The 139,840-nt window shown below is 49.7% G+C and overlaps 7 protein-coding genes across 8 annotated transcripts; 5 read left to right on the top strand and 2 right to left on the bottom strand.

The window, feature by feature from the left end:
- Positions 1-10,822: 10,822 nt before the first annotated feature.
- On the top strand, positions 10,823-13,162 carry LOC135874864 (histone H1.0). Its single transcript, XM_065399812.1, has one exon. It carries the CDS (start codon positions 11,209-11,211, stop codon positions 11,788-11,790), a length of 582 nt encoding a protein of 193 aa, XP_065255884.1. The 5' UTR covers positions 10,823-11,208; the 3' UTR covers positions 11,791-13,162.
- A 9,045-nt stretch (positions 13,163-22,207) lies between these two features.
- GCAT (glycine C-acetyltransferase) lies at positions 22,208-35,897 on the top strand. Its single transcript, XM_065421605.1, has 9 exons — positions 22,208-22,406; positions 30,005-30,135; positions 31,285-31,386; positions 32,299-32,445; positions 32,811-32,965; positions 33,815-33,897; positions 34,289-34,460; positions 34,982-35,103; positions 35,557-35,897. Exons 1-9 carry the CDS (start codon positions 22,208-22,210, stop codon positions 35,706-35,708), a joined length of 1,263 nt encoding a protein of 420 aa, XP_065277677.1. The 3' UTR covers positions 35,709-35,897.
- A 4,709-nt stretch (positions 35,898-40,606) lies between these two features.
- Positions 40,607-41,416, bottom strand: LOC135873075 (noggin-like). The gene has a single exon (XM_065397547.1). The coding sequence runs from the start codon at positions 41,414-41,416 to the stop codon at positions 40,607-40,609; it is 810 nt and encodes a 269-aa protein (XP_065253619.1).
- Positions 41,417-43,399: 1,983 nt separating this feature from the next.
- Positions 43,400-49,134, top strand: GALR3 (galanin receptor 3). The gene is made up of 3 exons (XM_065423778.1): positions 43,400-43,619; positions 46,943-47,312; positions 48,252-49,134. Exons 2-3 carry the CDS (start codon positions 46,963-46,965, stop codon positions 49,132-49,134), a joined length of 1,233 nt encoding a protein of 410 aa, XP_065279850.1. The 5' UTR covers positions 43,400-43,619; positions 46,943-46,962.
- A 24,225-nt stretch (positions 49,135-73,359) lies between these two features.
- Positions 73,360-82,227, bottom strand: ANKRD54 (ankyrin repeat domain 54). The gene is made up of 8 exons (XM_065405124.1): positions 81,975-82,227; positions 80,035-80,082; positions 77,689-77,787; positions 77,375-77,446; positions 76,879-76,926; positions 76,638-76,762; positions 75,619-75,726; positions 73,360-75,144 (listed from the first exon to the last, which is right to left on the bottom strand). The coding sequence occupies exons 1-8, from the start codon at positions 82,225-82,227 to the stop codon at positions 75,070-75,072; spliced, it is 828 nt and encodes a 275-aa protein (XP_065261196.1). The 3' UTR covers positions 73,360-75,069.
- A 590-nt stretch (positions 82,228-82,817) lies between these two features.
- Positions 82,818-103,568, top strand: EIF3L (eukaryotic translation initiation factor 3 subunit L). 2 transcript variants are annotated; one of them, XM_065404295.1, is made up of 13 exons: positions 82,818-82,934; positions 83,236-83,275; positions 85,687-85,897; positions 86,552-86,631; positions 87,776-87,837; positions 89,729-89,798; positions 91,126-91,199; positions 92,278-92,449; positions 93,248-93,402; positions 94,570-94,740; positions 100,615-101,112; positions 102,348-102,428; positions 103,336-103,568. In XM_065404295.1, exons 1-13 carry the CDS (start codon positions 82,902-82,904, stop codon positions 103,372-103,374), a joined length of 1,686 nt encoding a protein of 561 aa, XP_065260367.1. In that variant the 5' UTR covers positions 82,818-82,901; the 3' UTR covers positions 103,375-103,568. The 2 variants fall into 2 exon arrangements, with proteins under 2 accessions (XP_065260367.1, XP_065260374.1); XM_065404302.1 differs by lacking the exons at positions 82,818-82,934; positions 83,236-83,275; positions 86,552-86,631 and having other exon boundaries at positions 85,730-85,897.
- An 8,178-nt stretch (positions 103,569-111,746) lies between these two features.
- Positions 111,747-138,859, top strand: MICALL1 (MICAL like 1). The gene is made up of 16 exons (XM_065403459.1): positions 111,747-111,907; positions 119,154-119,202; positions 123,262-123,403; positions 124,614-124,717; positions 125,662-125,798; positions 127,170-127,777; positions 128,307-128,370; positions 130,370-130,737; positions 131,051-131,529; positions 133,004-133,138; positions 133,956-134,082; positions 134,537-134,627; positions 135,137-135,210; positions 135,604-135,718; positions 136,127-136,173; positions 136,889-138,859. The coding sequence occupies exons 1-16, from the start codon at positions 111,762-111,764 to the stop codon at positions 137,002-137,004; spliced, it is 2,802 nt and encodes a 933-aa protein (XP_065259531.1). The 5' UTR covers positions 111,747-111,761; the 3' UTR covers positions 137,005-138,859.
- Positions 138,860-139,840: the final 981 nt, after the last annotated feature.

Genomic DNA, 139,840 nt, shown 5'->3' with positions numbered 1-139,840 from the left:
AACCAGTTCTCAATCCATGAAAGGACCTTCCCTTTTATCCCATGACAGCTTAATTTACGTAAGAGCCTTTGGTGAGGGACCTTGTCAAAGGCTTTCTGGAAATCTAAGTACACTATGTCCACCGGATCCCCCTTGTCCACATGTTTGTTGACCCCTTCAAAGAACTCTAATAGATTAGTAAGACACGATTTCCCTTTACAGAAACCATGTTGACTATTGCTCAAGAGTTTGTTTTTCTATGTGTCTGACAATTTTGTTCTTTACTATTGTTTCAACTAATTTGCCCGGTACCGACGTTAGACTTACCGGTCTGTAATTGCCGGGATCACCCCTAGAGCCCTTTTTAAATATTGGCGTTACAGCAGCTAACTTCCAGTCATTGGGTACCGAAGCCGATTTAAAGGACAGGTTACAAACCTTAGTTAATAGTTCCGCAACTTCACATTTGAGTTCTTTCAGAACTCTTGGGTGAATGCCATCTGGTCCCGGTGACTTGTTAATGTTGAGTTTATCAATTAATTCCAAAACCTCCTCTAGTGATACTTCAATCTGTGACAGTTCCTCAGATTTGTCACCTACAAAAGCCAGCTCAGGTTTGGGAATCTCCCTAACATCCTCAGCCGTGAAGACTGAAGCAAAGAATCCATTTAGTTTCTCCGCAATGACTTTATCATCTTTAAGCGCTCCTTTTGTATTTTCATCGTCAAGGGGCCCCACTGGTTGTTTAGCAGGCTTCCTGCTTCTGATGTACTTAAAAAACATTTTGTTATTACCTTTTGGAGTTTTTGGCTAGCCGTTCTTCAAACTCCTCTTTGGCTTTTCTTATTACACTCTTGCACTTAAGTTGGCAGTGTTTGTGCTCCTTTCTATTTGCCTCACTAGGATTTGACTTCCACTTTTTAAAGGAAGTCTTTTTATCTCTCACTGCTTCTTTTACATGGTTGTTAAGCCACGGTGGCTCTTTTTTAGTTCTTTTACTGTTTTTCTTAATTTGGGGTATACATTGAAGTTGAGCCTCTATTATGGTGTCTTTAAAAAGGGCCCACGCAACTTGCAGGGATTTCACTTTAGTCACTGAACCTTTTAACTTTTGTCTAACTAACCCCCTCATTTTTGTATAGTTCCCCCTTTTGAAATTAAAGGCCACAGTGCCCACTTTCTCCCCGCCCGTACAGGTAAGAGTATTTTGACTAGATTTAAGTGTCCACATTTTGCCTGTTTCGTTAAACTGGTGCTGGATATTTTATTTATTTGGGGGGGGGTCACACTCTCTATTGGCACAATAACAAAAAGCAGGGAATGGGCAGGTCAAAGGACTGGTGATGGGGAAGGGGTAGAGGGGTGAAGGATGCAATCCAGAAATATGTAATTCCTCTCCTCCCTGCCCCCCAATCACTTTGGATGCTACAGATCACTTATTGGTGTGAAAAGCTGATAGATCTGATGAGGAGATGGGTGAAACCTACTGGTAACTGCTCCTCACACTTTCAGCCCACTCCGCTGTTGACCAACAGTTGAACACTTGAGCTTTTGTTCAGAAAACGGTCTCTGGTGCTGTGGAAAAGCAGCACCTCAAAGTGTCCAGGCCTGCCCTGGTGCTTAGACCCCATGTAAGACTCCATATATCAATTGCAGGGGTGGGGTGCCACATGCTGGAACTGTGCTTAGGAATGGAACATAAGGCATTCACAATTGGAGGTAGAGGTTACATCAGTTCATGCTGAAAGAGTTGAGAGACCCTAACCAGCTAAATAGGGATCCAGGCCCAGATCTCTCAATTCCTGACATCCATTGAAATCAGTGGGGCTCAAATATCTTGGTGGAGCAGGGCACAGACCTGATGCCACAAGTTCCCTGAGCCAACTCTAGTGCTCGGCTTGCTAAAAGGATAGGGTGGAGTGGCATGGACAGGATGAGACGAAAATCTAGTGCTCTCATTCAGTGGATGCGTTGCTTGGTTATAGAATGATTTGGGGTGTATCGGTGTTAGGCTTCTTCCCCCCCGCTGGGTGCAGGGCTGCCTTAATCTCTCCAGATCACTTTGCAGCTTGGTTGTCTGTGTTTATCCCACTAATGTTAGTGTCATCTGCTAATTTAATTGTAGGTGAATTCACCCAAGGGTGTCAGGTGTGCAGGGAGCAGCAAGGGAAAGTTGTGCACATGTTCACTTGAATTGGTCAAAGTCTGTAGCACCTTAATTGATTCTTGGACTATGGAAACTGGTGCCTAAAGATTGTGATAAGCGTTTTGTGGGCCCCAGCTCCAATACAACAGGGTTAGCTAAAGACTTCCTTTTTGCCTGTGAAGACATCCATGTAATAGAAACCAGTGATGCAAGAGGAAGGCTGCTGAGCTGCATCCTCTTCCTCGTTTGAGGGGCTTAAAGGTAGGTCTGGATTCTGCCTGTTCTCATGCCTTTGCTTATGGGACTAGATCTTGATATATTAGCCCTGCACTGCTCTCTCACAAACCAGTCTCTGGTCTTCGGAGCAGCCATCTGAAGTTCTTCTGGTGTCGAAGCAGGGCCTCCTGGGGCTGACTCATTCTCTAACAGCAATCCTCTGTTTTGGGCCAGCGCTCGCTGCAGGCTCCTCAAGAAGAATGAAAGCTATTTAGCCACAGACGCAGTGTCCAAAATCACCCTTGGCTCATCTCGCTCCAACTGCTCCTCCAGCTCCTTCCCCTGCCCCCACCCAGCCCTCTTTTCCTGCCACTAGGTTTGATAGAGCAGGCGTGGGACAGGGAAGGGGAGATCTGTTTCAGGCAGAGCTAGGTCTAGCGGATGCCAGGGAACTTTTGTACCTTGAGCTTGTGACTTATTTTCCTGGCTGGAGGAGGCTGGCCCTATTAAGTGCAGTAACAACAAATAACTGGCTGATCCAAGGTCCATCCTGTTGGGACTCTTAACTCCTCTTCCCCCTGCCCCCACCCTTGGTGCTCTGCAGTGAAGTCAACAAGAAAACAACATATCGTCCCAAGGCCACGTGCTGACATCCTAAGCAGGAATGTGGTCATTCCTGAAGAATGTTGGCATGTTAAATAAGGAGATCCTAAGTGGGTTTTCAGTGTAATTGATGATCAGCTCTGCTGTGCTTAGAGAAACTGGGAGGCCTGGAGTGGCTGGGATAGCAAAGAGTTTTATCAAAGTCCACTAGATTCAGCCTTGAGGAGGCCATTCTGATCTAGTCCAGCGGTTCTCAAACTTTTGTACTAGTGACCCCTTTCACAGAGCAAGCTTCTGAGTATGACACCCCCATTATAAATTAAAATCACTTGTTTATATATTTAACACCATTATAAATGGTGGAGGCAAAGCAGGGTTTGGGTTGGAGGCTGACAGCTTACAACCCCCACGTAATAAACGTGTGACTCCCTGAGGGGTCCCAACCCCCAGTTTGAGAACCCCTGATCTAGTCTGACACAGGCCTTAGAACTACACAATTCCTGCAGTGAGCCCGCTATAATGAAGTTCAATCACAAGTTATCTTCTAGAAACGCATTCCCTCTGGGAACCAAGCTGAGGAAGAATCCACTAGATCTCTTAGCAAGGTGTTCTTGTAAAAGTTAACATTCAGACTGATTTAAGGAAGCATGCACCTCTTCCAAAAAAAAAAAAAAAAAAAATTCTAAAAATGTCATCATGTCGTAACTACTCTATCTTACCACTACTCTCTATTAAAGGTGCAGCTCTTGTTCCCTATTTAGGAACACTTCCTTTTTAAAAAAAAATAAATAAAAAATTGTGCATGGCATGGGCCTAAGCAACCTGAGCTCTGTACTCAAAACCCTGAACCACATTGAACTGCTTTGTGTGGGACACTGACAGATCATGTTAACATAATTGATTCTCTGGGCCACTGGTTCTCAGCCTTTCCAGACTACTGTACTCCTTCCCGGAGTCTGATTGCATACCCACAGGTTTCACCTCACTTAAAAACTACTTGCTTGCAAAATCAGACAAAAATACAGAAGTGTCACAGCCACTATTACTGAAAAATTGTTTATTCTCATTTTTACCATACAATTATAAAATCAATTGGAATACAAATATTGTACTTACATTTCAGTGTATAGTACATAGAGCAGTATAAACAAATCATTATGTGTATGGAATTTTAGTTTGTACTGACTTTGCTAGTGCTTGTGATATAGCCTGTTGTAAAACTAGGCAACTATCTAGATGAGTTGATGTACCCCTGGAAGACCTCTGTGCATCCCCAGATGTAAACGGACCCCTGGTTGAAAGCCACTGCTCTAGGCCCACTTATTCCATGAAAATTAACACAGCAGTAACCAACTATATAGTTATGCCAAGTTGGTGGCATGATCCCAAATGTCATTGGCCAGTTGCATTCCTCCATTTAAAAGGTCTGGTTGTCATTGTCCAAACTCAATTTTAAAGTAAAACAATGTGGGAAAAAAGCACTTAGCGCCCCGCTGCAAGTTGGAGGGAGATGGGTACTCACTACTTATTGAAGGAACTATTTTCCCAGGAGTTAGAATCCTAGCAAAAGAAAAAAGCCCATCCCTCAAAGACATGGACATTAATAATGAGCCTGCTCTTTCCTCCCCTTAATCCACACAGACACTAACAAGTGACCTTTTGTATCTCTTGATCTCAAAAGGCATCAGCTGCTAGCTGCCGCATCTTCTGCAGACTTCATATAGCACGATTAGTGTGCAGTGTATGACAATTATTTAAGAAGGCAAAGATCCTTAGTACTTAATCTGAGGCAGTATTGTCAAAATGGGTGTGGGGAAGGAGAGGAATGTAACTCATGTCACTTGGATTAGTTAGAGAGCTGTCTACCAGAGGGTTTTGGCTGAAGAATGTCAGACTTCTCAACCACTGCGGATTAGCACCAGCAACCCTTGAAATCCTCACATGTGGGGATGCACATTTAGATCACATAATTCTTCCTCATCTCAGAAATGATGGCACTGCGCACCTAGGTCCTGTGCAACCACGATCTGACAGGTCACTGACACCAAGAGACCAAAGTCCAATGCTGCCCACACAGAAACAGTAGATGCAAATTTCCTTGATGCTAAAACACCTGATATGATCAGGCTCTTGCCATCAAGCAAGTTTCAGGTATTGAATTACCGAAACACCAGATCCATCGGTGGCATGAGACACATACCTCCCTCTCTTCTTCCTCCTTGTGCTCCAAGGAACAAGGACAATCCCACCAATGGAGCTGATCCCTGTAATCACATACTGCTGCATGCAGGGCCGGCTCCAGGCACCAGCTTACCAAGCAGGTGCTTGGGGCGGCCACTTCGGAGAGGGGCGGCACGTCCAGCTGTTCGGCGGCAATTCGGCAGACGGTCCCTCACTCCTGCTCAGAGCGAAGGACCTCCCACCGAATTGCAGCCGCAGATCACGATCGCGGCTTTTTTGTTTTTGTTTTTTTTGTTTTGTTTTGTTTGGCTGCTTGGGGCGGCCAAAACCCTGGAGCCGGCCCTGGCTGTATGGTGGCGATTGCAGCTGAGAGGTCAAAGAGCTCCTTTGGGCTGGCTGCGCTTGACCCTGCATCTAAGCCTACTACCATATGGGATGATGAGATAAAGTTCCCAGGCATAGGCCTTCTGCTACTGGGGCCTGACTTGTTAGACCGGAAGGCTGGTTCCTCTGGATTGTCAGTACTGGGAGCAGTACCCTCACCGATATCTCCAATAGGGGGGTGATAGAACTGCCTTTATCTAGGCAATTGATGAAAGGCCAGTTGGGAATGTGCCCCTAATTAACATGCTCATCTATTACAGACCTCTTGCTTCTCTTCTGATGCCACTGTTGGGAGCTAGTAGATTTGGTCTTAGTCATGGGTCAAAAGACACACGATGCAGAAGATGCTCAAAAAAATAATAGGGGTTGAGGAGGAGGGCAGAAGTACCCCATGGAGCCAAAACACTGGCAGATTCCTAATGCTGGTTATCCTAAAACTTTGGTAGCAGCATTTTTTCTTACTTATGTTAAATATCCCTGAAAGGGGCTGAGAAGGTAGCACCTGGTGCCTTTCAGCGGCTGCTTGCTGCTTCCAGCTGTTCTTTATAGAGCCTGGTGTCGAGCACATGAAGATACAGGTGCTGTGGGCTTGCTAGCCCTAATGGATGCTGCTCTCCAGAAGCCCCAGCTAGATGCACTTCACCTGCAGTAAGGTTCTGCCAAGCCCAAGCTCTCAACTCATTCAATGGAGAGGGCAAAATTCCCTTCTTAACTATGGGCTGGGGTCTGAATTTCAGACTGCGTACTGTTCAGCAGCTGTACCACAACTCCCTCTGCTGGCAATGGGAGGTTTACACAAAGATCAAAGGTTAGATATGGATGTTAGGTAGTATCTAAACTTTATTTATTTGGTACCTTCTTGTCATTCAGCATCACTCAGTGGGGGAAATAGTGGCATTTTGACGAGCACTGCTGTTTAATCCCTTTTGTCTTTGTGGCTCACTCTGACTTTTTGTGCAGCTCCCTGGTTCTTCCCTGTACCAACCCCGCCAACATTCCATCCACTATACTGAGCAATATTGATATAGCTAATGTCAACATTAAGTGTTTTCATTAGCCTTTGGCATTGACTCTCCATGGAGATTAGTAAGGGGCTGGGGTGTTATTTCAGGCGGGCTGCAGACTGAGGAAAGCAAGTGTGTCAGTTATACTCAGCTCCCAATTTGTAAAGGTTTTCTTTGCAACTCTGAGAGCTAGAAACGTAGAAAAACTCAGATTGTACATCACCTGAATACATCACGTGGACTATGTTAATACGTGAAGCAGGCTCTGCATTGAGCCAAGGCTTGAAAATAAGCATTCTTCCAAGATCAAAATACTCTGCATTCAAACAGAAAATAGAAATCTGTAAGAGCACCACCTACTACTATCCCTTCCAGCAGGGTAGAGAACTCCCTGCTATTGTCAATTTTGTCTTGAATGAAATATTCATGAGTCTAAGGCAAAGAAGATTTGAACAGAGAGTTCAGTACAGTTGAGGGTGCAATGGTAGGAAGGGAGAAGTATTATTAGATTTATTTTAAAAGAAAGGGGGGATCCTATTCAAGATGCCAGGTGTCCCTGCCATGAACTACATAAACAGAATTAGATTATGTATAAAACACCCAACTCTTCTCTCTCCCACTCATCTGATGAATCTCAAAGGCCCTCCTCCATAGCAGCCCACATAAATAGGCATGTCTTGCAGTATATTCTGAAGTTCAATAATCCGGGGCTATTTCAGACCGGAGAGGAAGCCTGTGTCAGCACAGAGGCTGCTCACAGAAACCACCACCACCAGCCCCTGCTCTTTTAAATCAAGGAGGATCCCACACAAATGCCTTCACTGATTGCAGTTGTGGCAGTGTGGCACAGAGAGAGACAGTCTCTCTAGCGGCAATATCCCAGCCCCTTTAGGGCTCTATAGATCAAAACCTGCAGTTTAAATCAATCTAAAAAACAACAGGTAGCAATACTGATCATAAATCACCAGTGACACATGCTGCCAACAGGAAGCCCTGCTTTTATAGATGGCTGCTGCTCAATTTCTGTACCATCTTAAATTTCCAGATAGATCTACTGCTATGTGATCATCCAACAAGACAACAGCTTGGGATCCAATACAACCCCCGCTTTGCGAACACAGGTAATGTGATGGGAGCATAGTCTCCAGCAAAGGGAGGTAGGATTACTTATTGCATTCGTGCATTTTTAATAAATAATGGGCATGCCAGCTTTGCACCACAGGTGCCTTATGTACTACAACTCTATTCCATAAGTTATAACCAATGGCCATGCATTTGATCACACAAGTATTGCCTGAAAACATCACACAAGGACAGTATGTACTGTGTATATATAGTATCTTTGTATCCTAAACATGATACTGTGGCGCAGTATTAATCAGAAATAACGCTTAGCTTCTATTTTCATACAGTAGCCTTCGATATCCTTGAAAGGTCACCCTAAGCAGCAGCACTGCCACAGGATTTGTTGCTTAACAAGAGAACGCATTGACGAGGATACTACATTTCCCACAATGCATTGCTTGGGCGTCCTACGGTGGCCTGTAGTTAAACTCAGGAATCCTTTATCTATTCGCCTCTTTAAATGTTAATCAGCTGACTGAAATTCTTCACAGCAGCTATGGCTACCTTCCACGCAGGATTGTTAATGGGTTAGCGTGGGTGATTTTAAATTTAAAAGATTAGAGAGAGAGCAATGTACTGTTCCCTGAGTGCATAACACAGAACGATATCAAAGTATATTTCGGTGAAGTTTTTTATTTAAGCCTTGAAAATCTATTTTAATCCCCCCTCCACTGAAATCATTCCTGTTGTATGCATAGCCAACACGACTAAATACATAAATAAACATGGGGGAAATACTGCATAAATTGATCTCCCCTCCCAGAAGTTTGCCCACCTCAATGTTTAGCAAATGCCTAGTTTTGTTTTTTGTTTGCAATGCATTGGATATACTTTTTTGCATAAAAATGGGATTTTCCATCCCTCGCCACCGTTTATTTCCCCTTTCAAATGATTTCTGTTGAGGTTCGGGACTTTGCAAATAATGTAATGCATTACTTTTCCACCCCTGTAATACTTTTCTGTTTGCTGCTGCTGTTCTATCTAAATTTTCGTTCTAGCACCGCATGTTAATATAGACTCATTTGCATGAGCCACTCCAAGATGAATGGTGGGTTTAAAAAAAAAAGATTTTTATTTTTTTAAAACCTGCTGGTTTCGTTACGCATCCACGTCTTTGAAAAAAAATTCCGTCATCTTTAATAAACTGTCACATACACGTTAAACTGCTGCTAAAGTACATGAGGCACTCGATGAAAATGTAGCTGCTCAATGAAGCAACAGCGTCCGGCGTTTAATCCCTGCGTGCTTATTGGTAAAGCAACTGATCCACAATTTGGATCAAAATATTTTAGGAGGTCAGATCCTACCCCCTTCTCACCTAATATTCTCACTTTTGCCTAGAGCTCACTGAATAACTTTTATCCCCTTAAACTATCGAGCTGCACCTATTAGGTTGTCTCTTTCTCTGCTTCATTTATTTATTTATTTTTAAATCGTGTGTTCACCTCTCCCCTTCCCCCCAATTAAAATAAACACCCATCTGAATAAAAAAGGAGAAAGCTATTAGACGGGGTAGACAAGCACACAAAGAGGGGGCTGGAGAGAAACAGATATGGAAATTTTCAAGGACAAATGGTTGATTATTTAAATCCTGTATCTAAATAAAATAATTCTTCCCGTGCATTGTTTATAAACTGACAAACTATTTGTCTGATTGTTCCCTATGTCATACCCTGTAATTGAGCTGGGAAGGGGGGGGGGTCCCGATCTGTGGGTCCATGTATGTATATATATTTGTTTGGTGGTGGTTTTCGTGTTGTTAGGATTCCAGGTTATTTTATGGCTATTAAAAAGTGTTTCAGATGTATTTTAACTCTCTCCATCTGAAGTGACTCGGTACCATAAGGTCTCAGATTTCAGCCCCGCACCTCACTTTTTGCGTCCACGATGTTATTTTATTCATATTTGTTATAAAAAATAGAAGGAAAAGGGGGAAGAAAAAACAACCTATCCTTCCAGCAAAATGGCGATGGCACGTACATTTAATCCCCTAATAGCAATTAAACACTTTCCCAAAATATGTATGTAAATTACGGTTACACTAGCGATAATCTGCCCCTCTCCCAGTCCCAGGCTCCCCCTCCCCATGTCCCCTCAAAGAGGGTGGAAATATGTTTTGAAAGGATAAGATCGATTCCTCACTAAAAAATGCAGGAGGAAATAAAACAGCTCAGGATTGCCCCTGTGCAAGTCCCCACAGCAGTTTGTGGGGGGCAAACGGGATGGGGAGGGGACAGGTGCAGCCCCGGGGGTACCTGGCTGGGTATGTGCGGAGGGCTGGGGTAACGTATGAGGCGTGTGGGGTGTCTGTGTCCCCCAATTTTTTCTCCATGGCAGCTGGGTTTGTTATTGTTTAGGAATCTCTGTGCCCAGTGCAGTGGTTTTTGGGGAGAGGGACAATTGAGAGAACCCCCCTCCCTACCCCCGGTGCCCCCCATATAGCTCAGGCATGGATGGGGCATGTCCCCTGCCCGTGTGCCCCCAGCCCCAGGCAGGGGGCAGCCAGGGGGACTCTGGGGGAGGGGGATGGCTGCAAACTTCCCATCTAATACCAAAGAAAGTTTTGCAGAGCAGGAGTTTGGGGAGGGGGCAGGAGTGGGGGTCCCGGGGCTGGGGGCGGGAGGTTCCCCCCGGGGACCCCCCCCCAGGCTTGGGGGAGCCACCCCTCCCCCCTCCCCGACCAGGTCGGGCTGCGCCTCGCCTGGCTCGGGGCTCCCTGTGTTAGTTGGGGTCTGTTCCCGGGGCCCCCGAGGGGGTCCCGGGGCCCGCAGCGGGTCGGGCTCGGGGTCCCCCGGCGGCCCAGACCTGGCCCTTGCCCCCGGTGGCTCGGCCCGGGCCGGGCCCCCCCCGGCCGCCCGGCTATGGGGGCGCAAAGGGGAAATGTGGCGGGGCCCCGGCGGCACCCGGCGCCGTTTGGGGCGGCCTGAGCGGGCGGGGGGCGGCGGCGGCGGGAGCGGGGCCCGGCGGCGGGGAGCCCAGGGACCGGGGCAGCCGGGGGCGGCGGCGGAGGGGCGCGGGGCCGCCCGGGGAGGGGGAAAAGGGCCGCTTGGGGCGGCGGAAGAAACACAGATGTCGGCGGCGCGGCGCCATTCGGGGCCCTGAGCAGGCAGCCAGCAGCCCTGTCCTCACCGCGGTCCGCACCGCGGCGCTAAATACCCGGATGCGCCGGCTGCTGCCTGGAGAGCCAGACACAGCGCGGGAGGCGGAGAGGAGGCAGAGCCGAGCCTGCTGGGGGGGACCGAGACCCGCAGACGGCGGGAGGGGCGGCCACTCACAGCCTGACAGATACAGAGGCACAGACCAGGCCCACGAGGGACCGAGCCACAGAGAGGCACCCGGGCCCACCACCGCCAGGAGGGGACGCCGGTTGCAAGGGGGCGAACCCGTCTGCCCGTTGCAAGGAGAAACCCCCTACCCGGTGCCCGTCTCGCAGACCGGCCTTCCGCACGGCCACTGGGACGAAGCACCGCACGTGGCGAGAGCATCTGGGAGGCAGCGGGCAGCAAGGCGGCTTGAGGACCCTGTGCACAGGGCTCTTCTGATTCCCTTGGCCCAGAGGGAAAGCAAAAGATGACGGAGAATTCCGCCTCGGCCCCTGCCGCCAAGCCCAAACGGGCCAAGGCGGCCAAGAAGTCAACAGATCACCCCAAGTACTCTGACATGATAGTGGCCGCCATTCAAGCTGAAAAGAGCCGGGCCGGCTCTTCTCGCCAGTCCATCCAGAAATACATTAAGAGCCACTACAAAGTGGGGGAGAATGCTGACTCCCAAATCAAGTTGGCCATCAAGAGGCTGGTCACCACTGGTGTCCTCAAGCAGACCAAAGGGGTTGGTGCATCTGGCTCTTTCCGCCTGGCCAAGGGTGATGAACCGAAGAAGCCACCCCCAGCTAAGAAGGCCAAGAAGGAAGTCAAGAAGGCCACGACGCCCAGGAAAGCAGCTAAACCCAAGAAAGCTGCCACCAAGTCCCCAGCCAAGAAGCCCAAAGCTGCCGCCAAGAAAGCCAAAAAGAAGCCAGCAGCCGCTCCAAAGAAAGCCAAGAAGCCAAAGACTGTCAAGGCCAAGCCAGTGAAGGCATCGAAGCCTAAAAAGGCAAAGCCATCGAAACCCAAAGCAAAGTCCAGTGCGAAGAAATCAGCCAAGAAGAAGTGAAGTGCAAGCCTGGGATCTTCTTTCTTGGACACTCTTCTTCACCTCTACTTCTGTAAATAGTTTTCTCCTTTATTCTCTTCTCTCTTTCTATTGCAACTTTATAAAAGACTGGACTATTATTTCCCTGAAATAGTTAAAATAATTCAATTACTAAAAAAAAAAAACAACGCAGTGCTGAGACTTGTCTTATAAGTGTTATTGGTTGGTTTTTTTTCCGTTGTAATCTTAGAGCTCTCTATTTTTTTTAATGTATGAAATACTTATCTGTGTTTTGGGAGCGGGGGGAATCCATGTTGGATAAAAGGGAATTGAGTTCCCCAGTCTCCTACCAGCTCCAGGGTATCATACAGGTAAATTGGCTGTGCATGGAACTTGCCCATGCCAGAGTATGGGGACAAAGATCCCTAAATGAAGGGGGTCTGAGAAAAGTAATTATGCTGGAAGATCTTGACCACATGGGATAAATTGCTGTAGCATAAATTACATTTTCTTTAACCTCAGTCTGATGGTTCAGCATTTCCCATATATATATATATACTAATGACAGGGAGACCAGCTCATGATGCATGTGGTGTGTCTTCCCCACCTACTTTGTTCTTTTGGGAGGAGGTTGCCATTTAACTGAGAGGCTTTAAATGGGGATCAGTGGAGATTTCCTGGTGGGATTTGCAAAGTGGATTTTTCCTAAAAAGGATGGATTTGCAGAAAATCGTGGGTGATGGCATTGAAGTGGAAACAGAGGGGTGAGATCTAATTCCCCCACCCCCTCAAAAGAAATGAGAGAAAAAAGAGGTTCTGCTTCCAACTACATGAGAAGCATCATCCTAATCCCTTCAGAGTCTAATATCTTGTGGGTTAAGAGAAGGGGTTAAGAAAACCATCCCTTCACCACTGACTCTTATGCTGGGTTCTCTGAGTGCTTTCCAACTCTGCAGCGCCCACTTCCTGATCCATAGCTTTGGTATGTAGCCATACATCTACAATAGAAAGGACACTCAACCGACAGTTTCTTTAGGTGTGGATTTTTTTGATTGGTTGGGGGGGGGGAGAAATGTAACCGATACTGAATCTGTCAAAAGTTGCTTTATGGAACTGGAGCTGTACTGTTATTGCTTCAGATGGGGGGGGGGAGAGTTGGGGAGGGGTGGTTGGGAGGGCAGTGTGGAGGGGATATTTCCAGTATTCCAATAAATACAAAAAAGTATATTTGGTGGGTTTGCTGTTTAAAACCAAGTGAAAATCTCATAGGATTGACGCTTGTTCATTTTATTTTGTAAGTGTAATTTGTGCAGGAAATAATTTGCTGTCTTTGTAATTTTAGAGTTTAAAACAACAACAGCAAATAAATAGAGGAAGGTTGAAATTTCCCTCATTCACTGTCTTCTTTGTATTCTTTAGTATTTAAAAATACACAAGCTGGAGAGGGGATCACGGGGAGAAAGGGTTATGCGTGTGTGCACACATGGTTGGCTGGTAAGGTGTGATTCCTCTTCCAACTTGTAAAAACACTGATAGCTCTCTGGTATGTAAGAAGGTGCTGAAGGGATAAGGAAAGTTTGCTGGTGTCTGAACTATGGATAAACCCTAGACCTAGAGCATGGGGTGTCACACATGGTCGGAACAATTGAAAGAGATTGGGAGGGAAAGCTTCCTTCAGTAAAAGGGAGTGGTGATGAGGGGCATTTCACAAGCATAATGCCACCTGGCTTCTAGGTTGACAGACTGGGTATCCAAGCTAGAATACCCTGAGCACAGAAAGTGTCCAAATCACCTTCCATCTTTCCTGATTTGTCAAATGGACTCTGCCACTGAAATATTGTCAGTGTACTAAAAGAATCTTTTACTGCATCCCAGCTGGCTGTGGAAAAGCAGATTGTGAGACCACTGCTCAGGCACTCTGTTTCTGGGGACCATTTGTACAATTTTGCCGATGCTTTTCTGTCCTGACCTGTGCTAGCCTTTGCTATTCCAAATCTTGGCTAGAGTGGCAGATTTAACAGTAAGAAGGGTCAGCAAATGCTGACTGCCTCCCCCCAGTCTGGGTCCCCCATCTCCCTCTCCCATTTGCCAGTAGCAGAGAAGCAAAAAGATGGGCCCCGATCCAGGTTTAGATGGTGGTCCCCCACATGCCATCACATGTCCCACATTCATTAAAATAAACTCTCACCTCCCCCACCCCTGCAGTCATTTCTGCCTCTCCTCCCCCGTTCCCCAGCTCCATGCTTTGCCATCTGCTCTCTCTGGCCTGGACTGTGCACCAGTTCTGCTGCCTCCTAGAGCGAGGACCACTGCTCCCACCAAAGCCAGAACTGCTGTTGTAGAAGCCAGAGCCATGAATCACTGCTGCTGCCACCAGAGTTGGAGTCAGAGCTGCTAGGAAGAGCAGGCTTGCTGGTTGCTGCTGCCCACATTTGAATTTGCCTGGTAAGTTGGAGGGGAGGAGGGGCCTCCGACCATTGGTGGTACCTGCTAATCAGAATTCATGGCACAGCCACCATTTTGGAGGCCTCCCTCCCCAGGCAAATTCAAAAGTGGGCAGTGGGGACCAGCGCATTGCTCTTTCTACAGGTCCCAGCAGGCTGCAAACAATGGCAGCAGCGTATATGTTGTGTGGCTGAGCAGTGCTGAGCCTGCAGGGGTCCTCCAAGTGCATATGTAACCCACACACCTGGGTGTGGTGTTTTGTCCCCTCTAGTGGCACCGAGACCACTTAAAGAGAGCGATAAAATGGGTCTGCTCATGCTGTAGTGTAGAGGCTCATGCACTAAGCTCCAGAAGTCCCAGGTTCAATCCCGCCCGCTGACGACTGGGGTCTATTGGCATTACACATGGACCCCGAGCAGCTGCACCACCTGTTCCTCTGCCATCTGCCCCCTCCCACTCGATTCTAGGACCCCACTCTCACAAGTAACTTAGTCAGTCACCATGGCAAGGGGGCAGGGGTCCTCTTGCTGCTTCAGGGCAACTGCATGAGTTGCATGTGTCTACACTCTAACATCTCACCTGGCCATCAGCCCTGGGGTCCCACTCACCAACCTGTCCTGCTCTGCCTTTGCAAACTTCCCACAGCATTTGAGCATGCCCAGCAGTGCCCGGGAGTAAAAGGAATTTCCTACCCTATCCATACTGGTAGCCGTGTTAGTCTGTATCACCAAAAAGAATGAGGAATACTTGGGGCACCTTAGAGACTAACAAATTTATTTGGGCATAAGCTTTCTTGGGCTAAAACCCACTTCATGGGATGCATGCAGTGGATAATACAGTCGGAAGATATATATATACACAGAGAACATGAAAAGACTGGGAGTGGATGGGTCATTACACAAAACATCTACCAATGTGATATATGCCATCATGTGCCAGCAATGCCCCTCTGTCATGTACATTGGCCAAACCGGACAGTCTCTATGCAAAAGAATAAATGGACACAAATCAGATGTCAAGAATTATAACATTCAAAAACCAGTTGGAGAACACTTCAATCTCCCTGGACACTCGATTACAGACCTCAAAGTCGCAAAACTTCAAAAACGGACTCCAATGAGAAACTGCAGAATTGGAATTAATTTGCAAACTGGACACCATTAAATTAAGCTTGAATAAAGACTGGGAGTGGATGGGTCATTACACAAAGTAAAAACTATTTCCCCATGCTAAGTTCCCACACACACACACACTGTTACTCACACCTTCTTGTCAACTGTTTGAAATGGGCCATCCTGATTATCACTACAAATTTTTTTTCTCCTGCTGATAATAGCCCACCTTAATTGATTAGTCTCATTATAGTTGGCATGGCAACATCCATTTTTTCATGTCCTCTGTGTATATATATTTTCCTACTGTATTTTCCACTGCATGCATCCGATGAAGTGGGTTTTAGCCCACAAAAGCTTATGCCCAAATAAATTTGTTAGTCTTTAAGGTGCCACAAGTACTCATTCTTTCTACCCTATCCAGCAGGGGTTGCAGCCACTGGGCATGCTCCAGTGCTGAAGGGGCTGCTGCTGGGAAATGTAGTTTATTTCCATAGCCTCCTCTTGCTGTGGGACACTGAGAGGCGTGTGTGTCTGCCTGTTCCAGACTCTCCCACAGCACTCTCCGCAGCCATTCCACAGTCTAGTTCTGCCTGTCACTGCTAAATTCTGCAGAGACAATCAACATTTTTTTAGGACTACCCTCTCAACTGAAGGATAAAATAAGAAGCACAAAAATACACTCTATTTAGACCTAGACTTCCAACTTAGTTATTCTCATACTGGAAGATGTCTGAAAATGAAAACCATAAACACACATACAAGTCTGGTTTTAGAAAGCAAAAAGACATTTATTACAAACTGCCTCCGGAGATCCTAAGCAGGAGAAACGATCATTCTTCTTCGAGTACAGTACTTGCTCATGTCGATTCCATGTTAGCTGTGTGTGCGCCGCGTGCCCTGCTGCCCGACATTTTCCTGCTAGTTGTATCCATAGGGCCGACTCTAGCATCCCCTGGTGGCCTGCACTCATGCACCAGTATAAGGGGTGCTGCCGGCCCCGCATTCCCTCCAGTTCCTTCTTACTGTCAGTGACGGCTGCTGGAACAGTCCTCTTCTCTTGCTTCGACAAGCCTCCCCTAGTGGTTTACAGATCTCTTCTTGTAAATAGTTAGTAGTTGTCAGTTCTAGTTCTTGTTAGTTAGCTAGTCCCCTTAAGGGACGTCGATCCCAGGACGGGGCATGCCCTGATCCTCAGGCTTCAAACCATATGCAGCCTATACTGAACCCATGCCAGTGCTGGTGAGCAACCCCCATTCCAGCTGCCAAAAGTGCTTGGGGGAGGCTCACGTCCAAGATAAGTGCAGGATCTGCAGGGGCTTCTGGCCGTTTTCTTCAAAGATAAGGTCTGGCTGCTTCTGCACCCAGCCTTTCTATCCAACATGGTGTTGCAATTTCACATCAACCAAGACATCTTTCTGCTGGTCTTCTTCCAAAAACCTCACAAGACAGAAGAACAGCGTCTGCATTCTCTGGACATTAGAAGAGCCTTAGCCTTTTATATTGACAGGACAAGACCCTTCCGCAAATCGACGCAGCTTTTTGTTGCGATAGCAGACAGAATGAAAGGGCTCCAGGTGTCAGCCCAGAGGAACTTGTCCTGGATCACGGCCTGTATCTGGGCCTGCTACGAGCAAGTGGGGACCCCACCTCCAGCCATTGTAAGGGCCCACTCAACAAGAACGCAAGCATCTTCAGCGGCTTTCCTGGCACAAATACCAATACAGGACTCTGTCAGGGCCGTGACATGGTCATCAGAGCACACGTTTGCATCTCACTACGCCATTATCCAACAGGCCAGAGCCAATGCCAGTTTCAGGAGAGCTGTGTTATAGTCAGCATGCCCCTGAACTCCTAGCCCACCTCCAGAGATGCTGCTGGTGAGTCACCTAACATGGAATCGACATGAGCAAGCACTCGAAGAAGAAAAAATGGCTACCTACCTTTTTGTTGCTCATGTCCATTCCATGACCCACTCTCCTTCCCCACTGTCTGAGTTGACAGCGAGAAGAAACTGGAGGGGTGCGGGGCATAGGCGCCGACTTCTATGGGGGCTGGTGGGTACTCGACCCCCTTCTGTCCCTGGCCCTGCCCTGACTCCACCCCTGTCCCGCCCCCATTCCAACCCCTTCCCCAAAGTCCCCGCCCCAACTCCACCCCCTTCCTGCCCCTATTCCGACTCCTTTCCCAAATCCCCACCCTGTCCCTCTCTTCCCCGCCTCCTCCCCTGAGCGCGCCACGGTCCCGCTCCTCCCCCGTCCCTCCCGGAGCTTGCTACAGCTGTTTGGCGGCGGCAAGCACTGGGAGGTAGGCGGAGGAGCGGGGACACGGCATGCTCAGGGGAGGAGGTGGAGACCAGGGCTGCCCAGAGGGGGGGGCAAGTGGGGCAATTTGTCCCAGGCCCCGCAGGGGCCCCCACGAGAGTTTTCGGCAGCAATTCGGCGGCGGGTCCTTCACTCGCTCCGGGACCCGCTGCCGAAGACCCCAGGGCCCCTGAATCCTCTGGGCGGCCCTGGTGGAGGCAGAGGAGGAGGTGAGGCGGGGCGGGGAGTTTGGCTGCTGGTGGGTGCAGAGCACCCACTAATTTTTCCCTGTGGGTGCTCCAGCCCCGGAACACCCACAGAGTCGGCGCCTATGGTGCGGGGCCGGTGCCGCCCCTTATACTGACGCATGAGCATGGAGCTTTAGGGAACACTAGAGCCAGCCCTACGGATACCATTAGGGGAAAAATCTCCAGCAGCGGTGCATGCGGCGCATGCACACCTAACATGGAATCGACATGAGAAGCACATCTAGAAGAACAACAGATATAGGGTGACCAGATGTCCCGATTTTATAGGGACAGTCACGATTTTTGAGTCTTTTTTCTTATATAGGCTCCTATTACCCCCCACCCCCGTCCCGATTTTTCACATTTGCTGTCTGGTCATCCTAAACAGATACGAAAGGTAGGTAACTGCTTTTTTATAAGCTTCCTGATCAACCCCTGCAGTCTGAAGTAGAAAGTCAAGAACTGCATATCAATTCAGCAAGTAGGAATCTGTCGTTGTGTCAAGGTTTAAGTCAGGAAAACGAGTAGTGCAGTACCACTGAAGCTGCACCTGTAGTAGTAGCTGATGATATCTCCAGAGACACTCTGCTTGGAACCAGCATATTGAAGATCCTGTAAGATGAGCTACAAACCAACAAAGCCAAAGATACCATAGATTATCTTAAAACAAAAAAATCAAAACAAAGATCATGTAGATGAGCATGTCAACAGTGAAGCAGGTCAAAGCTGTCTTCCTGCTGAAATAGGTTTGAAGTTCCCATCTGATAAGTCACTTTCCAGATTTAGTGTTATCACCTGACCTATTGTGTATATTTTATGTATTGATTCTTGCCAGTCCACTGAAAGTGATATACCAACTGTACAGTTTCCTTTTTTCCTACAAACTACCATTTTTCATTTTCATTGTACAGAATGAAAAATGCACTGCATGTAGATTTGCATGTCAACTGCCTAGCATACCCATATCTTTCAGATTATGCATACTGTCACATTTGTTGGTTGTCCAGGGGTACAGACACTCACAAATCAATGTGGGGGATAGATTTTCAATGATGGGAAGAATATGGTAACATCGATGTCTCTTAATGGGAAGAGCAAACAACACATGCAGTCATATAGCAGCTCCACAGTTCACAAAGGGACATGGTATCAATGAAAATACACCTCTACCCCGATATAACGCGACCCGATATAACACAAATTCAGATATAACGTGGTAAAGCAGCACTCGGGGGGGGGGGGCTGCGCACTCCGGCGGATCAAAGCAAGTTCGATATAACGCGGTTTCACTGATAACGCAGTAAGATTTTTTGGCTCCCGAGGACAGCGTTATATCGGGGTAGAAGTGTATTAGGAAATGGCAAGAAATACTAAAAATATTGCTTGACACAGTCAAAATTTTAGCTAGTTTACATCTCCCCTTCCACAGTCACTGTGAAGTATTGGAGAGCAACAATTGTGATATGAACTTGAGCATAATTAAGCTACTTGCCAGACATAATACAGCTTTTGCCCAACATATCAGTGACACCAAGAGAATCAAATACTTGAACAAGACAATTACTGATGAACTTATGAGTCTTTTGGTATCAGAAACCAGGAGGTGCATGTTTAATAGCTATAAATACGATAAGTTTTTGTTACTGTCATTGCAGATGCAACCACGGATATTAGCCATGTTGATCAAATAGCCATTTTGCTTCCTTGTGTTGGTATTGAGCGTACTGAAGGAAAAGTAGATATAAAATATCACTTTGTTAGTTTTGTGGCAGTGAGGCAGATGCTGCATCCTTGTGTGACCAGTTAACTAATGTTTTAGCCTGCAATTATGGATTACAACCCAAATATATGTCTGGACAGTGATATGATGGGACCAATGTTATGGCTGGGGGTCATAGAGGATTGCAAGCAAAAATGAGAAAATAGCTTTCAGGCAAGGGAGACAAAGTGTATGCACCATACATCCATTGTCCAGCACATCAAATTAACCTAGTTTTGGGGCATGCTGCTGAAGTTAAGGCCAGTCCAGCCCTGAAGGTTTTCTTCACAACTTTGCAGAAATATATAAATATTTTGCGAACTCTAACCATCGATGGGAAAAACTAATGATTAGGTCTAAAAATAATCTGTATCTTCAAACTCTTGCTTGAGAGAGTACAGTTTTGCAAAGAGAAGAGGAACTTGATGGTGCACTGAAGAAGTTGGAAGGATTGATGCAACAGATGAAATTGGACAGGCTTCTGAAGAACAAAGGAGCCCTTTAAATCTAAAGGTTCTCTGCAAGACTAGATAGGCAGTGTGAATGAACGCCACTGAGGCAATGTTAGTAAATTTTCAGAGTATAATTGAATGCCTAGAAGATGGAACTGTTATTGAATTCAAGAGTCGTAAGACATACGTTGAGCAAAAAGCAACCTGTCTTTGATGGGTTGGATGTTCTACCTCAATCTGTTATAGTGGCATAGGATCTTACTCATAGTGGCTGCAGTCTCTGGAATCCTTTGGTCAAAGAAAATTGATCTGTTCCAAGTCCTCTGGATATTTGAAAGCACAGTGAATGAGCTATGCAAATTCAGATCCGAAGAAAAGTATGAGGAAATTATAAAAGAATCTCACAACAGGTAAGAAGCAATAGGGTTTGAAAGTACAAACTATTCAAGTCATAGGAAGAGACATGTACACCGCATGGATGATGAATTTGCACGATTCTCTGTTAGAAGCAAAAGATAACTACCAAAGGAAATATTTGAGGTCTTAAACCAGGGGTCGGCAACCTTTCAGAAGTGGTGTGCCGAGTCTTCATTTATTCACTCTAATTTAAGGTTTCGCATGCCAGTAACACATTTTAACATTTTTAGAAGGTCTCTTTCTATAAGTCTATAATATATAACTAAGCTATTGTTGTATGTAAAGTAAATAAGGTTTTTAAAATGTTTAAGAAGCTTCATTTTAAATTAAGTTAAAATGCAGAGCCCCCTGGACCGTTGGCCAGGACCCTGCCAGTGTGAGTGCCACTGAAAATCTGCTTGCGTGCCGCCTTCGGCACACGTGCCATAGGTTGCCTACCCCTGTCTTAGACAATATGATCGGGGAACTAAAATCTCAGTGTGAGAGATATGAAGAGGTAGTTATTCTATCTGGTTTCCTCCATCCCAGACAACTTCAAAATAACTTTAGAAAAGTCAAAGGAGGAAGTTCTTAATCTCATGGGAAAATACTCATATTTTTCTTTAAACTCGGTTCACAAGATTATGTCTTTCAAGATGTATTATTTTACAAAAGAGACAGAGGTGTTCAGTTTGTCACTTGGAGTCCAGAGCTACTTGAATTTCATAGAGTCAAGTTCTCTTGATGATGTTTTACCTTACCAGAAATGGAAATGTGTTGACTCTTTCTCACCCTACCAAGTGGCTGGTGATGAATGTGCAAAAAGCGTTCAACACTATTACAGACATGGCTGAGTGACCTTGCTCTCCTTAAAATTGAGAAAGATGAGATTGCAAGATTGGAGCTGGACAGAATCATAGAGCAATTTGCCAAGGAAATGTGTTGCTGTGGTGCAAGGTTCCAATAAATGGAAACACACAAGCCAACACAGTTAGAGTCCACTTTTGTTTAGGCCTGTGATTTTTGATTGGGGTGTTGTGTGTGTTTTGTTTTTTACGTTTCATGTTTAAATAAGCCTAAGGTGACGTGACCATTGAACCCCAGGCAGCAGGTTTGCTGACCAAACTCTGACCCTTAAATCTGCCCCTGCCTGGACTTCAGTCATGACCTGCAGTAGCTCCGGCTTTTCCATTCCCCTCGGACATCCACACCCCTCTGTCCCTACATACTGCTCCTGGCCTGTGGTCCCAACTAGGGTGACCAGATGCCCCGATTTTATAGGGACAGTCCCGATCTTTGGGGCTCTCTCTTATATAGGCACCTATTACCCCCGACACCCTGTCCCGATTTTTCACCCTTGCTATCTGGGCGCCCTAGTCCCAACTGTCCTGTTCCAGTCCTGAGATCCCCCATGTATCTCAATCCTCCCCTGTAGTACCCACTTGTTATTACAGCTATGAGACCCATGCAGTGCTGGGTCAATGCCCCTCAATCCTTAGGCTGAGGTCGCTGACCAGAGCTGGGCACGTTTCAGTCATTGTTCCGGCTCTCCCCACACCCTAGTCTTTACTGTTAGCCGTGTCCCCTTAAATGAACTCTGTCGCTGATTGGTGCGCCTGTTGCTACTTTCTGATTGGCTGGTTCAGGTTCCGCCTCCGCCACATGTTTCCATCGTCAGGAAACATTGTCGCTTGCCTTCTCGCTGTGAAGCTGAGCCGAAGCAATGTGGTGCAGCCGCCTTCTGAGCTACCCCCTCTCTCGGGGGCATTGTAGTTCCTACAGAGCAAGGACTGCCCTGGCCCAACTCAACCACGTCCTGGAGGCTGAGCTAGAGAGCATCCGAGGCGCTGGTACCTGGAAGAGTGAGAGGATTATAACATCAAAACAAGGGCCACACATCCACGTAGAAGGCAGCAGAGGAGGTAGGTATTGCATCAATGAAATTTAACGCGTCTCCGGTGTTGGCTAGACAGGAGGAGAGGAGAGACACACAGCGCAGTTAGTAAAAGCCACAGAGGATTGTGAGAAACTCCATATGAATTTGAGACTATTTAGGGGAGAGAGCAGCACTGTGGCAGATGAAACTCAGCTTTAATATTCATCAGATAATGAACATAGGCCAAAACAGTCTGACCCACCCATGTGCTGGGGGGAGAGAATCTGGATAGAGAACCCTGTGTGCATATGCAGTAAAAATATGAACATTATTATTGAGTGTACTTTATAAAAGACATGGAAAATGCAATATTATTTCAGGAAACTCCTGCTTTGGAGCAATGTGTTTTCAGATTACAAAAGAGGTAGCTGAGATTATTGAATAAAGGGCAATGAAGATCAATAGGTCCTGGGTAGAAGTTACATACACCAAAAGATTGCGGAATGAAGGATTGTTTAATTTAGGTGGGAGAAGTGTTTGAGAAGATTTAAAGCAGCATTGTCAGGCTAAAATAATATTTGTTTTAAAAAGTAAAAGAATATTGAACATCTAGTTTAATGGACATTGTTTAACACTGTTTATTTTTTGTATTTCTCTCAGCTTGGACAATGATGTTAGATTAGCCAGTTTCAGTTTTTTTTCTAGTCAATATATCTTTTGGGTTCTGCACAAGCACAATGTGGCAAGGCAGTTTGTGAACATAGTATGAGGCTTTTAATTTGTTTTTGTGTTTTTATTTGAGAACTTTCTCTTTGAATTAAAAACCAAAACCCAATTCTGTGGGCATCAGTTTTTCTAAAACCTCATTTATTTTTGTTTGTTTTTAAACAAATACATTTTGGGCCTAATTTGACCTGTCTTTATGCCTATAACTGACAGATTTATTATTATGACTACTGTGAAAGATAGTCAGATCCTTCCCTCTTATGAAGTCCCATAATATGAGAGCCAGGGATCACTTGATGAAGCGAATGGCAAGTAAATTTAAAGCCAGTCAAAGGAAATACTGCTTCTTGCTGTGTGTAGTCCAGCCTGTGGAATCCTCGCTGCAGGAGTCAAATACTGGAATTGGAGTATTTAAAAAAGAGTTGGATGATTTTATGACCAATAATAACGTTTGTGTTTATGCCAGCTAAAATAAGGCAATCCAAACTCACACTTCAAGAAGCAGAGTGATCACTGCAGGGGTTAGGAATGAATTTGTTCCTTCTTTTTAAGGTTTTTTGGATGACAAACGCAAGGCAGTAGTATTTATGAGCACTGGACTGGGGCTTGGAAGATGAGATCTTCGCTCTTCTGCAGATTTCTTGCGTGACCTCAGGCAAGTCACTTGGGCTATGTCTACACTGGCAATTGAACGACAAAACTTTTGTCTTTCAGAGGTGTTATCACCACCCCTCCACCCCCCTGAAAGACAAAAGTTTTGCCGACGACAGGCGTCGGTGTGAACAGCGCTTTGTTGGTAGGAGCGCTCTCCTGCCGACAACGCAAACGCTGCTCGTTGTGGGTGGAAGTTTTTTGTTGGCAGGAGAGCCATGTTGTTGAAAGTTGTGTAGTGTAGACATAGCCTTAGGCTGTCTCTACACTAGAGACCTTACAGCGGCACAGCTCTAAGGTCTCCTGTGTAGTCGCTCTATGTGGGCAGAAGAGAACTTTCCCGTCAGCATAATTAGACCGCCCCCCATGAGTGGCGGTAGCTATGTCTCCCGCCGACATAGGACTGTCTATGCTGGCGCTTTTGTCAGTGTAACTTATGTCACGCAGAGGTGTGTGGTTTTTTTTTTTTTTTTTTCACACCCCTGACAGACAGAAGCTTTTCCAGCAGAAGTGCTAGTGTAGACATAGCCTGACTCTCTGTCTCTTCAGACTTGAAATAAGGTGGAGGCCAGGTGGGTGAGGTAATAGCTTTTATTGGACCAACTTCTGTTGGGGAGAGAGACAAACTCTTCTTCAGGGCTGGGAAAGGTACTGTGAGCATCACCGCTAAGGGCAGGTCTACACCGGCACTGCTGCAGCTGCACTGCGGTAGGGCGTCTGCTGAAGACTAGGGCTAGTCTACACTGGCAACGCAGCGCTTTATTATGGCTTGTGTGGTCATGGCAGAGTGCTGGGAGAGAGTGAAAAGTGTTCACCCACAGGCGATAGTCAATGTTTGTCTTTTATCATTTTTCTGTGTGAGTTCATTTGAGACCGTAATGATTGTCTGGTTTCACACACATACAGTATTTGTTACTGGGGAATTTTGTGCATTGGCTGAGCTACACTGCATGTGTAGAATGCATGGATTTTGAAAGGTGTGTTGTGGGGGGTGTTGATCATTATAGCAGTGGAGCTATGTCTGCAGGTTTTGCATTTGTTGTTCTGGCAGGGTCTGGTGCTGCTTTGAGTTGGTGTGTCTTGGTTTGTGGGGAGCTTGCTTCTGATGATGAACTTGGGGAGTTGTTTGAAGGCCAGAAGTGAGGGATCAGAAAAGATTTCTTTCAGGATGAGGTCTCCACTCAGTATGGATTGTAGCTGTTTGATTAAACCCCATATGGTTTCCAGCGTGAGGTGATGCGATCTACTTCTCTGGTGGAGTGTCCTTGTTTGGTGAAGTTGGTTTTGAGTGTATTAATGTGTATATCCCAGACTTTCTCCTCGGAGCATATTCTGTAGTACCTGAGTGCCTGGCTGTAGATAACAGATTTCTTGGTGTGTTAGAGGTGGTTACTGGATCTATGAGGGTAGGTGTGGCAATCCGTCGGGTTTCTTGTATATGGTTGTCTGTAGGGTTCCATTGCTGAAGCTGATTGGGGTGTCCAGGAAGTTGATGCTAGTGTGGGAGTGTTCCAGAGAGAGTTTAATGGACAGATAGTGGTTTTTGAAGTTGTGGTGGAAATCTGAGAGGGAGTTTAAGCCGTTTGTCCAGAGGATGAAAATATCATCAATGTATCTCAGGTATATCATTGGTTTCGTGGTGCACTTGTCCAGAAATTCTTCAAGGTAGCCCACGAAGAGGTTGGCATATTGGGGAGTCATCCTATTAACCAGGGCTGTTCCCATGGGTTGGACAAAGTGTTTGTTGTTGAATGTAAAATTGTTATGGGTGAGGATGTAATGGATGAGTTGGGAGAGCATTTGGGGTGGATATCTGAGGGTTGTCCATTGTCTTGAGGCAGGCAAATATTTGAGGCAGGCAGCCATGCTGTCATTGTGAGGGATGTTGTTGTATAGGGAAGTGACATGCATGGTGGTGAGGATGGTGTTCCAAGGGAGATTGTTAATGTTACGGAGTTTGTGGAGGAAGTCGGTTGTGTCCTGGAGGAAACTGGGCCTTTGTGCGGTGAGTGGTTTGAAGATGGTTTCTGTGAGTTCCAATATTCCTTCAGTAAGAGTGCTGTGGCCAGATATGATGGGTCTGCCTGGGTTCCCTTGTCTGTGTATCTTGGGAAGCATGTAGAACAGGGGTGGGCAAACTTTTTGGCCCTAGGGCCACATCGGGTACAGAAGTTGTATGGAGGGCCTGGTAGGGAAGGCTGGGAGAGGCTATGCCTCCCCAAACAGCGAGGCGTGGCCTGGCCCCTGCACCCTATCCAGCCCCCCTGGAACCACCACCCCCATCCAACCCTCCCTGCTCCCCACCCCTGACTGCCCCCCGGGACTCCCGCATCCTATCCAATCCCCCCTGCTCCCCAACCCCTGATCGCCCCTGGGATCCCCGCCCCCTATCCAACCCTCCCTGCTCTCCCCGCCCCACGCTACCTGTGGGGTGGGGGAAAGGAGGGCTCAGTCCTTTCCCTGTGCGTTTCCCCTGCTCTTTTGGCTGCTCTCACTGGCAGTTGGGCAGGGCTCACTCCCTGTCTGGGCTTGGCTGCTGGGGACAGGGGCCAAGCATGCTGGGGGTGGAGGGGGGCCCTGGCTTGCTCTGCCCCTGTCCCCGGCAGCAGGGCCCAGGCCCCTTGACCGCCCCCCCTACAACCCCCCCTGCTCCTCACCCCCCCTCCCGGAATTCCCCCTGACCGCGCCGCCCTGGAGCACCAGGTCTGGCGGCATTATAGCCGTGCCGCCCGGCTGGAGCTGCAGCCACGCTGCCCAGGCGCTGGGAGAACTGTGACTGCAAGGGAGGGAGGGCGGGGAGCAGAAGGGGAGGGGCCAGGGACTAGCCTTCGCCCCGCTCACTGTGCTGCCGGGGAGTTGGGCTGGCTCCTCCGCAAGCCTGTCCTGACCCCGCTCCCTGGCAGGAGCTCGGGGGCCAGAGGGAAGGGTCCTGCGGGCCAGATGTGGCCCACGGACCATAGTTTGCCCCCCTCTGATGTAGAAGGTGCCTGGGATGGGTTAGTGGGGGACGAGTTTGTAGAGTTTCTCTTGGAGTTGTTTGGGGAAGGATTTGATGATATTCTTAAGTTCCTGGGTAAATTGCAGTGTGGGGTCTTTTTTGAGTTCTTTATAGTAGGTGGTGTCAGAGAGTTGTCAGTTGGCCTCATTAACAGTCATGGTGTCTGCTGGTTTGATCAGAATCTGGTGGTTAGATTTCAGGACTGTATGGCTGTAACTTTCCTATTTTTTTTTCTTCCAGTGTGTGGTGCACTTTTTAACAGTGAGGGTAATTAATCCTGGGAACAAATTACCAAAGGTGGTGATGGATTCTCCATCACTGAAAATTTTAAAATCAAGATTGGATGGGTTTTTTTTTTCTATAAGACATGCTCTAATCCAAACAGGACTTCCCTAAATTAATTCCTATGCCCTGTGTTATGCAGGAGGTCAAATAGATGATCACACTGGTCCCTTCCGGCCTCAGCATTGTGAATATCTGCCTCAGTTTCCCCATCTGTCAAATGGGAATGTTAATAATGTTGCCTTTCTCCCACGCTTTCTCTGTCTCTTGCTATGTTTTGTTATGATGCCCAGCACAATGGAGCCCCAGTCACAGTTGGGGCACTATTGTAATACAAAGAATAAAAATTGGCCTGGTACATTGAGAGTAGGAGCTCTAGTTTTTTGACAAAACCCATGGAGAAAATGCAGACTTTCTACCCCACTGTATATAAATTTCAAAACCCACTTAAAAAACCTAAGCCACTCACATGGCCAACCACCATCTTCCATGAGCTGTTCGGTTGTATCACTCTGGGATATACTGTAGAAATGTAATATTCCTATTCTATAAAGCTTAACCCACACCTGGCTGTTGATGATTCGTGTCTGTGACTGCATATCCCTGTCTAGACAAGTACCTATCTCTGGCAGTATTTCGGCCCATTTATACTAAATCACAACAGAAAAACCAAACAAACAGAACTGGGGAAGCTGACTTCTTGATGCCCCCTGATATGGTTAATACATAGGTAAGGACCTGCCTACAAGAGAGAACCAACCTTTGACCGTGTCTTGAGATAGCATATTGCAGCTCAGTCCTCTGACACTTCTTTTGTAGTGTATCTTAAGCCCTTAGGCACTAACTCTGTTCTTCAAATGGAATTAAGAAACTGTGTTTAAACATGCTTGTTGCTAACCTGGTTTTTAAGGGCCTAGGATGACCCTGATCCTGCAAACATATGCATATGCTTTAATTTAAACATGCGAGTGATCTCCTTGAGTTCAATGGGATTACTCATGTGAGTAAGGATAAGTATGTGCATAAGTATTTGCAGGATATGGGGTCATGGTTTGGCAAGCCAGTGTGATCAGGGCCTAATTTTGCTGATTTCTACATATTTAAAACAAACAAACACCCCTCCACCCCCCCCCCTTTTTTTTTGTTTTGTTTTTTTGTAGTTTAATGAACATGAAAGGTGGTGGTGTTTTGTTTTTTTTTTAAAGGTGGTTTGACCCTGTCTTCATTAACTGGCCATAATGAGGGTTTATTTGGATGGAAAGCTCTTTGGGCCAGAAGTGTGTGTGTGTGTGTGTGTGTGTGTGTGTGTGTGTGTGCAACACCTAGCACAATAGGACTCTGATACTGACTGAGGCCCTTGGCTTCTACCACAGTATAAATGTTAAACAGAAATAATAAGCATTGGTCCTTATCCGTTCCCAGCCCTTTGTGTCTGGGACCTGCCACAATGGTGACGGTTGAAAGGGGGTTGTCAGTGTCAGTTTCAGAATCCCATTTTTGTTTTGTGAACGCCTGTTGTATTTCAACCTTGATTTCAAATGTAATCTTTAGTATGGCTTGGAGCATTCAGTCTCTAGCAGGAACTCATCCCCATGTCCAGAAACTGTCTGAAAAGCTGGGACAGAGCACAGCAATCCACTCCTGGAGCAACGGGGGTTCTACTGGCAGGGCCAGTAATGTTGACTGATTCCCTCCCTGCCTGGAAGCTGGCGGTGGGTGTTGGACGAATCCCCAGAGGAAGAGCAGGCACAGAAAAGGTGTCAGAGGCTGTCTTAAGACATGCTGTCTGAGTCACTGCCAGAAACAGCTAGAGGGAGTGGAGGCAGGCGGAGTTTGGCTTCCCCTAAAGGACAGAACCAAACCCAGGACGCACCAGGGGGAGAGGACACTGAGGAGGCTGTGTCCAAAGTTTGTTGTTTTTCATAGATCTGTAATGCTCTTTAAGAATAAAGTGTGTGTGAAATTCCTTTGCTAAGCCTGTGTGTCCTTGCTTTGCTGCCGTGTTGTCCTGGGAGGGGTTAACAACAACAACAACAAAAAAACAGCGATCCCACAGCCAGATGGACTCTGGGGAATGTGTCTAAGCAACTGGGAGCTCTGGGGCTGGGGCACTGGTTCCTGGCTTTGAGGTGCCTGGACTGTGGGGTCTCAGTGCCCACGAAGGGTGTCAGATGTAGGGCCTGCACCTGGGAGTATGCCTGGAAGACCTAGTGGTAGGAATAGTGACCAGTCGCTACCCAGGCCCAGGGAGCTTAGCAGCACATGGGATTTGTGGTTGGAGCCAGTCACAACTGACTGGAGTCTGTTCAGAGAGCGGGACTCGGTTGTGACATTGGTTTTCTATTTAGGGCCTGGAAGAGGTGATACTTGCTCGTGTTGTCATCTGAGAATTGGTTTGCCTACTTTTATCTGAGTTTTCAGATTTTCATCCTATATTCAAAAAACAAAGTGACCAGAAAAAGCCAGGATTTTAGCACTGTCCGTGAATCAGCCTTTTTTTGGAACCTGAATTTAAAAACCAGTACAACCGGAAACTCAGCCTGCCTGCTGAAGCAACAGGCAGCCTGTCTCCTGCTGGATGGAGATCCCAGATAGACGATCCTCGCTGCCATGCCTCTGCTTATGTGAGGAGAGAGACAGAGGAAACTGGCTAAAACTGTTACAAGAAGAACAGGAGTACTTGTGGCACCTTAGAGACTAACAAATTTATTTGAGCATAAGCTTTCGTGGGCTACAGCCCACTTCAGTAATGGGTCATTGTGAAGCAATTGGACTTATCTACTTTTGCTCAATAATCAGCCCAGGGGGCACGCTGGAAATGTGACATAAGACTGTTTCCATGGTTCCGGGCACATACCTGGCTGCTTTTGGTGTGTTAGCTTCAGTCCTGCTATTGGCTGAGGTTTGCTCTATTGTCTTGCTGCATCAGGGGGTGGGTAGGATTTATATGCATTGCTCACTCCTTCCTGGCCTCCTCCTCTTTGCAGAGATCCTGAATTTCTGTGCCAATAACTATCTAGGGCTCTCCAGCCACCCTGAGGTGATCCGCTCTGGACTAGAGGCCCTGGAGAAGTTCGGAGCTGGCCTCAGCTCTGTCCGTTTCATCTGCGGGACTCAGGTATGGGTGGGGCCGTGATCCAGAGTGGAGTATTCGCCTTTCCCTGGGTCTAAAACCCAATCATCTGTCACCAAGCCACACTGCTCCCAGGTGGAATCCAGTAGAGTGCTTTAGGTCTGTCGTTTGGGCTCTCCTGGCTGGCTGGCTTCTCTGTTCTAGCCCCTCTTTTCTCTCCTTTTCCTTCCCCTTCTCCCCTACTTGTTTCTCCTTTCCTCCTCCATTGATCTCTTCTCCTGTCCCTCTCCCCATGGATGTGCTGTCCCCACTCCCTTCCCTTTACTCCTCACTCTGCAGTGTGTGTGTCCCCCAAACACACACACACCTTACTGTGTGAGCCTGTCCCTTCCACTCCAACAAATAACCAGGTCTCCACATGGGCTCCTGGGAGAAGGCAAAGCCCTCACTCCCACTCTCTTGCATATTAATTAGCTGCCATTCTCCACGATTTCTTCCCAGGATCTTGATTTCCCCCAAACCAATCCTATATCCGCCACCGAGGAAAGAAGCCTTCAGCTTTGCCTCCATAGTTACCTATAACAACAGTGCAGGCATGCTGCTCGCGTGCTTCCCTTTCTCTGAACACTTATCAGCACATGCATGTCCACACAGACACAGCTCTACATGCTTATCCGTACACATGGCCACACAGACACCCCCCTACATGCACTGTCAGTTTAAGGGTATAAAATAGGCTTTCTCGTTAAACCAATAAAAAAAACCCCAGGGTTGTAAAAAACCCTGAGGATCTCTAGTTATAAAATAAACAACCCAAATTTCCCAGGGCCAGACCTGCAGCTACAATAACTTGAGGTAGCTTCCATGGCATCAATGAAGCTACCCCAGTTTACATCAGCTGAGGATCTGGGCCCTTTGTGTGGTACTTAAACGTTTTGGGGCAGCGTCTCAGTTAAAAATGGTAAGTGCCTCAGCGCAAGTGCCCTGTGTCTGTGTTGGTTTGGAGTCCTGTGGTTGTAGTGATTGGTTTGTGGGACCAAAAATTATAACCACAATTTAGGTTCCTTTGTGAGAAAACTCATCTGGAAAAAAAATAGGCATCCCATGCAGAAAACCATGGCAAGCAGGGAACTCTAGCTGGACCACTGGTCATGTTAATAGAAATCCCTCACTCTCTGTCTTGGCTCTCTCTAGAATATACACAAGAACCTGGAGGAGAAGATCTCTCGTTTCCACCAGAGAGAAGACGCCATCCTCTATGCCAGCTGCTTTGATGCCAATGCTGGTATCTTTGAGGTTCATAGTGCATGTGTTGTGTTTTGTGTGTAGGGGGCAGCAAGGGGAAGGGCTACATAGGCAACAAGCCAAGCTCCCAAAGCAGTTGCTTCTGCTGATGATCATATTTCCCTCAGCAGGTTGCAAGCTGAAGTTAAGGGAGATGAGATAGGGATAGAGAGAAGGCCCAATGGCTCTGTGTGCTGCTGGGGTGGGGGGCTGAGGTGCCATGGAGCTTTCTAGTCAGCCTTCATCTCCTCCTTCCTAGTAGGATGACCATCACAACGAATCCTAAGTTTTGGGTGGGCCTCTGCAGTGGAACCCATCCAGCTGTCTCCTCAGAGCGACCCATCACTGTTGGCCACCTTCTGCAAGCCCCCAACATCCCCAACCTGAGCTCTCTGGACCCGCTCACATGAGAATTCAAAACGGATGCAGCCACTCCACCTAAAAAGCAGGGGAGGCGGCTCATGCATACTGGCGAGGGTGGCTGAGGCCTGCAGGGGAGGATGGGTAGCCCCTTGTGGGCGCATGGTGATGGCGAGGATCCCAAAAGTGTGGGGCAAGGGGCGACTGTCCCCAGCCTAGGCCCAGCCCTGGTAGAGGAAGTCAGCGCATCCTGTAGGGTTGGCAGAGACGTGGCTTATGGAACAAACCATGCAAAGAATGCAAAGGGAGAGGAACCCCATGGCGGGGAAAAGGAGCTGAGAGATAGAAGCCTTAGTGGTGTATCCCATGACACGAGGAGAGACGTGGTGCCCTGGCACTGCCCCATGAGTGGCCTGACCACCAATAGGATGCAGAGGGTTCTGGTGGTCGGCTAGTGAGGCTGCCAAGCCAGGAGTACTGTGGCGACACAGAATTTTGCTCATGCATCTAGCAAGGACGCTTCCCCCCGTAACCCACCGCAGCCCATTGTTTTGCTGTCTGCAGGCACTGCTGACCCCAGAAGATGCAGTGCTGTCAGACGAGCTGAATCACGCCTCCATCATTGACGGGATCCGCCTATGCAAGGCCAATAAATACCGCTACAAGCACATGGACATGCAGGACCTGGAGGCCAAGCTGCAGGACGCACAGGTACAAAGACGTGCTCTCCCCTGGGAGTGCACTCAGTCTGTGACCCGCTGCCCGTCTAGGAGCAAGGTGCCCATCTCCCAGAGAATAACCTTGCATCTCCTAGAGGAGTAACCTCCTTTGGCCAGCATTCGAAGCTGCCTTGCTAGACTCTAAGGAGAATCCAGTCCTTTGCTTGTTGGCAGGAGGAAGCCTGCCAGAATGTGAGCTCAAGGATGGATGGAGGGAGATGGTGGGTGGGGGCCATATATTCATGTACCGGGAGTACTAGACCCCAGTCTCCATTTCCTCCCACTTCCCAAACACATTTGCTCAAGCAGTTGTCTTTACCCATGATCCCTTGCAGCCTGCCACACTCTCTTCCATAGAAACACCGCCTGAGGCTGGTGGCTACCGATGGTGCCTTTTCCATGGATGGTGACATCGCCCCATTGAAGGAGATCTGCAGCCTGGCCCAGAAATACCAGGCCCTCGTCTTCATCGATGAATGCCATGCCACTGGCTTCCTTGGGCCCAATGGGCGGTACAAGACCAGACCTTCCTGCTAGTCCCACATCTCACTCTCTGGGCCTAGACCAGCCACGGGTTTGAATATGGGGTTTCTTTCTTGTGGGGCTGTGGATCCTTAGAGCCACTAGTCCTTGAAGGGATCCCCACCTGGCCATTGACCTCCCCCGCCCCCTTACGAGATGGTAGCACCCTCCTTTCTACACCTGTCTTTGTGTCAGGGAGTGGCATAACAGGGGTGGGCTCAGATTTTGGGGGTAGCATTCTCAGTCTTGGGGTGTGGGTGGGCGGGGGCCTGTTCGGAGCATACTCAGAGGGGCCTTGTCTCTGCTGTGACTTATGAAACCACCAGTTTGCTGTGTGCAGGAAGTAAGAGCAGCCTGCACTGGGGAGGGATGAGGAGCCCACGCGCCGAGCCCCCAGTGCTGCCTTTGCTAGCAGGGCTGGCTCCCTCCTGCAGGAGGCGACCTCACCCCATCTGGAGAGAGAACTCCCCTGAGGCCAGCCAGGCAGGCTAGGCATGCTTCCCTGGCCTGCTCCCTGCTGCTTTACGCTGCCGCTGGCTGGACAAGGCCTTCCCACAGCATGGCACATCGGGATTTCACATCCTGCATCCATAGCTGCTGTCCTGGTTCTGCGTATCCTTCGTTTTAGCACAAAGCTGGTGGTGGGAATGCAAATGGGTGGCGGTGCCCATTGGGTTAACCTGCCACTGGAGGCGTGGCTATTCCATCAGGACTGGGAAAACATCAGAGCCATGCTGGAGAGAAAGTGGCAATGAACTGGTGCCAGGGCACAGCCACCACGGCCCAGCCCCCCAGGTCGGAGCTGCCAGGGCTGATGGGGTCGTGTTCTCTCCTCGCAGGGGTACTGATGAACTGCTGGGGGTAATGGACCAAGTGGACATTGTCAACTCAACGCTGGGGAAGGCACTTGGAGGAGCAGCAGGTTCAGATATTCCCCTTTCTGGGGCCTTGTCTTTCTACGTGGCCCTGTACCCGAGAGCTCCCCGAAACCCTTCTGCCCCCTCCCTTTAACAGTACAGAACCGATGGGGACACCAAGACGTGGACAGGAGCTGAAGGGCCTGGACCCAATGAGGGTCACTACAGCAAGGGTGAAGGGGGCCTAGCAAGCCCTGCCAGGTGCACCCTCCTCTGACCTCCCTTTGGAGACGTCACACCTGGGCACCCAAGAGGGAACCCATTAGTGAAACTAACCAGCTGGGATCCCAGGCGCTGCTGCCTGTGTTACCGGGGGAGCGTTTCCTGGGGTCCTGTTGTTGGCTGTTCCTCCCCCTGTCCCAAATTATACTCTCTTTCTGTCTCCTCCCCCTGCAGGTGGGTACACAACTGGCCCCAAGGCCCTTATCGACCTGCTGCGCCAGCGCTCCCGCCCGTACCTCTTCTCCAACAGCCTGCCTCCCGCCGTCGTGGGCTGCGCCTCCAAGGCCCTGGACCTGCTCATGGAGAGCAATGCCATTGCGCAGTCCATGGTGGCCAAGACCAGGCGGTGAGGGCTGAGGACCTGGGATCCTTTCGCTGGGGAAGACCCCCAACAAGCCCCTTCTCCATGCAGTCACTTCCCTGCCCATCTCACCCCCTTGGCCAGTAGACTCCTTTCTGCTCAGGAGTGAGTTGTGTCTGGTTCTTTTCCCATCCTCTGCTGATAGCCCCACCAGCTCCATTCCATGGAGATGGCTGTGATATCACAGCCATGGGATTACCTACTGCGAGCTCCAGCATGACCCCACATGCCAGGCACCAGTCTGGATGCGGAAGGCGCCATGATAGCCAGAGTGGCACAGCGGAGCCTGCCATGGGGCCTTTGAGGTGGGCAGAAAATAGGAGGGGATCTCGGAGGAATGGCCCCTTCCGCACGCAGGTTGGGTGGTGCGGAGTTTGATCCTGGCCGTGGAGGAGCCAGGACGGTGCAGAGCCACGCAGGTGCCAGAGCAGTGGGCTGATGGCTGAGGGGAAGGGCTTCCCCGAGCAGGGATGATGTGCTCCTCTTCCCCCTCCCCCGCTGGGCAGGTTCCGAAGCAAGATGGCTGCAGCCGGATTCAGCATCTCGGGGAATGATCACCCCATCTGCCCTGTGATGCTGGGCGAGGCCCGGCTAGCGTCCGTGATGGCTGATGACATGCTGGAGAGAGGTAAACCCAGAGGGGGCTGGGGCTGTCAGGTGGTGGCGTCACGTGCACATGAAGGGATGGCCTCTGATCCTCTGTCCCTGTAGCTGTCTTACTCCATGTCTGGTAGCCGTAGGGGATTTTCTGTACCTCCTCAGTCCCTCCAGCAATGGGGAAGCGCCTCGCTCTAGTAATTCCCTTTCACACTGCCTCTGCTTTGCTATGAGGCCTTGGAGAAGAAATTTTTCCCACCCCGCCACTCTGCTGGGCAGCACATACACCATTCGCCCTTCCCATTGCTTCCCTCGCAGCTCTGTAGGGGGCGCCCTTCCAGTACCAGCATGGAGTTGTGTGCTGCTGTGTCTGATCCCTGCTTACCGGGGGGGGGGGAGAAAAGGAGCTAAGACCCCCTTCCACCAGTAAACGAGCCCCAGTATTAATGTTTGCCTCCCCCTTGCACATGACTCTCATCACCAGGCATTTATGTCATCGGCTTCAGCTACCCCGTGGTCCCCAAGGGGAAGGCGCGGATCCGGGTGCAGATCTCAGCCGTCCACAGCGAGGACGACATCGACCGCTGTGTGGAGGCCTTCACAGAGGTGGGGCGTAAACATGGAGCATTGCCCTGACTAGCCAGCTAGCACAGGGGATGTGATGGGGCCTTTCTCAGCCTTTCCACAAGCAAGACCGTGCCTAACCTGGGGAAGAACCATAACCAGAATGATGCCCAGAAGATAGTAGGATGTTGAAGATAAAGGGATCCTGGCCTCTGGGAGGCGTTAGCCACCATAGCGTTCACAGTGGTGGGGGCGATGGTTTGGGGGTGGCTCTTCATGTTACAACACACATTAAAGCTTCAACCAAGACATAAAATCAGCACAAACAAGCATCTTGGTGTGATTCTCCCATCCCAGGCCTGCAATCTGTTCTTCCCCTCCTTCCCGCTGCTGCCTGCAGAGATGGGGAGCCTGGAAGGGTGGGGAAATGGTGTTTTCCCCTGAAGACGGTCGTGGGGGGTTAGAGCCTGCTGTTAGTAACCATTGTACACTTAAAAGGCATGGTTCATCTTAGCCCCTCTAAACCGTTCCAGTGGCATAAAGGGGCTGGAAAACCAGCAGATCTGGCCCCCAGGGAATTCCCCCAGTGCAGATGGGAGCTGGCATAACAGCTCTATGCCATGCCCATTGGTGCACCACCTCACTCTAACTGCTGTAAAGGGCCCATTAGCCCTGACTGGGATGTTGGTGCCACTGTAGCTAGGGGGTTGGGGCCACTCTCCCCTCTCTGTTAATAGTTTCCATGCCGCATTGGCCATTTTAAGCCCTTGTGCTGTCCCGGTCTTCAGAACACTTCGCCTCCCGTGTCTGTCTCTCCTGTTCCTTCTGTAGGAGGGAGAGGGCATGCAGCTCAGTAGGTAGACCAGCAGCATTGTACTCCGTGGCCTTCTGGTGTCTCATCAGGACTAGGCCACAGGTTAAATGGGCTGGGTTGGTTCTTGGTACCGTTCTTACTCAGTCTACAAACAACAATCACCATCCAGTAGAGGGCGCTGCTGCCCAACGTCTGTTCATAGAGGAAGGCTGAGGAGGGAGGGAGGGAGTTCACAGAGGCTGTGTTGTCTCCAGGGGTTGAGGAGATGATCGCATTTGATGACAGAAACCTATAATTTGGATCCATTCGTTGCAATTATAACATGCCAGAAAACATGGAGCGAGACCGGGCGCTGGAACTTGTTTGTTTAAACTCTTTGTGAGTGATTCACTTTGCCGGAACCAGAAGTGAACCCGAGACACCATGCGGGAGAATTTTTGGCATTGTCTTTGCTCTAAATCAGAAACCTCCCACTTGTGTGCGTGCACGTGGGTGCCGTGTGTTGGCACCGCTCTGCAGGGCAGGGCAGCGCTAACATTAGTTGGTAGCTAATCCTCCCTGCGTCCCTGGCAGCAGTGGTGGGAAGTGTTACTGCCGCTCTAGAGAGCAAGAGGCAGCCCCCAAGTTAAGGAGGTGCTGGCCTACACAAGGCCTGTAAGATTTGCCTCAGCCCCTTGAACTGTATCCAGCAGCAAACAGGAGGCCAGATGGTGCGTGCTCAAAGCAGCCCACCTCGCTTAGGAGATGGGTAGCTGTGTTTTGCCACTGGTGAAGCCTCTAGATGGTTGTTGTTAAGAGTGAGAGCTCGGGCATCTCTCTTGGCAGTTCTTTATCCAGTGATGCGGCTTGAAAATTAGTTGGCTGTGCTTGTCGAACTGCCACCAAGACACCTGTAAAAAGCGGCTGGAACAGGGAGGCAGAACTAGCCTGGTTTGTCTCCACTGGTAGCTGCTGGCCCACAAGAGGCACCAGGAGAAAGCACCTGGGCAGCAGAGCCACCGCAGGACCGGGTACAGTCATTTCTTTCCTGTTACTTTTCCATGTAAGCAATCACCGCAGTTGCCACTGGGCACTCGGGGGTGGGATGAGAGATGGCTGGGGGCCTGGGAAGGGAGCTATCCAGGAGACAATTTCTGTTTAGATTTGGTCTCCACCATGAAAACAAATGGGACTTGCCCTGTTCTAAAATGAGGGGGGGCTAAAGGATCAGGAGAACATTTGCTCTGGTTCCCAAAGGGCTCCTGTGTGAGTGCTTCCCATCTGGTAAGCTCCAGCCTTGTGAAGATCTCCAGTTGTCAGAGCCTGCTAGCACCGGCGTTAGCTGACTCCGAGCAAAACCCCTGCCATGGGGCACCCCTAGCTGAGAGGAGGATAGCTGTGTCAGTGCCAGCATACGCAGAACAAGCCAGCTCTGTCTCATGGCCACAGAAAATGATGGGAAGCTGCCTGCCACTCAGGGGCCCCATTGTACCATGACACCAGCAGGGGGGGCTAAGCCTTGGGTGTGCGGGGGTGCTTTGAGCCCCCAAGCAAAGCTTCCACCATTTTTTGTCATTGAATCCAGTTTTATCCTCTCATAGCCTGTATCTACGGATGCCCTTTTCTCCCCAGTATGGGTAGTACACCCAGCCCTAGGCTTGCCCCTGCATCTGGTGCACTTGAGTGAACCTGCAGCAACTCTTCTGTTCCAGTCCTGGGTTCCCACACAGCTCTACCAAATACTAATGTGCCCCATTCTTGATCTGCAGGTCCCTGCTACTCCAGACCTGCTCTCCCAGTGCCCCTCCGTCCTGGTCTGCAGCTCTCCCTGCTATTCTAATCCAGCACCCACATCAGCCAGGAGTGTTGCTGAGCCAGTGCACACAGGTTGATGGTGGAAAGAGGAAGCAGACCAGTGAGGGGAGAGGAGAGAGGCAGAGCCCCTTTTGCTGCTGCCAAACTCTCCCCTAGTAACAAAATTCTTGTGCCTCCTTCCCCAAGTGGCCCAGTTTCCCTCTTTTCCCCTCAACTGCCAACCCCTCCCCAAGGGGCCAGCTCCCCCAGCCCCACACCACCCAGCTGCCAGACCTGCCCCAGTGAGAAAAGCTTGACTTTACTGCTAGCTGCCCAAACCTCCCCCCTCCCTCTGCCACAGCTGCCTCCTCTGTCCCCTCCATCCTCCCGCTCCCCTTTAGCTGCCAAACCCTTTGTCTCTATCCAGGTCTTCCCCAACAGCTGCTCTGGTTCAAGTCCCAACTGTGCAGTTTCTGCAGCAGCTCTTGAGCAAGCAAGGGTTTGGAGAAATGAAATCTTGCAAACGAATAACGCCCCATCGAGTGTGGGATTTGTGTTAGTATTGAATTCACTGCAAAGCTCTGCTTCTCACGGTTTCCTGGTGTATGTCACACTGCTGCAGACGCTGCAGCTTCTCCCAGTGTTCCTTCCGCCCTGTGCCCCACAGAAATCAGAGGGTGCTGGCTGTTCAGCAGACTACACAAAGCCAAGGCCATGCATCCCCTGCTATTCTAGTCTAGGGCTCTCCACAGCTCTGCTGATGCACCTTAGTGCTGATCTGCCGCTCCCCCCTCCTATGCGGTCCAACCCCTCGCAACCCACACCAGTGCCCCTTGCCCTGCAGCGACTGTATGCCTGACCTGCCGCTGTTTGCAATGCGCACACGTGCAGCCAGCGTATCTCGATCTGAATCTGCAGCTCCCCCCCCGCTCTGCCAATCCTGCGCCGAGGAAGAGACAGTCAGATGTCTGTTAGCAGTGCGTTGGTGCTCTGCACTGGGCTAATGACCACCGAGCTCATTTCATTACTGATGCCAGTCCTCCCGAGCCCCATTACCTCTGCTCTACACAGAGAAGTACTGAGCTGCAGGCAAGCGTTTCACTGTAATTGGTATAGGGCAGGAGACACAGACCAAGCCCGAGGGAAGAGCAGGGCTTGAATCAAGGTAGCCGTGGAGGCTGCTGCAGGCCCGGCGATGAGAAGCACAGGGCTGCTTTGGGTTTGTTTGTTTGGGCTGTGTTGGGAAACGGAGCCGACCCTGTCCCCAGTCCTTCACAGCAGATAAATCGCTCAAACAACAGGCAGGCACAAGGACTCCCTGTGTAAACAGCTAACCACTGCCCTTCCTCCTGGCACTGGCCACCTTGCCTCCCTCTGGCTGTCTCTCTTCTCCTCGTGCCCAGGTAAGGGACAGAGGGAGCAGAAGTGACCCCACTTCCGAGAGCCCGCGCCAGTGCCCAGTAAGCTTAATGGGAAGGCTCCCATGATTGCAGTGGGCTATGGTTCAGGCCCATAGTACAGAACCCACCTCCTCCTGACCCAGCACTGCCCTGCTCTGCCACCACAGGGAACCCTCCAATACCAGGGGTCGGGGACCTTGGATTAACAGAGTAGCACAGCACTTACTTCCCTTTGGGATTAGCCTTGCTGGGGTAGCGCTGGGGACAAGCCAATGTCCCGAAGTGGGGATTCGAACCTATGACCCATAAGCAAAGGCTCAGCAGGCTGTGCCACATAGCCAAGCAGTTGTGGATAGCAAAGGGATCAGTTTGGCTCCATTTATATATTAAACTCCACAGACTCCTACAAGTTCTTATTCTGTATCTTTATTTCTGCACACACACAGCTGCGCTTCCGTTTGGTTATAATCGTCGCCAGCATTTCTGCAGCACATTGCCCCCATGGATCCCAAAGCCGTAGAATTATGAATCTAAACCTGAGATGACTATTGGTGCCCCCAGTTCCCATGGCACTCTGTTCCTGGCTTCATTCCCTTGGATATGGGAGGGGAGCCCAAGTTCTGGCTCCCCCTCTTCTGTACTTTTCTAGGGATCCCCAGCTTTCCACAGCCTCAGGACTTCCTCCAGGAGGATGCTGGATCCTGGCTGTAGTGGATGGAGAGATCAGAGGAGTATCTCTCTGTGATATCTTGCTGGTCCAGGTGGAGATGAGAACATCTGGAGAGGACTCCCAGCTCTATCTGCAGTAGGGAACGTAGGTGGGATCATGCCATCCTCCGCTCAGCTTCTCAAGCCTTGGCTGCGCAGGCAATTTCAAACTGCTGCAGCATGATAGCAACCCCCTGAAGGAGCACCGAGGTGGCAATGCACCTGTGACCCCACCCCTCCAGTGGGGGAAGAGCCCCCTGCCCCTCCCTGTCCTATTACCGACAGGAGCACTTGCAAGCAGACACTACTGGGTAGGGGATCTGCCTCCAGGTGCATTGCTGGAGAATCCTGCCCGTGTCTATGGCTGGGTCCTTGCTCATCCAGCAGTGCCAGACCAGGAGCTTGATGTGGGTGAACTGGGCAGGACGGCAGGTCATGCCAGGAGGCCAGGAGCAGCCAGTGTGGGAGGTATCGCACTCTGTGTGGCGGACCCAACGTGGCCAGAAGACAGGCCCCAGATCCACCCAGGATGAGGTCAGGTGGCAGGTGGCGCTGTCCACCAGCCACCAACGGAGGCGGTGGGCGACAGCTTGGCTTAGGTTGCTGGCCATCCCCTCCTCAGGGGGCAACAGGACAGGGAGCTCCACATTTTCAGCCTCCTGCAGCAGCTTCTTCCGGTATCGGCTGGTGCCATCGGCCAGGTCCTGGCTCAGGGTGCCCAGCTGCTCCAGACTGGTGTTGCGGCTTCGTGGATCCTGCGGGGACATCCAGAAGGGGTCGTATGAGGGGCCCAGCAGCTTCAACAACCGAGGGGCCCTGAGATGCTTGGGCTTGGGGGAGTAGTGGTAGTCATTGGGAGAGCGGGACAGGCTATATGGCCTCACGTGGGCAGATGGCTTGCTCCGGATGAGGTGGATGTCAGGATTGGGTGGGGTGGTCTCACTGATCTTCTCAGGCAGCAGAAGGTCCTCACTTAGAGGAAGGTCTCCCTCCTGGGAGAGGAGAGAGGCTCCAGAGGGAAGAGGCCCCTGGGCCCAGCTCCCCAGCAGCAGCAGGCAAATGAAACCTGCTCTGGCCATCTCCATGATGGGTGCAGCTCCTTCGGGGCTCCCCTTGCGTGTGTCTTGCTGCAGGCTGGCACTCTGAGTTCCCTCCCTCTACCTCTCTGGTTATCAGTGGATCCCTTTGGCTGAGAGAAATCCTTCCCCTTTCCCCTAGTTACAGAGTCTGATACCAGACACTGCTGCTGTCACAGAGACACAACCAGCTATTCACAGGGAGACACACACACACAGTATGGATGAGTGGGTGTAGAGGCAGTGGGTGATGCCAAGTGCAGTGGGTGCAGCTGCAGGAATACGAGTGGTGCCGGAGGGTAGGATTAGAGTGAGTTTTGCTGATTGTAGAGCAACAGTATGTGCTGCTGGGGTTGCATGGTGTTGTGGATGCTGCTGGGTCCCACAGGTGCTGCTGGCAGTGTAGAGAAGCTGCTTGGTGGGGGGGGGGGGAGGAAGTGGGGATGTAAAGATATTCCTGCGTGTTGGGGTGCAATATGTCCTGCTTGGCAAGGAGGGACAATGGATGTTGCTGGGAAAGTGGGGCTGTGGCAGGGTGTGGCTGAGGTTGTAGATGTGCTGCTGGTTGTAGAGGTGCGATGGGTGCTGCTGAGGGTGTAGGGAGATGCTGCTGGAGGCACCATCTGTTGCTGGGTGTTGAGGGAAATCTCATGGCTAAGTCCTGTTGAGCAGAGTTACCGGAGCAGGCAGCATCAAGGGGTGTGTGAGTGTAAGACCACTAGCCATGCAGAGTGAATGTGAATGGCTGCTTGCCTCTGTGCAGGACTGATCCCAGCACTGCTTAATTTGTAATGAAAGAGGTGCCGGGGCTCAAGCATATAGGTGCTGGGGATCGAGCAATTTTTTAATTTTAATAACTGACGCGGTAAGCCCAGAGGTGCCAGGGCTCAGCCCTGGCACAAATTAAGCACTGCATCCCGGCCACCTGGGAAAGCTCACTCCTGAATGAAGCTGCGCTACATCCATTAGCCCAGCACTGAAGTATAGGACTGGACCCGTGGAGAACGGAGAGAAGTGGATGGGGGGCGGGCGGGGAGGGTTAGTTGCTCATCCTCCCCGACACGTGCCTCTCCCAGCAGCGATTGTGTGTCCCACAGTGGGATGGGAAGAAGCTGCGATTGAGAGACTTTGGATCCATCTCATCTAAAATCCCTTGGGGAGCAGGGGAGCCAGGAACTCCCCACTTGACTGCGCCTTGACAGGGCCACATGCCTCCAAACGGCCTGTTCTCATGGTGACAAGAGAACTGGGGTCAGCCAGACACACAGGCTTTGGGGTCCTTCATCTCCCTCCCTTGCTGCTTTAGAGTTTAAACATGTGTGTTTAACTAGCTTACCCAGCCGCAGGCCCCTGGGGGGCTGGAGTCCTTGCACACTCCATTCCCTCTGATGGGATATCACCATGGCTGAGCTGGGCTCATGATGTCCTTTGCACTCTGGCCTGTGTGTTAGTGTCACCGCAGGGACCACAACCGGCTCTGCCTGCAACCCCTCGCTCCAGTCCCAGCCCAAACACCTCCCCTCCCCTCCCCAGGCGTCCCAGCGACTCCTGCTGGCGAAGGCACAGCCCCTCATCCACCACTAGCCCCTGTGTGTCTGGCTGCCTGCGGGGTGTCCCCCGGGTCTCTCATTGCCCCGTGCCCACAGGGGACTCCCAGCACCCTCTGCTGGGGAAGCTGAGCAGCTGAGGTGACACATGCTGCAGCTCTGTCCTCCCCAGGCGCCTGGGGCCGATTAGGGAGCTGGGCTGTGCCTGGGGCTCCTGGGTGCTGGCCAGGCTAATCATGAGCCTGAGGGCGCTCAGTCTCTGTACCCCAGGGCGGGGTGCAGGGCCCGGGGGTAGATCGGAGGGCGGGGCTGGGCCGGGCCAGGTCAGTGGGTCTCCGCAGCGCTGCGGGCTCTGGGGGAATTTCTGCCCTGGCCCTTGTGAGCCACCAGCCTCCTGTGCCGAGGCAGCCTCCGGCCTTTGCATGGGGCGGGGGGAGGGGGGCGCTGGACCCCTGGCGAGGCCGGGCGCGGAGGGGTTAACTCCGGCGCCAGCCTCCTGGCGAGGGGAGCAGCGCGGCGGGCTCCGCGGCGGAGCGCTGGGAAGGAGGGAGCCAGAGGGGGCCCCGCGCCACGTGGGAGAGGCGCAGCTCAGGCAAACTCCGGGTCCCTCTGGCCCGTGGGGAGGGAGCGGGATCGGGATCGCAGCGCCCCGGAGCGAGGCGCAGGTGAGTGGCCCGAGCCGGGCAGGGCTGGCGGAGGCAGCGCGCTCGCTCTCCCCTTGCTCCTGCCCCGTCCGCGGGGCCTGGGGCCGGGGCGCCGCCAGCGAGAAAGAGCGCCCCGCTGCCAGAGCCCGGGGACTCGACGGGGAGAGCGACAGAGCCCGCCCGCTGCTGCCGTGCGGCTCCGGGGGGAGCTGGGGGGACAGGTGCGTGTGGGGCAGAGGGGGTGCTGGGGGGGACAGGTGTCTGTGTGGGGCAGAGGGGATGCTGGGGGGGGAGTTGGGGGGGACAGGTGTCTGTGTGGAGCAGAGGGGATGCTGGGGGGGGGGGTTGGGGGGGACAGGTGTCCGTGTGGGGCAGAGGGGATGCTGGGGGGGGGGGGGAGTTGGGGGGGACAGGTGTCTGTGTGGAGCAGAGGGGATGCTGGGGGAGAACTGTGGGGACAGGTGTCTCTGTGGACAGGGCCGGCGCTTCCACTAGGTAACCCTAGGCGGTCGCCTAGGGTGGCAGGATTTGGGGGGTGGCATTTTGCCATCCTCTGCCGCAATTCGGCGGCGGGGGTCCTTCCGCTCCGCGTCTTCGGGGCGCTTCAGTGGCGGGTCCTTCACTCGCTCCGGGACCCGCCGCCAAAGCGCCCCGAAGATGCGGAGTGGAAGGACCCCCACCGCCGAATGCTATGAGGAGGAGCGCTGCCACCTAGGGCGGCAAAAACCCTGGCGCCGCTCCTGTGTGTGGAGCAGAAGGGATGCTGGGGAGGGAGGGGGATTTGGGGGGACAGGTCTCTCTGTGTGGGCCAGAGGGGAATCTGGGAGGGAAAGCTGTGGGGACAGATTTCTCCATGTGGGGTAGAGGGGATTCTGAAGAGCTATGGGGACAGATCTCTCTGTGTGGAGCAGAGAAGATTCTGGGGGGAGAGATGTATGGGGACAGGTTTCTCCATGTGGTGCAAAGTTTACTCATGTGTCAGAGCTATGGGAACAGGTCTCTCCACATGGGAAAGAGAGGACATTTGGCGGGAGAGCTGTGGAGACTAGAGGTACAGAGTCAGCCCCTCAAGAGCCAGGAGTGCAGAGACAACCTGCTGGAGTGAAGTTCTGTGAATGAGAGGGAAAGCCCTGGTCCCTGCTGGAGTAAGACAGAAGAGACTCGGGGGGCTCATGGCACCCATAAATAGTTGATCATCAGATGTTGCTCGGTAACAGTGTCCTTCCCTTATGATTACTGATCAACCAATGACAATTTATTCTGCTGCTGTAATAATAATAAGATAATCTAATATAGGATACGATGCTTGTGCCTCATTGGTGACGTGCGCTGTCACGCAGTGCTCTGCTTGAGGCCATTGTGTGTGCGAAGTCCTGGAATTAACCAGAATACTCCAGTTCCCTGCTCATGTAGTTGAACTTAGCTTCTTAATGATTATTACTTTGTCTTATGGTAGTGCCTAGGAGCCAGCCGAGACCAGGACCCCATTCTGCTAGGTGCTAAATAAACACATAGAGAGACAGTGCCTGCCCCGGTAGCTCACAATCTAAACTGACAGGCCAGACAAAGGGTGGGAGGAAGGGAAATGGGCGCAGAGTGGGACAGTGACTTGCTCGAGGTCACAGAGACAGGAGTAGAACCCAGGTCTCCTGATGCCCAGGCCTGGGCTGTGTCTACTGGACAAAACTGCCTCTGCTCACACAAAACTGGTCATTTTTCTAATTCATCCCTCGATCTCTTATTACTTCAAACATGGCAAGAGGCAGCCATCCCCTGGTGTGGGACACCGAGTGATCTCTAGACGCTGGCCCCACCCCTGTATAGAACAGCGGGAACGCTGGGTTGAAAGAGAGAGCGCTAACCCCTTTTTGGTGTGGGACAGAGCAGAGGGAGCCGGGCTGGAGGGCGCTGGGGCCATGCATGCTGGTTTGCTCTTGTAAGGTAGGGCTGACTGTGTCCCTTCTAACTTAGATGGCAGAACCCCTCTGCCTAGGAGACCTCCCTGCTATCAGAGCTGGTTAGGTGATGCTGTGGGCATAGAAGGTGCAGGGGTCCCTTTCCCCACCCCCAAGGGCTGCCTCCTACTTCCCTGGGGGCCTCTGCTGAGCCCCTGTCAAAGGAAAGCTGAGATTAAAACTCACTAAAACAAGAAATCCCAAGAGGTTTAACGGCTTTGGGAATGTAATGGAGTAAAGAGGGTCAAGTGGTGCCTGGCAGAGGCTCCCCCACCAGAGGCCGGTGTCACCGTTGGTACTTGCACCCATGCAGCGTTGGCTGGTGCAGGAGGATGTCTTGGATTTAGCACAGCTAGGGTCCCTGTGGTGACCTAAAGCCAAGCAAATCCTGACTGGCTGATCCCAATAGCAGTCCAGTCAATTACGTCACAGTTGATGAAGGGACTCTGCATCTCTTGATGTCATCGTTAAATCAGCTTATTGGATGTTGACCTCTAATGGGAGATTGGACCTCAGGGGCCACAAGGACATCAGCGAAAGGACTTGTTCTTAGTTTAGCAGGGTGTCAAAGGCTATGCCCACCACTGTGCTCTGATGTGACAGCAGGCCAGGGTTCGACTCCTAGCACCCAGCAAACGTACTGCAGTCTCATCCCAAATGCCACTGCACCTCAGTCACCTCACTGGGGTTTCACTGTGCATGTGTTTGCTTTTGCTCTGGCCAGAACTGGCCCTTGGTTTTGTGGGGCTCTATGTGAAGTGACAGCTCCCGCCCCACTCAGGTTCAAGCCCCACCTCCCTATATCCACAACACCCCCAGGCTCCTCCTCCCTGCCTGTGACCCCCTCAGGCTGTAGCAAATCCCTCTCGCCTCTGAGAGAGGCTCTGTGGCTCCTGGGGACCCTCCCTCATACGGGCCAGGAGATGGAGCCAAAGTACAGCTTTCTAAGCAGGGGTAGGAAGAACTGTTATGAAATTCACCCCCTGCCACAGCCCTTGGGCGCCACACTCAAACGGGACCACAGACCGGGGACCAGGGATGGAGCCTGGTATGATGGGTTAGTGGGAGTGTGAAGTGGGACCTTGGAAGGACAGGGATCTATGCAGCTGCATAGGCCGAAAGCCACCACCGCTCCTTTATACTAGCATAGCCAAGATGCACACTAGGGCCTCTCACTGGGAGACTCATGGGTTCGCCTTGCTAAGACACCACAAAGGGGCCACAAAGGTGGAGCTCCAGCTAGGTGGAGTCAATAGGAGCAGGGCTGACAGTAGCTGCTGTGTTCTCCACTGAGAGGTGTTCTTGTGCCGCTGACACCCAGCGGACACACTGGAGCTGTACAGTGGACACAGAGGATCTGCTGTTTTTCTCTCTTCCCTCCCTTGCCAGGCCCACTGTCTGATGGGGAGATGCCAGAGAGCTGGAATGCCTCCTCCAACAGCCTGGAGGTGCGTGCTGCGGGCATCATCGTGCCGGTGGTCTTCTCCCTCATCTTCCTCCTGGGCACAGTGGGGAATGGGCTGGTGCTGGCCGTGCTGCTGCACAATGGCCAGGTGAAGTACAACACCACCAACTTGTTCATCCTCAACCTGGCCATGGCAGACCTCTGCTTCATCATCTGCTGTGTCCCCTTCCAAGCCACCATCTACACACTGGACGGGTGGCTCTTTGGCCCCTTTGCCTGCAAGGCTGTGCACTTCCTCATCTACCTCACCATGTACGCCAGCAGCTTCACCCTGGCAGCCGTCTCTGTTGACAGGTGAGCCGTCCCCACTCACGCTTTGGGTCTCTCGCTTCAGTTCAAGAGACTGGATTGGCATGGCGAGGTAAGTGTAGGAGAAAGGCAGACCCCACCGGTGTCTGCCAGGAGCAGACACAACCCACCCAGGACAGGGTCACTCACTGTGTCTGGGGTTTGATCCCCTGTAGCCCCTTGTCACTGCTGTCCATTTCTGATCCAGTGGCAGGCTGTTGCACAGGGCCATGCATGTGCTCTTACCCTCAACCACAATCCTAGCAGATCCACCCTGACCTATTCCACAGAGCTCCCTCATCTTCCATCTCCATCCCCTCCCTTGACTCATTCCACAGGTCTCCCTTCTCTGCCAACCCACAGATCTCCCCTCCCAGCTCCCTCCATTCTCCCTTCTCCCCATAAACCTCTCTCATTATCCCTCTCCCCCATTTCCCTTTCCTCTCTCCCTCCCTTCTCTGTTGCTCCTCACCTCCTCCGCCTCCTCTCTCTCAGCACCCAAAACAAGCTCTCCCACAGTCTGCTTACCCAGCCCTTTTTCTTCCTTGTTGGGGAGAGGTTGGTTTGTTCTTCCAGACAGGAGTGAATTGAGGCTGGATTTCTGCTCTCCAAACCCATCAGTCCCCCAGGCCCAGTGCAACAGGGTGTCAGTGAGGAAACCAGAATCTCTCCCGTGGCTGGCTTAGGAGGATCAAAGAGTCCATTGGGTGGAGGAGGGATTGGGGGGAAGAATGCTTGAGTGGTGGAAGAAAGAAAGATCAAATTGCCCAGGGGGTTCTGCTTAATCCTCCCTCCCAAGGGGTGGAGGAGGGAAGATGAGAGGCCTCACTGGAGACAGCACCTGGGAGGGGGCTGCATGGAATAGCAGGACAGTGACAGTGAAGTTCCTTTGCTGACTCATTTGTGTTGCTGTTTAAACCCTGCCTCACCCCATCCCTCCTGCAGGTACCTGGCCATTCGCTACCCACTGAAATCCCGGGATCTCCGGACCTCCTGGAATGCAGCGGTTGCCATCATAGTGATCTGGACCCTGTCACTGCTCTTTGCAGGGCCCTACCTCAGCTACTACCAGATTGTCCACTACCACGGGGTGCCCATCTGTGTCCCCATCTGGGAGGACCAACGCCGGAAGATCCTGGACATCCTCACCTTTGTGTTTGGGTACCTCCTGCCCGTGGTTGTCATGAGCTTGGCTTATGCCAGGACCATCAAGTTCCTGTGGACCTCCGTAGACCCCATCGAGAGAATCTCAGAGTCCCGTAAGGCCAAGTGCAAGGTCACCAAGATGATTGTGGCTGTGGCCATAATCTTCTGTCTCTGCTGGCTGCCCCACCACCTGGTCATCCTATGCTTTTGGTTTGGCTACTTCCCCTTCAACCGAGCCACCTATGCCTGCCGCCTGGCCTCCCACTGCCTGTCGTATGCCAACTCCTGCCTCAACCCCATCGTCTATGCCCTCATCTCCAAGCATTTCCGCAAGAAGTTCAAGCAAGTCTTCACTTGCCTCCTCTTTCAGAACAAGAGCAGGAAGAAGAAGAGAGCTGGCAATAAAGTCCACGTAACCAATGTGGCCAACAATGCTGCAGGTGTGTATGGAGGTAACACCGAGGTCACCCAGATCCAGGAGGAAAATGCCAAGTGCTGCCAGGGCCCGCTGCGGAAAGGCGCTGAAGACACCCATCTCCCTGAGGCATGGACTCATCAGCTACAGGATGCCACTGTCTCTGCTCAGAGAGGACTGCTGGCTGAAGAAAGTTCTGTAACAACTGGCAACCCACTGGCTGTGACCTCACCAGGGAGACCTCAGGGCCTGCTGACAGTCCACTGATAATATAAAGCAAGAGGAGAAATGCATAATCCAGTGAGGGAGTCACCCTTCCACTCCTGAGTATGCGAGCAGATGGAACGATGTAGCCACTGGGAAATTGCACTGCAGTGATGGCTAATCTTAACAGTGTCAGCTGTGGCTTCTTTATGATTGTTCCACCCCTACCCACTTGCCTGTACCATTCTTGTGGGAGCAGTGGAAGCCATCAATGGAAATTCAGAAAGTAGGAGATGCTAACATAAAAATGAGAGACATAGAGAACTAGACACAGCATGATCACTGGGGAAAGGACTGGACTCCCACTGCCTATATTGAAAGTATGTGGCGAGGAGAAGGGGAAGGAGTTTTACCACCATGTACGATATGACACCACACAATTAACTGTGTGATCCAGTGTAAGGCACTGCCCACATGTTGGGGTTCAAGGATCTGAACTTCCCTCTTGAGATTAACCAGATTAACTAGCCCCTTGATAAGCCCTGTGTGTGTGTCTATTGCTCACAGTCACCCAGGGGGTATTCCCCCTACACATTTAGGCCTACATTTTCAACAGTGCCCACTAATTTTGCATGGCATCTTGGGTACTGGAAAATTGAGATGAGCAAAATTGACGTACCCTGTTTGAAAACATAGGCTGTAGTGTGGGTATCAGAATGCTGGGGGGAGTGGTTGGAAGAATGCGTGTAGCTATGTGTGAAGAGAGGTAGTCATTTTGTTTGGACTAGTGATGGGAATAGGATCTCTGTGTGTGTATGTGAGAGTGGGGCAGTTCAAAACCTCCGTCACTGGAAAAACTGGGGCAATGTCTCTAACGTCCCAAGCAGCGGAATTCTGTTCCCCGCCTGTGTGTCTTCTCCTCTCTAGTAATTCCCAGCAGGTTTAGGCTGTGCTCCAGTGCTAATCCTCCACCCCCAGCTACTCCACTCTGTATCGGGGGGGGGGCCTTGTTTGCAATCCTAGCCCCAAACCCCAATTGCAAGGAAGTCAGCAACTCATAGTAATAGCTTATTATACTAATTTTACCACCATCACTATTATTAAAATGAGTATATAGCAAGTAAAAAATGGAAAACCTGGTATTATTACATCTCAGTGTCCCCTCCCGCACATGCTGATAGACTCATAGAAGCTCAAGATGGAAAAAGCTCTGTTAGTTTATTAAGTCGGTCTCTTCCCTCCACCCTAGCAAAGCAGGATTATTCCCTACGGGACACTTCCTAGTGCTTTGTCCACTCTAGCCTTGCATGTCCCAAGCAATGGAGCTTCCACCACTTCTCCTGGGACTCTTCCTAAGACTAATACATCTTTCCATCAGTGTATCCTGATATTTGTCTTTGGTTCCTTTCCAAATCCATCCCATTATTCCTAGCTACACCCCTTTGTTCCACCCTAAATAATCCCTCTCCTTCCTTGGTGTTTACACCATTCAAATAGCTAAGAGTCTATTGTGTTCCGCTCCCCTGGATCGCTGTATAGCTAAGCTATATGTAATTTAATTATTTCAATATCCTCATATAAATCATTCACTCCAGGCCTTTTCTGACCTGCATCCAATCTGTCAATATCTCACAGGCACTGTGAGTCCCAGAATTCAATGCAATGTTCCAGGTTGGATCTTGCCAGTGCCTGACATGTCAGATGTTTCTTTGGTGTAACTATAACTGTGATCAAATTTGTGGATGACACCACAATAGGAGTAGTCAACACCGGAGGACTTAACCAGGTTGCAAAGTCAGCTGGTGAGACGAGGCTACAGGCATCAAAGGGCGACTTGGTCCTGACCAGCCTCTGGGGAGAAGACAGCAAGCAACTGCACCCATGGCAGCAAAGCAGGTTTAGTTTAATCTTTACTCCTCACTACTGTCCTAATGCTTCTTTGTCTACATGGAAATCTCGATTGGCTGCAAGGCGGGTATGGGAACAGGATTGGTTAGTGGGGTGGAATCATGGGGAAGATCTGGCTTAAGAAATGGGCCCCTTTGTTTGATAACCACTGGCACTGTTCCATTGCATGAGTCCCCTGGCCTCAGGGCAGTCACCTTGGAACCCTCCCTTGTTCCTTCAACTGTTCCCCTGCATTCCCACCTGGTCCTGCAGTCTCAATGGAATGTTTCATGAAGGTAGCTGGACCACTCCCATTTATACAACACTGCCTAGCCCCTGACAAGAGAGTGGCTGACATCCCCCAGTGCTGACCCCATGGGGGAGAACACACTGTGGGTGGGATGTAACCTGCAGGGTTTGGGGCAAAGGGGATTGTTGCTTTTGAGGAGCTGCTGGGATTTCTCTCCTGTGTGAGATTAATAAATCTTGGTGAGTTTCTTTGCCTGGTCTGTGTTCTTCCTTATTCTCCATGCTCCAGCCACAATCATTTAACACAATGGGGATTATTTCCCTATTTGGGACAGGGGGAAAGGAGCAATCAGGGATTATGTGAGCGCCCTGACCCTCTTTCTGATGAGACTGGATTACTAACTGGGGGTAAAAAATTGACCCAACACATACTGCATAATTATATGTAGGGGGCAGTTCTGAGCATTTCAGGAAGGAGCTGAAAGCATCACTGGGATTCAATAGGGAGTCATGAGAAAGATAGATTCATAGATTCCAAGGCCAGAAGGGACCATTGTAATAATCTAGCTGATCTCCTGAATAACACAGTCCACAGAAATTCCCCAGAATAATTCCTCTAGAGCAGATCTTTTAGAAAAACAGCCAATCTTGATTTAAAAATTGTCACTGATGGAGAATCCACCATGACCCTTGGTAAATTGTTCCAATGATTAATTACTCTCACCATTAAAAAATTATACCTTATTTCCAGTCTGAATTTGTCTAGCTTCAACTTCCAGCCATTGGATCATGTTACACCTTTCTCTGCTTGACTGAAGAGCCCATTATCAAATATTTATTCCCCATGTAGGTAGTTATAGACTGACATCAAGTCACCCCTTAACCTTCCCTTTGTTAAGCTAAATAGATTGAGCTCCTTGAGTCTATCACTACAAGGCCTGTTTTCTAAATCTTTAATCATTCTCGTGGTTCTTTTCTGAACCCTCTCCAATGATCAACATCCTTCTTGACTTGTGGACCCAGAACTGGATACAGTATTCCAGCAGCAGTCACATATGTGCCAAATATAGAGGTAAAATAACATCTCTACTCTAACTCGAGACTCCCCTGTTTATGCATCTCAGGTTCGCATTAGCCCTCTTGGCCACAGCATCACACGGGGAGCTCGTGTTCAGATGTTTATCCACCACAACCCCCAACTCTTTTTCAGTCACTGCTTCCCAGGATAGAGTCCCCCCATCCTGTAAGTATGGCCTGCATTCTTTGTTCCTAGTTGTATACATTTACATTTAGCTGTATTAAAATATGTATTGTTTGCTTGCGCCCAGATGCAAGAAAAGAGAGCGAGAGGCAAGGGCTTGATGGAGGGGTGAGGGAGAGTGAAACAAATCATTTGATGCAGTTCCTAGGCAAAGCAACAAAGAGACTAGAGGATGGAGGAGTTTGCTTTAATTCACACTGACGAGCGATGGGATGCACTGAGAGAGAGGAAGCGGAGTCGGCTAGGGAGTGGAGGAGAAAATCAGAGATAGGAGAAACCCTGCATACAGAAAGCTGTGTCTGACAGGAGTCTTAGTCCCACCCACTCCCCTTCACAGGGGGTCATGCTCTTGCAAAGGCCTTTCGAATGACTAAGGCCCCAGGAGCACCCTGTCCTAAGCCAGCTTTCTCTGATGTTTCAAGCCCCAGATCAGCACAACTGGCCGCCTTGATCAGCGCAGCAGAGAATTCTGAGGCCAGAAAACTTCCCAAAGCAAGAGAGCCTTTGATCAAAGGCTTGCGAGTGAGATCGGTGAACACTCTCAGCTAACAGCAGGGGTCTTTGCCCACAGAGAGCACCAGCCCCTGGGGCTGCAGCAGGAGGGCACAGCGAAGGAATTCTAACAGAGGTTACACACAATACTCACTCCACAGTAATGACTGAGTTCTACAGTACCTGCCCTCCGAGGATCCCAAAGCACCCTGCTGGCTTTACAGAGTACCGATCCGGAACGAACGCTTTGTAACTCAGAAATGCAGCCATTTCTGGGGTGAAGGCTATTCCAGAGCATACACGAACATTACACAACAGGGCAGGAAGAGGGGAATCCCATACTCAAGTGAAAATGAAATGTTATGGACAGAATGTAATGAGCAGAATGAAATTAGGCTAGAGAACACTGGGGCTAACTCCCTGGTAGGCCAAAAGGAAATGGGGGCATCCTGGGAAGTGGGCCAGTTGTATAGAAGCAGTCTTTCCCCAGTTCAGCGAGGGGAAATGGTTGTGACTCTCTCCTGCTCCTAGCAGGGGCAACTGGTGGGTTTCTTTAGCCAAAAAAGAAGGTCTGGGCAGGGAGGCCCAGGATCTGTTGGCCTAGCAAGGATCCTGGGAGGTAGCGGTTGAAAAAAACAGGGAAAGAGCTGGGTAGCTCAAGAAGAAGAAGAAGAAGGGGGAGAGAGTGTTGTTGTTTGAAACTTGTTTGGGAATGCCAGAGATGGCACAGGCTGCAGGGTATAAGTGCTAGGGGAGCAGCCCTGCCCTCAAAACAGGAGAGGCTGGGGAAGGGACAAGACTTGCTGGGCATCTCTATGAAAACAGGCAGACAGACACACACACACATGCGTACACACAAGGAAAGGACAGGAGCTTCTGAGTGCAAGACCCTGGGAGAGCCTGAGGGAGCTTTTGAAGAAACAGTGGAACAGGTCCAGGAAGAAACCGTAAAAATAGGGTTACCATATCTATTAAATAAAAAAAGAGGACCCTCCACGGGCCCTGGCCCCGCCCATTTCCCCACCCCAGCCCCGCCCTAACTCTGCCCCTTCCCCACCCTAACTCCGCCCCCTCCTCCCTCCCACTCCCAGCCACGGGGAAAGGGCTGCCCGAGCGCTACCGGCTTCATGGTTTGCCGGGCAGCCCCCAGACCCTGCGCCCCCAGCCGGCGCTTCCCCAGCGCAGCTGGAGCCCGGGAGGGGAAGCGCCCAGCCGGGGGCGCAGGGTCTGGAGGCTGCCCGGCAAACCGTGAAGCCGGTAGCGCTTGGGCTTCGGGTAGCGCTTGGGCTTCGGGCAGCCCCCTTGCCTCCGGACCCTGCGCCCCCAGCCGGGCACTTCCCCTCCCGGGCTCTGGCGGCGCAGGGTCCGGAGGCATGGGGGCTGCCCAAAGCCCGTAGCGCTCGGCTCTTAAACAGAGACGAAGAGTCGGGGAGGAGCAGAGCCGCCGCGGCTGGAGGCTCTGCTCCTCCCCTGACTCTTCGGCTCTGTTTAAGAGCCGAGCTGCCCCAGCGCTACCGGCTTCGGGCAGCCCCCGTGCCTCCGGACCCTGCGCCGCCGGAGCCCAGGAGGGGAAGTGCCCGGCCGGCGGCTGGGGTCCGGAGGCAAGGGGGCTGCCTGAAGCCCATAGCGCTCAGGCAGCTCGGCTCTTAAACAGAGCCGAAGAGTCAGGGGAGGAGCAGAGCCGCCATTTTCCCTGACATGTTCGGCTTTTTGGCAATTCCCCCCGGACGGGGGTTTGAGTGCCGAAAAGCCGGACATGTCCGGGAAAAAGAGGACGTATGGTAACCCTACGTAAAAAAGACACCCAGCCAATGAACCCTAAGGAGGAGATTGTGCTTTGCCTGGAGAGACAAGTCCTGAGGAGGGGAATTAAGGGCCTGTGGGGAAGCAGTGGAGGTAACCTTGTGGTAGGATGGGTCAGGAGAGTCCTTGGCTAGGCTTGACACCTCCCCAGGGCTAGTGCCTTTGAACTTCCCACTGACTCTAAGGGTATGTGTACACTGCAATTAAAAACCTGCCGCTGGCCTGTGCCGGCTGGGGGGCAGGGTGCTGTTTAATTGTAGCATAGATGTCTGGGCTTCGCCTGTAGCCTGGGTTCTAGGACCCTGTGAGGGGGGAGGGTCCCAGAGCTCACATTGCAGCCTGAGCTGGAATGGAATATCTACACTGCAATTAAACAGCATTGCAACCTGAGCCCATCTGAGTCAGCTGGCACGGGCCAGGCGCAGGTGTCTAATTGCAGTGTAGACATACCCTAGGGCTCAGTACTGTAGCCAGGCACAGTTTGTCAGGCTCTCACAGGAGCATTTTGAGCCAGGGAAAAGACTAGGTTAAAGTTTTGGCTTTAGGTTGGACCTAGGGTGACCAGATAGCAAATGTGAAAAATCGGGACAAGGCGTGGGGGGTAATTGGTGCCTATATAAGAAAAAGCCCCAAATATCAGGACTGTCCCTATAAAATCAGGACATCTGGTCACCCTAGTTGGACCTCTTGTTTGGCCTTCCATTTGTCCACAAGGGGGTATGTGCATTTTGGCTTAGCTGGAGGGCTAAACTAACCAATAACAGGGAAACGGCCGCAACAGTTGCATTCTCACAGCAAAAGGTCTGCAAAGTATCAGGCTGCAGGGACTTAGCAGAGAGCTGGCACTGCACCCCAGCCTCCTCCACACTGCTGTCTTCTCCAACAATGCTTTATAGAGCTCATTTAAAAGCAAGGACCCCATGACTACTTTAGAGGGAAACACAGCCCTAGAGTGAAAAAATGAAAACTCAGGTCTCTGTGCAGTGTGTGAAATCCCTTTGACGTCAATGGAGCTGCATCAGGGCTGAATTTGACCCAGGCAGAGAACACTAAGTAGTCAAGGATATCGTAGAAAGAAGGGGAAAGTGAGTCTGTATAATAGGAAAGGTGTAGAACTCAAAGAAAGCATCACTTTAAAATCTGGATTCGGTTCCAGCTCTCCCACACATTTCCTGTGTGACCTTGAGCAAGGCACTTCATTCTCCCTATGCCCCCGTTCTCCGTGTGGGGGGTGATAATAATTCCTTTCTCCCACTCTCTGTCTTGTCTGTTTAGGCCCCCATCCTGTGACCAGTGAAGCAGGTGCTCAATTTCACAGAGATCAATGTGATAACTCATGCGTGTAAAGATCAGCACATGTTTTTCAGGATTGGGGCCATAAACTGTAAACTCTTTGGGACTCATGGATGTATATAGAGCCTTGTACAATGGGGCCCTGCTCTCAGCTGGGGCCTCTGGGCATTATTATAATAAAAATTAAAACAAAATCCCAACAGGCCCAGCTGTCCACTCAGATTCATGTGCACTTGCATCAAGGGGAGCTGTGTGCACAGAGATGTGATTAGGCCCTATAATTGTTTTTCAGACTCTCCCAACTTGTCCCGCAACGACTCCAGAGAGCGTTCTCTGTTCACAGCTCCCCCTTAGGAAATACCCCATTGTCTGATCCAGAACAGACTTGATAGACCCAAGACTCTGTATGCTCCCTGATAAACTGGTCCTAAATTCTGTAGCCAGACCCCTGGATTCTGTGGCAATCCAGCACAGCAGATTCGGCTGCAGGTTCAGATACATGTTTGCATTAAAGTTAATCTGGAAATGATTATTACACTCAGCATGATATTCTCCCTCTTATTTAATTAGCTATTGAATTTAATTAGTTTTGCACTGCCCTAAAATGTTTAATTTTTTAGCAGGCTGCAGATTTTTGTACTGGCAATGCATAAATTAATCCTAGATGTTCTCAAATTGGAAGGAGGAGGTTTTGGCAGCTTGGCAGGGGGCAGTTAGGACTGTAGGCTCCCTGGAAGGCATGGGGAGCAGTTGGATAAAGATATCAGTTAGATGTTTCTGCTGAAATGATCCACTGATTGTTCCAGGTTGTCTGCAGCACGCACTGCCCTGCTTTACACTCAGTGCATATTTGACCGGTTTTCTTTCCTCCTATAAGGCCTGGAGACTGAATCTATTTGAAACAAAGGCTTAAATCCTGGTGCAAGGGGTGGATTCTGCAACGGATGCTACAGCTGCAGAATTGCAGAGTACAGAGTGTCTTGTCTCATTTAATCAACGTGACCCCGGAGCACAGGAGAGCACACCGATAAACAAACAGTCTGGTCCTGGCGTCACACAAAGCAGTGTGGGATAGCAGTTGGCAGACTGCCAATCTAGTGCGAAGGGGCAGTGTGTTCACATGAGCATTAGTCCACACTAACTCAATAAGTGATGAGCTTAATATACTGTCAAAGTGATTATGGAATAGGTGTTACCTAGCGAGTTAGTACACTCTGAAGCGTGGCATGATGCATCGTGCAGATGGAGGTCATTTGACTGCATACTAATTCAAGTTAATGCAGATGAACCCCTCTATGTAGACAACACCTAAATGAAACACTAATGGGTTAGTTAGTTAACTCTGATAAGCCCCTTTCAGAGGAGAAAAGCATTAGCATCAGGCACACTGGGGTGGATGCTGCAGAAGCAGACACCTATGGTCTGGGGAACTGAGCACTGGACTGGCAATCAGGAGACCTCTTCTATTCCAAGCCCTGCACTGACCCGCTTGAGCTTTCTGTGCCTCTAATTCCCCACCTATAAAAGTGAAATACTGACATCTTCCCATCTGCATAAAGCCCTTTAAGTCTTTGGAAGAGAAGCAATTTGCAAATGCTGAATATTATTAATAGCGAACGTCACTAGGAGTGAGCAGGAGGCAGAGGGACACAGAGATGAAGAATGTCAAGAATGTCCGGACAAGAAGAGCGAGAAAAGCAAATGAGAGAAACTGGTTAATGATTCATGGGCACCACCAGTTTGGAGATCATTCCACCTCACCTCATCATCGTGTGTCCACATGAACAAGCAAAGGGGACAATTAGAAAGAGATTCCCTGGGGAAGCTGGAGTGAGGGGCTCCCCAGGCAGAATGCCATCTACAAGGAGCTGTAAGAGAGAATCATTAGTGGCTGGCCAAAGAGGAACCAGGGTGAGTCTGGGATAAGCTCTCACAGTCTGGGTGTCACCGAGGGGTGTAACTCTTGTGTTGTCCCAGTGAGTCACTCCCACTGTGCCAGGTGCAGAATCTAAGGGGGGTGGGGATAGGAGTGGCTCACTGGGAGTAGCTATGCTGAGGTTTGTGCTGCTTTTGAGTTACCAACATCAAGCCACATCCCAGACGGGGTGTGTTTAGATGCTAGCTGTGGTGACGATGGGCTGCAGGCTGAGCCTGTTCACAGTGGGCATGGAAATCCAGGGCTGGCTCTTCCCAGAGATTGCAGCCAGCTTCCCTTATAGGGGCACAGGGATCCAGCTCCATCTCTGCAACAGTAAATGAGAACATCTTCAGAGTGTGCTGCAATATTAACCCCTTGGGTGCCTCTCTGGGATTGGGAAAGGATTGTTATCTCCATTACACAGATGGATAAGGGCTTTGTGTCTTTGGCCTGGTCTACACTACGAGTTTAGGTCGAATTTAGCAGTGTTAAATCGAATTAACCCTGCACCCGTCCACACAACGAAGCCATTTACTTCGACATAAAGGCTCTTAAAATCGATTTCTGTACTCCTCCCCGATGAGGGGAGTAGCGCTGAAATCAACATTGCTGGTTCGAATTAGGGTTAGTGTGGCCGCAATTCGATGGTATTGGCCTCCGGGAGCTATCCCACAGTGCACCATTGTGACTGCTCTGGACAGCAATCTGAACTCGGATGCACTGGCCAGGTAGACAGGAAAAGCCCCGCGAACTTTTGAATTTCATTTCCTGTTTGCCCAGCGTGGAGAGCACAGGTGACTATGCAGAGCTCATCAGCACAGGTAACCATGCAGTCTGAGAATTGAAAAAGAGCACCAGCATGGACCGTACGGGAGGTACTGGATCTGATCGCTGAATGGGGAGACGATTCCGTGGTAGCAGAACTACGTTCCAAAAGACGAAATGCCAAAACATTTGAAAAAAATCTCCAAGGGCATGATGGAGAGAGGCCACAATAGGGACTCACTACAGTGCCGCGTGAAAGTTAAGGAGCTCAGACAAGCGTACCAGAAAACCAAAGAAGCAAATGGACAGTCCAGGGCAGAGCTGCAGACATGCTGCTTCTACACTGAGCTGCATGCAATTCTAGGGGGGGCCGCCACCACTACCCCACCCCTGACTGTGGATTCTGATGAGGGGGTACTCTTAGCCATGCCTGAGGATTTTGCGGATGGGGAAGATGAGGAGGAGGAGGACGAGCTTGCGGAGAGCACACAGCACACCGTTCTCCCCATCAGCCAGGATCTTTTTTTCAGCCTGACTGAAATAGTCTCCCAACCCTCCCAAGGCGGTATCCTGGACCATGAAGCCGGAGAAGGGACCTCTGGTGAGTGTACCTTTGTAAATATAAAACATGGTTTAAAAGCAAGCATTTTTTAATGATTAATTTGTCCTGAGGACTTGGGATGCATTCGCGGCCAGTACAGCTACTGGAAAAGTCTGTTAACGTGTCTGGGGATGGAGCGGAAATCCTCCAGGGACATCTCCATGAAGCTCTCCTAGAGGTACTCCAAAAGCCTTTCCAGAAGGTTTCTGGGGAGGGCAGCCTTATTCCGTCCTCCATGGTAGGACACTTTACCACGCCATGCTAGTAGCAAGTAATCTAGTATCATTGCATGACAAAGCCTGGCAGCGTATGGTCCCGGTGTTTGCTGGAATTCAAACAACATCCATTCTTTATCTCGCTGTGTTATCCTCAGGAGAGTGATATCGTTCATGGGAACCTGGTTGAAATACGGGAATTTAATTAAGGGGACAGAGGTGGCCGTTCCTACTGGGCTGTTTGCCTGTGGCTGAAAAGAAATCCTTCCCTGCAATTAGCCAAGCGGTCGGGGCGGGGGGGCATTGGCGCTGAGCTGTTCACGTTTGGCTAGCAGGGATCTTCCCTGATACCAGCCCCACGGTGGAGGAAGGGGTAAAGCGATCATCCCAGAGAATTGGATGCGGGGGGGTGGGTGTTAGTTTGGTTTCTGCTGCTGCACGTTAACACGAAAACCGCAGCACTCAACGGGCTTTGCTTGGTATGGGAAAGGAGGGTGCTGCTTTTATGAAGGTTGCAGAAGCCGAAAGACAATGGCTTACCATGGCCGCATGCAAGCCGAATTCTGTTGCCCGGCCCTGCGTCTGTGATCTCTAACACCAAAGCTGCAGGCACTCAATGTTAAGATGCAAAATGCAACCTTGTACCGAAATCACATGTGCTATGTGATGTGAATAGTGTTGTTCACCGTGAAAGAGTATACCCATTGTTCTGTAAAATGTATCTTTTTAAATACTTCTCTCCCTTTTTTCCCTCCCGCAGCTGCAAATTTTTCAAGCCTCACTCCTCCATCCCGAAGGCTATCTCAGATAAGGCGGCGAAAAAAATGCACGTGCAATGAAATGTTCTCTGAGATCATGCAGTCAACCCGCAATGAAAGAGCTCATCTGAATGAGTGGAAGGACACAGTATCACAGTACAGGAAAGCGGCCAATGAACGTGAGGACAGGAGGGATGAATGTGAGGACAGGAGGGACGCTCGAGATGAGAGGTGGCGGCAGGAAGATCAGAGGACGCAGGATGCAACGCTGGGGCTACTGCAGGATCAAACGGACATGCTCCGGCGTTTAGTGGAGCTTCAGGAACGGCAGCAGAATCACAGAGTGCCACTGCAGCCCCTGTTTAACCGCCCTCCCTCCTCCCCAAGTTCCATAGCCTCCTCACCCAGACTCCCAAGAACACGGGGGGGGGGGGGAGGGAGGCTCCGTGCACCCTGCCACTCCACCCCGGTGGACAGCCCAAGCAACAGAAGGCTGTCATTCAACAAGTTTTGAAGTGGCCTTTTCCTTTCCTCCTCCCCTCCTCCCACACCCCACCCGGGCTACCTTGTCAGCTCTCTCCCTATTTTTATAATCAATTAATAAAGAATACATGGTTTTTAAATTATAGTGACTTTATTTCCTTTGAAAGCAAGCTGTGATCGAAGGGGGGAGGATGGGTGGCTTACAGGGAATGAGTCAATCAAGGGGGCGGGTTTTCATCAAGGAGAAACAAACAGAACTGTCATACCGTAGCCTGGCCAGTCATGAAACTGGTTTTCAAAGCTTCTCTGATGCGCAGCGCTTCCTGGTGTGCTCTTCTAATCGCCCTGGTGTCTGGCTGCGCGTAATCAGCGGCCAGGCGATTTGCCTCAACCTCCCACCCCGCCATAAACATCTCCCCCTTGCTCTCACAGAGATTGTGGAGCACACAGCAAGCAGCAATAACAATGGGAATATTGGTTCGACTGAGATCTGAGTGAGTCAGTAAAGTGCGCCAGTGACCCTTTAAACGTCCAAATGCACATTCTACCACCATTCTGCACTTGCTCAGCCTATAGTTGAACAGCTCCTGACTACTGTCTAGGCTGCCTGTGTATGGCTTCATGAGCCATGGCATTAAGGGGTAGGCTGGGTCCCCAAGGATAACTATAGGCATGTGAACATCCCCAACAGTTATTTTTTTCCCAGGCCCAGAATCGGCGTTCCACGGCATGAACCTGCCCCATTAACACCATGATCTCCAAAGCGCCGGGGCCCACGGTTTGAGAGAATTCTGTGTCCATGTCCTCATCACTCTCGTCGCCGCACTGCCATCGCCGCCTCCTCCTCGCCTGATTTTGCAGGTTCTGGTTCAGCATAAACTGCACGATAATGCGCGAGGTGTTTACAATGTTCATGACTGCTGCGTTGAGCTGAGCGGGTTCCATGCTTGCCGTGGTATGGCGTCTGCACAGGTAACCCAGGAAAAAAGGTGCGAAACGGTTGTCTGCCGTTGCTTTCACGGAGGGAGGGAGGGAGAGGGGGGCCTGACGACATGTACTCAGAACCACCCGCAACAATGTTTTTTGCCCTATCAGGCATTGGGATCTCAACCCAGAATTCCAATGGGCGGGGCAGACTGTGGAAACTATGGGATTGCTATGGGATAGCTACCCACAGTGCAACACTCCGGAAGTCGACACTAGCCTCGGTACTATGGACGCACACCGGTGAATTAATGTGCTTAGTGTGGCCGCATGCACTCGACTTTATACAACCTGTTGCCAAAAATCGAATTCTGTAAAACCGGAGTAATCCCGTAGTGTAGACATACCCTTAGTCCCTGTGCCCACTGAAAGAAGGAAGGGCAGCAATGGGACTAAAACATAGATTCTTCTGGTTACTAACACTGTGGTCAGTCAGTCCATTGAACCACATGACTTACCCTTTGAGGAGGACTGCTCCTGTTGGCTGTGCCAAGAGGGCACAAAAATAGCTTGGGCCTTTCCTGATGGGCTTCACTCTGAGGAAGTGTCAATTTTTTCTAAGTTATAACAGACACAACCAAGATGCTGGATCATGGCATTGGGGTGGAAAAGACCACATGAGCACTGGTGGCCCTGATCTCCTTTCCTCTGTCCTCTCCTGGTGACTGAGAGTTCCTTCTGATAAGGTGTCTGGCTTACTCCTCCCAAATCCCACCCCCACCCAGCTGGGTTGTGTTAAAGACACCCAACCACTACCACCCCCACCATCCTCTTCCTGGACAAACAGCTTAACATGCAGGGAAGAGCTCAACAGCTAGCAGAGAGCAGGGAACCCTTTCCTGCTGCTTCTCCAATCCCAGCTCAGCTGAGGGAACAGAGGTGGTCTATGGTTCCCCCTTGTCAAGGTGAAACTGCCCATTAAGTTCAGGAAAGTGGGGTGAGTGGGGGGAAGTTATCTTTGGTGATTGAAATATGTTGTGGTACCTTCCAGGAGAAAGAAAGAGAGTTGATGACCTGCCTGCCATTCCTGCTATTTACATGTAAGTTAATGAAGGGGCTCTGAAGAGCATATAGTCAGTCCAATAGTTACCCAGGTGGAGAAGGACTGGCCTAGTCTCTATTAACAACTAACAGAGCTGGTTGGACAAAGCTAAAAAGGAAACCCCTAGGGCCATCCCTCACCTCTGACTTGTGTGTTGTTGTCCTGACTGCATGTTTGCTCATGCTTTTTCTTGCCTGATCTTAAAACTCCCAAATGATAAGGCGTTCATAACCCCTTGCGGGCTCTTCCACAGCCTAGTAGAACTGTTTTAGAAAGCTCTCCCCCTGGTTTCCAGCCAACCAAATGAATGGCTGTGTTTGGGATTATTTTTTCATTTGGATGTTTAATTGTGCACTTTCCCCCTGACCTTATGCCTCTGTTTCTGATCTCTGAAGGTCCCTTGGTATTATTTCTCTGTCCTCACTAATGTCTGCAGCTCGTCTGAATTCAACTGCCTCTGTAAATGTCATTAACACACTGCTTATACCCTCCTTCTGCTCACTAACAGAGATGGGATGCAGTTTCAAACCCCATCCAGTTTGCTATTTATTCCCATTATCCTTTGTTCAGGGCTCCTTAGACAGTCATCAGTGCATGTGGTCATGGTGATCTCCAAAGTAACTTGAATGAATTCTGAGTAAGGAACAGGCTCACTGGCCAGATGACGGGGGGGTATCAAGTTATAACGTCCCAACTGTATTATAGCATAATAATACCTAGCTCTTATACATAGAGCCCTTCAAAACCATTTTTGCAGATCGAATGCGGATCCAAATTTTGTATCCATTAGGGCTCTACTTATACAGCACTTTTCAACCCTAGATCTCACAGCATTTTACAAAGGAGTTCAAAATCCTCATCCCCATTTTACAGATGGGAAAACTGAGGCACAGAGGCAATGTGACTTGCCCAAGGTGACCCAGCAGGTCGGTGGCAGAGCTGGGAATAGAACTGAGTTACAAACCTGCACAGATTACTGTGAAGTGATTGTATTCTTGTTTGGCTGGATCCCTGTTTTCAGCCTGGAGTGCAGGGCTGGGTTTTCTAGCAGTCCTTCGCAGCGCCAGGGAAAGACAAGTGAAATGCATTGGCAGAGCTGTTTGTGTTAGGAGACCCCCAGGTTTGGATTACAAAGTAGTGCTGGAGGTCAACACTGAGGTCAACAGGGAAAGCTGTGGGGGGTAGGGAGAAATCAGGACTGGAGTGGCAGGGGGTGCTGCAGATTGGAAGGTTCCACACACCCCTGCACTTGTCCTCTAGCTCTGGCCAGCTGAATTCAGCCCTATCACCTCCTTGCTTTCATGAACACTTGATTAAGAAAAGCAGGGAGTTTGGATGTTACATCCCTGTTGAAAGCAACAGGTGCCCCAAATCTGGGGGATACAAAATGGTTGTGCAGACGCAACTAGTGCCTGAGCAGCATAGAAAATTCATACACTCCTAAGAACAGCAATAATAAAAGATCAGCTTGGTGAAACAAGAAAACATTGGAGCTGGACAGAGGAGACCATGTCACTGAGACACAGCAGGGTTTAATTTAAGTAGAGTAAGACTGATTGCCACAAAACCAACTTTCCAATATATTTGGTGCAGTCCCTCTTCAAAGCCCAGCCTCGTCTACAAACAGTTTTAACATTCTGATATCTCTGCTCCCAGCTGCTCATTGTAATTAAAATCAGTTTGCTCTTTCACTTTGGTCATTTGTTCTGATTAACCTTTGGAAAACTGGCTTGAATTTGACATTAGGTACAGAGGGGAGATAGAGCAGGTTTTGCAGGAAAGATCAGAAGCTGGGTGGGGAGGGTGTGTCAGCATTGTGTTGTTATGGAGGGCTGGCTGAGGAATCCAGGCTGGCCTGGCTCTGAGAGGGGGTGGAGGTGGTTACAGGGGGGTTAACACAGGAAGTGAGGATGGGACACTTGGCAGGGGAATTAGGCAGCTGCTGACTTATTTGGGTGGGGAGGAGGGTTAGGCAGCTGTGAGGGGCTGCAGTGCATTTAAGGGGCCGGAGATGTAGTCATCTGGCATGTTCCAAGAATTAAAGGGGCAGTTGCTGGTTTCGCAGAGTTTGAACAAGCCCTGAAAATTCAGCCAATATCATTTGAGGGTCCGGGTGGCCTGGAGCATGTGTGGGCAGGCAAGAAGATGAACTCTCTCCCCCATCTTCCTCTTGGTGAAAGGTGCTGGCTAGAGACTAGGGTGACCAAACAGCAAAGGTGAAAAATCGGGACGTGGGTAATAGAAGCCTATATAAGAAAAAGACCCCAAAATCAGGACTGTCCCTATAAAAATGGGACATCTGCTCACCCTACGAGAGACTGAAGTCCCCTGTGTGTTCCCATAAGGGATCATGCACAGGCAGCAACTTCACAAGCTCTCTCACACCCTGCAAGAAGGTGCCTCTGCACAGCTCGGGGAATGGGAGGCATTATCTTTAGGGGAAGAGGGGAGTTAAACCTCCATGGCCCACTTCTTCCTTGCCACCTTTGCTGGTACTGCCATCAATCAGGGAGGAGGGTGTTAGCACCACAGTAACAAAGTTTTTATTAGATGAGCATGTCATGTAGGAACTGGACTGGGACGTCTCTCACCCAGCTGGTGATAGGGTTGCCAACTTTCTAATTACAGAAAACCAAACACCTTTGCTCTGTCCCCTTCCCCGAGGCCCCGCCTCTTCCCCACCCCTGCTCACTCCATCCCCCCTCCCTCCATCACTTGCTCTCCCCCACACTCGCTCATTTTCACTGCGCTGGGGTTGGGGTGCTGGAGGGGATGAGGGCTCTGGCTGGGGGTACAGGCTCTGGGGTGGGGCTGGGGGATGAGGAGTTTGGAGTGTGGGAGGGGGCTCTGGGCTGGGGCAGAGGGTTGGGGTGCGGGAGCGGGTGAGGGCTCTGGCTGGAGGTACAGGCTCTGGGCCTGGGATGAGGGGTTTGGGGTGTGAGAGAGGGCTCAGGGCTGATGGTTGGAGTACAGGGGGAAGGGGGGAGTGCTGGGGGAAGGGAGGCTGAGGGCTCTGGCTGGGGTTGCAGGCTCTGGGGTGGGGCCAGGGATGAGAGGTTTGGGGTGTGGGAGGGAGATGGGGGGTGGGGCCGATGGATTTGGAGTGTGGGAGGGGGCTCTGGGCTGGGGCAGGGGTTTGGGATGCAGGAGGGGGTGAAGGCTCCGGCTGGGGAGTACAGGCTCTGGGGTGGGGCTGGGGTTGAGGGGTTTGGGGTGCAGGAGGGGGCTCAGGCTGGGGCAGAGGGTTGGGGTTCAAGAGGAGTTTGGGGTGTTGGCTCCAGGCAGCGCTTACCTCAGGTGGCTCCCAGAAGCAGCCGTCATGTCCGCCTTATAGGCGGAGGGGCCAGGGAACTCTGCGTGTTGCCCTCGCCGGCAGGCGCCACCTCCGCAGCTCCCATTGGCCACGGTTTCCGGCCAATGGGAGCTGTGGAGCTGGTGCTTGGGGCAGGGCCCATGGCCACCCCTGCACCTAGGAGCTGGACATGCTGGCTACTTCCAGGAGCTGTGCGAAGCCAGGGCAGGCAGAGAGCCTGCCTTAGCCCCCCTGCGCCGCCAACCAGATTTTTAGTGGCCAGGTCAGTGGTGCTGTCTGGAGTCGCCAGGGTCCCTTTTCGACCGGCTGTTCCAGTCGAAAACCGGACACCTGGCAACCCTAGCTGGTGGAAGTACAGGCTAGTGATCACAGCAGGCAACTGGGAAGTGGTTTCCTAGGTTTTATTCCCAGCTGTACCACATTATTATCTGTATTATGGTAACACCTAGAGCAGTGGTTCTCAACCAGGGGCAGGCGTATCCCTGGGGGTACGCAGAGATCTTCCAGGGGGTATATCAACTCATCTAGATATTTGACTACCTTTACAACAGGCTACGTAAAAAGCACTAGCAAAGTCAGTACAAACTAAAATTTCATACAGATGATGACTTGTTTATACTGCTCTATCTACTATACAGTGAAATGTAAGCAGGGCCGTCCCTAGGTGGGGTGCGGAGCCCGGGACATAGGCGCTGAGTTTCTACCTGCTGAGGGGGTGCTCCCCCCCGGCTCTGCCCAGGTCCTGCCCCCACTCCACCCCTTCCCCAAGGCCCCACCCCACCTCTTCCCCACCCAGTTCTGCCCCCTCCCCTGAGCACGCTGCGCCCTCGCTCCTCTCCCCCTCCCTCCAGCACCTCCAGACGCCGCAAAACAGCTGATTGGTGGTAGGTGCTGGGAAGGAGGGAGACGCACTGATTGGTGGGGCCTGCCGGCAGGCAGGAGATGCTGGGGGGAGGTTGTTAGGGAGGCTCGGCTCCTCCTCGCCCCTGCCTCACCTTCCCGCCCGCTTCCTCACAAAGTGTGGGGCCCCCTGAAGTGCGGGGCCTGTGGCGGTTGCCCTGATTCGCCCTACCCTAGGGACGGCTCTGAATGTAAGTACAATATTTATATTCCAATTGATTTTATTTTATCATTATATGGTAAACATGAGGAAGTGAGCCATTTTTAAGTAATAGTGGCTGTGACACTTTTGTATTTTTGTCTGATTTTTGTACAAGCAGTTTTTAAGTGAGGTGAAACTTGGGGTTCGCAAGACAAATCAGACTCCTGAAAGGGGTACAGTCGTCTGGAAAGGTTGAGAGCTACTGGCCTAGAGCCCCAGATGAGATCCGTACCCCATTAGTTTGTACTGCAGGGCCTGTGGCAAGAGCCCTGACCCCAAACTGCTTACAATCTAAATAGACAAGATGAAGGAAGATTCCCATTTTACGGCTGGGCCGGGGAGCCAAGACACAGAATGGCAGTGCCTTGCCCCAGGCTATACCAGCAGTCTGCGAGCTGAACTCAGATCTTCTGGGGCCTAGTTCAGCATTGTAACCACAAGACCAACCTTTTTAATAGCTCTTTCTCTCCTCTATTGACTTACTGTGACCATGGGCAAGCCACGCTCTCTCTCTGCCTCCGCTTACTGCCTATAAATGGGGATAGCATTGCCCTACCATGTGTGTTTGAGAGGCGCCCGCTTCAGTAAGGACTGTAAAGTGCTTTGCTTTGAGATCCCTGGATGGAAAGTACTATAAAAATTCAATATTGCTAGTTTGCGCAGAGACAAAGCTTTGTCTACATGAGAAAGTTATACTGCGTAAGTGAAGGGGTGGATATAAACCTAGATCGTTATACCGGTATCACTCCCGATGGGAACACTCAGTCCAACATAAGTGCCTTTCTTGGCTATCAGCCTAAAACTTAGGGATTCCCCCTTGTCTATCATCTTGGCAGAGCAAACTTGGGATTTCTTGTTGGGCTGTAATGAAGAGGACCTGCCATGTTGTTAAATAGCCGAGAGCACCACAGCTGCTGCCCACTCACTGGGAGGGAGACAACGATCTAGTCCCAGGTTCCCATTTGTGTACCCGCTCCAGCTGATCACAGGAATCCTGCTGGCTGTTGCCAGGGCCAGTGTGATTGTAGACTGCAGAAATATGCCTTGTCAGCCCCACCTTGCTATTGTACAAGTGCTCAGTCATTTAAATAAATTGCAGGCCTCGGAACATGTCCAAGGGGAGCCAGCAGTGTGTCTGGTGGGGGGATGGCATAAATGTCTGCATCTAATCAAAAAGAACAAGCACACCAAGGAAAAGAGGGACTTGTATTTATTCTGGGAGAATAGGGTGACCAGATGTCCCGATTTTATAGGGACAGTCCCGATGTTGGGGTCTTTTTCTTATATAGGCTCCTATTACCCCCCACTCCCGTCCTGATTTTTCACACTTGCTGTCTGGTCACCCTATGGGAGAAGTTCAAGAGTGACCCAGCCTCTGCAGGGGAAAGGATAGCTGCACTGCTCCACCAAGGGCAGGGGAGTAGCAAAGGTTTGTGTGGGGTGGATTTTAATGTTCATGAAAGGAAAGTCCACTAGCTATGGACTAGAAGCAGGAATAATGCAAGCTTAACTCTGGTACTCTCTGCTGATGCATCTCAGTTCTGTTCTGAACCTCCCTGTGCACGTGCGTGTGCACACACCAGGTTTGTGTATAGCTGTTCGCAACCCTAGTTCTATTTCCTGCTTGGTTCCAGTTAATTTCGATCCCAGCAATGAGTATGAGTAGTCCCAATTGCTCTATGCATTCTGCATGGCTTTGCACTGATCTACATTATTACCTGCTGTCGCCTAGCTCTGTCAGGTCCTTGTGGTGGAGTTCCTGAGTCTTCTCTAGCCTTGAATAACCTAATTAATTTTGTGTCCTCTGCAAATGTTGCCCCCTCACCTTTTTTGGGATCACTGATAAATATATTGTTATGCTGAAAGGTGCTAATGGCTGCCAGCAGGTGGGTATTGGGATCCAAGACCCATTCATAGGCCTCCTTAAGCCAGTGTCAACAGAAGCAGCAACAAAGCCCTTTTATATAGTAAAAATAGCTGGAGGCTTTGGGGCTACAACCTGGGGAACTAGGCTGCATGGCAGGTCAGAGCTAAGTGCATGGCCTGAGGGGTGGTCCTGGTTGCAAACGCAGGGACTAGAATATGGGTTGCAGGCTGCAAGTGTTGGAGGCAAAACGCTGGGTGAAGCTGATATGAGCGTGATCCTGAGAGGAAGCAGGAAGACCAGGCTTCTTTGGTACAGAGCCTGTTGGAGGATCAGATTTGGGGATTTCTGAGCAATGAAATTGTCTGTTGTTGTTTGCGTCCACTATGTTGAGGGAAACAGAACTTTGTGTACATATTTTTGTAACCAAGAATATACAGTAACTCCTCACTTAAAGTAGTCCCAGTTAACGTTGTTTCATTGTTACATTGCTGATCAATTAGAGAACATGCTCGTTTAAAGTTGCGCAATGCTCCCTTCTAACGTCGTTTGGCAGCCGCCTGCTTTGTCCACTGCTTGCAGGAAGAGCAGCCCGTTGCAGCTAGCTGGTGGGGGCTTAGAACCAGGGTGGACCGGCAGCCCCCCTATCAGCTCCCCGCTCCCCTAAGTTCCCTGTGCTGCAGCCGCCCAGCAGGCTATCAATTGCCGGCAGTTCAGCTGTCCCTCCCCCCACTGTCATGTGCTGCTCCTGCCCTCTGCCTTGGAGCTGCTCCCAGAGACTCCTGCTTCCTGTGCAGGGGGCTAATGTCAGGGTGTCCCACTCCCCCCTGCTCCTGCACCCGCTTACCCCTTCTCCATATAGAGCAGGGAGGGGACACGGACGGAAAGAGACCGAGAGCGCCTGGGGCAGCTGCTGCTGTCTCAACTTCCTGATCCACTTAAAAAGACAATGCACTTAAGAGTGGGTCAGCTTACTTAAAGGGGCAGTGTGCATCTCTCTCTCCCACACACAAGGTGTGTGTCTGTCTCTGTCTGCTATGCTGTCTCCCCCCCCTTGTGTTCGTGCTGCCTTGTATGAGAGGCTACATTAACAATAATGTGTTAACCCTTGAGGGCTCAGCTGAGTGCTAGTTCATCATTTAGCAGCAAGGCATTCCCTGGGAAATATCCCTCCCTCCCTCCTTCCACCCTCTAACTTCACCACCTCAACCAAGCTTCACAATCATCATAGCTGTGAACAGTATTAAATTGTTTGTTTAAAACGTATACTGTGTGTATATCTATATAATATATAGTTTTTTGTCTGGTGAAAAAAATTTCCCTGGAACCTAACCCCCCCCCCCCGTTTACATTAATTCTTATGGGGAAATTGGATTCGCTTAACATCGTTTCGCTTAAAGTCACATTTTTCAGGAACATAACAACGTTAAGCGAGGAGTTACTGTACCTGACACATAACGGATTTCCCATCCTAACAGAAAAAAATCCTGCAAGGGCCTGAATACTGGCTAACTGCTTGGGCCAAAGGGGCAATCCTATTTAAATACTGAAGCTCTGGGACATCCTATTGTTAGCCGCAAACCACAATGAAAATTGTCCGTAAGTTCCTAGCCTTTATTTTCTGTCTCTTAACCAGTTCCTGATCCATGATCATGGTTTGTATCTCAATTGCCTACTTTATTTTCTTAATAACCTCATGTTACGGACTCTCTCAGAAGCTTTCAGACAAATCCAAATAAACTCTTTATCTGCCAGTTCTCCTTTATCCGCTTGCTAATCAAACTCTGGCTCCTCACTGATTCACCAGTGGGCTCAGAGTTGCCAAGGCTGCTTTCCCACGCTGGCCTGGCTCGATGAAGAGAAATGATGCTTGTTTTGCACGGATCTTTCTGTAGCAAGGAGGATAACAGATCAGACGCAAGTACTGAGTGAGCAGACAGAGGTAGATGAAAGGTGGGGGGGGGGCAGCTGGAGATGTTTCCTGGGTCTTTTTGGCAACAAGGATAATTACTAGGATTTGGAGATCATGAGGAAGCTAGTAAAGGGAGATGGAGGATGGGAGTAATATAGTTTTCTCTCCTGAAGAGAAAGTTGTCTTGATGCCCTAGAGTTTAATTATTTCAGAAGCTGAAGAGCGAGGTATTTCTGCGTGGGTATGTGCCTGCACATGCTGGAGTGTATGTTTCCCATTCATTTGTAATCCTACATGGGGAGCAGCTGCTTTGGAGTAAGTCCTTTTGTTCTTTGGCATCTATATAATTTCTCCATAGTATTTGTACGTAGTCACGGATGTGCTCCAGCGCCTCAGTGCAATGCAGCCACATATTGGCCCCGTACATTGGATGTGCCCTGACAAACCCATCCCTCAAACTGGCTGGCACTATCCATGAGGTTCTATGGCTTGTGTCCCATGCACATTGGCATGGCCTTCAGTGCCAAGGCCAGTCCCCAAGGCTGGGTGCTGCGTGTTCAGTCGCTGTGGAATTCACTCCTTGCTGCAGAATCTAAGATGAAATTGAAAAATGTCTTAGGTCTCATGGTTGCGAGGAAAAGCTTGAAAATGGGAATGGTACGTAACATGCTGCCTGCCTGAGTGTGCAGCCGGCCTGGTCCGATAGCTCCGAGTGGTGTCAACTGTGCCATTCGTTAACTCTGAAACCTGCTGATGACAATTTGTGTGAGACCAACGTGAAGCTGAATTCAATATCAAAATAAACAGCACAGGGGAGATTGTATTGACTGGATTATTCATGTTCAGCTTTAATTCAGTAAAAACCTACATTTGTAAAATGTACCTGAAGCTGCCACAGAAGAGTGCTACATCAACCTACAGTAGAGCACATGGGGCCTTCCACCAAGGGAAAGCTCTGGGATCCTGTTAGATGATGCATAACAGGCAACGTGGGCAGGACAGCTAAAGGAAATCAGGTACCGCAGACACAGTGAAGCATGATGAAGATACAATTTCTACATTCATAGCCACCCCTTCACTCTTATAGTAAACTAGAGCAACTGGGAGATTGGCTTCAGAGGAGGACTGCCGAACTGAGCGGGATGGTAGGTTTGACTGTTTCCAGCCCAGGATTGTGCATGGCTGGATGACAGAAATGTGCTGCTCTCTGGCCAGAGGGAAACAGCCCTGTGGAATGTCACTGTGAGCCCTGGTGCCAGCTTGGTCTGTGGGTATGTCTCATCCCACTGGACTGGCAGTAGAAAAGCAGAACTGCGAAGGGCAACTTGTACCATGTGATCGGTCTGCTCACCATTTAAAAAGGATCTAATTCCCCTAAGGTATTTTATCTGCAACCAAGTGCTCTTACTAACCAGCAGCAGTGGCAATTTCCCCCAAAACCCCATCATCCATACAGCTGATGGCCCAGCTAGTGGGTTGATGAGGGAGAAACCTAAAAAGCTGCCCTCTGAGAGAGGTAGACATTAGTGGGTAGTTGCAGGGGCTCAGAGCAGGCAACCACCACCATCAACAACACCCAGACATCACCCTTTATGACTCCAAACATGTTTAGGGAGGAGGTGTTGTAAAAGCTCAGCAGCTAACCTCGCACTGTGGGGCCATGACACACTGCATGCAGCAACTTCTTGTGCTCCTAGCCAAAAGAGCTCTGATCTAAGATGTGAACTGCAACAAAAGCAAACCGCAGTTCTAGCTTCAATACAAGCATCACCGACAGCAACTGTGGCATTAAAGACAACCCTAGCTGCTCTTTCTTTAGCTATTTTAATAGTCCCTTCTGTCTCACTTGTGGGATGCTCTTTCCCCTGTAATCTTTAGAATCTAGCCAATACCAGTCTGAGCCCCAGCACGTTGTCACATTCTTCATTTGGCAAACCGTGATGATTTTACCATGTTTTCTCCCCTCCTGCTGCACGCCAATGCTTGCTCTCAGACCAGTTGTGGTCAGACAGCATTGCTTTCCTCTCTGCAGAGTGCATGATAGCTCCTGGCCTGGAGCCTTACAACACACTGTGATGTGTAGGTTCTACAGGAAATTCATGTATTTATGGTTTGGATTCATCAGCAATGGGATTTAAGATCAGATGGTGAATCAGCAGCGGGGTCCAGGGATCTGCAAAGAGGCCAGCGTTTGTGCTCAAGGCAACTCGACATTGTCAGCTTTAATTCAAGCACTGCTTTTTAAGAGAAGTTGTTACCAGGTCCAGTGTCAGGCCCCAGGCACAGGAGATAGACAGAGGGAGAGATGTGAGTCCTGAGACGAAAGAACTGGTGGAGGACTCCAAAAAAGCCGACAGTATTTTTAATGAATGTAAAATGTAGGAGTTCAGATTGTCGTCCACCCCCTTTGTGTGTCTTTTAGCCAGCATGTCAGAACAACATCTTAATATTCACAGTGACAGCTACAGCAAAATCAAAACACAGAGTCAGTCCCAGACTTCCCTCCCCAGAAGAGCTTACAGACCACTCTAAGCCGCATGCATCAGGGTGAAATCGAAGCTTTGGATACATGCGTCTAGTCAGTCTCCTCTCAGACAAGGGATACACCTGTTACTAAACAGCATCCAATCCTATTGTCCTCTGGGTCTAAAAAAACAACTTGGAATGTTCATGATTCAGGGAAAGTACTGGCTGCTCTTGAGAATCAGTACCTTAAACAGAATCCACCCAGCTCTTATGCATGACCACACCCCAACAGATGGCGAAGAACATGCTGTTCTGTGGCAACTCCCTGCATCCTTTCCATGCTCCTCGTTTCAGGCCTCTTGTGGGCATCACAACTCATCCAGTCCATTGAACTTACTTAAGATCCCTTCCCCTCCAATGAATTTAGTGCTGATAAAATGTGTCCGATTGATAGGCCTTCAGACTGGCATTTATTTTAGCCCCAGGATTAGTGATACGTGGGCAGCAACAACATAAGTTTGCCCCCATCCTAGCAACACGGCTCAGGTCTAAGTTACAGGTCAGCCACATTGAGGTGGAAAGATGAGTTGTTCTAATGGCTCAAATCAAGGCCTGATCTCCTGGCTGAGACTGCTAATAAAAGGGACGATCGAAGTCAGCCATGGTGCTGTCTTGTGAGACATAGATATCTGTCCCCTTAGAACTGGACTAGGAGTGGGTGTGTGTCCCCCAACTCTGCAACTGGGCAGCCATAATCTGGTAACAACTTTATCTATATATTTATTTTTAACAAACCCATTGCTGTGGTCTCTGAGCACAAAGTTTTAGTGATTCCTTGAGGTGGGATCACATTGGAAGCAGCAACCTTGTGGTGAAAAGCTTTGTATCCCAGTCCCACACTGACAGACTCTTTCCCCTTTGACAGCAGGCCCCCGTGGGAGTTGAGGGTGAAGGCCCAGACTCTGATTTATTTTTTTCCCTCTTCCTGGTTCCACCTACTCCAACCAATGCTCAGTGAGCTCTGCTGAATTTCCATCTTCATTTCCCGTGAGTGCAGGAAGTCAGTCTCTCCCACCATTTGAACAAGTCTACTCACCCTGTGCAACTAGATACTGTGACCATGTCCAATGGTGCCTAGTACAAGCAGATCTGTACACAAAGGCATGTCTGAGAGCTGTCCCTGCCTGAATGCACCTGGGTGTGGCTGGTGACCAGGGGCACACTGGTAAGTGCCAACCACTCTGAGCTTGGGATGCTTTGAGGAAGGCTGCGTGTTCAAAAGAGGGACATGCCACACAAGGCCAGCACATTCATTAAACCATCCGATCTAGAGCAGGATGATAAGAGGGGCCCTTTGCTCCAAAAGTCAGGAGCTCCAGCATTCAATTGTCCTCCTAGGTGCCTCAGAAGAAGGTGATGATGGCAGCACTGGAGGGGATAGTCTGAGAGTTGAGTGCTACACTGGGGAGAGGGTCCAGCAGGAACAGGGTATCTGGCAGTGGCAGCAATGTTTATAATCTAGGCGATGCGCTCCAGCTGCCCCTCCCCTGGGGCCTCTCCTGTTGACCAGGGGAATGATCTGAAATCCCGTTACCTCTTCTCCATCTTCTGCATCTGTAGACTGAGTGAGGTGAAGCTGGCCAGGAGGTCAGTGACCTCATCTACCTGCCGTAGAAACAATGCAGTTTGTTATCATAAGACAAGTAGAGGCTGCAAAGGAAGGAAGACTGAGCTTAATGTGGGATGTACCTCTTCCTTGCCTGGAAGGGCCCATGTGTGTAGATGAGTGTGGAAATTCAATGTTCTCAGTCTATCTGGTCTTTGACCTCTCTGCTGAGTCTGCCGTTAAGGGTACCCTGGGCACTGGCAATGCCTTCTGTGTTGTGAATATCTACCCACCAGAATACAGACATTCTTTTCACTACCCACTCCCACCAAATGAGTTACTACAACACCTAGCTACCGTGAATCTTTCCGTCATTACATCTGGGCTCTAATGTGAACCAGTGACATGGAGGGGAATGTGTCTGTATCCTGGTCCCAGTCTTGGATGTTACCCTACTGAAGCTGTCTATTCTCTCTTGGATGTATGTGTGAAGCCAGCAACGCAGTATGGGAGTCACTCTGGCTGCCTCTCACCTGCTCCTTAGTACTGGTCATCTGTAACCTGGAGCAGAGATCATCCAACTGCTCCCGCTGCTCATGCTGCCCAAGGCGCTCCAGGTATTCCCGCAACATCTGGATAATCTGAAACAGGCAGTGTGGTGAGATGCAAGAGCAGGACAGCTGTAACCAAGGCAGGGCACTGGTGGTACAAGGACAGAGGGACAACCGCAGCAGGCAAGCTATTAGCAGTACTGCCACAAGCACAGTGTCACTTCTGAGGTCTGGGGGTAGGCACCCACACAGAAGATCAGAGCCATGCTCCAAAACAGCTGGACAGTGCCATTTGTAGAGGCGCAGTCCAATGTGTCACCAGAAGACAGGCCACATATTAATCAGATGCTGAGTTTTTTCAGAGAGGCTGGTCATTCAATTGATTCCTATCCATGGCTATTAGAACATAGTGATGAGACCAAAAGACCAAAGTCCTCAAAGGACCAGCCTCACATCCAGTAGTTCCCTGGGTCAAAAATTCTTGTTGCTTTCTCCCCCTCAGGTCTGCATTACCCAAATCTCCTCCCTTTCCTCTCCTCTGTTCCCTGACTTGTGAACCTGGACAGGTAGGGGTTCAGGGCCTGCCAACCAGTACTCCAGGAAAGTGCATGGCTGTTCCTATTAGTAGCTAGCCTCGCCTAATGCTTGCACTGGGAGAACATAAGGGGATTTCTAAGGGGTCCCTCCTATAGCCATTTCTTAGTTCTCACTAGCTGCCATTCAGTGCATTCTAGGACCCACAAGCCCTGGAGAGATCCTGCAACAATTCCAAGTGGTGTTTAGGGAGATGCTCTCCAGAGGCAGAGAGAGGTGGGTTATCAGAGTCTGGGAGGGAGAAGGTCAGGAGTCCTGGAATTGCCAGCACGCTGGAGCAGCTGAGGTACTCAAGCGAGGCACTTAAAGCAGTTACTAAACCCCAAGAGTCCTACAGAGTGCACTGAAGAAAGGCAGTGCTTGGAGAGCAGATGCACACAGTATCAGGGAGCATGAACGTTTCTCACCTGCTTCACTTCAAGGCGCACGGCCTCCAGGCTCTGAGAGAGCCCTTCCTGCAGGATGTTCAGCTTGGACTTGGCGAGGTGCAGAGGAGTTCTCCCGGCTCGATCCAAGGCATCGACTCTGGCTCCTGAAAGGTGCACATGCATGGGGAGAGAGAGGTTGGTTTAAAAGCGGCGGCGGCCCTGGGGGAAGGTCAAAGAGGTGGTGGTGGTAGCTTTATAATTTGTAAAGAGGAAATGTTACCTCCGCGCAGCAGCAGGGTGATGACAGGAACATGGTTCGTGCAGGCAGCTGGGAAGGGAAAACACGAGACACACGACTCAGAGTAGAGCTACAGTCCAGGGAAGGGGATCCTGCAAGGACTAAGTCCCCTGGGCACCACAGCACAGGCAACCAGCTCCCTACAGGGTTCTTTGTCAGAGGGTAGGGCAGCACTCCCCTTTGAAGCCTGCTCAACGATCAGGGTTTACAGCCTCTGCCAGCAAGCTGGATAGTGTCTGAAACGGGCCTCTTGTTTCTCAGGGCCAGCAGGAGGAAGGAGATGTACTTCCTTCAGCTCTGACCCTTAAGCCTTCAATTAAAGAACAAAGCTGATGGAACCCAAAGAGTCCAGGACAGGGATTGGTTGCCACAATACAGAGGAGGAAAGAAAGGAAGGAAACTAATGGGGATCTTCACAACTCTGGGCACAAAGATCATCAGGTTACAGAAGCCCTGATTTCAAGCTCCTGGCACTTACCCAAGTGTAATGCAGTGTTCCCCAGTCCATCTCTCTGGTTCGGGTCTGCCCCATGGTCCAAAAGCAACTGCACTAGAAACAATTAAATGGGCCCATTTCAGTCTCTTCCCTTTGCCCAGCAGCTCTAAGAGGGAAGAGCCAGCATTGCCCGCACGGAACGGTTTAGAGGACCTTGAGAGGCAGCACGTGCGCATGCCAGGGATTGATGGGGAAATGCTGCTTTTAGCAAGGTGCACAATTAAAGAAACGCACAGATTCCTCCAAAACCCCTCCCACAAGGAAATCGGATCATGGAACAACCCCTTCCCACTCACCGATGCGATCATTGCCATTGCAGGAGGCAAAGTGCAGGGCCGTACGGCCTTTGTCATCTGCAGCACAGGGGTCAACCCCATCTTCTAAGAGTTGCTGCACTGACATCGCCGAGAAAGAGAGAAGGAGAGACCGTGTTAATCGGGAGGGAAAGCTGATCCATAGAGCAGCTATGAGACATGCAACCAGATGAGTGCTAGAGCCCAGATATGGGAATGAGAGAGACTGATGGAAAGGGATCCCCTTGTCCCACCTTACTTGTTCCTCTCTGCTCCCATCCATCCAACTACCCCTTTAACGCCAATGGAAGGGAGACCCTGGTGCAACTTAGACTGCCTCTGTTCCTCAGCAGAGAAGGAAATGTTTCTTTATATGGAGAATGAGTAACAAGTACAACTCACAGTCATGGGATATTATTGAAGCAAACAGAATTCATGGATTCCAAGGCCCAAAGGGACCACTGTGGTCATCTAGTCTGACCTCCTGTATAACACAGGCTATAGAGCATATTTATTTTTAGAATCCACCCTCGATTTAAAAATGGTCAGTGATGGAGAATCCACCATGACCCTTGGTAAATTGTTCCAGTGGTTAATTACCCCCACTGTTCAATATTGACATCTTATTTCCAGTCTGAATTTGTCTAGCTTCCACTTCCACTCACTGGATTGTGTTATGCCTTTGTGTGCTAGAGTGAAGAGCCCATTATCAAACATTTGTTCCGCATGTAGATACTTATGGACTGTAATCAAATCACTGCTTAACCGTCTCTTTGTTAAACTATCTAGATTCAGCTCTTTGAATCTATCACTGTAAAGCATCTTTTCTAATCCCTTAAGCATTCTCATGGCTCTTCTTCAAGGTCAGTGACCTTTGTATGACTAAGAGTAGCAGTGAAATGAGCGAGGTTAAGATTACAAGAGTTATCAATCCTCATTCTTTGGGGTATAAATTAGTCCCCAGCTCAGAAAGAAGCTCCCCTGCCATGGTTATTCAATTAGGGGGCTTTAAGTCTTTCTCTGAAGCATTCATTACTGGCCAGTGTTGGAGGCAGGACACTGGAGTGATCCAGCTATTGGCCTGTTCTAGTGTGGTGGTTCCGACGTTACCTTCCTCCTGGGTTCTAGGGTTGGAACCATTATTACAACTGGGATTCCTTCCCCTGCCCCTCCTGGATTATTTCTAAACTTGGTGGGGGGAAATGGTTTGGGGTTAAAATTGGAAGTAACACCTGAAAAGATGACTGTGCCCTTAGAATAGGTGCAATTCTGCTATCTTAGCCAGGGGACAAGGAGAAAGACTGACAGGCCAACTAGGAGGAAACATTAATGTAAAGTCCCACCTAATCATCTCCCAAGACCAGCAGGAAACAATTTAACCTTTCTCACTCTGACAATGTTTTGAGATGAGTGAAGATTTGGTGCAATGACAGAAAAGATCAAAGATTATTTCCAAGCTGATGAGTAACTGATTCAATAGCAATCACTTCACTGGCACGACAAGATATAAAACATTGCAAGATTTAATACACAAGGGATCTGCATATAGATTTAGAACACGTTTTGCAACTATAATATAGTGGGACACATGGCTTTTAATACAAAAGGGTCATACTGTATAAGTCATTTCTGACTCAGTACCTCAAGCTGAGACATGTTCATTGGCGCTCTGCAGCAACAGATTTCAAAGCCCTTCACAAAAATGAGCAAGTGTCATCTCCCTGCCTTACAGATGGGAAAATGGGCACTCAGTGACTTGCCTAAAGTCATAGAGTGAGTCAATACTCAATATTGTTGCTTTGTTCTCCCCCATCTGTCTATATCCACGGGTTGTCTCTTGTCTTTTACTTAGATTGTAAACTCTTTTTGGGCAGGGATCATCTTTTTGTTTTGTGTACAGCACCTGGTCTGTGACTGGGATGCCTAGGTGATATGGTCATACAAATAACAGTAGCAGAGGCAGGAATAGAATCTGCGTTGCCCGAGTCTTGTTCTCTTATCTAGTGTGCCATGCTGCCTGACAACAGACTGGGGCCGTTTGTGCAACAGTCACTTGTCTTTCTTTCAAAAAGAGCTTTGCTCTCCTGTCACTCTGCAGCAGGACATGTTATTATTGTTGATACCTTAGCTGAAGCCTCTATCACATATATAAAAAACCATGAACTGGAGAGGGTAGAAATGCAAGACTGAACTTTACACCCAGCCCTGTCCTAGCAGAACAAAACTATTTCTGCATGTGCAATGTCTGAACTGCTGGTTCTACAAACCACCTGCATTTCCCTTTCCTCCCCTACAAAGCCAATTGCAAAACTGGAAGGTTCTGAGTTGACCTGGCTGGTGCAGGCTCACCTGTTTCTAAGTCGTTAGCATTGGCGGATTCTCTCAATCGTTTCAGAGCTGTGGAAAAGAGAGAGGGTTACTGCAAAGAGCATAGAGAACAGGGGTAGTTCCATTATTAGAACCCTCTCTTCAGGTCAAGTCCCAAATTCAGGAGCTAAACCACACTGGAAGGATTGGCTTGTCCCTAGAGGAAGGGATATGTGAGATCAAGGCCCCAGGTAGCAGGAGACTTCATGCTTTTCTTCTAAAGGTGGTCATTAGCCTTTCCTGCCAGACAGCACTTCCCAAGGAAGCCTCTTTGTAGTGTAACACCAACAGATCCTGGTCCTCAACCTGGGACCTCTGGAGCCAAGTGCATGAGCCTCTACTGCATGAGCTAAAAGCCATATGGCTGTTAGCTAAGGCTGTAGAGCAGACTCATTAACCTCTCTAAGTGGTCTTGGTGCCACTAGATGGGGCAGAAAACCCCACCCAGGAGGTGAGTGGGTTACAGTAGCTCAAATTTGAAAGTGAATGAGAACCTTTTCCCAACTCCTGCATGCAGCTAATCTTAGGCCTGGTCTACACTGGGGGGAGCAATCGATCTAACTTACGCAACTTCAGCTACATGAATAACATAGCTGAAGTCGACGTACTTAGATCTACTTACCGTGGTGTCTTCACTGCGGTAAGTCAATGGCTGACGCTCTCCCGTTGACTCCACCTACGCCTCTTGCCGTGGTGGAGTCCAAGGGAGAGCGCTTGGTGGTCGATTTATCACGTCTAGTCTAGACACGATAAATCGACACCCGCTGGATCGCTGGCTGTTGATCCAGTGGGTAATATGTAGTTAATGGAGATATCCCATCTCCTAGAACTGGAAGGGACCTTGAAAGGTCATCGAGTCCAGCCCCCTGCCTTCACTAGCAGGACCAAGTACTGATTTTGCCCCAGATCCCCAATTGGCCCCCTCAAGGATTGAACTCACAACCCCGGGGTTTAGCAGGCCAATGCTCAAACCACTGAGCTACCCATAGACAAGCCCTTAGATTCAGCCATCTCCTCTCTATTCCACCAACAAAGGTTGTATGCATTCTAATAAAACATCTTTATTGGAATGGTAGGTTATACAAGGGCTTCCACCTCGACTCGGAGAACTTGGTTATGTGTCTGTACCTGGTTACCCATCTCATGTACCATTGCCAGCATTGACTCAGCGTCAGGTTGCTGCAATGTCATGCTATTCCTACCATCCTTTTTCCTTCCCAAAGCATTTCAGAGTGTTTCTTCCTTATATATTAATGGAAAGTATTGTGCTCTTTTGTATTCTTAGCAGCAGAGTGGGAAATGGCTCTTGATGGGGTTTGACTGGCAGCACCTGAGTGACCTGTATTCCTCTTTGGTGGTTGCCATCCTGTGCACCAGAATAAGTCTCCAGCCCTTATGGTTGCAAAGGGCACGCTGTAAACGAAATATATGCCAGGACATCTGTCAGAGCCTACAACCAACTTGACCCAACAGTTTGGCAGAGTTTTAGTTCTAAAGCCTATGATATGACTTATGCTAGCCATTTCATTGCTAATCAATTGTTTAGCGCAGCTCGATTTACCTGTGAATGGACTCTCATTATGATGTATTAGAGGACAGAGCTGGGGCTGGGGCCTGACTGGAGGAGAGTACCACCATTTATTGTTTTCCAATCAGACATATGGTCTTCAGGGGGTCAGGGCAGGGGCCCAGGCTGGAGCAGAGTCCTAGATTGCATTGCCTGCTCCCCTGCACCAGCTGGACCCAGCAAGTCGCCTCCAACTGAGGGGAAGAATTCGCAGAGTGGGGCCCCCCGCTTCTCCCCTTGGCCGGGAGGGGACTCCCTCCTTGCGCTCGAGCCTCATGCCAGCAAGGGGCTGCGGCCGAGGGCCCCTCCCTTGCGGGGATTGCGCCCATCTCCCCGCCCCGCGCTCGCCCCTCACCGTGGATCTCTTTGCCCGTGGGCCCCAGGGCGCGGTGCAGCCGGGCGGCCCTGCGCTGGCGGCGGGCGGGGATCTTGCCCGCCGGCGGGTCGCGCTGCCACAGGACGTGCAGGTAGCCGAGCGAGGCTGGGCCCAGCGCCTCCGGCGGGCCTCGCAGCGCGGCCCCGAACTCCGCCAGCGCGAACCCGCCCCCCGGGGGCCTCGGCTCCTCGTCCGAGGCCGCCACGGCCCCGCCAGCGCCAGCGCCGTCCATCCCCGCCGCCCCCGCGCGGCCTCCCGGCTTCCGAGGGCCGGGCCCAGACGCGCTAACAGAGGGTGGGGAGAACCTAGTAACTATAGTAACGAGGGCGGGGAGTCAGAGGCGTGACTGCCTTCCCCAATCACAGAATCCGGCCCCACGCAGCCAATCAGAAAGGGGGGAACGGGGGCGGCGGGGGAAGGAGGGAAGCGCAGGGGAAGGAAATGAATGACAGGCAACTGCTTCATCCAAATGGAGGAGAATCTCCAGGCAGCAGCCAATGAGAGAAAGTCTGAGGATGACAGATCGGTATTTCACCCAATGAAAGATCTAGCCATTCCGACCAGCAGTCAATCAGAGAAGGGGTGAGGCCGAAGAAGTAAATAAGGCTTTATTTGGGTTTGGAAAGAGGAAGGGGGGGGGGACAACTCCCCAAGCACTCACCCCCCCGCCCGCCCCGTCACCCCAACCTGCCCCGTCAAACCCACTCACCCCCACACCAAGCCCCACCCCCTAGTCCAGTTGTACTCTATCTAGCTGTAGGCCAGCCCTAAGCCCGCCCCCTCCTGAGCGCAGCCTAAGCCCCGCCCCGCCTCTTCCGGTTCTCTGCAGGAAGCGGCCGCGTGCCCGGCCGGAGCCTTTTCCCTGCTGCGCCGCCGCCGCCGCGTGCCGAACCCCCCGCCCGCACCATGGCCTACCCGGCCGAGGACTACGACACTGAGGTACCCGGCCACTCCCCCCCCCCCCCCCGGGGACCCGGCCAGCCGCGGCTGCAGGAGCCCGCATGGCGGCCCGGCCCGGCAGCGCAGAGAGGCCGGGCGGGGGGGGCCTGACTCACCGCCAGAAGCTGGTTGAGGGGCCCGGGGAAGGCCCCCCCCCGGACTGGGCGGGAAAGGGCCTGGCTTCCCCGCCTGACCCGGGCCCGTGGGGGAGGCCCAGGCCCGCCCGGGGGAAGGGAGCGTCTGTTGTGTATCTGAGCTCCCCGTGGTAACACCCCCCTTCTGCGTCTCTTTCTCCCCTCAGGAAACCTACACGTACCAGGGTGACTATGACATGCACACAGGTGAGTCCTGCTGCCCGGCCGAGCCAGGGTGCCCACGCATTGCCCTGCCCCCGCCCCAGATCACCCCCAGGAGTCCCTTCCCGCCCGTGTGTCCCTGAGCTAGAACTGGCCCATAGGGAGTACTTGTGGCACCTTAGAGATTAACAAATGTATTTGAGCATACGCTTTCGTGGGCTAAAACCCACTTCATTGGATACATGCAGTGGAAGATACAGTAGGAAAATATATATACACAGAGGACATGAAAAAATGGGTGTTGCCATACCAACTGTAACGAGGGTAATTAATTAAGGTGCGCTATTAGCAGCAGAAGAAAAAAAACTTTTGTAGTGATAATCAGGATGGCCCATTTCCAACCGTTGACAAGAAGGTGTGAGTAATAGTAGGGGGGAAAAATTAGCATGGGAAAACAGTTTTACTTTGTGTAATGACCCATCTACTCCCAGTCTTTATTCCAGCCTAATTTAATGGTGTCTAGTTTGCAAATTAATTCCAATTCTGCAGTTTCTTGTTGGAGTCTGTTTTTGAATTTTTTTTTGTTGGCGTATTGCGACTTTGAGATCTGTAATTGAGTGACCAAGGAGGTTGAAGTGTTCTCCGACTGGTTTTTGAACGTTATAATTCTTGAAGTCTGATTTGTGTCCATTTATTCTTTTGCGTAGAGACTGTCCGGATTGGCCAATGTACATGGCAGAGGGGCATTGCTGGCACATGATGGCATATATCACATTGGTAGATGTGCAGGTGAACGAGCCTCTGATCGTGTGGCTGATGTGATTAGGTCCTATGATGGTGTCCCCTGAATAGATATGTGGACAGAGTTGGCAACGGGCTTTGTTGCAAGGATAGGTTTCTGGGTTAGTGTTTTTGTTGTGTGGTGTTTGATTGCTGGTGAGTATTTGCTTCAGGTTGGGGGGCTGTCTGTAAGCGAGGACTGGCCTCTCTCCCAAGATCTGTGAGAGTGAGGGATCATCCTTCAGGATAGGTTGTAGATCCTTGATGATGCGCTGGAGAGGTTTTAGTTGGGGGCTGACGGTGACGGCTAGTGGCGTTCTGTTACTTTGTTGGGCCTGTCCTGTAGTAGGTGACTTCTGGGTACTCTTCTGGCTCTGTCAATCTGTTTCTTCACTTCAGCAGGTGGGTATTGTAGTTGTAAGAACGCTTGATAGAGATCTTGTAGGTGTTTGTCTCTGTCTGAGGGGTTGGAGCAAATGCGGTTGTATCTTAGAGCTTGGCTGTAGACAATGGATTGTGTGGTGTGGTCTGGATGAAAGCTGGAGGCATGTAGGTAAGTATAGCGGTCAGTAGGTTTCCGGTATAGGGTGGTGGTTATGTGACCATCACTTATTAGCACTGTAGTGTCCAGGAAGTGGATTTCTTGTGTGGACTGGTCCAGGCTGAAGTTGATGGTGGGATGGAAATTATTGAAATCATGGGTGGAATTCCTCAAGGGCTTCTTTTCCATGGGTCCAGATGATGAAGATGTCATCAACGTAGCGTAAGTAGAGTAGGGGCGTTAGGGTTTTAGCCCACAAAAGCTTATGCTCAAATAAATTTGTTAGTCTCTAAGGTGCCACAAGTACTCCTCATGCTTTTTGCTGATACGGACTAACACGGCTACCACTCTGAAACCTGGCACATAGGGGACATTCATGTGATTATCCAACGGAGGTGGGGATCTCATCCCTGTCCACTCCACAGTCCCGTTAGTGGTTTCCCTGTTTTTGTGTGTGTTGGTAGTTGGTCAGAGACATGGCATGTCACTAAGTCAGTGGCTCTCAACCTTTCCAGACTACTGTACCCCTTTCAGGAGTCTGATTTTTGTCTTGCATACCCCCAAGTTACACCTCATGTAAAAACTACTTGCTTATAAAATCAGACTAAAAATACAAAAGTGTCACAGCACATTATTGCTGAAAAATTGCTCACTGTCTCATTTTTACCATACAAATATAAAATAAATCAATTGGAATATAAATATTGTACTTACATTTCAGTGTATAGTATATACAGCAGTATAATCAAGTCATTGTATAAACTTTTAGTTTGTACTGACTTTGGTAGTGCTTTTTATATAGTCTGTTGTAAAATTAGGCAAATATCTAGATGAGTTGATGTACCCCCTGGAAGACCCCGGTTGAGAACTACTGCTCTAAGGGGTGGGAATTCCCAGGGAAGGACCCTGACCAAGCAAGGCACTTCCTGAAATGTTACTCAACTCTATTCTGCTGTCTTGGTACTGGAGGTGCCTTCATCTCACCTTGGGGCCAGCTGGTTTGGATCCCAGATACAGCCTGGTTGTGCTGTCTCCGGGCATCCCTCTGAGCTTCCTGGCATTTTATTAAATTCAGGAAAGATACAGAGCTATGCTCATAAATCATCTGCTGCATTGCTGCCCTTTTCTTCCACAGGAGACCCCAAACAGGATTTAGCCTATGAACGCCAATATGAGCAACAGACCTACCAGGTGATCCCTGAAGTGATCAAAAACTTCATCCAGTATTTTCATAAAACTGTCTCGGATCTGATTGATCAGAAAGTGTATGAGCTTCAGGCCAGCCGTGTCTCCAGCGATGTCATTGACCAGAAGGTGTATGAGATCCAAGATATCTATGAAAACAGGTACAAAGCTATCACTCCCAGGGTGGGAATTGCTGTTGTAACTGCTCCTGTGGGGGTTTTGTGGTGGTGTTTTTTTTATTAAAGGGAGCACCAGTCAGTTGATTTGATCCAAATTTGGATTTTATTTAAAATGTGGACTTGGGGTAGATTTGGATGTCTGAGAAGGAAGAGGTCCTTTCACTTCTAGATAACTGGTTTGACTCAAACCGAGGTCAGTAGTGATTGAAATTCATACCAAATGAGTCTCAATCCAGTTCCTAATGTGCATATTACAAAAATAGTGCTCCCGTTGTTGCTAATTAGCTCACTTGCTGATAACATCAGAACATGCCGAGGGTCAAATAGGCCATGGCGTGTCTGACTCTTTTCTAGCGATGGTCCCTCCAGCTCATGACTAAGTCACACTGGCACAGGTGGTGTGTGAGACAAGCTTGCATTACTTCTCTGTGTTAAGGATAAAAGAGGACTTCAGTTTCCAGATCTGTTGAACTGGTCCCTCTCATGTATACTAGACTCATTTATAAATCTCTGTGTGGAAATAGTTTTGATCTAACAAAGCATGTCTTCAGGATTGGAAATCTTTAACTCGATCCTTCTTTCACTGATGAATGAATAGTTTAATTTGTAATCCCCTCTGCATGTGTTTTTTCACAGCTGGACCAAACTGACTGAAAGGTTCTTTAAGAACACCCCATGGCCAGAGGCAGAGGCCATTGCACCACAGGTTGGAAACGGTAGGTATTTTGTTTATTGGAGGAAAAAGAGAAGCAAACTGCTTTACTTTGGAAAGAGACCCAGCTGATGTCTCTGTCCTGTGCCTTCCTGTTACACATCCACCCATTAGCCATAACTGACCCCTTTGGCACTCTGAGAGCAGACAGGCCAAGAACTGAATGAGATCTGGAGATCAAACTTTCTCCCCTAGGAGTAGTCCTTCTGGCTATCTGAGCAAGAATTGCATGGGAGGAGTGCAGTCTAATCCTTCTGGTCGAGGCAGACACTGGATTTTCTCCAGCACTTTTTCTATTTTTCTCCTTCCCCACTCTGTGTGGCTGAGAATCCACTCAGTTCAGAAGCAGGCTTTCTAAGCATCATATTGAGAAGTGAAAGTGCTATAAATGTGGTAAAATGTCAAGGGAGCGGAGAGTATCTCCTATACAAAGAAAGCAGTGATTTGCAATCTCGTTCCTTTCTGTTGGAGCCTCCCCTGCTGATTTGGCAGCTGGACCCCCAATACATCTTCATATTGTTCCCTGGCACAGATGCTGACTTTGCTGCTTCTGTCTGTTTTCTCTCTCCTTCTGTCTCTTCTCTCTCTCCCCCCCCCCCCCCCATTTTGTTTTTTGCTTTCTGTTTATTTAGTTTTGTCCCCTTCCCTCCCAGCACACCAGATTTCATGCTCCTCAAGATGAGGGTTGGCTATTGCTGGTGTTTGGTAGGGCTGAGACGTATGCTTTGGAGCTGAATTCTATGGTGAGAGCTTCCCAATCTGCAACTTCCCAAGCCTGTAACCACTGAACGCTGTTCCTGTGGCCTACTGTTTCAGGAACTGCCAAAGAAGAATGGTGGGAAAGTGGGCTTCAAAGAATTGCCCACTGCTTTATCCACAACAGCATATCTATCATTGGCAATGGGAGTGAATCCAAAGCCATGCAACTCTCCCTATGCTCTCTGCTCCTTTCCTCTGCCCAATGTCCCCAAGGTTGGGAAACACAAATTCTTAAATGTTTTCCCTACTCAAGCCCCATAGGGGGACCCTGTTGCTCCTCTTTCCCTTATTGTAGCAGGGGGAAGACCACCAGTGTACCTGAAACATCTGGCTATGTTGACCACTTGGCCAAATGTCTTGCTAATGTCCAGTTCTGCCATCTCTTCCAGATGCGGTCTTCCTGATTCTGTACAAGGAGCTCTACTACAGGCACATCTACGCCAAAGTCAGTGTGAGTATTTGCCTATGTGGTCCTGCTAATTACGTGCAGGCTTTCCGATGGCTGTTCTGTAAAACTTGCCCTTTCCTCCCTCTGGACCACACTGTCTGTGATTCAAATAACTCCTGCAGAACAAATCTGTTCACACTTCTGATATGCTGTCATGAGGTCCTGATTGGATCTTGAGAAACTTGCACAAGCTTATGGTTGGTAATGCCTCATTTGAGTTCTGACATTTTAAGACTTGATCTTCCATCTCCTGCCGAGGCTTGTAATCTGGCTCTACTTCTTGCTAAGTATCAGAGGGGTAGCCGTGTTAGTCTGGATCTGTAAAAAGCAACAAAGAGTCCTGTGGCACCTTAAAGAGTAACAGATGTATTGGAGCATAAGCTTTCGTGGGTGAATACGACATGCGTCTGACGAAGTGGGTATTCACCCACAAAAGCTTATGCTCCAATACATCTGTTAGTCTTTAAGGTGCCACAGGACTCTTCGTTGCTTTCTACTTCTTGCTAGTAATTACTAGCACAAAGTTCATAATAATTCGTTCATGTAAGAAGACAAGGTCTTTGAGAAGTCTATGATCTAAATTAGGTAACACCTCCTTGGGGCAGTGGCAGTCTTTTTGTTCTGTGTTTGTGCAGCACCGAGCACAGTGAGGCCCTGGCCATGGCTGGGGCTTCTAGGTGCTATGGACATACAAATAAATAACTACAAATGACACCTGATTATTGTGGTGGGTGAATTAAGGAAAGAAGAGACAACAGAAAACAATTGGATTCTCTCCTTGACAGAGCTGTAATTCTAGGAGAAGTGTAGCTTGTTTTGTGGCTTTTTATTTAACTTTTACAACTGTCAGATGGGTGGGTGTAAGAAGCAGTGGAGTGGAGACTGGTGGTGGAGTGCTAGAGTGAAAATGAAACTGATGTGCAAGAAAATGCAGCCTACCAGTACAGAGAGGAGGAGGGTGAAAGAGGGTTCTGAATCCCTAGTGGAGAAGGAAGATTGGGCAGAGTAAATGGTTCAAGAGGTGGGAACAGGAAGGAAAGAGCTGAGACGCAGGGAGGAATGAAGCTAATTAGAGACTTGAAAGGGAGGATGCGAGACTTGAAATGAATGCCAGAATAGGAAGATGGTCAGGTGATGGTTCAGAGCGGGTGGAAGAGGGAGAAGATCTAGCTGCACTATTTGAATAGACTTAGAGAGGGGGAGAAGCAGGGAGATTAGGAAAGAGATGTTTCATTAGCGTGAGACATGATTCAGGGATTTACTAGTAGGAATAGATAGGGCAGTGGGCGGGAGAGCAGATTTTATAGGTGTAGCACGGTGATTCTGTGCTGTGGAGTTCTTAAAAATGAAATACTGAGGGATGGGGGTGCTTCCCTGACACGCTTGCTCATTTTACAAAGTGGTCAATAATGAAACACTTAATTCTTCCTCTTCATGGTAGTTCAACAGGATTTGTCAAGAGCCTGCATGTGAGGGGAGGAGGACAGAGAGTTCTTTAAGATAATCTGAAGATTTTGAGTCTGGGTGGTGATAGGAGGATGTTTAGGAGGAAAGGGGAGAAGTTCCATTTGTGAGATGTTTAGTTTGGGAAAGCAGCAGGACCTCTGAAAGGAGTTCATTGCATATGAACAGTCAAGACTGCTTCTTGATAACAATGGTGTGCACTCATGGTCGTGGTGGTGGGGTGTATGATGATGATTGGCCTGGTTAAGTATAAAGACATTGGCAGCTCTACTGTCAGTGGAAGAATGTCTCAGCTACTCTAGATTGTGGCTGCACAAAAGGCATGATGATAGCCCTGAACCCATTCCTGCCACACTTGGGGGGCCCTAGGCAGTTAGTGAAGCTAAGTAGACTGTATTGACTTCCCCACTCTCTCCCCTTTTCATTACAGGGTGGCCCCTCTCTGGAGCAGAGATTTGAGTCTTATTACAACTACTGCAATCTCTTCAACTACATTTTGAGTGAGTTACTATGATCCACTTACTGGTGTGTGAATTTTTTTTGGGGGGGAGGGAGGAAGAACAGAAGCATGCTTGTTTATGGATTATAGAGGAAAGAATCCCATGGTCTTACCCAAGGAAAGAAATTGTTGAATTGATAGCACGTCACATTCATCCATCTGAAAACACACACATTCCAAATCCCTCTACTAATCTGAACTGCTCTGAGCAAAAGAAGAGAATCAGCCTTCTTTAGGTCTGCAAATGGTAGGTGCCATCGCTGGTAATTAGTAACAATGGTCAATGATGGGATATTAAAAGTTACTACAGAGAACTTTTTTCCGGAGGGTCTGGCTGGAGAATCTTGCCCGCATGCTCGGGGTTCAGCTGATCGCCATATTTGGGGTCGGGAAGGAATTTTCCTCCAGGGTAGATTGGCAGAGGCCCTGGAGGTTTTTCGCCTTCCTCCGTAGCATGGGGCAGGGGTTGCTTGCTGGAGGATTCTCTGCGACTTGAAGTCTTTAAATCATGATTTGGGGACTTCAACAGCTGAGTCAAGGGAGAGAATTATTCCAGGACTGGGTGGGTCAGCTTTTGTGGCCTGCATCATGCGGGAGGTCAGACTAGATGATCATAATTGTCCCTTCTGACCTTAAAGTCTATGAGTTATTGGAGGTGTTGTCTCCTTTTGCACGGGGGGAGAGGGGGAGTGAGTGAAGCTGTGAGCAAATGGAGAGAAAGATAGAGCAGTGTTTCTGTACCTTTTCAGGTTGGAGACCCATTATTCAAAGTCACACATTTTTGTGATCCCCTTGCACTTATTACTCTATAGTAAATGCATCAATAACAATGCTATGCCTATTTATCCATTTGTGGTTAGAGAGTCTGATAGAGAATACTTGATTTTGAAGGGGAATAGTCAGGTGGGAGGAAGTGGGGGTGTGAGATTTTCTTTTCATTTAGATTGTATTAAGCTTTCAGTGCCTCACAACCCTCAGATTGTCTTTTGTTCCCCGTCTCCCTTGGGGGTGGGGGGGGGGGTGGGGGGGGTGTCAGAACCCACCAGTTGAGAAATACTGCTGTAGAGTATTTAGTAATCAAACTCAAAAAGCTGGGCTTTTAAGTCATGAAGCCCTTGCTGTGTTTTCCTCAAATGAGGAGGCAGTGGGTGCGGCCAGAGCTATTGCATCATCTCTCTGCTGGGGACCTCGCTCAATGGGTGAGTTCTGCTCTGTCTCCACCCTTGAAGGGGAAAGTTACAGTGATGCCCATATTTCCCCTTACAGCTTCATGTCACTGTCATCCTACCCCTTGATTGTGGGTGATTACCTGTGTTTTTCTCCTACAGATGCTGATGGCCCTGCTCCTCTGGAACTGCCCAACCAGTGGCTGTGGGATATCATTGATGAATTCATCTACCAGGTACATGGCCTGTTGCTGGGCTTCCTGGTAGCATAGGTGCTTAAGGCTGTTCAGTTCTCCATCATTCCCCCTTCCATCCCACGTGATTCCTGTAGCTGAGATCTCCCCACATGCAGAGTATCCAAGGGGGTACTCAGATTTGAGGTCCATAGGAAGCAAAGATCTTAACCTTTTCTCAAATTATAACAATTCCTTCACGTTATTGGGGGATATTTGGGAAACTCTGGCATTTTACCCATATTTCCATTTCAAGTTCCTGCATCCTGGCCTATTTCTGTAAAGTGCATCTTCCCTGACCCCATCTCTCCCACATCTAAATAATGGGAAGCTGCCTGGCTAAAATCATCTAGAGTTACAGAACTTATTAGAATGTTTGTCCACCCTAACTGACCAGTGCAGGATTGTTTCCTATATATTGTATTTTTTCCACCTTTAAATTTCTCAGTTGATGGTGCTTGTACGGCTTCTATTTGGAATAATCTCCAAGTGCAAACATGCAGAGCAATATAACTAGTCCACATTCTGAGATCTTGCTGTCAGGAGACATTTCCTGATACCAGCTGAAATATCCCTTATTTTCCCCTTCCATCAGTCCACCCTCCCAGACCTTAAATTATTTTTGTCTCTCTGAATTCCCTTCTGTTTGATGTCTTGGTGTGAAGATGCCTGGCACTGATCACACTATTCCAGGTGTTATCTTGTCAAGTGCATATGGAGATGGACTGTCACCTTCTTGTTCTGTGATACCGATCCCTCTATGTGCGTATGTGAGCCACATTCTCGCTGCCACTTCAGTCATGTCTAATTGTCAGTCCTTCACCTACCCCTTGGGTCCTTAGTGATGCTGCTTTCTAGGTTCTCCCTCATGCTGAGTATCTGCTTCACATTAGTCTTGCCCTAGGTGCATTGTGTTTGTATAACTTGTCCTCTTGAGCTGCCAAGTAATAACTCGGATTAAGCTGCTGTTGGGACCTGTGGCTTCCTGTACTTCAGTCATATGATAGAACCGTAGGGCTGGTGTTTAGATGAGCGTTTCCGTGCTAGCTCCTTATCTGCTTGTCCTTTCCTCGTCCCATAGTTCCAGTCGTTCAGCCAGTACCGCTGCAAGACAGCCAAGAAGTCTGAAGAAGAAATTGATTTCCTTCGGTCAAACCCCAAGATCTGGAATGTCCACAGTGTCCTCAATGTGCTGCACTCCCTGGTGGACAAGTCCAACATCAACCGACAGCTAGAGGTCTACACCAGTGGAGGTGAGGGGTCAGGGTTCCCAAATATGCTGTTCTGGCCAAGAGGAGTGATCAAAGGGAAAGGGAGATTAGGAATGGGATGCAAAGTCTTTCTCCTTGAAGATACTGGTTCTAGTCTGGGGTGGAAGTGACTGGGGACAGTTCTGTGAAATGAGCTGAGGTGTCTCAATCGTATTTACCAAAATCCCATCACAAGTGACAGTAATTGTCCCCCTTGTTGGCAGCCTCAGCTTGGAGGCCCAGGATTGAGTGGGCCTGAGATATAACTCCCTTCTCATCCAAATGCACGTGGTAGGTTGGTGTATGCTTACACTGCTGTCTGTGCTGAGGAGAGAAGGCTTCAAACTCCAATGCTGTCGGTCTTGCACTTCTCACCTGCACCAAACTCACTCTAAAAATAGGTAAAAGCAGGCAATGAGTAGCTGCTGTCTGGGCTTTTCAAGTTCAGCTGTCTGTGCCCCCCAAGTAAAGCTCAGAGAATGCAAATGTACCATTAGAGTGCTGCTCTTTGCTGCATGGATGAGACTGCAACGTTTTAAAGATTGGGACAAATCCTTGTTTAATGCCCTTTGACTTCCTATTGGTTTCATTGGCAGTTGAACTAAACCTTTAATTCTGGCAAGTGTTAGCATGGAAAGGGATAATTATTTGAGGTTGATTGGGAAACAGGGTGGGAGGAGTGCTGAAGGTTGCATCTCCTGACTTACCCACCCCTCTGATGTCCAGGGGGTTGAGGTAGTTGAGCTGTGGGGAGAGAGCCCATTCCCCCTGTAGAAAGTGTGACACTTCCTCTCTTTCCAGGTGATCCTGAGAGCGTGGCTGGAGAGTATGGTCGTCACTCCCTCTATAAGATGTTGGGCTACTTCAGTCTTGTGGGGCTGCTGCGCCTCCATTCACTGCTGGGGGATTACTACCAAGCCATCAAGGTTCTGGAGAATATTGAGCTCAACAAGAAGGTAATAAGCCACAGCTCTTAAATGCTCCCTTCTGGGTCTAAAGTGCCTTTATTTGAAAGGGCAGCAAATGCTATCTAAAGGTGTGGGGGCCCCGATCATCACAATGAACTGCCCAACTACGGAGCTATTCATTCCTGCTTTGAATGTCAGGTGGGGGTGTCTACTTCCACCCTCACGTGGGGCTGTAATCACAGCGTAATGCAACACTTAATGCAAATCCTACACACACATAGCTGTCCCCTGATGGCTGTTGTGGCTGTTCTAGCATGTATATGTGTTCTTGGGTGTTTGCTTTCTGGGGTCTAGGGTACGATTCCATGCTGAGGGGAATGTTGATTGAAGCATCATACGCTAAAGTGATGTTGCAGTGCTAGTTAGTTGGGCTGGATAGTGTCCCTTAACAGTATGGCACCCTGGTCCCGTCTTGGTTAGCTGCTGTTTCCCTTAGCCCCAGCCCCGCTGGTATCAACCATTCTACCCCACATATCTAATGCTTTTTCTAGGATCATGCACCCCCTGTGATAGTTGTGATTATTGCAGTCCAGCTACACCATCAGGGTGGTCACTGGACTGGTCTGGAGCTCTGCATGTTATCCATCTGTGTGCTTGTACTGTGGGGTGTGGAATGGGCTACTTAAACAGCTTGCTGTGGAGGGACTGCAAACACCCTGCAATGTATGGAATTCTATCTACTGAGCCCGAGGCCTATTACCGGTGGGAAGGCATGGGATGTGTTTAGTGTGACACACAGGTAAAACTAGCATGTGTGGGATGAAATGAAGAGAAATTTTTTTGGGGGGGGAATATTGAGGGGGGAAATCCCCAACAGTGATGTCTGTTAGCCTGTAAATAATCTGTCCAGGGAAGGAGAGAACTTTTAAACACTAGCCTGGACAAGAAGAGATGAACATAGTGCTGGCAACAATCCTCCATTGCCAGGGAGATGGAAATGATCTGTTAGATCATCCAGTCTGTCTTCTATGATAGCTTTCTCACTTCCCTGTACAGGAAACACAGAGGGCAGCAGGTCAACCCTCTCCTTTCTCTATGGTAGGACTGGTTTGGAGACTGATAGAGATGGGCTCCCTGAAGGAAAGAGGTGCTAAAGGTTGTTGGGGGAAGATGTCTTTTCTAACTTTGCATGTTTGTGTCTCTCTTCCTCCCCAGAGCATGTATTCCCGGGTGCCGGAGTGCCAGGTCACCACCTATTACTATGTGGGCTTTGCTTACCTTATGATGCGGCGTTACCAGGATGCCATCCGTGTCTTTGCCAACATCCTTCTTTACATCCAGAGGACAAAGAGCATGTTTCAGAGGACTACCTATAAGTATGAAATGGTAAGGGGAGCGAGGCCAGTGCACTATCCTTCTCTTACCATCTTTGACCTCTCTGCTGCTGTTGATACTGTTGATAACTTCCTCCTTAACCTTCTGTCCTCCCTTGCCTTGTGTGGTAATATTCTCTCAGCAGCTCCTTGGGTGAGTCGTTGTCCTTCTCAGTCCCACAGAGTTAGATCCATGGCCCCTCCTTCTCCCTCTACGTCCTATTTCTGGGCAGACTTATTCACTTACATATTTTCAGTGCCATCTTCTTGCTGACAGTTCACCAGTCTGTCTCTCCATTCCATGACCTGTCTCTTTCCATCCAATCTTGCATTTCAGCCTGTCTCAGTTCTTGGATGTCTCACTGACTGTTAGAACCAAGCACCTCACTTTCAGTGCAAGGAGCTCCTGGCCCTCAGAGACCGCGTACAGGCTTTGGAGGCCAGGGTGGTGGAACTGGAGGAGCTAAGGGAGGCAGAGAGGTATGTTGATGAGGCTTTCCGGGACACTGTAGAATTGTCCCACCTCCGGTCAGACAGCCCCTGCGCTGTTGAGGAGGATGAAAGGCCCAGGGAAGCAGAGCAGTCAACGGGAGCAGAGGGAAACCTTCCCATAGTTGGGACCCTCCTTCCAGATGGTGTTAGGGTATCCTCTCGCACTGAGGTTACCTCTCCGGGGGAGGGAACTCCAGTCACTAGGAAAAAGCAGGTGTTAGTAATGGGAGATTTGATCATCAGAAACATAGATAGCTGGGTTTGTAATGACCGGGAGAACCGTATGGTGACTTGCCTGCCTGGTGCGAAGGTTGCGGATCTCTCGAGGCATCTGGATAGACTTATGTGTAGTGCTGGGGAGGAGCCAGTGGTCGTGGTACATGTAGGTACCAATGACATAGGGATGGGTAGGGGAGATGTCCTGGAGGCCAAATTTAGGCTGCTAGGGAAGAGACTGAAATCCAGGACCTCTATGGTGGCATTCTCAGAAATGCTCCCAGTTCCACGCGCAGGGCCAGGTAGGCAGGCAGAGCTTCAGAGTCTCAATGCGTGGATGAGACGATGGTGTAGAGAGGAGGGGTTTAGATTCATTAGGAACTGGGGAAACTTTTGGGATGGGGAGAGCCTATACAGGAGAGATGGGCTCCACCTAAATCAAAGTGGGACCAGACTGCCGGCACTTAACATTAAAAAGGTTGCAGAGCAGTTTTTAAACTAGGAGATGGGGGAAAGCCGACTGCTGCAGAGGAGCATGTGGATCGGACAGAGATTTCTCTTAGAGGAGAGTCTAATGATAGAGAATCTCCAGGTTATAGTCGGGAGCAGAGGATAGAAGAGGATAATGTAGGGGCCAAATCAGAAGAAAAATATTCACATAAAGAATCGGACACATCAGAAAAGGGCAGACAAATAAATAGTGACATGTTTTTAAAGTGCTTGTACACAAATGCTAGAAGTCTAAATAATAAGATGGGTGAACTAGAGTGCCTTGTGATAAAGGAGGATATTGATATAATAGGCATCACAGAAACCTGGTGGACTGAGGACAATCAATGGGACACGATCATTCCGGGGTACAAAATATATCAGAAGGCCAGAACAGGTCGTGCGGGGGGGGGGGGGGGGGAGGGGGGAGTGGCACTATATGTGAAAGAAAATGTAGAATCAAATGAAGTAAAAATCTTAAGTGAATCCACATGTTCCATAGAATCCCTATGGATAGTAATTTCATGCTCTAATAAGAATATAACATTAGGGATCTATTATCGACCACCTGACCAGGACAGTGATAGTGATGATGAAATGCTATCAAAATTAAGAACTCAATAATAATGGGGGATTTCAGTTATCCCCATATTGACTGGGAACATGTCACCTCAGGACGAAATGCAAAGACAAAATTTCTCGATAGTTTAAATGACTGCTTTTTGGAGCAGCTGGTACGGGAACCCACAAGGGGAGAGGCAACTCTCGATTTAGTCCTGAGTGGAGCGCAGGAGCTGGTCCAAGAGGTAACTATAACAGGACCGCTTGGAAATAGTGACCATAATATAATAACATTTAACATCCCTGTGGTGGGAAAAACATCTCAACAGCCCAACACTGTGGCATTTAATTTCAAAAAGGGGAACTATGCAAAAATGAGGGGGTTAGTTAAACCGAAATTAAAAGGTACAGTGACTAAAGTGAAATCCCTGCAAGCTGCATGGACGCTTTTTAAAGACACCATAATAGAGGCCCAATTTAAATGTATACCCCAAATTAAGAAACACAGCAAAAGAACTAAAAAAGAGCCACCGTGGCTTAACAACCATGTAAAAGAAGCAGAGAGAGATAAAAAGGCATCTTTTTAAAAAGTGAAAGTCAAATCCTAGTGAGGTACATTGAAAGGAGCATAAACACTGCCAAATTAAGTGTAAAAATGTAATAAGAAAAGCCAAAGAGGAGTTTGAAGAATGCCTAGCCAAAAACTCAAAAGGTAATAACAAAATGTTTAAGTACATCAGAAGCAGGAAGCCTGCTAAACAACCAGTGGGGCCCCTGGATGATCGAGATACAAAAGGAGCACTTAAAGACGATAAAGTCATTGTGGAGAAACTAAATGGATTCTTTGCTTCAGTCTTCATGGCTGAGGATGTTAGGGAGATTCCCAAACCTGAGCCGGCTTTTGTAGGTGACAAATCTGAGGAACTGTCACAGATTGAAGTGTCACTAGAGGAGGTTTTGGAGTTAATTGATAAACTTAACAGTAACAAGTCACTGGGACCATATGGCATTCACCCAAGAGTTCTAAAATAACTCAAATGTGAAGTTGCTGAACTATTAACTATGGTTTGTAACCTGTCCTTTAAATCAGCTTCTGTACCCAATGACTGGAAGATAGCTAATGTAACGCCAATATTTAAAAAGGGCTCTAGAGGTGATCCCGGCAATTACAGGCCGGTAAGTCTAACGTACCGGGCAAATTAGAGCCTCACCAAAGGCTCTTATGTAAATTAAGTTGTCATGGGATTAAAGGGAAGATCCTTTCATGGATTGAGAACTGGTTAAAAGACAGGGAACAAAGGGTAAATTCTCAGAATGGAGAGGGGTAACTAGTGGTGTTCCCCAAGGGTCAGTCCTAGGACCAATCCTATTCAACTTATTCATAAATGATCTGGAGAAAGAGGTAAAAAGTGAGGTGGCAAAGTTTGCAGATGATACTAAATTGCTCAAGATAATTAAGACCAAAGAGACTGTGAAGAACTTCAAAAAGATCTCACAAAACTAAGTGATTGGGCAACAAAACGACAAATGAAATTTAATGTGGATAAATGTAAAGTAATGCACATTGGAAAAAATAACCCCAACTATACATACAATATGATGGGGGCTAATTTAGCTACAACTAATCAGGAAAAAGATCTTGGAGTCATCATGGTAGTTCTCTGAAGACGTCCACGCAGTGTGCAGAGGCGGTCAAAAAAGCAAACAGGATGTTAGGAATCATTAAAAAGGGGATGGAGAATATATTATTGCCCTTATATAAATCGATGGTACGCCCACATCTTGAATACTGCGTACAGATGTGGTGGTCTCATCTCAAAAAAGATATACTGGCACTAGAAAAGGTTCAGAGAAGGGCAACTAAAATGATTAGGGGTTTGGAACGGGTCCCATATGAGGAGAGATTAAAGAGGCTAGGACTTTTCAGCTTGGAAAAGAGGAGACTAAGGGGGGATATGGTAGAGGTATATAAAATCATGAGTGATGTGGAGAAAGTAGATAAGGAAAAGTTATTTACTTATTCCCATAATACAAGAACTAGGGGCCACCAAATGAAATTAATGGGCAGCAGGTTTAAAACAAATAAAAGGAAGTTCTTCTTCACATAGCGCACAGTCAACCTGTGGAACTCCTTGCCTAAGGAGGTTGTGAAGGCTAGGACTATAATAGCGTTTAAAAGAGAACTGGATAAATTCATGGAGGTTAAGTCCATTAATGGCTATTAGCCAGGATGGGTAAGGAATGGTGTCCCTAGCCTCTGTTTGTCAGAGGGTGGAGATGGATGGCAGGAGAGAGATGACTTGATCATTACCTGTTAGGTTCACTCCCTCTGGGGCACCTGGCATTGGCCACTGTTGGTAGACAGAATACTGGGCTGGATTGACCTTTGGTCTGACCCAGTATGGCCGTTCTTATGTTCTTATGTCTTAATTTCTACTCTCCTGTTCTTTTACTATTGACAACACCAGGTTCTGTATCCTGATGGATCATTTGACTCCTCCCTCTCGCTCCTCACATGTCCAGATCCCATTGTTTCTGACTCCACGACACTTCAAAGATTTGGCTCTTCCTTTCTAGCCAAACAGCTAACAGTGCTCTCCACAGCCTGACTCACCTTTCAGCTGCTGTGATCACCTCCTTGTTGGCCTCCATGATACACACATCCCCCACCACATGCATTCAAAATGTGACTGCTAAAATTGTCTTCCTTGCATATTGATCTAAACTTGTCCCCCGGCTCTCTGTTCCACCCACCATCAGTTTTTAAATATGTTCTCCCCTTCAAGACCCTATATAACTCTGCCTATGTTTACGTATCTGACCTTGTCTTTTATCACATCATTCCTGCACCCTCTACTTTGCCACTGGTGCCAGGCTTGCTGTCTCAGTTGTCTGCTTCTTCCATAACTATCTCCAAGATGCCCCTTTCTCCTGGTACACCTCAATTCTGGTGTGCCAAGCCAATACCAACTCCTTCTTCAAGCCCCCTCCTTTAGACCAGTGGTTTTCAAACTGCGGGTCGTGACCCAGTACTGGGTTGCGGAATGTAAGACACTAGGTTGCGGCGACTCCGGTCAGCACTGCCGACCAGGCCGTTAAATCCCGTCAGCGGTGCTGCCCGGCTAAGGCAGGCTAGTCCCTATCTGTTCTGACATCATGCCACACCCCAGAAGTGGCCAGCAGCAGGTCCGTCTCCTAGGCAGGGGGGCCATGGGGCTCTGTGTGCTGCCCCCGCCCTGAGCATCAGCTCTGCACTCCCATTGGGAGCTGGGGGGCGGGTGGTGCCTGCGGATGAGAGCCATGCAGAGCTGCTTGTGCTCCTCCGGCTAGGAGCCGGACCTGCTGCTGGCCGCTTCCGGGGCGCAGTGTGGTCTGCAGTGCCAGGACAGGCAGGAAGCCTGCCTTAGCACCCCGCCCTTTGCCGCTGACCGGGAGCCACCCGAGGTAACCCTGTGCCCCAATCCCCTGCCTCAGCCTTGAGCCCCCCAAAACCCGGACCCCCTTCCTGCACCCCAAATCCCTCATCCCTGGCCCCACCCCAGAGCCTGCACCCTGAGCCCTGCACCTCTCCCGCGCCTCAACTCCCTGCCCCAGCCCTGAGCCCCCCCAAACCTGGAGCCCCCTCCTGCACTCCAAACCCCTCATCCCCAGCCCCAGCCCAGAGGCTGCACCCCCAGCCCAGAGGCCTGACCCCCTCCTGCACCCCAGCCCAGAACCCACTCCCACATCCTGAACTCCTCATCCGCAGCTCCATTGGATCGCGGGCATCAACAATTTTCTTCAACTGGGTCACCAGAAAAGTTTGAAAACCACTGCCTTAGACTCTGCTTTTCCACAGTGCACACAACTGAGTGAATGGTAGGTATTGAAAGAGAGAGCTTTGTACTACCAATAGAGGCATGTGTCTAAACTGATTAACCAGGCGAGCATTGGCAGCATTTCTGTAACTCATGTCTTACCTCATGCCTTCCCCTCCTATTGTTACTCCATGCTCATCACATGGTGTCCCAGGTTATAAATGCTTTGGGGAAAGGGCACGTCTCTGTACTGTGTGGCACCAACCTCTCTCCTGGGCACTGTAAAATAACACTGGAGGGATGGCTTCTAATGACTGTCTTCTCTGTCTCAGATTAACAAGCAGAACGAGCAGATGCATGCCCTTCTGGCCATTGCTCTCACCATGTACCCCATGCGAATAGATGAGAGCATCCACTTGCAGCTGAGGGAGAAGTATGGGGACAAGATGCTGCGCATGCAGAAGGGTGACCCACAGGTGTATGAGGAGCTCTTCAGCTATGCCTGCCCCAAATTCCTCTCTCCCGTGGTCCCCAACTATGACAATGTGCATCCCAACTACCACAAGGAGCCCTTCCTGCAGCAGCTGAAGGTATTCGCCGATGAGGTGCAGCAGCAGGCCCAGCTGTCCACCATCCGCAGCTTCCTGAAGCTTTACACAACCATGCCTGTGGCCAAGCTGGCTGGCTTCTTGGACCTCACGGAGCAGGAATTTCGCATCCAGCTGCTAGTCTTCAAACATAAGATGAAGAACCTGGTCTGGACCAGCGGCATCTCAGCCCTGGATGGGGAGTTCCAGTCAGCCTCTGAGGTTGACTTCTACATTGACAAGGTCAGTTTCTCTTTCCCTCTGCCCCAGGCATGAAAAACCATGATCAGAAATTCATCCCAATCTCTGGCGTATATGCCTTCTCTCCTCGTTTCATATTCTTAATGGGGAGCTCATCCCCAGACGTGGTTCAAAGGGCTGCTATGATGCCAGAATCTTGCTGTTCAACAGCGTCCTTAATGGAGAAGTGGTAGTGCCAGGAGCATGTGTCTGGGCAGGCTCTTTGCCAACCTTTAGGCCTGTGCCACTAGAAACACATGAGACCTATTGGCCTGAGTAAACAGGCCCCAAATACTCCTGTCCCAGACTGGGGGAGCCCTCTCCATGCCACTGATCCTGGGCAGGATATGTTTCAATAATAGCTCAAGACTTCAATTTAAATGCAGTGTCTAGATTTGCCAGCTTTCAGCGCCTCCCCTGCCCATCTCATTTCCCCACCAGGTGGGAGTCTTGCTTGGCCACGCTGCTGCGTCACTAAGTGCTAAAGCCTTTAGCTCTGCCCACCCTCAGCTCTTAGCTAGCGCTTGCTCTGCTGGAAATCCAGATCCAAAGAATGATCAGGCTCCAGCCTGTCCGTGAAGCTCAAGGCCAGCAAGTGCGCACAGGGAGGAGAAAAGAGTTCTTCCTGCTAAGCGAGGGCCTCCAGGTACATTGCCACTTGGCTCTTCAAAGAAGGTCTCTCTCCCCCAACCTGAATCTTGTCAGGGAGCCTGGTGGATAGAAAGGATTGTCGCTTCTAGCCTCGTGGACCTTGAGGTAACCCTCTTCCTGCAAGGCCTGGCTCTTGCTTTGCCTGCTCCACCCACCCAAACCAAGTGGAACTGCCACTGACTCCCAAGCATTAGCAGGAGCCCTGCTCTTTTGCTGCTGCTAGAAGGAGGCAGAGAGTGAACCAGACCTTGCAGGGGAAAGCTACCCTGAAAGGCCCGAGAGCTGAGATGGGGAGCCTCCACCATCAAATTGGTTATCAGGGCTGAATGGAGACATGGCCACAGGAAGTTAAAACATTGTGGACTTGGATTCCACCATTTGCAAGAGTAAACAAGAGCCTACCCCAAAGGGAAAATTTAAATTAGAGTGTTGTGGCTTAATTTTGGGCTCTTTCTGTTGACTAGTGCAGCTGAGGGGTGTCTCTGACACTGATCTCAGGCCTCAGTGGGTCTTTCCCCCAGTAATGCTACTGTATACCCCAGAATTAACTCTGCTCCTTTCCTGATTGCTCCATGTTCTCTTGGCAGGACATGATCCATATTGCAGACACAAAGGTCGCTCGGCGCTATGGGGACTTCTTCATCCGCCAGATCCACAAATTTGAGGAGGTGAGCTCTGGGTGTAACTAGGGCAGGGGACTCTGAATAATCCCTGATGGGGAGTCAGGGGAAGGTCTAGGACTAGTGGGAGAGACGTCTGTGTGGGTAGGGGTGCTTCTGTGAGACCAGACCAAACAGCTGGAATGTTTCCATTCAGTGACTCACCAAAGCCATCGGGAAGGATTGCAGGAACCCCCCTTTGGGGGAAGAATGTGCTTCTCTGTTGCGGCCCAGCATGACCACTGTCCCGGTTGCAAAATGGGAGGGGGGGAGGGATTAGGTTAACTCATTTAGTAGTGCCAGCAGGGAAGAGACAACTTTAAGCTATTCCCTGGGGTATCCACCTGTGATGTGGTCTCCTCCCACATCATTCTGATATGTTTTGCTGCCACCTTGTGGGGGCTCAGTTTTCCTTAGATGAGTCTAACAGATTTCCATTAGTAACACCAGTGGGAATCCATTAAGGCCACCATCCTATGTAGGGCAGGAGGGACCCTTCTGAAGGCCTTGGGACACTGCTCCAGCAGCCCCGCCCTTTCTTGCTGCTGAATGCTCAGCAAGGAGGAACACACTGTCTTGGCCCCATTCTTCCAGCAGGGGCCACTGCAGGACCAGTTGTATCCAAGTGCTCACTGCAGAGAGAATGTGAACTGTCTGTGATGGAAGCAGGTCACCCCATTCCTTGCCCTATCATTTAATGAAAACACTTATACCCTCTTGTCCTGGATCTCCCCTGTTGTGGGGTGGGGAGGTTTTTACTATTTTTTCTCCTTACTGTGGACTACGCTTACTACTGCCTCAGGGCGTTTGCATAGTTGAGTGTGGGAGTGTTTGGGAAGGTGCACTTGTGAGAGCCCCAGCAGTGAGTATTTTCTTAAACTCCCATCTCTGTAACAGGCTGCTTCTTTTCTTCCAGCTGAATCGAACTCTGAAGAAGATGGGCCAGAGACCCTGAAACATCTGCTCAGGCTGACCAGCAATGTGGAGGGGGAGGGGAAATTATTCTATTTGCTGTGGGAGAGGGGAGTTAAGGATTGTGCATTTCTGGAATCTCCTGTGGCGCTGACATTTCTTACTTTGCTAAGCAGGTTGCTCAGATCACACCACCAAACAAAGGACTGAGATCATCTAATAAACAATTGAAATCTCCCCTGTGTTTTCAGTACCAGATACAATAACTTCTTTTTGGGAGAAGGTGGTTGCATTCTCTTTCTCAGTCTCTCTGGGTAACAAGGATGGGGAACAGACCCCTTCCCCGCTTTCTAAAACTCTATGGACACTGTGGGCTGGTCTACACTGGGGGGGTGGGGGGATCGATCTAAGATATGCAACTTCAGCTACGTGATTTACCTCGGGTCCTCACAGCACGGGATCGACGACTGCGGCTCCCCCGTCGACTCCGCTACCGCCTCTTGCTCTGGTTCAGGGATCGATTTATCACGTCTAGATGAGACGCGATAAATCGATCCCCGATAGATCGATTAGTGAAGACATACCCTGTGAACCCAGAAGACTAGGGTTGATTGACCAGCAGGGAGAATGCTAGCAATCACACAGTGTGGGGCTGGGGGAGGTTATAAACCAAATTGGTCATCCATTCTCTTTCATCTATTCCCCTCTCGAATTTAAACTGAGCTGCCTGTGACTCTGTTAAAAAGTTGACCTTTTTTTTGCTGCTTTGAGGTAAAAAGGCCTGGCAGCTGGTTGAGGGTTTTTAAAGGAAGGGGATTCTGCTTATTTTTACCTCAGAAATATCAGGAATGTTAAGTCTGCTCTTCTGACCAGATCTGGTTTTGCTGGAGACTCAGCTGGTGGTCTTGTAGACAGTGTGTGGTGGGAGCTCTCAGACCTTAACAGAAGGGCCAGAAGCAAGACTTCCTCTCTCCCAAACATTCACAGGGGTGTGGGGTGGGATTTTGCTAATATCAATTGACAGTTTTACTTCGATTAAATCTCTTCTCAATGTTTTGACCTGTGTCAATTTCTCTAGTTCTCCAATCACCAGTACATCCCCCCCCAGGCTAGATAAGACCTGAATTTCTGATGTGAAAAACCAGTAGAAAAGCAATTTTTTTTTTTGTACAGAAATCTCTTGGGCATTATTTGAATGAGCTAATGAAGCAACAAAGGTCCAGTCCCAATTTTTTTCTCCTTGCAGACGAACTTTAAATAGTTCTGAATGTCTGAGAGGAAGCAACTGATGTAATGGGAAGGCCTTTGAGTGATCAGAAAGCATGTGCCATATATACCAAGTGTTAGTACCCATTCCTTTCTGCTGAGAGGGTCTTTGCCGTCAGGCTTTGCTTGTTTCACACACTATTTTCTGTTTAATTAGTGTTCTGGAATAATTAGACTTCATTTTTGTGCCTTATAAGCATGTTGACTATGTACTAGGCACTGTCCAAATATAAGCTGCACTTTCTGCTCCAAAGAGGTCAGATGCTGAGAAGACAGGCAATTTAGCAAGAGTGGATGGGTGGGAGAAGAGATTGCATCAGGCATTTGTTCTGGTCCTCTTCCTAGCTGCTATTAGTTGGCATTTTCTTGAGGCGTCACACTACAACTGGGTCTTGAGGGATTCAAGTAGGAGATGGCACAGATCTCATGGACTAGCACAGGGAGGGTGCACCACTGCACGAGTGGCTGTGGGGAAGAGCCAGACACAGGTACATGAGGCTGGCAGTTTTGACAGGGTACATCTGCCACGAGTAGCAGAGTAATTATGGCAGCAAACAGTGCCCCTTCCATGATCACTAGTACACCGCATCCAACACTAACAGCTTTCTCAAAACGGGCTAAGGTAGAACAGTGGAGTTACTGAGCTACTCTTATTTTTCCAAAAAGTGTAATGGGATCTCAACTTCCATCTGGCCAGTAGCCAGCTGCAGTAGACAGCAGCAAACTTGTTTCAACATCTCTTCTGCAGGGAGACACCTAGCAGGGCAGTACCTCTGCTTAGAGTTGCAAATGAATGCATTAGCTGTTTCCTGTAAGGCAGTGGTTCCCAAACTGGGGTTCGCAAAATGTTACAGGGGGTTCTCAGGAAAAAATTCCCTAATGGCGGACAGAGCTGTCCCTAGGGACTCCGGATAACATGGGGCCCGGAGCCCTTGGACTTCCAAGAGCTACGCAGATCAAAGCAAGCATATCTATCACACTGAGATTTAAACGTCAAGACTCCTTATAAGAAATGGAAAGGGAGGTGGATATTTTTTGCTGTTTTTAAAATTAAATAGGCAGCTAGTATTGTTTTTAAAATTATGAAGAACAAGTTTAAGCTTTGTTGTAACGTGTGTTGTTTGCCTGGACTGCTCAAGACCTGAATGCTTGTGTATGAGGAACTCTTAAATACCTTCATGCTGTTTCACATCTGATATTCCTTGATGAAACATAGGAGCCTTGTCTTATAACAGGCTTATTCATAGTGATACAAGCTACAAAAGTGAGATCTTGGAAGAGTGTTGCTGTTTTCATAATGTAATAAAAATACCGTAATAATAAATAATAGTGTGTAATAAGCTTGTCATAAAAAAATTATATTTCCAAGATCGCTGCTTTTATAATTTATACTCAGGTAAAGGAGAAAATCCCTGGAAATATTCATTTTTAGGAGGGGGTTCACGAGACTTGATATTTTAGTGAAAGGGGTTCACAGGTTGTTAAAGTTTGGGAACCACTGCTGTAAGGCAAGAGTGCTGCTAAAGGGACCCAGCCTACTCTTAATCTGTCACTGGTATGTTAGGATTATAGACACTTTAATTGCACATACGCCATTTTAAACCTTAAATAATTACAGTCGCATGCATTGTTCTCAGATAGTCAAACATGCCAGTTCCACATCTTGCATCTGTCAAAAGATTTCCTCATGCTGCACATAATATGTTACACATTTGCAGCCGGTATGACTGGCTCTGTGCCCTGGGGTAGAGGCTGTGAAAGGTTAACTGAAAGGGGCTGGCTTTGTGGAAAGAAGCCAAAGACGCTGCAGTCCTTGGGGTGGAAAGATGGGCTCAGCTAGATGTGGTGCCTGGCACTGGTTGAAACTGGAGGAATGCAGGGTATTCAGCAGCAGTCATACTAGGAATGTCACTAATGCTGTTCCCAAGGGAGGGGAGATGGTTTTGTTATAATCCCTACCTCCAGCCTCATCTGAGGGGGCAGAGTCTGACTGGGAAAGCCCCCTTGGGCAATCCTGGCCAAAGTGGTTCTGATCAATGGGCCATCAGCACAGGTTGCTGCCATTGATGACTTGTGGCAGTAAGGGAGCTGGTCCTACTTCAAGCATAGAGCCTGGCAAAGAAGAAAATCCAGCTGAAGAAACTTTTCCAATTCTGATTGAGTGTCACATCCACATTCACCACCGACTACTGTGGGGCATACACTGCCTAGATCAGGGGTAGGCAACCTGCGGCACGCGAGCTGATTTTCAGTGGCACTCACACTGCCTGGGACTTGGCCACCGGTCTGGAGGGCTCTGCATTTTAATTTAATTTTAAATGAAGCTTCTTAAACATTTTAAAAACCTTATTTACTTTACATACAACAATAGTTTAGTTATATATTATAGACTTATAGAAAGAGACCTTCTAAAAACGTTAAAATGTATTACTGGCACGTGAAACCTTAAATTAGAGTGAATAAATGAAGACTCGGCACACCACTTCTGAAAGGTTGCCGACCCCTGGCCTAGACAATACCAACCTCATGGCCATGCTACAGTGATGTTGAATAGTCAGCACGGTCATACAAAAAATATTCTTGATGCAAAAGGTGACTCCTCCTCTTCCCCTATGCCATGTCATTTCAAGATACCTGCTCAGCAATTTTCTCTGTGTTCCTCAAGTTGGGTCCTGGCAGCTATACAAGTATTTTAAAGATGTAAACCCTGAAGAGGAAAGTGGAATTTTAGCATGGTCAAATGGGATGAAACTGAGCTAGGGTAGATGTAGGGAATGAATGTTAGCACAGAATGTGACCACTCATCTCAGCAACATGGGCTACTGTGAGCACATCACAGCTGTCCTCTGCTTCTTCCACTAGCTACCTATGGAAGACAGTGTCCAGTTCAAGGCCTTAGCCTTTATCTTCAAAGCATTCAATTACAGTTGGGTGAATACATGATTTTTCAGTTTGGTGGCAGTTCTGAAAAAATGCTGGTTTGGGTCTAACTGAATTTGAAAAATGCTGGTGACTTGAAAAAGGCCATTTTGGGATGAATGAAATGTTTAATCTGGAACATCTTGGGCAGGGTGCTTTTAAAAGGCTAGATCCAAAACCCAAGAGGAGGTAGTGCAGCCACCACCTCCTTGACAAGCTTTAGAGCGTTTAGGGGTGAGGGCATTCAGCTGGGTTGTGGGAAACTTGGGTTCAATTTTCCCCTCTGTCTGATATGGAGAATGGATTTGACACTTGGGTCTCCCATGTTGCAGGCATGTACTCTAGCCACTGGGTTTCATTCTCACCTGTTGAAGCTGTTCCACTTTGTATAACTCATTACAGAGTAGGCCAGAGCGATTGCCTCTATGGCCTGGTGGTTTGGGCACTCACCTCTGGGAGATGGGAAGCCCAACTTCAAATCTTGCTCTATTATTTATACCCACTGGAAGAGCTTCAACAGTAGAGATTGAGAAAGGCCCACATCAGAATAGCCCATAGCACACTCCTGCAGTGTGGGAGAGCTAAGTTTAAATCCTGTCTCCACATCAGGCAGAGGGAGGAATTGATCCTGGGCCTTCCACAACCCAGATGAGTATCCTACCCACAGACCTGAGATTTTAAAGGAGGCAGTAGCACCACCTACTCCAGCTGTTGTGTGAAATGACACCTTAGTCCCCAAAAAGAATTTTTGGCTGAAACAATTCTGCAAATTTGTATCAAATCCATGCATTTTTTGGCTAATTTACTATTTGCAAAAAAAAAAGTCCAGGCTACCATAGCTCAGAGACAAAGACTGCAGTCAATTGCTCCGCTCCTTAGCAATAACAAAACTGCCTGCAGCAAGAGTGCAGTTTGTGCAGAGCTCTCTCAGCTGCTAATTCAAGATTCGGACCAAACTTCCACAGGAACTAAGAATTATCATAAACGTCACCACCTTCCGCTCCAAGTGCAGAGCCCCCTTCTTTGATCTCGCATTTACCAATCTAAATATATAATACGGTGTACGTACACATTTAAAATATCCTCACACCATTTCCTCTCAGGGAGCGGACGAGAGACAGGAAGAACCACAGTGAAAGATGTTAGTCACACTGCTTAATGCACTACTGGAAGATGTTCCGATACCACAGTGATGAGGGCGGTACAAGAGCCAGGACAGAACATCAGGAAGCATTTATCAACAGTGCGGTCTATTAGACTGTGGAATAGTATTGCCAGAAAAGCTGGAAGCTCCACCACTTCAGCAATTTAAAACAAGATGGGACAAAGCTCTGGAGAGTATACTGCAGTTAATCCTGGGCTGGGCGGGGGTGACAGAGATGATGTGATCCAATATGCAACCCAAGCTCTGAGTGTCTCTAGCCTCTGTTTGCCAGAAGCTGGGAATGGGCCACAAGGGATGGATCATTTGATGATTGCCTGTTCTATTCATTCCCTCTGAAGCATCTGTCATTGGCTATTGTCAGAAGACAGGATACTGGGCTAGATGGACCATTGGTCTGACCCAGTATGGCCATTCTTATGTTCATTCCCATCTCAGATTCCTATAGAGTGCTGTGGATTGGATAAAATGGCAAAAAGCTCATGGCTCCTCATTCCTGAGACAGGTGTGTAGCTATACTGAGGGGTCAGACAGTATTGAATGGAGGACAGAATAAACTCTCCCAACCCCCCCCAGAGGAACTAGTGTCTTCTGATGTCTGTCTCCTCACACTGATGTTTTGAAGGTCAGGAGCTGTGTTTACCGTTTCAGCATGGGCTCTGTTTGCATTAATTTGAGCTTGAGGTCTGCATGGCATTCCTTTGGTGGAATCCTCATGCACTATCTGGAGACATGTCTCCCCCAGCCCATGTCCCAGCAAAAAACACCACTGAACAAAATGCTTCTGAGAGCCCCAGTAGCCCCTAAAACTCCATTTACCTCAGTCCATGACTCAGTACATTTTGCAAACAGGTTCTGAAATTTCATTGCAGGATCCATAACTTAAATTTCCCCCAAAGGTAGGGCGTATCCTATACAGAGTGCATAAGTAGGAAGATTACACCTATTCTGTTGTAGGATTTTCCAGTGCCCATCAATGAGTATCCAAGATACCCTGTTGGGACTCAGGAGATCTGGGTTGCATTCCCTGCTCCGCCATTGACCTGCAGTGTGACCTTGGGTAAGTCACATCAACTCCCTGAGCCTCAATTTCCCCATCCGTGAAATGGGATAACAATACTCATCCTCCTTTGTGAAGTGCTTTCAAATCTATGGGTGAGAAGCACTACAGAAAAGCAACCTATGATTAAACTCTGCCCCTGGTTTTTTGTTCACCCCATCTGTGGAGTATGGGCAATGAAATATTTCTAGCACACTGGAAAGCATTGGAGGCAGCACACAGAGCAAGCTCCAACAGATTGTTAAAGGAATTGTGGCTTGCAGTGGTATGCTTTATTAATACTAGGTTGAGACTAAAAACATGCTCAATCAGGACATTCCATTCTTAGGTAGCAAATGCCTAGAGAGTTGGAAGAACAGGCCCGAAGCATGGAGGAGGCAGGGCTGGTAGCTGTCTAGGGTAGCAAAATGTTTAATAACTGGCTGGCTGGATGCAGCCCAATAAGAGTGTGGGAGTTCAGGAGAGTTACTGGTTTGCTTATAGCAGCAGAACCTTTCAGGCCCTGTGAGATGTGCAAGGGGGGTACATAATATAGTGTGGATTTCCAAGCCACCCACTCTCCTCTCCCTCCTTTGGCGCCAAACGCACCACAATATTCCTATTGTTTAGCCAGAGTGCTTGTTACACAAAATCCTGCTGTTCTCTCCAGCTGCCCTGGGGAAGGAGCTCAAATTAGGCCATCCCTGCCAGGCTACTGAGTAATGGATGGAGCCCATTTTTCTCCGCTGGGTTAGTAAGGGCGAAGGGAGGGATCTGCATAGAGCAGCACCAACAAAGCACATGCCCTACCGCACCCAGTCTGAGTCACACCCCGCTCCAGTCTCACTCATCTAACTAGTTTCTGATTTGGTTTCCAGGGTCCCTCCATAAGAACACACATCTCACGTGCTATCAGATACCCAGGTACACAGTTTTAACTGACATTGTAAACTCACTGGGTTGGGCTTGTGACTTATTATCTGGTAAGCAGCAAGCATACCCATGGGGCTATATACAGAGGGTAAATAACATATTATTCTCAGTTTTGTCCTCATCCTCAAAGGAAACCTGCACAACACTTTCAAAAGAGGAGCCTGGGAGCTTAAATTCATTACTCTGCTAGACACTAAAAATGATGGACTGAACAGAGATATTGGATTTATGGTTTATTACAACAATCTGTAACCCACTGGGCCCCCCTCCCCCTTTCTGTCCTAGGACTGCAGAGGTGTTAAAGGGCCACTCTATCTTGAATGGTCCCTTAAAATACAAGCGCTAACTACTATACTTAAACATGTTGCACGTAGCTGAGCGGCTGCAGGCTGGGAGACAGGGGAGTACCTTTCCCAGCCCTAAGAGCTCCCTGCAGCTCCAAAGCATGTCTCTCCCACCAACAGAAGTTGTGCCAATAAAAGTTATGATCTCACCCACCTTCTTTTTGGCTCTATTATTGTTTTCAGTGCCAGGAGCGCTGGAAGCCCCCCGTGGTTAATAGCAGGCACTCAGGGAACCCCTTGGCACGGGGCAGGCGAGACCCCTGGCGTGCTCAGACAGCGGACATGCCCAGGGCCAGCTGGACACGAGGTACCGGGTGGCAATGCGGGACACTCCCCCTTGCCCCGGGGTATGCCGAGCGCCCAGGCCCTGCCCCATGGCCCCTGGCCCGTGCCAGGCTGGGACCCTCCCCGCCGCGGCTCGGGCCGAGGAAGAGCCGGGGTGCGGAGCTGGGCGGAGGAGCGGCGGGGACAGGTCTGAGCAGAGCCCGGCGCGGGGAGGGAGGCGCAGCCGGCGCCCGGAGGAGGTAGGAGGGAGCCGCGGCGGGGCACGGAGCGCAGCGGAGCCGCGGCACCGGAGCCCTGTGATCCCCGCCCCGCAGGCGGAGCCCCCTGCCCGCCGGGGCCGATCGCAGGGACAGGAGCCCGCAGGCCGCTCCCGGGAGCCGCCCAGGCCCGGACCGCGGTCCCGGGCCGGAGAGCGCGGAGCCCTGTCCGCTCCCCATGAGGCTCCCCTCGGCGGCGGCGCCCTGACCTCCGGATCCGCCCCGATGTCGGGTCCCCGGGGCGCCCTGCAGGCCTGGTGCCGCCGCCAGTGCGAGGGCTACCCCGGCGTGGAGATCCGCGACCTCAGCAGCTCCTTCCGCGACGGCCTGGCCTTCTGCGCCATCCTGCACCGGCACCGGCCCGACCTGCTGTGAGTACCGGGCCGGGAGCGGCACCAGGCCCAGCAGCGCCGGGCTCGCCTGAGCCCCGGCCGCGGCCGCCCGGGGGCGTCGCTCCGGCCCCTACACGGGGCGGGGAAGACCGCACCCGGGAACCCCGAGGGACGGGGGGGGGGACCCTGGGACGGGGGGTAGGGCCACCGGGAAACGCCCTGGGATAGAGGAAAGGGAGCCCAGGGCCCCCCAGCTCCCTGGGGCAGAGGCACCGGGGAACCATCCTCATACCTAGGCTATAGGGGAGGTGACCCTGACACCCAGATGTGTAGGGATTTAGTGCAGGGAGCTCTGGGACCCCTCCTGCCTCTGAGGTTTACAAAGGGCGTTAACGGAGTGTCTGTTAGTGTCTTTTAGTTCTGGGATTTAAGAAGAGTTGGGGGAGCAAAGGGGCAGCGGGAGGAGTGGGGTGGGATGCTTGGAGACTGACTCCTGGGTGTGCGTATGTGGGAGTAACTTTAAAACATTTCCTGGACTGCAAGTGGAGTTCTTTCACATTGATTGCATCTGAATAGCTGCAGCCCTTGGAATTTAATAATAATAATAGGTTACATGTGTCTAAGGTCTTTAATCCATGGATCTTGAAAACACTTTATCAACCCTATGAATTAAGCTTTGAGTATCTGTTAATTATTATCCACATTCTACAGAGGGAGAAACTGAGGCACAGCGAGGTTATGTGACTTGCCCACATTATCCAGTCAGCTTTGGGAATAGAACTCAGAATTCTTGATTCCCCGCCCCCTGTGCTAATCACAGGACAAATCACTCTCTTATTTGAAAAAATAAATAAAAATAAAAGTGAGGCTTGAGGAAGGAGCCCTAACCCCTATCTCTGGAACTGTCACTATCAAATCCTACAGGATAGTCTGACGAGGACAGTAGGAAGTAAATGGGAAGTGATGTTCCTAATACCATCCTATATACCCTGTTCTCCCCAAAATGGGCCTATACAGTATTACCGCAGCTTGTGCCCGATATGCGCTATTCTGTTGGCTAAGGCATTTTTGCATTTATTTTGAAAATTCCCAGCACTGTCTCAGTCAATAAGATTCTTCCTTTCCAACAACTGTTTATAAATGCAGCATGTATGGACAAAGCACCGGAGAATATGCTGTAGGAAATGATCCTGCATTGGCCAGGAATGAGGGATGGACAAATGTTACTTAACAGGTGTCCTTCCTAGGCTCCTGTGATTCAGTATGTATGCATATTTTTCAGTGGAGGAGGTTTGTGTGCTAATTCAGTTTCTTTCTGGCCTGAGGAGGGCATGCTGCTTCAGTGGGGGACTTTCTGATCTTGGGTTAGGGGAGTGCCAGGTGCAGGCTTAACTAGTATAATGCTGCGCTGAACACCAGAAATGAGTGATGATGACAGTGGAAAATAGCCTCTAGAGCTTCCCACCATGCTAATGGCTTGGAATTTAGTTTCTCGGTCTGCACTCCTTTTGCAGGAGGCTCTTGGGTAGAAGGGAATGGATTAACAGACAGATTAATGAGAGGGACAGAGACAGGTGAGTTTGGGAATGGTGTTGCTGGGGGTGATGCTCTCCTCCTGGAGAAATCATATAGCCAGATAGGCAGCTGAGATGATTCCCACTCCTCCCCCAAGCTGCATGCTGTGGCCAGCTCAGAAATCCACCATCTGTCCGTTCCAGTCTTTGCTGCGACTAGTGATCTGATGCTCTCCCCTAGTCCCTAGTACACACATTTCTTCTCACCCATAGGCTAGTCTCTTAAATCTGACATACAGCAGTGCATGTTCCTTCCACAACCAAGGCATTTTTCTTACCACCCCAGTTGAGGTTGCTTAGCACAATAGACTCCTCTTTTGTTTAGGTGCCCTAAAGATTGCTACCCAATTAACAGAAGACACAGTTTTAATATTAATGTGGCTGAGGAGCTGCAGCACACATCCTATTACAGAACGGGCCCATGTAGTTAGGAGAAGGCGCATGGGCGGCGGGTATAATAGGCCCCTGGCGCTGCTGTGGCCGCCGGACCCCAGTTGCAGGGTTTTGGGGGGAATTTTTTGATTTATTATGCCCCATGCAGGTTCCGGGATGGCTGAGGAGGCAGTACATGCTATCCAGCTCCCCAGGTTCATCAGTACTCCCTGGACTCTGGCCAATGGGGGGGGGGCGCTTGGGTCTCTGGTCGGCCTGGGGCTCCTCTGGCTGAGGGGGGAGGGTGCTCGGGGCTCCTCCAGGTGTAGGGGGGTGTCTTGGGGGTCCGACTGCAGGGGAGGGGCAGGTGGAAGGGGCGGAGCTGGGGCTAGCCTCCAGGTGCTATCTGAACTGGTGGGCTAGAGACCAAGTCTATTGCCTGCCTATTTCAGGAGTCACCTGCACAATGCTCAGCATGGGTCACTAGTGTGGAAGAGGCAAACTAAAACAGGGACGAGTAGCAATTCATACTGTTTTTATTTTTGCATTTATCTCGGCTATTAAGGGGCTGAAAAGCAAACCAACAGGGCCAGCGTGAAAGTGAGATATCCAAAACCCTACAGTAAGCACCCCTAAGTCATCTGAAGGCTTCCTCATTAAGTGGAATTACCATCCCCTTAAGCTTGCTCTTAGTATCAGTGGGCTCAAATCTGTTCCCTGGCAGATATCTTAACTAAGAGCATCTCAGTTAAGTGGAGTGAACTGTATTGTAAAGACAGACCTAGGGCCTTACAAGGACATAGCATGTTAAGGAAGGATTTTTCAAGGGGTGGCTGAAGGGTGTGCCGTCTCATCTGATTTCAGTCGCTTCAGCATGTCCTGATTTGGAAACTCAAGGATATGGAGTAATAAATCTCTCAGACAGCGGAGCAAAAGCATTCCCCCTGTTCTTCTAAATTGTATTTATAAAGCACCTTCAATCCTCTTGGTAATAGTATCTGTCTGGTAATTGTGAATAGCCTTGTACTACAGTTAATGGGCTTCCAATGTTATGGGCCATTCCAGCCGCTTTCGAACAACTGTGCTGCTGCTGCTCATGCCGATTGCAATGGTGTGAACCCAAGAGACCCTGAAGTTCTGGATACACATGCATTTATATGCTATCATGTTCCAGCTCCATCAGGGTGTGAAACGACATAAGCATGCAGCAGCTGTGCTGAGCTGGGTGGCGCTCAGTCATGGAACTCACTTCTGTGTAATAATGCTAACCCAGCGCTCTGCTCCTTAGGGTTTCTCCTGGTTCTAGAGCGTCTCAGTTTGTGCCTCTCCTATTTATCTATTAGTTACGTGTAAAGCATCTAGCCTGTCTATTATCTGGATGCTCTTGCTGCATGGGGTGTCTAGCGCAGAACAGCTGCTGTGCCCCCAAGTGAGATGTACTTGTCTTGATAAGTTCTTGGATGTGAAGGGGAAGCTGTTTGAGAAGAGGGGTGTGATGCCTTTTCATGAAATGATGCAGAGACCATAGCCTGTCTCTTGCCATTGTTGAAAGTAAAGCTAGTTTCCAGTCTTGCTCTCCTAAGTCCACTCAAACTAGTCCAATGAATTTGAAATTCCACAGGTGGGATCTTATTGCTGGGTGTAGATACACTCTCCTGGAAAGCTTCAGGCAAATGGGACAAGACTTTTGGAAGCAACGAGAGTCTAAAAAAAGCAATGAGAGCTGCAAGTGCTCAGCACCTTTAGAATCTGGCCCAAGGTAGCTCAAGTTGGGCACCCAAACACAGGGGTGTTAAAAATATGAGCCTAAGCAATTTGCTGCTGGGGTACTGTGGTCTATGGGGTTAGGCACAGGATTGGGAGTCTGGAGATGTGGGTTCTAATTCTGCTTTTGACCCCCACTGGTTTTGTGACCTTGGGCAAGTGACTCAGATTCTCTGTGCCTGTTTTCCCCATCTGTAAAATGGGCAACAAAGGTCAGTCTCCTGGCTGAGACCTGGACTGAGATTCTGGAGATTTGGGTTCAGTTTGTGGCTTTGTCACAGGCTGAGTGTGTGACCTTGGGCAAGATACTTAATGTCTTTTCCCCCCCATCTGTAAGACTGGAATAATATATCCAGGCCTACTTCACAGGGGGCTGAGAGGATTAATTAGCTAATGCTTGGACAGTGCTTTGAAAATCTAAAGCACAATGTAAGTATTTAGTGGGCTTCCCTTGCAGCTTGGTGAAGCAAGAAGCAGCTATGTACGTGGGAGAATGAACATCTCTTCCCATGTCCTTGCACTGCTGCCTTGCACAGAGCCTGTGGAGGGAGACTTTCGGGGTATAGACACCGAAAGAATAGGACAGTGTCTGGCCTCGGCATTTTCGGTGGAGAGAGAGAAGCAAATGTACACCGAAAACGAGAGGAGAAGGAGGGACACACCATAGCAACATCAGATCTGAAATATTTAGTCTGCGTCGAGTCATCGGTTCAAAGCCCGGCAGGGTCAGCTCAACTATTCCTCTCTGAGAGAGGTAGATTTCTATGCAGTATGCTGTGTGGATTTTTCAGACAGGGTCTTAAAAGCTGAAGTCCTCCCTGCTATGTGTGGCCGTTAAAGAGCCCACAATGTATTTTGGAAAAATATAGGAGTTTGCTCTAGTGTTTGCTGTACAAAATGCCCCCTGTCTCCCAGTATGTTGTGGGCTTGTTGGCTGCTGTCCTAAACCACAGAGGCCACTACTGCTGCTGTATCTATGTAATTGGCAAAGCACTTTGGGATGAAAGATGCTATATCCATGGAAATTCTGACTCCAAGTGTGTTCTGCTTTGTTGGGACTTGCTGAATCAGGGCAATCATTCTACTGGATGTCTTCCAGGAAACTGATTTAATAATGAGGAATGGTAATACAGATGCTTCATCAGGACAGTATTCCCATGAATCAGATATTATGGGACTGCCTTAGGCTGATGCCAAAGTAGTGATATATATTTAGCGAGGTGCCAGATAGTTGTGAAATTCTAAATTCTGGTATTTCAATCCAGGAGTCGCCAAATAAAGCTAAAGGGGTGTATTTTCCTGGAGGTTTACTGACCTGCGGCACCCAAATGCACTGGAAGGCTCCACCCCAATGTGTGTTAGTTACTCCCTCCCTGGGTGCTGTTGTGTGCCCCACGGAGCAGAACTTGGGCTCCTCAGGGCCAGATGGAGCTGTAAAAGAAGGAGTGTGATGGACAGGAAAAGAGGGGGATGGGCTGAAACCTACCCACCATTTGTGTGCTACGTTTCTCACCATGGAGATCTGAGGAAGGAGACCAGGTGGAGCATAGTGTTTGTGGAATTTATTCTCTACAGTCAAAGTTGAGACCCTTCCACCCTGCCTTACTAGCAAAGCCACCTGTATCTTCGCACTCCCAATCACTTGGTAACACTCATCATCATCTTCTTTCCACATGCACACCCTACCCACCCAAGCAGAATGGGCCTGTCTGAAATAAAGTGGTTTTGGGTTGGCAGAAGAGATTAGGGATAGGGGTGAAGATTATTTTATATTTGGTCTGGCTTTGGATGCTCCTCATTGGCCAGTGCTATGGTTGCTACAAACTCCACCAAAACCAGTGCTCAGTTTCCAAGCCAATCATGTACACAAGGAAAGCTAGGAAATTAAAATGACGGTTATTATTTTTGAAAAGGGAGATACAAGGTTAACATACTCCAGTCAGCCTTCACTGTGATCTCATGTCACTTCTCTCGTGTTGCTGAGCTTCTTGTTTCTAAGAAAAACAGAACAAACAGAATTCTCAGGCCAATAAAGCCCTTTAGTTTGAGTTATGATCATAAATATTTACGGGGAAAACACCTGTATGGACCCTTGTCTTTAAAAAAAAAAAACCCACACAGACAGCTGTGAGCCAGTAAATCCAAAGTTAAGGTTATGGATGATAGGAAAAAAATGTCAAATATGGAAACGAAGAGTTAAGATACATCAAATAACCTTAACTCAGCCCTTGTATTCCCACATGCTCCTATTACATGGTACAATGCTCAGCATAGATGTATGTGGGGGTGTGTGTGAACACATCTGTATGTGCCACCTACTTAACCAGGGTCTAGCCTCCAACTCCACTGGTCTTTGGTGAGAACAGCAACACCAATGTTTTGCCTCTGAACAGAGGAAGTATATTCTTGCTGTGTCAGAGGCTGTGACTGGGGTTTATGTCAGTGTTTCACAGATTTCCTGTGCAACCTTGGGAAAGTCACTGAGGGACTTTCTTCCATCCTTCCTCATGCTGGGAGTAGTCGTATTACCCATCTTTACATTAAGCTTTGCTGCGAAGCTAAACTGGGACAGTAAAGATGAGGACATTTTGTTTTTAGTGTAGCCACAACCAGTCAGACTCCTCCTGGGTTAAAGTACTAAATGTTAGTAAGAGTGGCCCATTCTGACCTTTAATTTCTGGGCTTGTGTCCTCAACCTTAAAATGGAGATGATACTTATCTACCTCACAGGTATGCTGTGATGCTGAGTTCATTGTTTAGTATAGAATGCTGAGCTCATCAGCTGGACGGTGCTGTAACAAGCACAAAGTGATGCTGTCATTACACTTCATATGCACACCACAGACATATCCAACTCCTATCCTATATTTTCCTCACACCAGGTACTGGAAATCTTACAACCATTTTAACCCTTTACTCTCCACACTGGTTGAGCCTCCCCTGGCACAGGATATTTTAAACCCTTGTAGATAGGCTACATATACGCTCCACTGGCTATGATTTAAGTTGTCTGCAGCTGCATATGAAATGCCAGAGTATGCTGGGGTTTAAAGTGTTCCCAGATGCCCAGATTCTTGTCTGAATCAGCAAGGCATCCAGTGTTTAACGTTTTATTTAGCTGCAAAACTATTTGATTGATCATCTGCCTCAGACGGGGGCATAGGGTGTTGGGGAGATGAGGGTAGAGTTGGAGTAGTCTGAGGCACTTTTTCTGTATTTCTCCATGTTTGGGGTGTTTTTGATACGTCATCTTAAATCTTCTACTCTATCACAGTGGGGCTTCAATACTGGCTGGAGCCTTTAGGTGCTATTGGAATACAGATGATGATGATAAAGTCTTAATTTCCTGGCTTTCAGCCCTTTGTGTTTTTTCAAATTGCAAAATTCTCTTACCGTCTCTTGCCCTGTTCGCAGTCTTAAATCTACTTTAACAAAGGTTTTGTTTGTCTGGGAGTTTGGCTTTTTGTTGTTGAAATGCCCTTGTAATATTGGTTGTCCCGTGAACCTGTTTGTGGTGTCTTGTGGAGCCGTTCCTCCCTTTTCTCATATCACCCCTCTGTGATTTCTTGTTCCAGAGATTTTGATTCACTCTCCAAGGACAATGTCTACGAGAACAACCACCTGGTGAGTCCCCGTGACGCCTTGCACTGAGGGAAAGAGGGAGTCATGGACGTGGGAAATAACATGATAGAGTACGCAATGTTGGCATAAAGTGCACTCGAGGGCTGGGGGATGTGGTGGCAGTCATCTGTACAAGGCTAGAAAAATCTATTCACTCTGGATAAGGCAGAAGCTTACCTGAGTGAGTGAGGGGACCTGAAGTGTCTTCTTCCACACATTCTAAGCTCCCATTAAAGAAAATATAAGCTTCTAGTTTATGTCGTTGCCAAGATGACTTTCTGAGTGGGAAACCAATGTGGCGGCGTCTTGACAGCTCCATTGCTTCTGCTGTTCTGAACTTTGCCAAACAGCTGAAGATTGAAGCTAACAAGAGTCCGGTTAGTTTCCCAACCTCATGGGCAGCAGTGCAGCTGTCTAGATTCATGTCAACTTCATGATGCTCCTTGGAAAAGCAGTGCCTGCCTCTGCTGCAGATGATAGGAGTTATTGACAGGGGAGGAAGGCCCCAAAACCAGAGGCTGGGAGTAGAGTAGAAGATCAGTGACCTCATCTTCCCTGTCTTCCTTGCAACAGCCAGGAGGCATGGGTTGGCTTAAATTAGTGGAGACCCTCCCCCTTCACAGCAGCCAGGAGGCTCTTGAGGAGAACAAAGAGAGAGAAGGGTCCTGTCTCTCAGCAGCTAAAGGTATGGCTGAGCGGGAGCTTCACATTTATCAGACACTAGCAAGAGGCTGACATAAAAATGGAGCCCCGGAGCATGGTCTAGGGACAGCACCCTCACCCTTCCCAGCAGCTGGTGGCAGGAGAGCTGGGTTTCTCACCAGGATGGACTTTCATGTCTTGACAAGTAAACGACTGGTAGATGTTTTCAAGTTTTGTTTGATGGGATGCACAGCAAAGATGCTAGATACACACAAACCACAACTGGAGCGTCTCCTAGTGAAGTATCACGCTCGAGGAAGGAGTGGTTCCTGGGGATTGGTGGCCCAAAGGGCAGTATGATCCTAGGGAAGGGACATTCCTGAGGCCAGCACAGTTTCCGGTGAAGTGATGGTCCCAGAAGTGGTGTGGTGCCAGGTCGAGCCACTGCTCTGAGAGAAGCCATGATCCCAGGAGTGCCCTCCGTGGAACAGGACTGAATATGGTGTCCTGGGGACGATAGTGCTTCAGTGAAGCAGTGTTCCCTCACCGCCCTTCTGCCCAGCCCCATCACCTCCAGCAAGCCCCGCTGTTTGGTGCTCACTGGGGTGCGAGAAATATGCTTATTTGTTCCCCTTTGATCTGAGAGGTTAGTGGCGGAATGTGTTTGGATCCCTTTGTGGCTACCAAGTGAGTGTAAACAGGAATCCAGTGAGAATGGAATGGTGAGGTTGTCTGAAAATATCTGATGTGAGAGAGAGCTAGAAAGACAAGGAGCCATGGAACGTAGGCATCACTAGGGCTCGTGGAATGCTTGGGTTCAAAAGAAAACAAGTCAGTGGGGCAGCTGGGGATCCCAGGGGTTCCCCAAAATAATCACACACTCCCACCCAAAGGGAACTGAGCTACAACATTTGGAGTTCATTCAGTCTCAGGGCTTCCCTGAGTCACTGTGCTCCCACAATGGGATCCTAGCTCTGCTCTGTCTTCCACAGTCTTCCACATTTAGACCCTTAGCCCTTCGGCTGTCTGGCTCTGCCTGTAGAGTATTTGTGAGCCCCTTTATGTTATCTCGGGGTTTGTTTTGCCAACCCTGGTTGAGACATTTGAGTGGCAAAGTAGCAGGCCTCAGCAATCCTATCTCAGGGCAAAGGTGCAGTTGGTCAGCTACAGACGTCTGGGCTGCCCTGCCAGAGAAGCAACAGCAAGCGCAGACATTTAGCTATAGTGAGAGCAACACCTCCCTCTGCTGGGCAAGCTTTGGTGGCACTGCAGAGCTCAACCATGTCCTGTGCATTGTGCCTCATTATTCCTGGCTGGCAGATGTCCTATTTGACCATGAATTTATCAGTCCACGTAGGTATCCCAATCCTAGTAGTATCTGCGCACCCTACACATTTTAATGGATATATCTCCATAACACTGCTGTGAGTGAGGCAGGGCAGTATTATTGTCCCCATTTCGCAGAGAGGGAACCCAGGCACACAGAGATTACGGGGCTTGCCACAGGTCATACAGGCAGTCTCAGATGGGGCCGGGAATTGAACCCTCAGCCCCCATCCAGTGCCTTAATCACAAGATCATTCTTCTTCTCTGGAGATGAGACCGGGATCTCGGCACGGTTCCTAGTGGGGCAAGTGCCCACCTGGTTAAAGCCACCATCCCTCGTAGTACTACTGAGCCGTGTTATTGGTGGGATGGTCCCTGGAGACTGAACTCCTTGCTTTCTCCCCCCTCAGGTCATAACTCTAAGGAGACTTCCCGGGAAGAGTAGGGAACATGGAAGAACAAATGAACTGGGTGGTATAGCAGGGTGAGAGGAGAGGGGAAGAGTGACGGCTGGAGGGTCACTGAGAACAAGGGCACCTCCATCACTAACCATCCCTGCTTTTTGTTTCCTCTGACGTGCAAGTGTGTCCATGAGCCTCTGTTTTCCACAGGGTGGATTTGATTTAAATCACTAGTCAGGAAGACTCGATTTAATCATGGATTTCTACATAAAAGTGCATTCTTGTTGGTTGGTATAACCTTAATACATATTCTTCATAACTCAGAGATAGATGTAGGTTTCATTTTTAGAAGGTACACACTATACATTTTGAAACAGTGATTTATTTTGAAAACTTTTCAGATTAGTTTTACAGCAATATCAGAAAATGAATGTTTGTTGGTTATTTCATTTACCAAAGGTAATTGAAGGAGATATTTATGAAGTCACTGGGAGGTGAACTATCTCCAATTCAACAGGTTAATCATTAATATTTGGAGGATTTTCTTGCCAGGCTGTATTAGGAGGAGAACATCACCAGACAGACATTTAAATTGTTTTATTTAACTAAAACAACAACGTTAAGTATTCTGGATTTTTTTTCTTCAACAGCAAACATATAATATTTTAACAAAACAAGCGTATGTCCCTCGCTTCTCACATTTATCTCCAGACTTCTTCTCCGTGTCCAGATCTATTCCGCCCCCAACATTCTTCTATTCATTGAACTTTTTGAAACTTTGCACTTTTAGAGATCGGTAAGGGATTGACTCTTGTGTACACAAATTTGCAGAGGGACAATAGAGTTGAGATCTGTTATTTCTCACCTCTACATATTATTTATTTATTTATTTAAAAACATTTTTGCTGTTAACAAGCATGTTATCTCTGGAGACACAAATCCACAGTTTGAGAACTGCAAAACTGCGCATCTCTGATGGTGTCTTCTAGACCAGTGGTTCTTAATCTGGGGTGCATGCACCCCCTGGGGGTGCGAGATGCCCTTTCTGGGGGTACGAGACATGCCAGATTTTTTTAAAAGGTAAATAATTGAAAACACAAATTAAGCACAGGCACATAAGTACAACTACTTTGTTTCATCAAACCTATGTATTTATTAACATTATACATTTTTTTTAACGATTACTGTAATATACAAACAAAAATATATATTTAGGTTTAAAGGGTGCGAGAACATATTTTGAGAACCAAAGGGGTGCAGGCTGCAGTAAAGGTTAAGAACCACTGTTCTAATCTGAGCACTGAGTCCCATTGGGTAGATAGAAAGATTAACCTAAATAATCTATACAGAAGCCTGTGGAACCCCATGAGATTGGGTCCCTAATCCATGAACTATTGGAACTCATTTACAAAACTTTTCTTAAACATTACATGAATATATTGTCTCATACTATAGAGTTAGAATTTATAATCCCTATTCCATGATGAGATATCTTTGAGCTATAATATATCTTAATTAAAACTATCTTTAGATAGGTTTTTTCCTCAAAAAGCATTTTATCAAAAAAATCCGATTTAAATTAAAAAAAATCCAATTTTTTTTATTTAAATTTTTTTTTTTGATTTTTATCCACCCTGGTTTTCCAGTGGGCTTCGGTTTTAACTCCTGTCCTCCCTCTCTGGAACTCTCACAGGCCTTTGAGTTGGCAGAGCGGGAGCTGGGGATCCCCGCCCTGCTGGATCCCAACGACATGGTCTCCATGAGGGTCCCCGATTGCCTCAGCATCATGACCTACGTGTCTCAATATTACAACCATTTCACCAACCCCAACCAAGGTGAGAGCTATGGCCTGTCCTTCCAGCTTCTGCCCTGGCCCCCTCTGTGTTATGTAAGGGAACTCAACCATGCTTTTGCAATCTCTCACTGTGGCAGTGTCATCATCTGTCCTTCTCCACTCGGGTAGTGAGCTCATCACAGCTTCCTGTTTCCAACCCAGTGCTTCTTTTCTCCCTGTGGAATGTACAGCTTCAGGAAGTGACTGGGCTGTATGTGTGTGTGATTTGGCCTCCTTGAATTAGCAGAAAGTATTCTTGAGTTAATCTCCATTCTCATAGCCCAGCAACAGCTGGGAGGGCAAGTAGGTCTCATGGCCAGGAAGTTAGTGGGGAGAGAGCACCCAGATCTTCCCTTGTTTCCATCTTCCTTTGGGGATAGGCGTCGCAGCTGTAGGTGCTGTTGTACTTCAGGGTGCCCTGGATGGTACCTGGCTCTTACTGGTCCCACTTGAACAGTGGACAAAGGGTGTGGGGAACTGGAGTGATGAGAAGCTTAGTGCCAGCTGCCCAACAGAGCATCTTTCCTGTAAGGAGCTGGGCTTCCCACTCATCCTTCCCTGCTCTACTCCCCTGATCTAACCCCCCAGGTGCAGCCCACTACAGCTTATAGTAAACCTCCTCCTGTCTAATACGCACACCAGCCCTTCTCAAGACAGACCCTGTGTCCGATCTGAGGACTCCGTCCAGGTGTTAACAGACTACAGGTGCTCCCCTCCCTCCAGGTGTTAGTGAGTGTCAGCCCTGGCCGTGGTAGGGGTTTTGTCATATCCTGCGGTCTGCACTCAGGAGAGTGAGCCCCAAGGGGCTGTAATAATACTTAGCACTTACCCAGTGCTTTGCATGCTTTAAGCATTATCTAGCTGATCATCACAACACCCTGTGAGGTAGTTAAGTGGTGTTATCTCCATTTTACAGATGGGGAAACTGAGGCACAGAGGAGGTGAGTGATTTGCCCAGGGCCACAGAAGGGAGTCGTTGTCAGAGCTGGGATTAGAATGCAGGGTTTCTTGATTGTCAGTCTTGTGGCTAACCCATTACCCCATGCCTCTCCCTCCTTCCTGGAATAGGTACCGAGGTGTAAAAAGTGGTCAGGTCCCATCCTGGGTCACAAGGCCAGGTGATTTTCCTACACCATGTGCTTTGCATGAATCATCCTCTTCTGTCAGTAGCTGATTCCCCTTTTGCTCTGTCTCTCTCTCTCTCTCTCCAGCCAGAGTCCCTCCGCCCATGAGGCACCCGGCTGCTACCTCGTCACCCCCTCTGCCAGCTCCCAAGAAGCCCATCGCTGCAGCGGATAGCACCACGGCACCACAGGTACCTCATCTATTGTAGCAAAGTTAACCCCATCTTTTAACTTTCTGTGCGCTGTGCTCATCACTGGAGCATCTGAGTGAGCATCTGGCACAATGAGAGGAATCCAAACAGATGGTCTGTTGCATTCTCTGGGACATGAGAGTGTGTGTGTGTGTGTGTGTGTTTTGTAGTGTGCTTTGCTTTGTGGTGGGTTCCACTGGGAGAAGGGTCCAGCTTGAGGAATTCTCTCTCTCTAGAGGTCTTGGGTATTAAATGCTGCTCACCACCTGCTTCATTCGGTGAAGAGGGGGAAGAAAGTGCAGTGTGCAATGCAAGAGGGCTCTCTGAGAAGCCAAAGGTTCCTGGGTAACCCCAAGACCCTCCCCTTTGGGGATGATGGAGTAAGGACACAGTCACTGGGATGGGTGTGGGCAGGGGATTCCCCTTCCCTTCCCAACCCTCTGCCTCAGGATTCAACAGCAGGCAGGGATCTCTCTTCCCTGGGATGGACCAGGGCTGTGACTGCAGCCCCTGGATTCGGTAGGGGTTAGAAACGTCCCTTTCACCTCTTCCCCTCCTGAATCGGGCAACGGTTAGAGGGGGATGAGGATGTCCATTCTGTACTGGGACAGGGCTCAGGGAGCCTTCCTGAGGATTGGGCTGGGGGATTGGGACAGCCCTTTCTCCGGGACTGGCAGCCTGCAACCTGAATGTGGGGAGTGAAATAATTGCTATTTCTTTATATTGTCCTGTTCTTCTGAGTGGGGTTACACCCGAAGCTCAGTGCTGAGCAGATCTCTCTTCTTGTCGCCCGTGGCCCCAGTCAGGATCAGGACCCCATTGTGCTGAGTGCGGTACAGACGCTCAGTAAAAGACAGTCCCTGCCCCAAAGAGCTTCCATTTGAAATACGCTCTGTCTCAATTGCTGCCCCTCCAGTCTGTACTCTCCTTGTGTTCTGCCTCAGGATGATGTTGTCGAAGGCCTGGCGGAGCGGTCCCAGCGCAACACACTCAGCAGCACCTGCGCAGCCTGCCACCAGCACGTCCACCTGGTTCAGCGCTACCTGGCTGACGGCAAACTGTACCACCGCCAGTGCTTCAGGTAAACCATCCCCAGGCCCAGAGCAACCCCCACCCCACCCCCAACACTGCAGGGAAACTGTACCACTGGCAGTGCTTCAGGTAAGCCACCCTCAGGCCCAGAGCAACCCCCTACCTTCATCCCCCAACACAGGCAAACTCCCACCGCCGGTGCTTCAGGTAAACCACCCCCAGGCCCAGAGCAACCCCCGAGGCACACTGTACCACCGCCAGTGCTTCAGGTAAAACATCCCCAGGTCTGGAGCAACCCCCCACCTTCACCCCTCAACACAGGCAAACTGTACCACTGCCAGTGCTTCAGGTAAACCACCACCAGGCCCAGAGCAACCCCTCCCTGCCTGAGTTGACCTGTAGCCACAGCCAAGTGTTACCACCAGATTAATGTTGTCTGTGTGTTTGAGTGTGTCAGAACACTGACACTGAGGTGTTGGAACAGACCATTGGGCCAGTCTAGGAGTCTGTCTGCAACCGTGACTAATGACAGGAGCTTTTAGAGGAAGGCAAAACAAACTCTAATATATGTCCCTGTGCAATACTGTATGATGGTAGAAAGAGGATTTCTACCGGTTGCTGTCTTATACCCTGAAGACTGAGGATTGAGACTTTGGTAACTTTACCCTACATGTTGTATCTCCAAATATGATCTTTAGCAACTTCTCATTCTTTATTGACTGTTTTGAGTGATTCACCTCAGTAATATCCTGCAGCAGTGAGTTCCATGGGTCAATTGAGGTAAAAATAGCCTCTTTTCTCCATGTTCAAACCGGCTGCCTTTTAATTTCATTGCATCCCCCCTCAGCCTTGGGCGTATTTCTCTAGATTTCAGCATAAACAGTGGTAAACCAGATGCCACTACAAGAGCCCTGAGTGCCCTGGCACCTAATTAATCTTACAGCCACCAGCTGCATTGAAACAAACAGGAATCAAACAGCTCAGCTCTTGTGGGAGTGAGTGCTTGAGTGGGCTTCTGTGTGTGGCTCTCATTGTACATAGTAAGGACAGCCCTGCTCAGGCTGGTATAACTTCCTTATTACTGATTTGTATTACAGTAGTGCCGAGAGGACCCTGTTCAAACACGTAGTGAGACAGGCCCTGCCCTGAAGAGCTTATAGTCTAACTAGATATGGAAAAGGGTGAAAGAAAGGCCAGATTATTCTTCCCATTTTATAGACAAGGGACAGAGGCAAAGAGAGATTGAGTGACTTGCCCAGGGAGTCTGTGGCAGAGTTGGGAACTGAATCCCGGTCTCCCGAGTCCCAGTCTAGTGCACTAACCATACGGCCATCCTTCCTCCCTCAGCCTTGTAAATCTCCCCTCCTGTAGAAGGCCCTTTCCCCACCTTCTCAGGACGGTTTGTGTGTCTCGCTGGCAGGTGTAAGGAATGTTCCAGCACACTACTCCCTGGATCCTACAAGCCTGGGCCGGAGTCGGGCACTTTTGTGTGCACCCAGCACCGGGGCAAGCTGGGCCTGAGTGGGAGGACGGAGTGCAGGCCCAGCCCTGATTTGCAGCACCCGGGCAAGAGGACTGAGGCTGGGGCAGCCACTGTGGGTGAGGATGCCTCCCCCTCGGAGGAGGAGGAGGAGGAGGAAGGGAAAGAGGACGGTGTCCAAACATCGTTGGCGATTGCATCAGAGAGCCACCCACCAGGAGAGAAGGAGGCAGGTGCAGCAGAGAAGGGTCGTGCACCCATTGGAGTGGAGACGGCAGCGTCCCCTGTCCGTGCAGAGAATGAAACACCCAGCTCTGAGCCCTGCTCCCAAACTCCACCCAGGCCTCCTCTCCCCAGCAAACCACCAGTGCCCAGCCAGGACAAAGCCAGCCCACTGGACGGACGGCTCAAGGACACTCGTCCCACCCCTGCCCCGAGGAGGGGCGCAGACGCAGCAGCCCCGTCACCACCAAGCTCTCACCCCGTCCCTCGGCCTAGATCCAACGTGCAGAGTGAGGCCTCTGAGCCAGGGCCTGGCCTGGTGAACGGTAAGAAGGTGCAAGGATGGCGTGTGGGGTGGTCCCCATTTCCCCATTGCAGTGCAGCTTACGCTCAGCAAAGCCTCTGTCCCTGATGAGGCTCAAAGACGCCCTTCCCCAGACCCTCTCAAACTGACACCCCCAGATCTCTGATCGAACCTTGGTCTTGATCGCTGAGCCTCAATCTGCCAGAAGGGGCAGAGTAGCGTGGATGGGTCTGGTGCCCTAGTGCTACGCTGTATTTGGGCTGACAGAGTGTCTCGATGGCGCGCAACACTGTCCCCAGCACTACCCCACAGCTTGCAGGAGGCGGGAGTGAGGGCAGCTGCAGGGGGTGAGTTTTGGTTAACAAGGTCACCCAGGCTGGAATCTGGCCTGCGTGCTGGGGCTGACACCCCTACGCCAAGGGGGAAAATGCTGTGGGATCTGCAGAGAGCAGGAGCAGCCAGAAGACAATAGGAAATCCATCGAGCTTTTCATCTGCTTCCTAATGGCCTTTTGCTTTTCTTACCATGTATCTTTCCAATTGCTTGTCTAGGTAGGGTACCTGAACCCGGCCCCCCAGTCCCCAAACCGAGAGGGAGACCCACCTCCTCAGATCGGTAGGTCCTTTGGCTTGCCCCGAAACCATATAGACCAGGAGGCATTGTGCGTGTGGTTAACTCATGAACTCTCCTTCCAGCCTCACCCCTCCCTGGCTGATCAGCTGGCAGTGGAGAGGGAGGGCCTTGTGGCTAAGGCCTGGGGAGACCCCAGTTCTGTTCCAGGCTGGAACTCAATGCGGGGCTAGAGCAGTGCTTCCAGACATTTTACTGAGCCCACCCACCAATTCCATTTGGTCTTTTTTGCAACCCACCCATTGGTGGGAGGGCCCAAATCATAGACCAGTGTCCTTTGCCTTCTTCTCGCTCTGCTGAGGGGGCACCACCTACCCTCAGCAGCTCCATCTGCCCTGGCACCATGACCCTAATCCCAGCCTGTGCGGAGGGGAGGCCTTGGCTGGAGAACGTCCCATCCCTCACTTACTCTTCAGTGGTGGCTCCTGTCCCGTGGGGCTGGACCCAGCTCCAAACCCCAGGCATTGCAATTGGGCTCGGGGTTGCAGTCCACCGTGTCCTCACAGACGGGCAGCTGGGCCAAACCTGAGTGGTGCTGAGACCCCATGCGGGTTGCCACGCCTGGAGCGGGGAGCTGGCCCCAGCCCTGTAGGACAGAAGCTGCTGCTGCGGGATGAATGCAAGGTGGCTTTGCCCTCCAGACTCCCTCTTGGGGCCTCCCCTCTGCAGCGGGCCCACAACCCACGTTGAAACTTCCTGCAATCCACTGTTTGGAAACCACTGGCTTAGAGCAAGTCCCTTCTCTCCTTGTGCCAGCCTTTCCCCATTTGTACCTGAGGGGGGATAATGCAGTGTCTGCCATTCAGGAAGACTTGTAAAGCGCTTGGAGATCTTCATGTGAAAAGGGCTATGGAAAGGCAAAGAACACATTTAGTACTCATATCTCAATGTCTATACTTTGACCCGTTAACCTTTTATCCCCAATCGGGGATATTGCAGATTATGTATTCCTTACACCATCCGATCTTAAACCGAACTTCGCACCCCTTGATAGTCTGTATGTTATTCCCTGATAACCAGAAACTTCTACGCTTAAACTCTGCACCGTTCACTTTTTTAAACATCATCTTAATAAAATTTTTAAAATTGGATTGATGTATTCAGGATTCCAAGCCACCCTGAATTGGCAAAACCGAACAGCTGGGGAAGAGGAAATGCTTGGCTGCCTGGGGGAATGTTCCACATTCCTGGGCAGGGTTTCTGTTGTGTGTGTCTGGCTGTAATGGTGATACTTTGCACCTATACAATGCTTTTCGTCCAAAGATCTCCAAGCACTTTGCAAAGGCTGGTCTGTATCATTGTCCCCATTTCAGAGAGAGAAAAACTGAGGCATGTAACGAGTAAAAGCACCTCACCTGCCTCAGTGAGCAATGGGGCAATTGGGCACCTGAGATATTTTCTTGCATTGATTATTGGGTGAAAACTGATCCAGTGAACTGCCCCCACTGCATCTCCCTCCCCAATTCATTGTGTAAAGAGAAGTGACTTGTGCTGGGGGAGGGGCAATTCTCCAGCTCAGCCAGGGTGCTCGAAGATCCCAATAAACAGCCCAGCTGGCTGGAGCCATTTGCTTAGGATCTCCTCAGCCCCCCAGCCATTAGCAGCATGTCCGCTAAGCGTGGGAGATAGTTTAATCTTTCCTGCTGTGGTGCGACATGGGGGATGGGAGAGAGGCCACGTTTCCTGGGAATGGCCAATTAATATAGTTTGCCAGACAGTGAAATCAGGGCACAGATCTCTGGTTCCCAGCCTTGTTAGTGAGGCTGGAAGGTTTGTGCTCCCCCAGCCTGTGAACCCGCATGCCCAGTCATACCCTCAACCTGTCCCTGGGGGTGAATGCTCTGCAGAGAGAAGGCAGGGGCAGCCCTAGCCTGACATTTTCCCCCTTATGGGCAATGTTCTACCTGGTTTGTCATGAATTCTCTCTTCTATGCGTCCTCCTCATCCCCTCTCCCTCCCTGACCCCGCTCTTCTCTTCAACTAGAGCGGGAGCTGCTGTGAGACCAAAGGACCCTCCGTGGATTGCGTTGGTTCAGCCAGAGCCCAAGAGGAAGCCGGCTCCTCCGCCGCCAGGCAGTAGCCAGGAGACTCCCACGAGGGCTTCAGAGGAAGAGGAGGAGCAGGGGAAAGGAAGGGAAAGGGAGAGCAGATCCGCCAGCAGGGAGCCCAAAGCCTACAACCCCTTTGAAGAGGAGGAGGAGGAGGAAGGTGCAACACCAAAGAGCATGCCAAAGCAGGACCAGAGTGAGAGCACGACAAAACCCACTCATCCCTGGTACCGCATCACCCCTACTAGCAGCCCCAAGACCAAGAAACGTCCGGCTCCGCGAGCACCCAGCGCCTCCCCCCTAGGTGAGTCCCTCCCACACCCTTCTGTGCCCAGCCATCCTACCCAGAACTCCCGCCTCTGTCTCCCTTGGACACCAGGGATAGGCAGCCCCGACGCTTTCACCTCTCCAGCAGGCAGAGCAAGTCCTAATGTCTACGCCAGCTGGGCTGGGCTCTGTGCTACCAAATCCTGCTTCCCACCCAGCCTCACAGGGTGGGTGTCCGAGAGATCTCGCTCCTGAAGGTGCCTCCGGCAGTCTCCATCTGTGGCTGGTATGTGTGTGGGGGGGTATTTGTTACTTCCCGTTCCCCTCTGACCTCTCTCTTTCCTTTGTAGTTCACCACCCCATCTCCAGGCTTTCGCACTCAGAGCCATCCTCCTCCACCCCATCACCTGCCCTCAGCCTTGAGAGCATCAACTCCGAGTGTTCAGCCAAGGCCGCTGGTGACCCAGATGAGGCGTCAGTGCCCAAGAGCTCCTCCGAACCCACAGTCCATGCGCCGGCTGCTTCCAAGATCTCCTGTGCAGACACTCCGCTCACCAGTGTCTCCTCCAGTGAGAGCCCTGCAGCCCCAGCCAGCCTGTCCGCCAACTCTTCCTTCTCTTCCTCCAGTGAGCTGGCCAGCTCCAGTGGGGAGGCGCAGGGGGGAGCTCAGCAGACCAGCAAGAGCTTTTCTGCCAGCAATTTAAAGACCAGCCCCAGCCAACTGCCCCCCAAGCCTCCTGCCAGTGCTAGTCCCACACCCATCCTGTTGGCCTCAGACACGGGTGAAGGAGGCCCCAAGAATTCCCCATCGCCCAAGCCGCAGCTGAAGGTAGGCTGGTGCATTTCTCCTAACCCCTCCCTTTCTCCCACCCTCCCCGACCCTCATCACGACAATCATCTTGTCCTCCAAAGAGGCCCGGAGGAGATGCCCTTCAGTGCCCTTTGGGAGGGGAAACCCACCCCTACCAATAGGCCTCTGGCCTTGAGCTGTTCGCTGTTTTTCCACCTCTCTACCTGGAGACATCTCCACACCGGAGCTGAGGGTCAGGCTACCAGTCTCCAACACTCTGCTATCATATGGTGATGTCTTCACCCCAAAGCAGCTCCGGTGCCACCAAGTGGTGAGACTCTGTACTGTGGCTTTCAGTAGTAACATGCTGCTCTCGACCCATTTGTGCAACATTGTTGGCAGGGCCGGCTCCAGCTTTTTTATAAAGCCGATCGGCAGCACTTTGGCGGCAGCTCAATCGCACCGCTTCATTCTTCTGCAGCAATTCGGCGGCGGTTCCTTCGCTCCCTCTCTTCCTCTTCGGCGGCACTTCAGCGGCAGCTCAAAGAGGAAGAGAGGGACTGAGGGACCCGCCGCCGAATTGCCGCCGAAGACCCGGATGTGCCGCCCCTTTCCATTGGCCGCCCCAAGCACCTGCTTCCTTCGCTGGTGCCTGGAGCCGGCCCTGTTTGTTGGCACAAAATGTACCACCAAGAGCCGGTCAGGCAGAGCCAGAGCTAAGATTCTCTCCGTCTGGTGGGATAAGCGCTAGTTAAATGGTAATCGTGCTCTTATTCACCCTGCCTCAGAGTACAAATCAAAACAAATGAAAACACTGCTCAAAGCAAAATAGCTTTCCATGCTGTTTATGATTAAGCTGTGGAACTCACTGCCACATGACATTACTGAGGCAAATAACTTAGTGTGATCAAAAAAAGGATTAAATATTGATACAGATAAGAATAGTATCTGCAGTGACACTGGCTAGGATAAACTAACCAGGGCTATAAATCCTTATGCCTCAGGGGACATGCTAATCACTGGCTAAAGTCAGGAAGATGCACCTCCCATAGTGCAGTGAGGTGCATTCTAGGGGTTGATACTTCCCTTGGAAACATTCAAGGCTGTCTGCTGTCATAGACAGGATACCAGAGTATCCAAAGGGCTGTCTACACTCATGAATTTTGTAGCTACAGTTCCCCACCAATGCAACTCCAGCAGTGGAAGCAATAGTAGAAACTATGGTGTAGACAGGACTTGGGTTCTTTTAGCACTCTGGTACCAAACCATGCTCTGGAGCTGCACTGGTGGGGAATTACACCTGCAAAGTTTGCTCCTGTAGACAAGGGCTGATGGACCAGCTGTCTACTCCACCATGGCAGAAGCAGGAATAGTGGCTTAGGTGGACCGTTACTCTGCTCCAATATGGCAGTTCCTGTGAGAGGGTGTTTGCTCAATGTTCACACCCTGCCTGGGATCTGCTTTCTTGCTCTCTCCTGAGCACCGAATCATCTCCTTGTTTTTTTTCCCCCAGTCTTCATGCAAAGAGAATCCTTTCAACCGGAAGTCATCACCTGTCACCTCCCCGTCGGCCCAGAAACCCCCCAAAGGATCCAAGCCAGCGCGCCCTCCTGCACCAGGACATGGCTTCCCACTGATCAAACGCAAGGTAAAGGGGACAGAGGAGCACGGGGCAAATGTCACCTCCGCACTGTCGGCTGGGACTGCAGCTCTGCTTGCTGAACCCCCAATTCCTTTCCTAGCTTCCAGCGGTGGGAGGCATGTGTGGCTGGCTGTTGAGGGATCTGGAGGATGGGTGGAGAGCCTTCTTGTGCGCGCGCACACTCCCTAGAAGGTTCCTCAGAGAGGTGTACATTGACTTGCGTCACTAGTGGCTCCCTTTGGGAGCTGCAGGTTGGCCAAACTGCCTAGAACCAGCCACCCGGGGCCTTACTTTGGCTCCCACTCTCTTCTCCCCACCACTTGGGGAATAAAATGGTCTCTCCAGTCTCTGCCCCTAGGCGTGTCCTGATTCACCGTATGGCACAGCAGTTGCCAGACCTCAGGAGGGAGTTGTCTGAGTAAGAGGGGTGTGCTGAACGAGGGGGGCAAAAGGTATCCACACCGCTCCCCCAAGATAACTGGGGGCCAGTTTGAGCTGTCGATGGAGGGAGATTTTAATGCATGTGCTGCAAGTGCATCTTCCTCCAGCAGTGCCATTAGTCTGCGTGCGATGGAGCAGGGTGGTTTCCCCCAGGAGATGTTTGATTTCTTCTGATGCTGTGTTAGTCCTGTGGGAGGGAGTTGGTCACTCCCATTGCTCTCCCTCCTCCACAGAAGAGTGCTAGTCTCCCCTGCTCTTTCCACTGCCCGCCAGGGAGTGCATTGGGGTCCCCAGGCAGGATGCTGGAGCAGATGGGTCAAGGGCTGCCCAGGGAAAGCGGCTGCCCATAGCAATGGGTGTTCCTGCTTGTGTGGTTTGGTAGGTCCAGGCGGATCAGTACGTCCCAGTGGAGGATATTTACGGAGAGATGGACACCATTGAGCAGCGGCTGGACGAGCTGGAGCACCGAGGGGTGGAACTGGAGGAGAAACTCCGCAGTGTCGAGAATGGTAATGTGGATTGTACCAACCGTGGGGGTTGGGTGGGGACAGGGGGAGGGGAAGAGAAGATGTGTCGTAGAGGATAGGGAATTTTAAGATGTAAGGGCTGTACCACCCCTGTAATGGGGGGAAATGAGGAAGGAGAAGTTGTGATAATATGCTCTCTGTTTAAGGTTAGGGTGATGAAGGATCAAGGGAGTTGAGTGGGGGAAGGGTGGGGCCATGCTAACTGGCTTGGGCTATGAGGAAAATGGATCAGAACCATCACTTCTCCATGGGAGGCTGAGAACTGTTTAATTCACTCTACTTCCCATGTGTTCAGGAGCTGGATGAGGTCAGGTTGATTATAAGTGAATCTCTCCCTCCCCAGCGTGGCAGAGCCTGCCTTGGCCTGCTGCGTTCTGTGGGCAGAAAGCCCTGAGGAATGTCTCTGAGTTCTCTCTCTGCCTGGTTTGACTGGTAGATAGCCCCGAGGACAGCCTGCTGGTGGACTGGTTCAAGCTCATCCACGAGAAGCACATGCTGGTGCGCCGTGAGTCTGAGCTCATCTACATGTGAGTAGGGGGAACGCACTGATGCTGCCTCCAAAACTGGGGAGGACAGAAGAGCCTCCCTATCCCCACCTGAGACGCTTTACCAGAAGGCCCTGGTAGGCTTCCTAGTCAAGGGGTGGGGCTAGAGATCTATGAAGACATTGACTCTGTGTCCAAGTGTACTTGGAACTACTCAGAGACTGGAGCTACAAGAGCTGTGGGCTTCCCCATAGCCAGCGCTCCTGCAGTGTTCCCCATGGCACTTCCTTCTGTAAGAGGCTGTGAGCACCCTGTAGCCACCACTCCTACATCAGTCTTTACTGGATGAGGCTGGGGCTAGCATCGCTGGGAGTACAGCCAAGGCTCCTGCCCTTTCACTACAAGCCTCCTGGTGGGTAAGGCTAAGGTCACAGTTGTTACTTTCAAATCTGACCCCATGGAGATGGCTTCCCAGAGAGGACATCTGCTTTCCGGAGGGATCTCTCTGAGCCTTGCAATGGGTTTTTGATGGTGTTTCTCTTTCTTTGCAGTTTTAAGCAGCAGAACTTGGAGCAGCGTCAGGCTGATGTAGAGTACGAACTGCGGTGCCTTCTCAATAAGCCGGGTAAATCTCTTAGTACTGGTGAAATACCACCCTGAGCAGGTTCTCTGTCCCCGCAATGCCCATTATACCTTCAGTCATGGCTAGTCCCTGGGTAAAAGGGACCAAATGGGACTTGCCTTTAATACTCCTCCTTAACTGGCTGCAGGGTGGCTGTTGAGTAACATGAGACAGTCCCTCCCCAGCATCAATTTCTGAGCATGCTGTCTAGACTGTATTCCCAGTCCCTGCATTGAGAGGCCATAATTCTAACCTAGTGTAGAGGTCCAAAGAGTCATCTGCTAGGCTCAAGACAGGAATCAAACCCAGGTCTCTCGTATGGCACTTTGGAGCCCTGAACTCCTTGCTCAAGGGAAACTTAGTCATTTAACTCCCTGTCTTTTCTGGGGTGGATAGCTAAGGACTGGACGGATGACGACCGAGAGAGGGAGACGGTGCTGATGCAGGAGCTGGTCACCATTATTGAACAACGTAATGCCATTGTCAACTGCCTGGATGAGGACCGGCAAAGGTAACACGGCGGAAAGGGGGAGATCTGTCCGAAACCCAGCTGCCTTTACAACCCTGTCTGAGTGACACAGTGGAAAAGGTGGTGCAGCCCACCTGTATGGGGTGAACTTGTACTGTGAAGTGCAACACCACAATGCCACTGTTACTGACTGACCTTCCCGAGGGTCCCCCAATCCTTGTTCCTGTGAATCAATGCTAATGACTTGTGGGGATGGTGTGTGTCTGTATCTCTGGATGATGTCTGTCCTGGTTTGTGTATATGGGGAATATGTCATAACTGTAGCAAGGGATTATGGGATACCAATGACCATACCAGTCATGAGCAGTGGGGAGCTCTTCTCTTCCAACAATGTTGTGGCTGTTGTCCTCAGAGTGGAATCTCTCAACAGTTTCCCACTGTTTCTTTCAGAGAGGAAGAGGAGGATAAATTGTTGGAAGCCATGATTAAAAAGAAAGGTAAGAAAGTGAATGGGAGCCACATTCCAATACTGGAGGACTTCAGAGTCCTGGCTGCTCTCTCACGCTCCTGAGGAGAGGGCAGAAGAATAAAGGGCATTAGTATAAATGCACATGAACATGTGTATGTGTTTAGGGATTTATTCTATTATATGTAGGTTCTTATATCACACCCACCACCTCTGAGCATCTTCCACAAATGCATTATGCAATCTGACTAACCCCCGTCACCTTTTCTCCTCTCCTCCTGTTCCCAGAGGGAGAAGTGTGTTAGAATGTATAGGTAATATACACACACGTTGCTATGTGTTTATGTTAGAGAAGGCAAAGTCAAAGAAATGTGCTTTGCACTTGGAGCAGAAGGTGGTGAGGTTTGTGTTGGTCCTTAATTCCTGTGGGAGTTCATTCCACAGCCTGGGAACAGCTCCTGAGAAAGCTCCGTCTCCTGTGTCTAATCTCAGTGACCTGCAGTGAAAGTGTAAGTGTGTGTGTGTGTCTCCCTCTCTAATCTCAGTGACCTGCACTGAATGTGTGTGTGTTTTCATTCAGGCACTGGTGGCTCACACAGATGTATGCATCAAGTAGTTTAGCCCTAGTCTGCATACATCACACAGGTGGAGGCATGTGTCTATTGAGGGTATAGGCACCAGTATGCATGCATCCCTCCTGGGCTCTGTCCTTTAGAAAATAACCTCTCCTTGCAACTCTTCTGCAGAATTTCACAAGGAGTCTGAGGGCAAGAAGAAAGGAAAGTTCAAGCCCATGAAGGTGCTGAAGCTGCTTGGCAATAAACATGAATCAAAGAGCAAGTCACCCAAGGAGAAAAGCTAGAGCAGGAGAAAGCCAGAAGCAAGGATGGATGCACTGCTGTCTGACTGCATCAGCCCTCCCTGTGGCTGGCTGGATTCCTGCCACTGGGGCTTCTGCCTCCCACTCCCCTCCAGAAGCTGTCTCTCCCCTCTCGTCAACCCCCACATGCCAACGCTGATTTCTCCCAGGGAAACTTAGCTTTCAGCCACAGACATGGAGTTGCCCAAAAAAGAGGAGACATGGCGAGTCTGATCAACAATACTCCCCCTTCCTAAGGCTGTGGGGAGCCTGATTAGAGGAGAAAAGATACTATCCACAAGCTTTGGGGAGTTGGGAGGAGGTGAAATAGCTTTAGGAGATATTACCCAGTTGTGTGTTTATTATTATTATTAACTGTCTGAGCGGTAAGTAAAGGATTTTGGTATTTGTGGGAAACTTGCACTAATTGCCCCGTCCCTCACTCTAACTGTGATAGTCACATGTGCCTCATACCCTCTGCCTTGGGGGACTGTACACAGTTGTCCCTCCCCAACCTCCAATTCGTTCCCTGGCAGTCTGAATTCCCACTCTTAACTTTGGTAAAAGACTCCGGGGCTTATAAACAGGATTATTTTATTGGCACTAAATTCACATTGAAAAACTAAACAAAAAGGAAAGAAACCCTAAAAACTTTCCATGCCTCAAGTTCCTAAAAAAAAAAAAGTAACCACTGTCCTGTTTGTGGAGAGATTCCCCTCCCCCTGATGACACGCACCCCACGAGCTTCAGGGCTGGGCAGGATCAATGACAGGGCCAGGCAGAACGGCTAAGGAAAAGGGATTATGGGGAGTCCAATTGGACATGTCCAAGATACCCCACCCAGGACATTTAACCCTCGCTGCAGCTGCTAAATAGACCCACTCTTATGCTTTTTTTTTGAGGGGGGGGGGACAGGGAGGGAGGAACAGAACAGGGAGGAAAAGAATGCAAGACTTTATTCAGTGCCAGCAAGGTTGTCCTGTTGCCTTGCTCGCTAGTGCTGCCCTCTGCCAGCTTGGGGAGTGGGGAGGGAATCTCAGCTGGCCCGTCTCCAGCTTTGTCTGTATTTATATTTTTAAAAGTGCAAAAGGGGGGATTTGGGTTTTCTTTTTTTTTTTAATAGCTTCGTTACTAGATGGATTCAACCCCACCCAGCTTTTTAAACCCTTGTTTTATTTGTTGTGTGTGTGCGTTGGGGGATGGGGAGAGCAGTCTTCCCTCCTTCCTTCCTTTTTTCTGCCTTCTCCAAGGTGAGGAGCTATTTATTGAGCCGTTTGATTGGTCTGAGTTAGACACTGAGTTTTGTGGGTGTTGGTTGGTCAGCTGTTGTCTTGCCTTGTTAGCAGAGTAACTACCAGCCCAGAGCAAACTGCTGCATTCCCTTATAAAAATACTACAGGTTTGATCCAAACCACTCTTGCTTCCAGCAGTGTCTTGGACACTTGCTGGAGTATATTTTTATACAGGGATCCCTGTTTACAAAACCATTGAGGGAGCTGAGTTTATCATCTTGGTCCCAAGGGCCACCAGTACTGGTTGGGGCAGCATACTCAGCCCCTAGGAATGGAGGTCCCCATCATACTCTTGCAACCCCCAACTGGCTGCTCCAGGAGCAGTGGCCACCTTTTTATGATCATCTCTTGGCCGGGGAGATCCCAAAGCACAACTTACCCTCTCCAAAGCAAAGCAGTCAATTTGGCCTTGTAGCGTGCAGCTGAGCCACTGTCAAAGGCCATTAGAATTGCTGCAGTCTGACACCCCCAGTCCTACTCCCGTCAGTATTTTGATTTGTAAACTGTTACACTGTACTAACTCTGGGATTGCCAGGCATTGCAGAAAAATAAAACCAGTGGAGTTAAAAAACTACTGCCACCCTGTGTTGCTTATCCTTACCTGTGCTTGGCTCACCTTAGGTACCTGGCTAGCTCAGTTGGTAGTACATGCACCTCTTAATCTCAAGGTTATGGGTTTGAGCCCAATGTTGGGTACTTGCCTGACTTGTGGAGGTTTGGTGGAGTACTGCTGACAAATAGTTCAACCTCTGAACCTAAGAAAAGGATGAGATTGGGGATTCCAGCAGCCTCTTGGTTCAATACAAAGGTAACTGGATGAAATTCTTTAGCTTGTGTTATGGAGGTCAGACTAGTAATGATCCCTTCTGGCTTTAAAATCTATGAATATCTTGGCCCCTCTGCCTTTGGCCATGTCAGTCCTTGTCAAGATGCTCCCAGGGAACAGAAAACAAATGATCAGGGAACAGACTCTCCTGCGCTGTGAACCCCAAAGTGAATTCCTCCCCTGGCCCAACCCACTGTAGCCATGTTTCTAAGCCTGCATGTTTTAGTGCATGAGCAAGAGACAAGTTCCTAAACACCCCCACACAAATTCTCACCAAGATGCAATCACATTAAAATCAAGGCTAATATTTATGTAAGGCAGTGTGGTTGCTCCTCCCTCACCTGCTCTGCAGCAGCAGCTGACAGTTTCCAGGGCAGTGCTGACATGAGTGATGATATGGATTTAGTGATAAGGAAGTAAACACATTAATGTTCAGCTTCCACCAGAAATAACCAGAATCCCCCGAGTTTGGGCCATATGGAAAAGGGACAGAGATTTTCCTTCCGGGTGTCTGTTGTGCAGGTCAGCTTTGTTCTGACACCTTAAGGCTTGTGCCATAGGTGGAAAGAGACCTTGCTTCACCATGTTTCAGAGGTGACTGGAGCATGCTGAGGTCTTTTCATCTCCTCCTAGTCCCTCCAGAGGAGGGAACCAGTCTAATTCCCTGATTTGGTTCACCCAACCATCAAGTTTACGTAGCCATGAAACAGCTGCCTGAAGG

This window comes from Emys orbicularis, chromosome 1 (assembly GCF_028017835.1).
Source record: "Emys orbicularis isolate rEmyOrb1 chromosome 1, rEmyOrb1.hap1, whole genome shotgun sequence".
Lineage (NCBI taxonomy): Eukaryota > Metazoa > Chordata > Testudines > Emydidae > Emys > Emys orbicularis.
The sequence above is the reverse complement of the archived record's forward strand: the minus strand, read 5'-3'. Positions and strand labels throughout refer to the sequence as shown.

Bases quoted from the DNA above. Each gene is read 5' to 3' on its own strand.
- LOC135874864 (XM_065399812.1), top strand. From the start codon at position 11,209: ATGACGGAGAATTCCGCCTCGGCCCCTGCCGCCAAGCCCAAACGGGCC.
- GCAT (XM_065421605.1), top strand. From the start codon at position 22,208: ATGTGGTGCAGCCGCCTTCTGAGCTACCCCCTCTCTCGGGGGCATTGT. The intron at 30,136-31,284 runs GTATGGGTGGGG...GGCTCTCTCTAG, and splicing joins GTTTCATCTGCGGGACTCAG to AATATACACAAGAACCTGGA. The intron at 31,387-32,298 runs GTTCATAGTGCA...TGCTGTCTGCAG, and splicing joins CCAATGCTGGTATCTTTGAG to GCACTGCTGACCCCAGAAGA.
- LOC135873075 (XM_065397547.1), bottom strand. From the start codon at position 41,416: ATGGAGATGGCCAGAGCAGGTTTCATTTGCCTGCTGCTGCTGGGGAGC.
- GALR3 (XM_065423778.1), top strand. From the start codon at position 46,963: ATGCCAGAGAGCTGGAATGCCTCCTCCAACAGCCTGGAGGTGCGTGCT. The intron at 47,313-48,251 runs GTGAGCCGTCCC...TCCCTCCTGCAG, and splicing joins GCAGCCGTCTCTGTTGACAG to GTACCTGGCCATTCGCTACC.
- ANKRD54 (XM_065405124.1), bottom strand. From the start codon at position 82,227: ATGGACGGCGCTGGCGCTGGCGGGGCCGTGGCGGCCTCGGACGAGGAG. The intron at 76,927-77,374 runs GTAAGTGCCAGG...TTCCCTTCCCAG, and splicing joins GAACACTGCATTACACTTGG to CTGCCTGCACGAACCATGTT. The intron at 75,145-75,618 runs GTGAGAGGCAGC...TTTCTACGGCAG, and splicing joins TGACCAGTACTAAGGAGCAG to GTAGATGAGGTCACTGACCT.
- EIF3L (XM_065404295.1), top strand. From the start codon at position 82,902: ATGGCCTACCCGGCCGAGGACTACGACACTGAG. The intron at 92,450-93,247 runs GTGAGGGGTCAG...CTCTCTTTCCAG, and splicing joins AGAGGTCTACACCAGTGGAG to GTGATCCTGAGAGCGTGGCT. The intron at 94,741-100,614 runs GTAAGGGGAGCG...TCTCTGTCTCAG, and splicing joins CTACCTATAAGTATGAAATG to ATTAACAAGCAGAACGAGCA.
- MICALL1 (XM_065403459.1), top strand. From the start codon at position 111,762: ATGTCGGGTCCCCGGGGCGCCCTGCAGGCCTGGTGCCGCCGCCAGTGC. The intron at 119,203-123,261 runs GTGAGTCCCCGT...GAACTCTCACAG, and splicing joins TCTACGAGAACAACCACCTG to GCCTTTGAGTTGGCAGAGCG. The intron at 133,139-133,955 runs GTAAAGGGGACA...GTGGTTTGGTAG, and splicing joins TCCCACTGATCAAACGCAAG to GTCCAGGCGGATCAGTACGT.